The sequence below is a fragment of the Cottoperca gobio genome, chromosome 10, assembly GCF_900634415.1.
Source record: "Cottoperca gobio chromosome 10, fCotGob3.1, whole genome shotgun sequence".
NCBI classification, from domain to species: Eukaryota; Metazoa; Chordata; class Actinopteri; order Perciformes; family Bovichtidae; genus Cottoperca; species Cottoperca gobio.
In genome coordinates this window covers 14,861,465-15,002,226 of record NC_041364.1, presented here as the reverse complement: position 1 = coordinate 15,002,226, position 140,762 = coordinate 14,861,465, and the positions used below count along the sequence as shown (strand labels likewise).

The window sequence follows — 140,762 nt, the reverse complement described above, 5'->3', positions numbered from 1 at the left end:
ATTAATCATTAAAGTAATTACAGCCTCTAAAATATGGAGATGTCTTGCTTTTCTCTGTTATGTATGTAATATCATATTAAACTGAAATCTTTGGGTTTTGGACAAAAAAAGAAACAAGACACTTAAAGAAGTCGCCTTAGACTTTGAGAAACTGGACGGGACATTTTATAGACCAATAGAACGTATAAACAAAACAATAATCGGCAGATTAATTGAAAATAATCGTTAGTTGCAGCCCTATTGTTGTGACATAAATATCATATGTGCAGATTTCTTCAATTGCAGTTGAAAAAAAAGAAAAAGAATTAACCTGCAGATGTAAAGGATTTGCTTTGTTTGCATGAAAACAACATGACAACACAACAGCACCAGAATAGTGCAACCCTTTAGCTCGTCACATAACACAATGTACTCCCCAGTAGTACAGTAGTAGTTACTTTGACTTTAGATAGAGTGAGAGAGAGACAGAAAGAGAGAGAGAGAGGAAAAAATGAGTATTTTGTGTCCCTCTCTGAGTGCATGTGATGTCCGAGCAAAGGTAAAAAGCACCATCTGTGAGGCCGTAATTACGCTGCCATTTTACAGCACAGCCAGGAGGCAGCGTGCAGGCCCAGGTGTTCTCTGTGCATCTCTATACTCTTAAACCCCCCAAACGTACACAACGGGACACTGCATCCAGACACACATACAAACATGCACCTTGACTCCAAGCTTAGTTAACTTAACAAGGGACACATTTCGAAAGGTTTTGTATCCAATGGGCTTTTTTCACAGCAGACATTTTGACATGTCACAGCAGGGAAAGCTCAGGAGTAAATACTAAAATGAATGATTGCTGAATTCCATTTAGATGCTTCAGTTCAGGGGCCTGGCATTGTGCGTGCTGGCTCACTGTCACACTGCCATGGCTTACTGGGACACCTGAATACAACAGAGCTATCGTTAACGTTACGAGTAACACCTGTGCTTTTCTTACTATGACATGTCAAAATGTCTGCTGTGAGGCCCAGTCTCCAGAATCCCCCATGATTTACTATATAGTGCACGATACTCTCCACCATTTTAATTGAACATCTGAATTCTTTTTAAAACATTTTTTATAAAGTTTATTTTGATTTTTCCATTCTGAGAAATTTACAAATGACATCTCCAATTCTAATCCTCCTGTGTGCAAAATGTGTGCATATAGAATGAGTCGGACATGAAAGTTCTCTTCTTTAGTGTGTTCTTAGAAAAAAGGCACCGGGTTTATTTGCTTTTGCAAAAAAGGCTTAATTCAAGCCAAAAACCAGGTGCACATATGGCCCAAAGCGGGAAGTAGTGTTTGACTTTCTGCTAATAATCCCACAATGCAATGCTTCACAGTAACCAGACAAACAACAATGACTCAAAAGTGTCCAAAATCTAATTTTACCACCCACTATTAGTTAAAAATAATAATAATAATAATATATATATATATATATATATATATATATATATATATATATATATATATATATAGTATATTGTATTGTACTGGTAGTAGTGAGTTATTTTCCATACTGTAATTTTGCTATTTTGGTCCATTCAGTACACATGATGTCTATTGTGTGTTCGTCCTGGGAGAGGGATCCCTCCTCTGTTGCTCCTTCTGAGCTTTCCTTATTTTTTCATCATCCGACTTAGAGGGTGACGTATGCTGTTCAGATTGTAAAGCTCCTTGAGGCTGATTTGTGATACTATTCTATATATTGATTTGACTATTGAGTGAATGAACGAGGAAAATATTTTAGACACAATCGATAACTACAACTCTTACTGTTGCAGAAATCAATAGTGAATCAACCCATTTGTCAATGAAAAGATCATTTACATCATACTATTTTAACATTTAATCATTCATGTCAGGATTTGCTTCGTTTCTCTGTTTTATGTCTTTGTGATTGGAATATTTTTGTGTTTAGAATTGTTGGTTGGACAAAACAATTGTGTGAAACCTGGGACTCTTTGTAATTATGACTGGCAAAAAGAAACCAATATATGTATTTATTAAATTCTACCCTGTTAATATAAATAGATTAAGAGCTCTGAATGCACCAGACAAACTCTTGCACCCTTGTTACCATGTCAACCAAAATGTCAAATTACGTTTTACACCCGGTTATATCACAAAACAGTGCGGAGCAAAAAGAATAATACAGGAAGAGCGTTGCTGAAAGTCTGTTACACCACATTGATAAATGATTTCTGCTTCATGTTGCCCAGATTGTTACCACAGGGCTCCCTTTAATATAATTAGCTTCAGTTTTCTAATTCAGTCAGAGAGGTTTAGCCTCTGCTTGCAACTTCTTCCTCTCAGAGGATTCTAGCTGCTGGTGTTTCTGTGTTCCTCCATCAATATGTCGAGGATGGTAGTCAAGACGGGCCATATAGCAGGAGATACCGAGTCTGCAGGCAGCAACTAACGATCCTAAAGGTGATAGAGATATCCGATCGACAGGCTGATAATGAGACAGAGAGGGAGCGAGTGAGAGGAGGGTTCAGTGGGAACTCTTGTAAAACAGGATAAGGATGCGGCCGTCCTCGCTTGACTTTTCACTCCTGAAAAAATCAACATGGCAGCAGCTCATGTATTTTTAGATGCCCTTTTTACGCAGTGCTTTGGTCGCGCACACTGCATGCAATGAATGATAAGAGTTTAAGATTGAAAAGTGGCAATTGCTTCGCGGTGTCACACCAATGTGTGATAATAGAGAGAGAAGAAAAGGCTTGGAAACATAGAAACACGGCGATAAGTAATGATGATGGCCGTTAGGAGTAAATGTCTCGTTTCACGGACCGTATTTTTAAATTTGTTTTCTTACTCATCGATTGCACTGCAATACACTGCAACAGAGCAGATCCAACTGCAGTGCTGTGTTTTACTGGCTGTGTGGGTGTAAGTCTTTTTTTAAGAGTGAGAAGCAGAGAAAAGAGAGAAAGAGAGAGAGGAGGAGGTGGAGATACAGTTTACTGCTACATCTCTGAGCATGTGTAAAAACAAACTATACAGTATACATTTTATCTGCAAAACTCTCAACCTAAATCTCAGTTAGGGGTGTCGCGATATTCCCGTTTAACCGTGATATAAAAAAAAAACCTAATGAAATATTTGATTTCATGTTAATAATACACATAATGATAAAATCGTGTCAACCTTGTGGAGTTTATCAGTTCATCTGGTTGTCTTTTCACTATTCCTTATAGTAATTGTTCTTTTTGTACAGTTATGGTAACAGACTCTCTCTCCACCTCCCTACACTCGTATTTTGAATGTACAAAATGCACAAAAAACAAATTTAAAGATGAGTTTCATTGATAGCATTATTATTATCATTTTTATTTCAAAATAATATAATATATATAATGGTTTTTGCCCTAATCTCATTAGTTTTATTCTATTTATTTTGCATGAATTAGAAGCAAAACCATGCAAAAAATTGAGACGGGGATGAAGCCCCACCTTAAGAAATCTACTGGACATTTGCATTAGAGTATTGTCTCTATAAAGCAGAAAGTGGTGTCATTCGTTTCGAGTGGAAGAAGATATATTTTTTTGGGTCAGCCAGCTGAGAAAGTTCCCCTCTGGTTATGATTTAAAATTAACTGAGGATAGTTGAATATTAACCCCCCAACCCCAACCACCATGGCCTCGAGTACAGGCCGTGACCTTTCAGACCCACCAACGACCTTTTGGCTGACCTTCTCACTATGCAGAGTCCATACAACGTGACACATCTATGGAGTCATGTTCAGATGAGGGCTGACATGCGGTTGGAGCTTGACATATTTCCCATTTGAGTAAAAGTAAAAATCTCATGGTTTAAAAATACTTTGTTACAAGTAAAAGTCCTGAATTCAAAGTGTACCTTAAGTGAAAGTTCAAAAGTATTATCAGCAAAAGGTACTTTAAGTATCAAAAGTAAAAGTACGTCATTAATGTGGAATGGCTCCTTTCGCGGTGCTATATTATTATAGAATATTATTATTTTTTATGAGTAACTAATACATGTAAGAGCATTTTAATATTGTTGTCAATGTGGAGCCAATTTTAGATACATAGTATACTACTGGGTAGTATAGGCTCAATGTTCAAGGTTCATTTATTGTCATTGTGCGAGTTGTAGTCCCTTTATGCTACAAAATAACAATAAAAAAGGAAAATTGTTCTTCATTTTTTATACTACTGCAAATAAAGTACAAGTATGTCAATATTGTACTTAAGTACAGAACTTGACTAAATGTACTTAGTTGCATTCCACCATGGAAAGTGTAAATAAAACGTATTCCTATCGTTGGGGTACCACCTGAAAGACTGTCAGTACATTTTGTTGTAAAAAACAAGTGTTTTTTTGGCTCCATAGTGGAATTAATGTCAGCATTATTGATTCTCACGAGTTTGTCTTTGAAGTGCTGCACTGGCTTCATTAAATGGACTCCCCTCTCTGTCCCGCAGGACTACACCTTGACGATGTACTTCCAGCAAGCGTGGCGGGACAAGCGCCTGTCCTACTCTGAGATCGCCTACAACCTAACTCTGGATAACCGAGTGGCAGATCAGCTGTGGGTCCCCGACACCTACTTTCTCAATGACAAAAAGTCCTTTGTTCACGGCGTCACCGTCAAGAACAGGATGATCCGTCTCCACCCTGATGGCACGGTGCTTTATGGACTCAGGTAAGCCTTTTACAGCTGCCCTTCATATCGTGTCATGACTATTAGTGGATTGATCACAATGCACGATGAAGTAATGTGATTGTATCAGATGCATTGTGTCTGACTGAGCCTTTTTAATGAACTCAAACTTTGAATTTAACTATTGCGATTTAATTTCCCTCTCAGCATGACACAACATACAGTTAAAGGATCATTTCTTTTCACAACTTCAGTCTTATTTCTTTGGGTTTTGCCATCATTCTTATCGATAAGAATAGATGGGACAAAAAACACAAGCAGTCAAAGGAAGTAAAACAATTCTCCAGGTTAGCTAAACGGCTAAATATTACCCAAACTGTATGTTGTAAACAGTCACAGTTAAGTGACTGGTCAACTGTACAGACAATATTATAGTTGTGAGGGCACACAGTTTTCCTGCGCATTTCGGGACATTTAAGACTTTTTTGGTGTTTTCAACTCAAAAACAAAAGTGGTTTAAGATCTGGGGTTTGCAACCCGGGGGGATATAAGCCAGTTCTGACATGATTCTGACAGGATTCAAAGGAAGATAAAAACAAGATACAATTGAATAAATGGATTTAACAGGAGGATGAAATAACCACCCTTTTCTAATGTTATCAGGCCATTAAATGGCTGTTATCAGTTGTCGTTAAGTTTCACTCTGTTACGTTAGGTTGAGGTCCCAAAACTACGTGGTTAGATTTAGCAAAAACATCATGGGTTGGTTTAAAATAACTATGCCTACGTTTGATATGAAACGTAACGTATCGTATGTTACGTCACTTTGCTTACGTAGGCTATGTCAGATAACATAACTCAACGTTGACTTTTTGTATTACACGGGACACAAGCTCCGGTCTCCTGGGGGAGAGTCCTGTGTTGGTTTGACCCTATCCATGTCACCGGACCTCCTCCTTTTCTCCCGTGATAATTACTATGGCCACAGTCACCATGGGAATAGATGGTTCTGAGCCTCCTCGTAGACCCCTTCTAACCCATATCTAAGACTCTGATAATCACTGATAACTGCCATTTAATTCGAAACGGGTGAAATTAAAGTTACAGTCCCAACTTGGCATCAAAATGTACTGGAAAACAGAAAGTTTGAAACATCTATATAACGATGTAATATTTTCAGATATTTTATTACATTTTTGTTGTTTTCTTCTGAAATACTGGAGAATGTTACGTTTTTGGGACGTCTAACAAAATTCAAACTATTGACATGAGAAGAGACCATCATGCTTCAGTTACAGCTCACAGACACATGAGACGTTGTGGGGTCCCTCTAAATGGTGGTTTAGATAATCTGGTTAAACTGTCTGATCATCATTTCTTGTTGGATTGTCGCCATGTTTTTAGATCTCATCACTTACGGCCACAACTATGAAGATAAGAGCTAAGTTATAATACATCGTAATCATTCTTAAACAGCTGTTTATAGGAGGAAGTATAGGCCTTCATGTTTTAGCCTTTCACATCCCCTGATGATCATCAATTTCAATAATTGATTGTTTCGTGATCAATAATAAAGCAGGGTGGTGCAAACAGTCGAATGGAGTCTGATTGTGCGGGAGGTTTCAACCCGTCTATAAGACGTTTCTTTGTGGTGTTGGACTGCGATGCCTCTGAGGAGACTGGCATCCATAATTGATAACTCATAATCAAAAATGTAGCAGTTCAATACAAACACTGGATCTGTATTTGTACTGATGCTGCTATTTGACTTCACAGGCTAGCACAGCCCATCCATCACTGTGCTGCTGCCTCCTCTGATCTGTCGCCTCCTCTTCATATATGTGTGTGTGTGTGTGTGTGTGCGTGTGCGCGTGCGTGTGTGTGTGCAAATGATCGCAGATTAGTGTCCGTGTTTAAAAGATGAGATTATTGTTGCTAATTCAAGATCTTGCAGCATTCAGTCATTCTCTCTCTAGACTGAGATGCCCTTCTTGCGCAAAGACTGCTTACAAAATGTAAGTATCTGCACTGCACCAGTTTATTCATCGCTACATTTAGTTTCAACAGTCGAGAAATTTAATTTATAACGCTCAGACTTAATTATGTAAGGCCAAACACGTATTTTTGCATAACAGTCAACAATGGAGGCCAGGAGTTGGTTGTTGTGAATTTGAGGGTGTGCGTGCAACAGAGAGCTGTTGGTTGTTACCTCAGATACGTTGTCCTTGTCAGTGCCGGTGCCTCCCGGCTCCTCCATTATTTGGTTCGTGGGTTTGGTCCAGGTTTTATTTGATGCTAGCAAGTCCAGACACAAGCTTCTGTCAGAGTCAGCCCGGCCAGATGCCTGTGCGCTGTGAGCACGCTGACACATACCTGTAGAGACGGGCCGGCTGGTTGCAACAGCAGGGCTTTAGTGGATGTGCATGGGATGGCTAACTGAGAGGAGGCTCAGAGTCCTCGACGGGAAAACACGTTATATGTAAAAACACGTCCTGCCAGGGTGCGTGACTGTGTCCTTATCTGTTTGGCTATTAATTCATTTTCGTCCTTATCATCCATGTAAAGGTCAACAGTGGTGGAAGAAGTATTTAGATCCTTTAGTTAAGTAAACATAGCAATACCACAATGTGAAAATACAACTTGAAGTCCCACATTATCGATAAGATCTCATCATGCTTCAGAAAGACCTTTGTGAGAGATATATTATTATATATTTCAATTGTTCTTACTGCTGCCTAAACATGTAAGCAACCATTTATTAATGCGTTTGTTTAATGTGGCACTAAATTGATCAACTCTACCGTATTTATAATAATACATCGTTTTGTTTGTGACGATAGTAAATACAGCTGTCAAATACATTTAGTATTATATAGTATTATTATATAAAGTACAATATTTCCCTCTGAAATGTAGTGGAGTGTAAAGTAGCAAATAATGGAAATTGTAATAAATGACTCTCCTACCGTCACAGGTCAGTTCATGCTACAGTTGTCACCATCCTTTCTATTTGAAGCATTAAAATAGCTCCGTTTTAAAGATCCGCTTTTTTAATCTTATTAAATGTATTTATCAACCTTAATGATGTCATAGTGATGTCATCAGGGTAAGTTTGGTCTTGTAACCAAATCAATGTAGTTTGAAAACCAGGAGTTTTTTATCCAGTACGGAGGGTCTAATGAGAAGATTGTTTCCAGTTGCATCATGGGAAATGTAGGAGCCAGTGTTTTTGGAGCTCGACCCATACTAAAGACTATAAGTCATGATGTGTTGACCTCCGCTGCTTCGATTACCACTTTTCTTCTTTAAATGAGTCTCTTTAGTAGCCTTATCTTTATGGGAGTGGAATTTTTAATCACTGGTATCCACCTTTAATCTCAAACAAAGAGTAAAGATGCTCTGTAGCATATTTAGCCATGACTTTCATACGTACTGAAAAATACAATAAATACTTAATAATGACTCTTATATTCCTGTCCAACTCTTCACAATACAAACACCCTGTGCACCCAAACAATCAACATGTCTATTAACAATGTACGAACTGTTGGTATTATATTTTTGAAATTACGCATTAACAAAGTTCAATTCTAAGGCATCATTGCTCGTTTGCTTTCTTTTAAACCTCACACTATTAAATATGTCACGCTATAAGATGCGATGTTGTCTCGCTAAATCTTTGCATAATAAGCGGTAAAAGTAAACATATTATTGGCCTCAAAGGTGAACATTAATTTGTACTAAACTAACTGAAATTAGCTAATACCGCACCAGGGGAACACCAATAGATTAGAGTGTTGTTTAGTTTTCAGGAGGCATTAGGTGTGTGTGTGTGTGTGTGTGTGTGTGTGTGTGTGTGTGTGTGTGTGTGTGTGTGTGTGTGTGTGTGTGTGTGTGTGTGTGTGTGTGGGAGATCTGTGTCCATAGGATCTGTGTCCATGGGTGGGTGTGGGCGAGTGTTATTTTTGGGGTGCATGCGGAGGAGGAAGGGTGAGGGTGTTGTTCACTCCTTATTCCCTGGATATAGTGCATCCCAATCCTGCCAAATCCTGGTGTTCAATTACCAGGAGGAGCAGAAAATTACAACAGTGCTCCCAACTGTCACTTTAGAGCTCGGTTTGACTCTCGGGGAGAGGCAGTCTGATCTAATTACCCAGCCCCTGAAAAGGCTCAGCCAATAACACAGATACCGCCCAGGCTGCGAGAAAAGAAACACACATACACACTCAATAGTAAAAAAAAAAACACATCTCCCCCACTTAGCCTTTCATTTTATGCAGGAAAGAAGGAAAGACCATTCGGCGCATGACTCCTGATGCATGTCGCTCAAAATTCACAGAGTGGGATTGAGAAAAAGAGGGAGAGCCGGAAAGAAAGAAAGAGACATGAAGGTCAGACTTCATTCAAAATGGAGAAATTATTAGGATTCTCCCTCCTCCCTCCCACCCCGCTCTCCTTCTCTCTGTGAATATTGTAACTCCTTTTGTGAGAGGATATATCCTTGTGCTATGGAGACTGACGTCCTCTTTTGTCTGGGCGAGGAGTGTTCCACTCTGCAGCTCAATAGATGACATCGCATGGCCAGGAGGAGAAAGCTACTGAGTGGTGGAAGAGAGGGATTTAAATAAGCCTTTATTTTCTATCAATGTTATCAATACACGCTTAGCATCGCCTTCAAAGTTATCCATCTCTCTCTCAAACTATTGATCAGGCAGGGGGGGTTGTATGTTGTATGTGTTGGGATGCGCCTTTGCTTTGAAATCAAGAAACCTCTCCTTTGATTTGGCGTGCTTTGGCACACGCTGGGGCTCTTTTTGTTGCCACTGCAGACATTTTATTTTCAAATTTGGCAACAGTGCTTGAGCAGGGAGAGACAATCCTGCATGCCATGTTTCCTCAGCTCAACACAGGCTCTCTATCCAAAATGGAGGAAGCTTCTCCATCTTAATTTAACTTGTAAGTCCATTACAATGTCCATGTAATAATATGTCAGTTTAATTAAAGGCATGCAGGTTTGTAACCTGCTTGCAGAAATCTCTCTCTGCATTCGGCCTCTGCTGTGACGCTCCCTCGAAATGAGATTCTGTCTGGGAATCCGTGGTGGTTGTGTTATGTCCGTAAACAAGGTCATTTGGAATAAAGGTGCACAGGCTGCCTTTGGGGGTGTCCACACACACATACACACACACACACACACACACACACACACACACACACACACACACACACACACACACACACACACACACACATGCACGCACGCACACTCAGAGAGGCTGAACTGTGAGGGAACATGCACAGAAGAAAAAAAACAAAATAGCCTTTTCTTTAGAGCTCCATGTCCTATTAGCTCCGACGCAGAGCAAATGTAGCGTGTTTGAATCTGCGTGATCTGTTAGAGCGTGGCCTCTCCTCCGGCAGGTTGGGTTGAGAGAGAGGGACCGGCCCTGATGTTGATGAAGAGCAAACAAGCCTATGCTTCATGATCACTGCTGCTGCTGCTGCTGCTTCTGCTGCTGCAGAGCTCCACAGCAGACTCCCGCTGTAGCCGAGATGACGAGGAGGAAGAAGAGGAGGAGAGGCGAAGACGGGGAGGGAATCCTTCAGAGAAATCCTCATCCGTCTCTCCTCCTTCCTCGTTATTAGCTGTTTATTAATTGTTAGCGTTCATATTTTTGGACATGCTAGCTAGGCCAGGGATGCAGAAGCAGCTCTTGATCAGTGCAGAGTCTCAGACAAAAAAGCTTCAAGACTTCTGCTGATGATGTAGGTGGGCTATAAATAGGCTGTTATTTTTACCCCTGCCATTTTGGCCTCATTTCCGCTTTTCCCCTGTGCTTCCTCTGCCACCGTGATGATTGAGTGGTGTTGATGGTGAGTGATGAGTGGCTGGCTGGTGAGCACAACATCCCAGTGAGTTGTGTCCATAAAAGGGGTAAACTAGGACAGATATAAGACTCCTGTGTTAATCCCCCAGTGCACCATGGCCCTGCTAACTGGCTCTTACATAAGAGCCCAGAGAGCAAGAAAAAGGAGGCAGGGAGAGCGAGACAGAGAGCCTGAGTGTGTGAGAGAGAAACACTGTGCATCTCTACATCTCAAAAAATGAAATCCTAAACTTGCCAGGCTGAGCCCAGGGGAGCTGCAAGTCTTATGTAGACGGATTTCAAATAAACTTTTGCTCTTAATTATTAAAGACAAAGCACTCTTCAAGATAAGTTTGTAGTTATGACGAAGTTAAGAGAGGAAATATATTGTGATTTAGTTTTTACTGCTACAGTGTCCCCCTGCTCCATGGCACAACGGTTTATTCTATCTTATGCTAAGTAGGATAGAATTGTGAAATTCTTCTGAAATGTGTTCAGATCCAAAAATGTTTCTTAGACTGGCTGTAAAAACTCTCCGTCTCACCGATTAGGGTTGGGAGATATTTTTGATATATATTGTACCATCAGACAATATAAATGTTTCTAGCATCAGAGATTTTGTCGTTTTTTTATCAAGACAGCTATAATATATAGATATAACATCTCTGGTGTATCTATTGTATCTATTGTGTGCAATGTTGAAAATTAATTAGCAAATGGCAATATTGCATGTTATATTAGAAGTTGTATGTGAGTTTTGCAACAAAATGATGAAGTATTTTATTTACTAGATTAAGTAAAAACAAACACCTGTCTGTTGTTTTATTGATAAGAAGGTTATCCATTTATTTTCCACAAATTCAACTTTATCATGAGATATATACTATATATATATATATATATATATATACAGAATGTGTCAATATTTCATTTTAAAATTACATATACCACGATTAAGTATTTTATCCATACCACCTTTTTATTACAAAGTCATTTTTGTTTATTTGAACTATTACATTTTATAAAATCTTAAATAATATCTTCCACTCCAGTGAGATCACTTCAAACTGTGAAATGTGTTATAATTATCTCATAACGTTGGCTGATTTATTTTACTCTAAGTAAGAAAATTTGAGTTTTATGAATTATTTTCTTGTAAGATTGACAAACTGGTGAAATTAGTCAAGTGTAATCTACTCACTACTCTCACAGACTATATGAATGAATGAATGAATGGACCAGTAAAGAAATAAATGGATGGATTGATAGTAACCAGTTATGACAGGGGAAACCCAAGGTCACTAATACTTCAACCTACTATACTGGGAATTCTTCCACAGGCTGCTATTACTGTTAATGGTTGCATGATGCTATCATGTCATATCAATCAGTGTGTGTGTGTGTGTGTGTGCGTGTTTGTGTGTGTGTTTGTGTGTGTGTTTGTGTGTGTTTGTGTGTGTGTTGTTTTACTAGTCCAGGATGCTAGATTTAGTCCCTTTAGTTAAATTGTGTGTCCAGTCTCTCTCAGACAGCCTCGGGGTTTGGCACGGCCGGGTGCCAGCCCGTCTCAGCTCTGGCCAACTTGTCGTGTGTGAAACAGGAAGTACGTCGTTCTGAGTGAACCTGTCGGACGTGGCTGGCTCACACTCAGCGACTCTTTATTAAAGGATTGTGTGGCCAGAGGTTGAACCTTGTTCTTGTTTTATCTACGTGAAAATGAATCCAGTGATGTGTTACATTTACATACTACATACAGTATTAATAGTAAATGATATGTATTGTTGATTTTTTATAGTATACTGTTGTTGCAAATTGTATAAAGAAATGTATGTACTTTTTGTACTAACAGGGAATGATACAATATGTGCACTGATGGACGGAAGTACAATTTCACAATGAAAGGCAAAAGCTCTGTTTAGTTACTGCATTTACTTTTTGCATTGCAGTGAAGGACAATAGTGCCAATGCTTTTTTGTACACTTCATTTTATTACTTTTCTTTGCATAATTAAAACCTGCTTACATTTTTCACTTGTTGAATCAATTGATACGAAAATGCATAAATGTATTAATTCAACCTTTATTGATACAGGAATGTCCAATGAGAGCAGTTTACTCCTTTTGTACTGGAAGCTTGTATACACGGGACAATTCAACATTTAGACAAACAATAAGAGTTCTTAGACAGCGCATTCTAAATATGCATCTCAATTGGGGGTTTTGCCACACGGCCTCTTGCCTGTTTCCAGACAGCTTTGTGCGTTGTACACAATCCAACTCGCCAACAGTTTGCAGGGCTGGGGTTGAGATGTCCAATTCATTGAATATTCATTTTTCATTAGCCATGTAAACAGCTTATAGGAATATTGTCTTTTTTGGAAGAAGGGCAAAGAACAGAATATCTTGTACTTGTAAAAGTAGTCATTGTGAATTAGTTGCAGGGATCAGCAGGATGTTTCTTTAAAGTCAAAACCGGAAACACTTATTAAAAGGACAGAAGAAGCAAAACTACTGGCCATGAAAGATTGTGGAAATGATTTGTGTTCATCTCTGGTGAGCAAACGTAGATCATTTCCTTTACTTCTATTTTTATTTTTCAACAAACTATGAGCATAACTTTCTCATATTTGGAAAACAGCATTTGCTTGAGAGTTAATCTTGATCCACCTGTTTGATTTTCCATTTGAACCTGTTGTTTTTGAAGTCATGGCTCGATATCACATGCTCCTCAGTTTTATGGATTTGTCATCAACCTGCTTTGACGTTTACAACGTTCTTTATGTTGAAGGTCAAATCCTATATCTTTCCATCCCACTCTGTGTGTAGGATCACCACCACTGCAGCCTGCATGATGGACCTGCGCCGCTACCCTCTAGATGAGCAGAACTGCACCCTGGAGATTGAAAGCTGTAAGTACCGTTGTCCCTGACAACCAGCTCTCACGCCCACACATAGACGTAGAATTAAACAGATCCCACGTACACATGCAGCTCTGAAATCTGGTCCGGGCCTGGTGGTGGCAAGGTAGAAGGAAGGTTGATAAGACTGCATGTAAAGCGCTGAGAAAGGCTGATGAGATATCAAGCGATACGCATCGAGAAGAGGAACATCACTAATGGCTCACTGACTGATAACATCCACCCTAATTAATTCAACTCCAACTGCAGTGGCTTCCCAAGGCGTGGAGGAGCCTGATTAGGTCCAGTGTTTCAGGGGTGTGCTGATAGTGGATGTTATGTGTAGCTTCCTCCCAAAACTGCCTCCATGTTTGTTCAGTGCAGAGAGCTCATTTCACATGGAGTTTGTAATTGTACGTGATCCGGCGTTCTCGAGGGAGGGAGGGAGTGTGGAGGAACATGAGAAGAAAGACGAGGTCCTCTGCGTGTTTTATCTGGGTCCCCGGAGAAAAGGATTATGGGGCTGGAATGTGGTGTAGGGCTCAGTCTTTCCGGGTTTGATCACGCTATTGCCAGCAGCGTTGAGCAGCACAAAAACAGCGCGGGTCAGAGCCGCCTCTCGCTGCTCCTCTCCCATTATGCTCGCCATCTCTCTCCTCATCACTCTCCCTTTCCGTTTCTCATCTCCTTTCTTTGCACAGTCTCATCCTCGTCTTTTTTTTCTCCTAGCCTTTTTATCTCTCTCTCCATCACTCATGCTCTCTTTTTTTCTCCTCCTCCTCATCCTCCTCCTCTCTCAGGCAGCCCAATACAAAATGCACACACACACACACACACACACTTCCTCCCTCACACACACACACACACACACACACACACACACACACACACACACACACACACACACACACACACACACACACACAGCTCCAGTTTTGATCACCAGGCAGTATCTGCTCTCATATGGATTAACTGGCAATGGTTTTAACGTTGGAATCGCTTCATGCCAGAGCATGCTATTTTATTCAGACTAATGAGCCCAGAGAACTCGCACTTCCCTTGATAAACTTGATGCATTTTTAACAGACACAAGTCTTAAAACCCCAGATCCCCCGATACATCAGCAGCTCACTGCTGAGGCTCAGACCACTGGTCTCACATGCCGGACAGAGCCATAATTGATTTCTACCTCTCCAACACTTAACATATATTGTAGTGCATGTATACACATGCAAATACACACCCACATATGTATTCATATCTTAGAGCTCATACTGCTCACAGCCCAGAATAAATACACCGACATCTTTCTGAACAGAACTAATGGAGCTACAAACTGACCAGTTATGTACACGCCATAAAATGCTCCCATATTATGTTCTTTGTGCCAATACGCTCCCTTTCCTCAAACTCCTCGACACCCTCCTGATCGCAGCCTGTCATGGCTTATCAGAACTGAACTGAGCTGCACATCAAAACAGCAGCATGGTGGACTCAGCCCTAATTGGGGTGATGCAGAGTTGCACAAGTCTGGGAAGATGACAATGCAGGCGTGGAGGGAGAGCTTACTGTATCTGCTGGAGTACAATTTCAGCATCAACCACGTTCTGCTCCACAGCTGCACCAGAGTGTATTCAGTGTATTCTGTGTTTTATTTCACCCAGGCAACAATTAAACAATGAGGTTGACGATCATGTATACTTTTCTTGTTTTCAACAAATCCCGTGAAAAATAACCCCCCAACAATTAATTGATGAAATATTAAAAAGCCTTTATTATAGTGGCTAAATCATTAAAAAAGCCAACATGTTTAGACCACTGTATTAATATTAACACTTGTGTTAATATTCCTCTTTGTAACTTTTTCTCATATCCGTATTTTTCCCCATTTTCCTGATTTCATTTCTGATCTATGGTTGAGTATACAAAGCAAGCTTTTCTTCTCTTCTGAAAATTGATTCTACTAACAAGTATCGTTTGTGTAGCCAAAGTCTAGTTTGTTCCTCTGTGCCATAGACCTCCATTGTTGGCCAAAGACTATTAAAACACATGAGTGAACCACACAAGTGCAATGGCTGACAAGTTCCTTCATTACTATGAAGACACACACTGCTGTTTATTTTTGAGTCAATCCCAAATACATCGTCCTGCTGCTGTAATTACTCACTAGAACACCAAATGTGGATGAATCCGCAGCTGAAAATAGTCCCCAACAAATACAGAATTTACTCCTTACTAACATTTGCTGAAAGCTACAGTGCCAAGCGTTTTCTTTGTTACCTGCTGTTCAAGATTTACATCTTCAGTAGGAAGCTGAGTGCCACAGACTCCATACGTAAGCCAGAAATCGTAAAGAGACGTTGGAAATATAGATTAACGTCAACCTTAACTTTTTCACAGCAGACATTTTGAGATGTCTCAGTCGGTGTAAATCGTAAGATTAACAATGGCTCTTCAGTTCCAGGGTCCATGTGTTGAGCATGCAGGTTCATGAAGAACACATCCGTTGCTGATATTGTTAGTAACACCTGTGCTTTGCTTATGACAAGTCAAAATGTCTGCTGTGAAAAAAGGCATCGGGTGAAGCTGCCTGTCCAACCAATAACAACCCAACACGAGCAACATGACTAACTTCACCTTGAATGTCAGCGCAGCAGCAACAAAGAATTGTGTGTTAATTTTTAAAAATCAAAGCCTTGCAGTTTAATTATTCATCACATCTGAATAGGTCACTGCCTCTATTTTAAGTACGAGGGAGACAAAGTAGAACTCGAGCGATGTGAGGGAGAATAGAGATGGCTGCTCCCTGTTTGCCTGCGTTGCTGTTGATGTCAGAGACCGTCTCCAACACTGGAGTCCCCCGTCTGCATCCATGTGCAACAAACACACCAAGCTCTAAATCTCTGCTGTGTTATGTACACGCGAGCTGCTACTGCAGAATGCTTTGCGCCCAACATTAGTCTTTCATGTGCATTGGAGTTTCTTTTTCTCTACTATAAACACCAATAGTAGGTCCCCATATTTGAGCAGTTAAATTGTAACTTTTTTACACTGTGAAGCCTCCGGGAAGTTTAGACTCACCATATATGTGGTATATATATATATATATATATATATATATATATATATAAGTGTAAATGTTGTTTTTAGGCATCATTCTACAAAGCATACAGAAATATTTCAAATCAATGTCCTTTGCTTCAAGTTGATATCAGTAGGTTATGAAAACAATCCTGCTCGAGATGGTAATCCATCACGGTGAACATGTAGTCACATTTATTTGTGAATGTTACTTGCTTTTATTGGGGGTGTACTTGAGGAGGACACAGGACCTTTTGAAAACTGTTCCTTGTTGGCATGTTCAAGAAATCTACAACACACACGATTTAAGAGATTGTTGAAACATTTTGAAATCATGAGCTATGTTGTTCATGTTTTTTTTTGTATTAAAAGATTTGTGTTTGGTGGCTGACAGCCAAGCAGGTGACGTTTCTGGATCTTCCAACAAGCACCTGAACACACAACCAAGAGAGCATTTTAAAAATGACATGCTTGCTATTGTATTAACATGCGTTTATAGTTTATAAATAAAGTTATGTGATGGAATACAAATCTGAAGCAGGTGTCAAGTTATGTTTTCATAGTGCGCTGAAGTAAATGTAAACTTAAACCAATCAATCTTAAAATGTGTGTTTGCTTTAGAACAGTGATTCCCGATACCTTTTGGCTTATAGTTCTTTAAAACAAAGCAAAGTCAACTGGTGACACCTCCTTAAAGATTAATATATCTCTTTTTCTATCCTATTTCACAATTTTTGTTTAAAAAAAAAGCAACAAAAAACATCCCGGAAATTAACATAATTTAACATAGCCAAAATTATAATGATCTTGTGACCCCTCAAATGTACTTTGTGACCCCCAGGTTGGGAACTACTGAGCTAAAACACTCTAAACCCCTGACATTACTTAACATTACCACACTACACTATTATTCATTGTAGAGCATTACTGAGTGATGGTAATGTTTCTCTTTGGTCTGCAGATGGCTACACCACAGATGATATTGAGTTTTACTGGCGAGGTGGAGACGGCGCTGTGTCCGGGGTCGACAGAATAGAGCTGCCACAGTTCTCTATTGTGGACTATAAACTCATCTCTAAGAATGTGGTCTTCTCTACAGGTACACAACAGTCAACTTTGTCTTTGGTCCCCTGACTCTGTAGCAGCAGGTTTTCATGTGCACTTGCTGCTATGTTGAGCTGAAAACAGGTTATTGTGAATCAGGACATTTACTGTAAATGAAAAACATTTCATAGTTTTATTTCAATCATTAAAATCCACACGCGCACAAAAAGGGAGATATGGCACCTCCCTGGTGTCAAGGAAAATATAGCTTTTTTTGAGCGTCATTGAGGAAAATCTATTTCTATCCCTTTTCCTCTCCCTATGCCTCCTTCAGGTTCCTACCCCCGCCTGTCCCTCAGCTTCAAACTGAAGAGGAACATTGGTTACTTCATCCTGCAGACATACATGCCTTCCATCCTGATTACCATCCTCTCCTGGGTCTCCTTCTGGATCAACTACGACGCCTCGGCTGCCAGAGTGGCCCTGGGTAGGACCGCTTCGCCAATGCTGAACAGTGACCCTGGGAAATAACCTAAAGCTAAATGATAACAGAGCATGAAAAGAGCCATTTAACATGTTGAGCCCTTTACATTTAGACTTGCTTTAGATCTATATTGTGTCTTCCTCATCTCTGGTTTATACTCTTTATTTTCCCTGCATTTACTTTTTTTTTTTCTCATTAGCTCTAAGCATGTGAGTGATAGCATGTGAGTGATAGCATGTGTGTGATAGGCTGCCTGGCTAAATGTCTGTTGTTCAGAGATGACTATATGCATGACTCATGCAGAGCGAGATGCGCTTCAGCTCGACCTTGAAGCGTGCTGTCTTTCTCTCTGCCTGTCTGTCTATCGGAGCCTCTCATTGGCGGAGATCCCAGCTTATCAGAGCAAGATCACGGTTAAATTTCAGCCGAATGAAAGGTGGCAACATTTGCTTTAATGCAGCTCACACATTTTAATGCTTTTACATGAATGTCAAACTACCACTGATACTGAAATGAAAGCTCCCTTTAGTGTTAAACTTGGGTATGACAGGTCAGAGCGGCAGAGGAAATGGCTTTGAGCTTTATGTGTGTCGTTCTTGTCACACACCATTTGTTTTCTGGAGGGGGACACATGTGGGTTGGAGCCTCAGACAGTGCATTCAGAGGGTAGCATGATTTAAAGATCTGCCTCCGCTCAGCGTCCTGAGCTGAGAAGCAGCAAGCGAGCGCAGCCAATGAGAGATGAGGCTCCATGCTACAGTGACAATGCTGGCTGCCGGGTTATTTATAATACGTGTGAATCTGACCAAATGCAGATTGTGCATGCAGATGACTAATGTATCAAACGTAGTGTGTGTATGTCAAAAAACAGGTGAACTGTGCTGTGACTAATAGCAGATGTTTACAGTGTGCTCCTAAGTAGCCTACAGTTTGTTCTGTGTCCATTTGAATACATAATTTGATATAAACCACACACACACACACACACACACACACACACACACACAGTTTCAGTCTGAGGAGGATTCGAGGGATCTTTTTGTCCATATGTGTTCACATTACTTCAGGTATGATTGCTATAAATAAATGCTATATAATTAATTTGATAAACATGAATGCTTATGTGCACATGCACATACTCAAATCCTTTAAAGATGAGCACCTGATCTCAGTCCTTTTGATGTAGGGCAAATTCTCATGACATAAAACATCCTTGTTCCCTCAAGATAAAAAGTTAACGAATCACCAAAATGTATATGATTCATCCTAAAGGGGCACGTGACTCATTTCCAATGCATGGTAAGGCACAACTCTACTCATTATTTTTTGTTTTCTCATTGGCATGAGGTTCCAAGCGATCTGAGACAATACTAAAAGGTGGAGTTAAAACACTGCAGGACACTGATTGGTTAAGGCAGTTTCACGCAGCGTCACTTTGTTGATCAGCTAAGAATCTTGCCTACATTGACGGCTACTATCTGCAGTGGAAAAGTACCTGGTACCAAAAGCGGGTCGAGTCGAGTTGTACCATTCAGTGGAAATGTTTCCTAATTTTTGCACAGAATTTCATAGCCATCCAACCAACACTAGAGGAAAAGTCCGGGGATCACCAAAGTCAGTAGGATTCATACTCTGGGGACCATGAATGTCTGTGCAAAATGTCATCTTAATCCATCCAGTAGTTGCTGAGATATTTCAGTCTGGACCGACAGATCGACGTTACCTAGAGCCATGCGGCTAGCATGGCTAACTCTAACATAATCTTTGGTCAAATTGACAACCTTGTTTTTTCACTGTACAGATGATGGTAAAAATGTCTTACAGCGTCTAAAGACTTCACTTTCTTTCTAAACGTGTGACCTGTGGTATCCAGGGATCACTACGGTGCTGACCATGACCACCATCAACACCCACTTGCGAGAGACGCTCCCAAAGATCCCCTACGTGAAGGCTATTGACATGTACCTGATGGGCTGCTTTGTCTTTGTCTTCCTGGCCCTACTGGAGTACGCCTTTGTCAACTACATCTTCTTCGGCCAGGGCCCCCAGCGACAGAAGAAGGCGGCTGAGAAAGCAGCCACGGCCAATAATGAGAAACTGAGACCCGACCCCAAGGTACATGTGCAGGCGAACTTCCTCTAGAGGTATCTGTTCTGTCGGTTAATGTGTATGTTTGTTTCTGTGGGAGCAAATGACTTTCTTCTCCTCTCAAGGTCAATGTGATGCTGTGATCAATGCTTGATGTCCTTTACCAGCACTCTTTACTCCTGCTCTAGCTCTCCGTTTCTCACTGGTTTAGCCTTGTGTATCAACTTTATTACTCAGACTAGGATCTGAAAGAGTGAATGCAGAAGCAATGATTGGCTTATACTTTATCTCCATATTTCTGTGTCTCAAAGGGCAAGGCGCCTTGGAAAAATCACCTTCCCTTTAAATTTCATCCAGCTGCTAAAGTTAGCAGGAACAACAGCAACATAAAAAATAAAACACCCTTTCCTTCTGAGTGTGGCAAGCTACGATTTCCCATAAGTAACAGTGCTGATTTTGTATGCTTGCAGTGGCTGGTGGGAAATGTAGTTCAGAGAGATGATGCTCTGTATGCCAGAATGAAACAGAGGGAAATTGACGCATATGACTCGATGTGGGATCCCATCTTTGTGGACGATGCCGCATTAGGACTAGGCGAGCAAAGAAATAAGGTACTGGAGGTTTTGAAAGTCAAAACTAACAATGTCATCAATCTGAATCAATCCAGATCAGAGGAAAATGCTGTAGTTTTTGTGCATTTCTTTGATTTCTATAGATTTTTAAGGCAACTTTGATCATCACTCCCACCATTGTGTTTTTTCCCTCTCTTGGTTTGCTCTTCATGCATTTTCCTGACAAACATGGCTTAGCAGTTTGATTTCTGCAGGCATTAATTTTAATCTTAACTTGGGCTGTACATATAAATTGATGGGCAAGAGAGAAGAAAACATCAGTAGCTTCTCTTAAGATAATATCATTCAGAAACAAATACTCAATTGATAACTCTCGTAAGACTAAGTGAAGCAATTGAAAAAAAGAAATGGATCGCCCGATTAGAGAAAGAGATCATTTGCAGTTTGATGAATAGTGCCAACTAACTGGCTTCGCTTTCAAAGTGAGTTACACAAAAACAACAAAATACAACAAGCTGCATGTACAGCGGGACAGGATTAGATTATAGGGACGTTTTCCTCAGAAGTCAGGCTATGGATGAAGAAATGTTGATCCGAATTCACTTCCCACAACGTCTTTCCTGACCTGCCCCCCGAACCTTTTTAGCCTCTCCTCCATCTTTGCAAAGTCCTTACTATTTCTCTCAACCTTCTCCTGTCACATTTGTTTTCCTTTGCTTTCTCTTTTTTTATTCAGTTTGTCTTGTGAATCGACAGAATTTTAACCACACTCTGGTTGAAATTCTGAGATGACAATGAAGATTTCTCCATGAGAATTAGCTTGGGGAGTACGTTGTGCTCCTCCAGGAATGTTATCTCATAGTCTTGTGGTTGTGTTATCACTCAGATATTGATTGACAGATGATCAATGATAATTTAAAGTGCTCACTGTAAGTAACACAATTTTTGACTCATTTGCATTACCCATTCTAGCACCTCATCAGTATTTTTTACACCGTGAATGACTTAATAATCATTGTAGCTAATAATAATTTTACTAGACTTAGTTTGAACACTTTCAGATTTCCCCTTGGCAGTAACTTCTCATGGCTCCACCTGTTTTTACACCCTCACACAGATGACTCCTGACGACAACATCCTGTTCAGCACCCTGGAGATGAAGAATGAGATGGGTGGTGGCGGGGATCTGTCCCGGGGCCTGGGAGCACCCGGTGACCCCCGCAACACCATGCTGGCCTATGATAGCTCGACGCTGCAGTACCGCAGGGCAGCCATGGCCCGCCAGAACTATGGCCATAGCGCATTGGAGCGCCACGCCCAGAAGAAGTCGCGCCTACGGAGACGGGCCTCCCAGCTCAAGGTGAATATCCCAGACCTGTCCGACGTGAACTCTATCGACAAGTGGTCCAGGATGATCTTCCCCACCGTCTTCTCCTTCTTCAACGTCGTCTACTGGCTCTACTACGTCCATTAAACCCGGCGGGGTCCGGTGGCCAGCTTGCAAAGAAGGGGGGTGTCGGGGATTTAGGGAAGATGAGAGAAAACAAGAGGGAGGTGATGTGAGAGGGAGAGAATGAGAGATAAACAGTGCACCAACTTTTTTTAGCTGGTTCATTTTAGAAAAAGTGAAGAGAATGCAAAGACTTTTGGATGGACTGCAGCAGCACCCAACACTTCAGTCAGCAGTGACTCTTTTAGGATTTGGGAAACACCTTAAAACGACTGACAAACACTCGAAAAAGAAGAGCGACTTTTAAAAAGACAGAAATGGTGCCTGTTCCAGAATTTCAATATATCACTAATATTTGTCATTCGTAGCTTACTCTCTGTGGATCAAATATTTATGCTTGTGTTTGCATATACTTTAAGGATTTGTTTTGTTTAGTATCTATTTACTTCGTAGCCGAGCTGTCTGCATCCAGGAAAGCTTTATAAATGATTTTAAAGGAGTCATCCTTGATAGTCTATTTTCCTATAATTACTGTATATCAAAAACATCCTTTAAAAGCATGCTTATGTTTGATTTCATTTGCATCTCAGTCATGATGATGAAGGAGCGCAAAGCATTTTAGTTTCACTAGTTGAGGTTAGTCTGTCAGTTACCATTTTGCAGCTTTGGCTTAGGACGGCCCACCTGGGTGGATGTTTGAGCATCGCTGGATGACAACAGCTGGACAGCAGTGGGCGCTCTTTTCTCTGGACTTTCCTGTGGGGCTTTAATGGTGCCAATGCTGAACAGAAAAAGCTTCCTCAGTTGTTGAAGGTCCCAAGTTATCCGGTGAAAGAGCGGGACTGTTGGACACTGACGCTTTTTGTTTTGCTTTTCTGTGCTGACAGAATCAAGTCCATTTCACCACGTGTTATTTTTTTAAAGAGAACATTTGACTCCTCCGTACTTTCTGCCATCGTGTGAGGAGTTTCAGAGGCGGAGAATGGCTTTAACACGACTTAAGCTGGTGTAAGAACTTTGCTGATAGGTGAGCTGAGTTTCATTGCAACCAGAGTTGCTGCATAAATATGGCAATCCACAATCATCATTATCAGTAGAATTGAATGATAGAAGTATGATGCGTTTCATTGTGATTAGGTTTCTGTTTTGAAAAACTGTAGATAAACATAAATCATGTTTAAAGAAAAAGAGATGATTCATTTTTATAAATCAATACTCACATTATTGTGTAAATATTATGGATTTATTCTATTTAAATGGGTCTCTGTTGTTGTTTTTGCAGTTGAATTACAGATCAAATGTTCCATTCAGTCAAAAAAAAGAAAAAGAGCAATTTAACTGAGGAAAAAGAAAAACACAATTCACAACTTTGCTGACTCTGTACTTTTTGGACTTTTCTCTCTTTTCTTTCTTTTTAATGGACTCTAAAAGCATCTACTTGCTGAAACTAAAGCACTTCCAGACACCAGTGACTTTTGGGTCAATGTTTTGTTCTCCAGAAATGGCTAAACAAGGACCACACTATCCAGGCATTGAAGTCAGGCATATTTTGTACAAAGTTTCTGTAAATTCCAATTGTAATATTTCATAATGACTGTAAATATCTTGTGTAATGATTGTCAGCAATTATGAAGATGTATCTAAATTCAATTAAAACTCAATTCAGTCTATCACTTCAATAACAGAGTACACGGCTGGCGGTTTTGTGTGTCCTGGATGAATGTGCGGCTGTTCATGAGGAATGACTGTCGGGCTCACGGCTGATTGAGTGTCTGAATGAGTGAGTGAACAACTAAACCCGACACACGGAGTGAGTGGGCAAGCGAGAGCAGGAAACGTAGGGGTGAATAGAGGGATGTGAGGGCTGCAGCTGGGGACTATTGGCTGCATAATGGATGGAGCGGCAGAGGAGTCGGACCGTGAGGCCACGGTGGTGGTCTGGGCCGAGATGGGCTCGGCTGGGGTCTGAGCAGGGCCGAGCGCCAGCCCCGGCCTCAGGGGACATTAACGCAGAGAGCCATAGATATGGAGGCACTCTGTGGACTCAACTGTGGCCCGCTGGCAGCAGGGGCCTGAGCGCCTGCTACAAAAAGAAAGACAGGAAGAGAAAAGAAAATAAGGGGCAAGAAAGAGAGCCATCCATTCATCCATCCATGCCTCGACCTCTCCATGCATCCTCCCCACACTCACCAAACCGACTGCACTCTGCACCGCACTTTCTTTCTGACCTGACCACTGTTACAGCTCTTAAATGGATGCTATTGAATATTTGATAGCGCAAAACACTGACTTTTTAATATTTAAAAAGGGATTTTGTTCTAACAGGGACTAATGTGCAGCTAATGTTTGATTTTGAACTTTCACAACCAGAAGAACACAATGAGATACCAACAGATGGAGGATGTTTGTTTGTTTTACTGTAACTGAGGCAATATCTGATTAATATTATGAATCAGAAATAAGGGTAAAAGCAGTAAGTGAGGATTTTGAGGTTGTTAAATGGTTCAGACAGACACAAAGAGAACCTTAAATATACAGGAGTAGACTTTTCTCATTGAGCTCAGGAAAATGGAGGACAATTGCATATGTAACACAGAGAGGCTGATCATGTCTGAGGATTTTATAGCTGGAGTTTGTTTTTGAGATGAGAAGAAGACACCCAAGAAGGTGTGTGTGTGTGTGTGTGTGTGTGTGTGTGTGTGTGTGTGTGTGTGTGTGTGTGCGTGTGTGCGTGTGTGTGTGTGTGTGTGTGTGTGTGTGTGTGTGTGTGTGTGTAATGCGTGTGGGTGTAAAAACTAAGTGCAAAACTATCTAAAAAAAGCAAAGTGGTGTGAAAACTGATGTAACGCGACATGTAACCTTGTTCCAGGTTCCTCCATGCATCGGTAAAAATCATCTCTACATTCCTGTTCCCACTCACTATAACAGATGCATTATCCACTACAGTAGACAGATGGTTTGTGCTAAATTGGCCTTCTCTCTCTCTTTTCCTCTTTTCAAAAAGAGCATTTGTGTTGACATGTAAGAGAGGGGGAAAAAGGCAGATGCTTTATACTTTGTTGTGTTTCCATGTCACTAGAGTAATTTGGAATGCACAGACCTCTGCTCTGTGGAATTGTGTGTGTGTGTGTGTTTTTTCCACGAGTGTGTTGTGTTTCTTTGTGTGTGTGTGTGTGTGTGTGTGTTTGCGCGCAGTGTGGAGTGTGGACTCACAGCTGCGCCACTGTGCAGTCAGCGTGCCAGCCAAGCCAAACCCAGCCAGAGCTGACTGGGACGGGTGAGAGGGTGATTCTCATCACGCCACTCCCCTGCTACGAATCGGATGGAAAAACATGCTGAGCTACCCAGCAGAGATGAAACGACCTGTGTCAGCTGTTCAAGGACAAAACAGGAAATAATTTACATTTTTTGATTGATAATAAATCACCTGCAAGGTTGAGCATGGCATCTGTTAAAAAAGACAATAAAGGTTCATTTATCTCCATTTGGAGGAAGGTTTACGATAATGCCTCTCTATGCTGTGTATCAAATACTAACCAGGTACATATAGTTTCATTAGTATGGCAATAACTGTGTCTGAAATTTAAATTTAACTAAAATAAATGAGTCACCCAGTTCACATTTGGCCTGTTTAAACAGGTTCTGCCTGCTCTGGAAAACACAACATATGTCAACATGAGGAAGTGGAAGGCATCCTACATGTAGGCCATCTGTGCAAGAAGCTGTTTTGTTGTAGTCAATCATACGTGAGAGTCTCACACACATACATGTAAACAGATTCAATCACCCAATTCCAAAGTGTCTTCTATAGGCAAGAAATCATTCAGCGTTCTGTAGTTGACCTCTGACCTCAGTGGATATGGAGAACCATAACCAATAAATCCTGCTAATTATCATCTTCATAGTGTTTAAACATCATGGACATCTGTATACTCCTGAATGGGGTGTGTAAATTCCCTCTGCTGTGTTCATTCCCATTCTTCATATATGTTTGCCCCGAGCAGTTGTTGCGCTCTGCTTGGTATTGTGTTGTCAGTTCAAATCTCCTTATGACCCACTGCACCAATTTTCTGCTCTGCAAATATTATATTGTCAGCTGTGCATAGAGTATTAGTGTTTTTTGTGTTTAATTTTCAAGGACAACATCAATGTGTATTATTAAGTATTAAAAAGACTACTGTACTATGCAAGTCATTAACTCATAATTCTGCAGTGTGAAGGACTATTTTAAAGAGTTGAAAACTGGTTAAATAATTCTGCTGAAATTAGATTATTGACGGCCAAATTCAAATCAGCTGAGTCACTGGAGCAGCTAAATGTCTGACTGTATTCAGCCGCCCTTATCAGTGAGAATTGAACAGTGACAATGGAAGGAATACAAACACACCTGTCAATGCGAAGGGCGGAGTCAGAGGAAGAGTAGGTGTGCTGTCACTTATTTTTAACCTGACATTAGGCCTCACACACACAAAGAGAGAGACTCTTTTAAGGAGAGTATGGTTCCTGAGGAGAATCTTTTCAACTCATAGGAGCTGTAAGTATTGAGAGGATGAGAAGGAAAAGTTGGTGAAAAAAGGAAAAGAAGAAGCAGCCATGACGTGGAGGAGCCCTCTGGCCCTGGTGAGAGATGCTCTGAGAGGTCAGAGGGCGCGGGAGAAGGACCTCCGCAATTTAGCGTCCAATCTGCCTTATGAGGGCCTGGATAAGGCGAAGCAACCCAACCGCTACTTCCTTGGCAACGGGATCAAGACCACCAAATACACCCTTCTCCTCTTCATCCCCATGAACCTCTTTGAGCAGTTTCACCGTCTGGCCAACATCTACTTTGTTGGCCTGGCTATTCTGAACTTTGTCCCCGTGGTAAACGCCTTCCAGCCCGAGGTAGCTCTAATCCCCATTTGTGTCATCATGTGTTTGGCGGCCCTGAAGGACGGCTGGGAGGACTTCAGGAGGTACCAGTCGGACAATAAGATCAACAATACTCTGTGCTTCATCTACAGCAGGTACGTGCCTCAAACACAATCATACGTATACATACATATAATATAGAAGCAGTGTTCTGTTCATGCATGATGTGGCAAGTGGAAGCACTCGTGGTGCATTAACAGCACCTCCACGTGTGTGTGTATGATTCTTATCGTGTGTGTGTGTGTGTGTGTGTGTGTGTGTGTGTGTGTGTGTGTGTGTGTGTGTGTGTGTGTGTGTTACCTCTTCTGCGTTTCAGCACCCCGTGAGAATTTTAGACTTAGAAATAGAAAATGTGTGGGAGATTATTCCTCACAACAATATCTCTCACCATCACATTGTGCACATTTGATGAAATCCTCATCTGGGTGTTGCGTCAGCAAAGACAGTAAGGTTAGCGGTTATCTATTTTTAAATTACTGGTGAATAAAAATGAATTATTCACAAAGGAGGATAAACACTGTCATTTTCAACCCTTTCGCTGCTGTGATTAGGGAGTAGAGTGAGAGGAGGAGGGGATGTGGATTTCCTCACAATGTGATGTGAGACTGGAGGCTTCTCCACTGCTGAATCCTCACACATTCAACTGGAAGGGTTTATCATTAGGCAGCAGTTGCTTGCTTTCAAATTTCTCAAGAAGTCAGCTGGGATGTTGGTAAGTGCAGCCTCAGCTGGGGAAAAGCCTGCATCATGTGTGTGGGTTTATATTTGTGTGTGTGGTGATAGGGTCCAGGTGGCCTATAAGTGCGGACCCCAGATGTAGCATTTTGGAGAACACACCTGTCCCTCTGGGCCTGTTAGCGGACACTAGTCGTCTCCGCCTCACGCAATCAGATAAACAGCAGTTGAGTCATGGCGAGCGGGCTCTCGTGGGTCTCTTATTGCTCGCTGGGTGGGGATGCTAAAGCTCCATTTTGGGCTTGTAAAGATTAGAACAGAATCGATTGGCTGGGATTTCTTTGAAGTATACAAATGTTTCCAAAAGAAGCTCAAGAATAAATTTTAGGCTTCACACACTTTCTCTTTTTCTCTATCTGAATGAAGTTTATCCATCTGACAGCACGAGGAACACACATCTTGCATTGCATGTTCACATGGAAGACTATCAGATGACAGGGATTTAACGTCTTCATTTCCCATCACCCTTCATGTTGTGTGTGTGTTTGTGCGCGACGGGCCTTATCTTCATGATCATCTTATCTTATCTCAAACTCGTGTCAATCAATCCACCTGAGCTCAGACGTACCGATAACCAAACACGACGGCTATTAATTAGGCTCATTAAATCCTAACTCGTATTATCAGGTTGTTAAACATGTGTCATTGTATTGTCTGCTCACTGCAGAACATTAAGTCACCACAACTCACAGACTGTCTGTTGTTGAAGAGTCCTGAGAGTACATTTCCTCTACAGTAGAGGTACAGGTAGCCATTTTCACAAAAGCAGCAACACTTGATGATTAGAAAGACAAAGACATTGTTTGGCAATGCATGTGGAATCTTTAAACCAATTTCTGGCAGAGAGTCTGATGCAAAGATTGACAACACTGACATATGAAGCTACAGCCAGCAACACGTTAGCTTAGAAATCAAATTTGACATTTTACTGGAGTTTATGCACTGGAATATTTCTAGGCTCAATCAGCGGATACTGAAGGAAGTTCACGAGTCACAGGCAAGAAAAAGGTCCAACACATAGCCTGCTTTTAAAACATAAATATTAATCAATATTATATTAGTGAGCTTTTGAGATACTTGTTCTTAGATATTGTTACCAAGCTAAACTAACTGACTTTAGCTTCGTATTTACTGTAACCGTTACAGACATCACAGTGGTATCAAACTCATGACTGACATACATTTGAAAACTTTCCGATCGTGTCTAGGAAATGTGATAGCACACAAAACCCTTTAGAGGAATGGTCTTTCCTTTTCCTGGGAACTGTTAATTAGGCTTTATGCCATACAGAAGGCATACATAAAACGTTTCTGACAGGAGAAAATATTTCTACAACAACATACTAAAAATACCCCCGCCTATTCCCCCTCCCACACACACACACACTCCGCCTGGCTTTGTTTGAGACAAGGTGTGGTGTTATGTGGCAGCCACCCGATCAGGTCCTACATGCAGGGCAGCATGCCTGCAGCATGCCTGCAGCTCTCTGTCACTGGTGGTTAGGCAGCTTGACGTGCAGGTTATAAACATAAAGCATGTGGCTCTCTGGGAAGCCTGGGAACAGACCTCGTCTCATAATGTGTGCTGCAGTGTGTCTTCCTCTAAAAGTTTCCTTATTCTAAAGCACACAAATCACATCTGGGCCGCTCTCCAAAAACAACAGCATTGATTTTTCATTTGGTTGTATTGTCTATTCCCTAATTTAAGCAGCTGCTGTGATTTGTTATCCATAAGGAGTGAGTCAATATTTCATTTGATTGTATAAACATAGACAAAATACACCCACTATGCCAATATTGTTAATGAATGTGACAAAAAATCAATATAAAAGCCACCCAGGGGCTTGTGTATCTTGATGAAATAATCTGTAATGACGTGTCTGATTTCAGGAAAGAGAAACAGTTTATGGAGCGGCGCTGGAAGGATGTGCGAGTGGGAGATTTTGTGAAGGTGGTTTACAATGAGATCGTCCCTGCAGACCTCCTGCTCCTTCATACATCAGACCCCAATGGTGTGTGTCACATAGACACGTCCAACCTGGATGGAGAGACAAACCTGAAGCAGAGGAGGGCGATGTCTGGCCTCTGCGTCTCGGTGAGGAATACCTTTTGGTTTAATATCTCTGCTGTGTTTCTTCACAGTCTTCGACCCTCCTTCCCTCTGTGATGCCTCATGTTCACACATGTTCACACACGTCAAGAAAAAGACTGTAACATTCTTGAACATCTATGTTAACTGTGGATCATGTAAAAGCCTTTCATGACAGACAGAAAACACATACTTGTTGGATCACATTCCTTATCTTTCCTGTACAAATCTAAACCTAACCTTTCTTCAGCCTTCTTCAGAAGTTGAGGTTAAGTTACATTTAAAAAGTTTCCATTCATACTCGAGTGACTTTTTCCCTTCTCCCATCTCTCAGGATCCTGAATTTGAACCTGAAAGCTTTAACAGCGTTGTGGTGTGTGAAAAGCCCAACAACAATCTGAATCATTTCAAGTGTTATGTGTGAGTATCAAATACACAGATCACAGTTCCTTTGAGCCTTTCAGAGCAGCCGAGCAAAACTAATTCCAACCCACTCGCTGCACTTTGTGATGCCACCAGAGGCATTATTGGGGCTGTAATAGACTATAATCGATTTCCTCGGGCACCACAGCTCTTACAGCTGGTCTACTCATGCTGTCCGGTTATGGCCGTAAAGCAGGGGAATTGCTAATGGGGAATATATAAGCAGTAATGAATATCTAACAAGATCTGACAGTACAAAGGAGGTTTCTCACTTTCTCTCCTGCTGCAGAGAAAAACCTGATAAGGAGAAGGTGGGCGCTGGAATACAGAGTCTGCTGCTGCGAGGCTGCACAGTGAAGAACACGGACCACGCTGTTGGCTTTGTGGTGTACGCAGGTATATTCTCCATTTTCTCAGCTGCTTCACTGTGTTGACCTTGAGCTTTTAGTGTTTTTGTCAAGGGCCAGGACTTTAGAAGTAGCCTACTGAGGTTATGAGTCAATCACAACCTCAGCCAAATGTTGTCTATAAAAAAAAAAGAAAAATATATAGAAAGTATTTTAGCACATTTAATGATATGAACGTTCAGTTATACTTTCTGTACATTTTGTCGCCCAACATATTGGTGTAATTTTGGTGCACTAAATTCCTTTCATTTTAATGTGAGTTTTTATTTATTTTTTTATATATAACTTTTAAAAACGTTTAGTCAAACAAGGCTAAGTGTGTGTTGCTATGCTAGCAGCGCTGTGAGGCTGTAATTAAGCACAGCGGTTTTGAGCTAAATGTTGACAGCAGCACGCTAACATGCAGCAGGTATAATGTTTACCATGTGCACCATCTTAGTTTAGCATGTTAGCATGCTAACATTTGTTTATTAGCACTAATCACTAAACAGCTGAGGCTCTAGTTTTCAAGTATTTGGTCATAAACCAAAGTATTAGACAACGTTTCAAATATGTCTACCTGATTATGACAATGATGCACCATCTGGGAACATTTTGTGCCACTCATTGAGTAGCTGTTGAGATATTTCACAGGATAAGTGAAAAGTTTGACCTGCTTTAGGGAAAAGTCAGAGGATCATTAAAGTCAGTAGGTTTCATCCTCAAGGAGCCACGGAGTTCTGTGCAAAGTTTCACGGCAATTCATCAAATAGCTGTTGAGATATTTCAGCCTGGATCAAAGTTGTGAACTTACCAAACCACAGACTGACTGACTGACTGACAAAGGCCTTTTTCGCAGAAGACATTTTGACTTGTCACAGTAGGAAAAGCAGTGTCAGAGTAAATAATTAAATGAATGATGGCTGAATTCCATTTAGCTGCTATGATTTCAGGTTCATGGTATTGTTCATGCTTCCCTTCATTAGTATTCACGTTATTAGTAACACCTGTGATACTACACCTTTCCTACTATGACAAGTGAAATTGTCTGCTGTGAGAATTAAATTCAGGCCACTATGGGTAAAAATATCAGAATCTGAGAAACGTGTTTTTGTGTGTAATAATAAACCCCCAACTTTCCTGAAATATTACAGAGGACATGACCTCAGTGTCCTAGTGCCCTGTTTTTTCCCTTGCATTAGCCAACACAGTATGAGCACATGTTTTAAGTTATAATTAACAATTTCCCTTGAACATATGGAGTGCCTGTTGGTAACTGAATCAACACCTTCTGATCCCATCTTTAAGGCCATGAAACCAAGTCCATGCTCAACAACAACGGGCCAAGATACAAGCGCAGCAAACTAGAGCGGAAGCTGAACATAAACGTCATCTTCTGCGTCATTCTCCTCCTCACCATGTGTCTCGTTGGATCAGTAGGTCAGTAATGAATTACATAGCTTTACCATAAAATCACTACACAGATTGGTTAATGATTTTACATTTATGATGGAACGTTTAATTTCCAATTTTAAAAAAAAGAAAAGAAAACTCAGTCACTTTGGCCACAGGCCCACAACCCATCCCAGAAGAGGGAGGAGACAGGGGAAGGAGTGGTGCCAAAAATAGCTTTCATCCCTGCGCGACAGTCGGTGTGATTAATTCCCCTGTCCTCACACATGCAGGTCACTTCTTATGGCTGCAGAAGCTCCCCAGTGTGCCCCCTTACCTGGTCCCCAACAGCAACGGTCACCTGGACAGTCCCAGTCTGTCTGGCTTCTACATGTTCTTCACCATGATCATCCTGCTGCAGGTGGAGGAGTCTGACTGTGTGTATGAAAGAGAGAGTTTAGTGTGTTTTCCTTAATGTCTTAATTAATTCTCCTCTTGTCTCCTTTCTCCTCATTCTCCTCTAATATCTTTTCCTTTTAGTGTCTGTTGTCCACTTTCCTCTCACCTTTGCATTTTTCCATCATTAGATCCTGATCCCTATCTCCCTCTACGTGTCCATTGAGTTGGTGAAGATTGGTCAGATCTTCTTCATCACTAATGACATCGATCTGTACAATGAGGAGACAGACAGCCGCGTGCAGTGTAAGACCCTGAACATCACGGAGGATCTGGGACAGATTGAATACATCTTCTCAGACAAGACTGGCACCCTCACTGAGAACAAGATGGTGTTTCGCAGATGCTCCATCATGGGCACGGAGTACCCACACAAAGAGAATGGTAAACCTTCCCACTGAGACATTTTATGTTCCCAAAAAGAGCTGTTGTAGCACTACTTTTCATGGTAGGCCCCTATGTATTCATATATACCATCATGAAAAGAAAAAACATTCAGACATCACAGAAGAATAATTAATCTTTACTTCGGTCATCGTTGAAACATAAACATGTCTGGATGAACCTACTTATACTATCCACTTCAGTTCATCACAGGTTCTAATAAATTACACCCTGATTAATGTTAGCATAGCAAGATACTAACACTGGAATTTACTAATATTAGCATACTACTGTAACACATTGACATAATAACTCTTAGCATGCCAGCTGGATGCATGTCGCTAACTGTAACAGGACATTAGTATGTGAACATGCTAATGTTCAGGAAATCACATTGAGATTACAATCCCATTTACAAGTGACACATGAGTACAGAGACAAAAAAAAACACATAAACACAACATGACAAATTACAAAATAAATATTTTCCGATATAACCTTTACGTAAGTGTAAAAAGGAAGCACATCACGTAAAAAAGTCGCACCTTCCATCAATAAAAGATCCTACTAAATGTTTTAATTGCTCTATTGACATCAGCATGCCAAGTACTCTGTAAATCATTACAGACAAAAGGGGCTAAATGTTAGCATGCTAATCTTAGAATTAGCTATAATAGTATGCACTATATTATGTTGTATTCTCTTAACAGCAGATTTGTGTCCAAGGCAGATTTTACCCAGGACAATAAAGTAGATCTTATCTTATCTTATTTAACTAAACTATTTGGCTAAGAGCAGTTGTCTCGTCTATCCACCTGTAGACTTAAGTGAGATCGCATGATATGTTTTGATTGAGCTGTTTGTCAAGTGTTAAATTGAAATGCTCTTCCTGGTTTACTCTGAAGTGAAACTTAATTTGTCGTGTTTTTCTGATGTTGATCCGCATGTCACTGTGAATCCAAGCCTAGCTTCTTTTCTATACTGAAACCTGATCCGGCAGAATACAAGTTAAGATTTAAAGAAGTGGATTTAAGGCAAAAATGTGATTCTTTTGAGACCCTTATCCACATATTCCCTTTTTCACCTGTTTATTGTGTGTCCTAAACAGAGGGACATCTATTTTTTGCTTTCGTAGTTGTGCTGCCTAACTTCAATCTGACTTGAGTTTGAGTTTATAAACATTTATGCTCACAGTTAACAACCGAATAGAGGCAGGATTTACATTAATAATGAAACTTAGAAATATATCTTTACTCATGCATACACATTTACAAATACAATCCCACACTTACATACAACCATGCATACTTTAAAAATGACGACAAAATAGAATTTGCTGTATTGTCTAATTGTATAACTGATCTATGTATCCTGGAGATGAGTTCCTGGAGATGAATTGAAGGGTTTTTGGAGGAGCATTTGAATCCACCTGGGTGGGGCTGTATATCCATGTCTTTAAAGTCCTTTGACGCTGCAGTTGTGGTTCAGCGCTCTGCGTTTGAACATGACCTGACATATAGTGCATAAAATATAATATACTTACTGTATGTATCAACATGTTTTTGGGGATTTACAGCCATCCGCCTAGCTGTCCTTGAACCAGAGTCAGGGGAGGAGGTCATCTTCAACCAGCGGCCACGACCCCCGCACACCGGATGGTCCCTGCATGCCGAGGACACCAATTCTGAAGACACAGGATATGACCATGACAACCAACGCAAGAGCAAGGTCACGGGAAATGCCCAGAGCAATGTGGCCTTCAGCAGTCCGCTGGTAAGATGATCGCTCAGTCAGGAAGAAAAGGCAGATATTTAATCAGAGTGGGGTCAGGTCATGGGTCTTGCCTGTCTTGATATTATGATGCCGGGTCACACGAAGCTGCCACAGGGGAACATGTTCATCAGCATTTTGTTTGCTCATGCAGGAGGTGAAGTTGTCAGTTGACTCAAGGCCACCCGGAGGGCCCCACAAATTAGACTCATTCTTCTTGATTAACAAGTGTCCTTGCAGTTATAATCATGACTGAGTAGCATAAATAAATGGCTCAAAATCAAACATGATGCATTTATATGTGTGAACTGGCCCACTGCAATCACACCCATGATAAGGAGCTGGGACGACTACTGAGACGTCTCGTCTTACCACTCTGTGCTAATGTAAGGAAAATGAATTATAATGTGCTTATTGAGGTCATGTCTTATCACAAAAACATTATCAAGATGCATTTGTCAGTATGGAAATGTAACTTTATCTATCCATCCATTTATTAAACTAGTTAGGTGAGTGGAGCCCAGCATGGACTATGAGAGGTGCAGGATACTTCCTGGACAGGGTGCCAGTCAATCACAGGGCTGACAAGATTATATGATAAAGAATAATATTAATAATTCAGTGGATTCAGCTCAAGTCATTACAATTAATATAGCCTAATACTCAGCACAGTAACTAAGTACATTTATTCAAGTACTTAAATACAATTTTGAGGTACTTGTACTTTACTTGAGTATTTTCATTTCTTGCTACTTTAATTGATAACTTTAGTTACTTGAAGATACAGATAAATAACTGTAAGCATCATAATCATGTATTACTATATGTTCAGATTTTATTGAACCCTTGTTATCTGTAATATTTAATTTATATATATATATATATATATATATATATATATATATATACATATAGTATATATATATATATATCCAGTATATATATAATAACCATAAGTAATTAATGTAAATGATAGTTAATTCAACTTTAGTTAATAGTTATTTTAATGTTAACAATTACATGATAATTAATCATGTTTACTAATTTTTCTATAATCTAATGCTATACTTATACTATGACAGCTTATTGTTTCCCACATATAGCATTTGATATACTATATAAAGTATTTGTTAATAATTTCCAAATGATTTGTAAACCTTTAAGAAATTGTTTGTAAAACATAACACTTTGTTAATAGTTAAACATTGTTTGAGTGTCTATTATAAAGTTGCAACTGATGATTATATTATCTTTTCAAATGGTTAATAAATAGTTTGTAAAGCATCTATGAACATTATTTAGATATATAGTTAATACTTGTCAGTCGGTATTTAATTAGTTTCTGGTCCATTTATCTATGTAATGTGTATATGGATGTTTTAACTATCTGTTAAAGGTTTACAAATCATTTGGCAATCATTAACAAATACTGAAGTAAATAAAAGGTTGTAATGTGTACAACAATAAACTTATTTTTACTTCAGTAAAAGATCTGAATATTTTGTCCACCACTGCTAATACTGAAGCTGAAGTATGTTCTGCTTCTTTTTGTTGTAATTGTGGTAATTTGCATCTGTACATTAATGCACATGTCATACATGTTTCTCAGATCTAGATCTAAGATAGCATTCAAATCATTCTGGTACATTTCTAAACACACTCTCAAAATAGTCAAACTGACATTTATTAACCCAAATCTCACCCATCCTTGTGTCAAAGGGCCTCGTGGTCCCAGTCCCTGCTGCAGATGGCCGAGCTGCTAGGTGTCAGTGATAAGCACGTCCATTTTGGCCCAAAGTTGCCCCTGTGTCTGTGATGGGACATATGGTCATGCTGGGCACCATTTGGCACAGACTACTGATGTCACATAAAGTGTAAACGTGCACTATAGATTAGTCATTGCCGTTATGATATACAGTACAGGAGCTCTGTGTCTATTTTTATCTGCAGGGCAAAGAGCAGAGGCCTGGAGATGCTGGCTGAGACAGAAAAAGTCTTGTGTTTATTCCAGCGAGGATGCACAGAGCCTATATTTGGTTTTCCCCATGCTGTGTCTCTAACAGAGCAGACTCATGTTGTAATAATTAAAACTTCCTGCCTCCCTTCTGTCCTCTTCTCCTTCCTGTACTATTTCCCCCGTGAATAAATGAACAAACATAACTGGATGAAAAAGTTAAAAACTAAAAACCTTTTCAAATGCTGTCATGTCAAAACAGTAAAAGCTGAGCGTAAGCAAGAAACAGTTTATCAACACGAGGTTTTAATGAAAAGAAAAACAATTAACTTTTACTCCAACAGGAAACTGAGGTGATTCCAGACAGGAAGCTGCTTCAGCAGATTAGCAGGCCAGATAGAAGCGACAGCGGCAGCCGGAAGACAGACCCTTACCTGGACTTTTTTCTGGGTCTCGCCATTTGCAACACGGTGGTGGTTTCCACGGCAACAGCTCAGAGACAGAGGGTGAGCGCTCCACGGTGGATGGGAAGTAGAGATGGCACAGTCAGGAGAGGAAAGATGGACACAGGATTTGTTCTCAAGAAACTCCAAACTTATTTTAAAAAATGGCAAACTTTTCTTCTTCTTTATTTCATTCATTATTTAATATAGATCTACAAACCTTGTGTCCAGTACTGCAGTGATATCTCCATAATGTAATCAGTAACGCACACATCAATTAAGTTTAAATTATTCTTATTAACCTCAAAGATTTAGTTTAATTTTGAAAGTTCTCTTCAATTGTTTAGCTTCAAGTTTCTGCTCTTTAATCAGTGGTCAGTACTTATTTTCTTTCATCTTTAAAGCCCCAGTTGCAAAGAGTTCTCACTAAATTAGCCACATAGTAAAGGGAGATTTTCAGGGGCAATCAGGGTTGCCTTTATTAAATGTAGTACTCGTTTCCCTTGACTGTGCTGCTCTCAGGTCTGGCAGATGGGAGAAATATGTGAGTTTTCCTTTGAGTTTGTAATTAAAGGTAAAAGCACAAAAAGAAGCAGAGTGGAAATAGATGGCAAGGTTTTAAGAGTGTTTTTGTGTTATCACCATATGGGTATTCAAATTTCTGTTTTCTTTGCTTTACTTTCTCAGGAGAGTGTGTTTTCAAGCTCCGGTCAGACAAACAACCCACTGGATAGTTTGTCCAACCTGGTGAAGAAGTCTGCGTCTACTCGCCATATTTTCACCTCCTGGAAGTATAAGCCCAAGAGAAGTCGCACCGTCTCAGAGGACTCAGTTGTAGAGGAAGACCATTTTAACACCCCTGTAAAAATAGAGGGGTCTGGAGTCACCGACGGGCTCCAAACATGTTCGCTCCAAGCTTCATCCCAGTGCGACGATCCTGCAGCGACCTCAGATAATCTGAGCTATGAGGCAGAGAGTCCAGATGAGGCAGCCCTGGTGTACGCAGCCAAGGCATATGGCTTCATCCTGCTGGCCCGCACCCCTGACAGCGTGACGGTGAGGCTCCCGTCTGGGGAGGACCTGGTGTTTGAGGTGCTGGACACCTTGACTTTTGACTTCAACAGGAAGAGAATGTCTATTTTGGTGCGACACCCAATCACCAAAGAGTGTGTGTTGTACACTAAAGGAGCAGACTACGCCATCATGGAGCTACTCAGTACACCGTACGCAGGTCTGTGCATGAGAAAGTACATTTACACACATTTATTAAAGGATTTACTTGTATTAGTCAATACTAAGATACCCTGGTTAATTTCATAATTAAAACAATATATATAAATAAATCTGTGTCATATCATTCTCAGAACATCTCAGTGGGAAGCAGAAGAATATAGCAGCAGATACTCAGCATCACCTCGACTGCTATGCTAAAGAGGGGCTGCGTACACTTTGCTTTACAAAGAAGGTGCACAATCAGATATATTACTATTTACCAGCATCATTTGCCTATGCTAGAGGAGCTCCGTTTCATCTTCTTTCTGCGTGTGCTGCAGATTGTGACTGACAAGGTGTATGAAAGCTGGACAGTTAACAGACAGAGAGCTCTGGCTGCTATGGACAACAGAGAGGAGCTTGTTATGGACACTGCTGTGCAGCTCGAGACAGACCTCTCCCTGCTAGGTAACACACATTAGCCCAACACACACCATTCATAATAAACACTTGGAAACATTTTGTGTATCTGAGTGATAAGCTCTGTGTTTGAGTCATGCCTGACTCTCGGTATATGACCTCCTGCAGGGGCGACGGGCATCGAGGACCGTCTGCAGGAGAGTGTACCAGAGACTGTCGTGGCACTGCGGGAGGCAGGGATCCAGGTGTGGGTGCTGACTGGTGACAAGCCGGAGACAGCTGTCAACATCGGCTATGCCTGCAGGCTACTGGAAGAGGAAGACCTGGTGATTAACATGAGCTGCAAAAACAAGGTGAGGAGGCCCCTGTCTGTTGACTCAGAGCTGCTTTTATCTTCTGCTTTTGTGAAGTGATAAATGGTGCTACATCTCTGATTCATTCCTTACACCAAGATTATCATTTGTTTTGGTAAGCCAAACCTGAAATGAAAATGTTGATGTACTTAAAGCGACATTTTGGAAAATAAGATTAATAAGCCTGTTACCTTATGTTAGCATGAAGACATGGCGGGGAAACAGATTTTGTTTAAGAGATCTTACCAGACGTGTCAAAAACTTGACAAAGGTTGGTATTGATTTGGCTTGATTTTTGAAAATAAAGTAAAATATCATCCGTGTAAAGAGATATAAAATAGGGTGTGTTATGAACTAGTGATAGATACAAATATTTCTTATTTTAAAAGTTGAAGTTTTCAAATGAATGCATAAAAAACAAAACACAGTGAAGACCTCGAGCATTAGAAGCTAACAAGCACCACAAACTCCTATTGAACATGGGCCTTTTATGTAATTCTTTTATCACATATCACATGCAGCTTGTTACCGAGGGCAGCATTGACTTTTTTTTGACGGACGTTCAGGACGAGTCATGTGTTTTCCAAGCAGTAGGTTCAGGAGGTTTTACCTGTGAGCTTGTCTTCCTCCAATTTAAATGGCCAAACCTTTTTGAACACTTTTACATTTTAACTAAAGGTCAAACCCTCACATTTTCATCTGAGAAAGATAAGGTGTCAGGTGTGGGCCCTGCTTCTCTGAGGTCATTAAAGATCTGGTAGCACAGAAATGAGCCCTTCATAACAACCTGACCATGTCTAATCATCCCGCCTCAATTAGACAGAAATTACCGGTCGGCTCTAACGGATACATGGGGAGCTTTCTGGAACAAAGGGACTGCCGCGCTCCTCTCAGATTGGACTAGTCATTGATGATGAATGGAGTGAGATACCCCCAGTACAATATCTACTGCTTTCATATCTAATTACCACTCTAATATTCAACCCTCAGGGGAAATACCCCTTTGCTCATATTGACCATATCTTTTTTTTTTTTACCTCTGTAACTCGATGACCACCTGAGGGATGCATTCCCACAGTCATCACCCTACCACAACTAATGCAATTTAACCAGCATTAGCTAGATGATATAAAAACAGGATGTGACCCAATTTCTTTTTCATCATGTTGCTTTTCCTTTTGGCTAAGAGGCTGGAGTTATTTACAGACAACAATGATGAGTCTGATGGGACCAGAGACTCGTAATTGCATATAGTCAGACATCATGAACATGACTCAGAGTGATATTTCTTTTATCAGCACAGGCCATAATCTGTACTCCGTAGCACAGAGAAAGTCTCAATATGATGCCTAGTTATGTTATATGAATTTTGTATTTTCTTTGGGTCAAAGATTTCATCCTTAAGTCATTTATTTTATCAGAGCAACCTTTCACTATCACATACGACCCAAAAAAAGCTTCATATTTGAGATGTAGAATGTTTTAGCATTTTCTATTGAAAAATGACTTAATTGATTATAAAAATTATTGGCAATTATTTTTCTACAACTAATCAGCTCTAGTATGCAAAGCTTCCTTAAAACAATGTGATCAGCAAAATAAGCAGATGTTGTCTTCTAGCTTGCGTGCACCTCTATCTTGGACTGCACACTTGAAGAGGTGAGGAGGTACAGCGAAGACCCTCGTAATGTGGATACAAGACAAGACATCGCTCTGGTGATCGACGGACACACCCTGACCATGGCTCTGTCGTCGGACCTGCAGGATCGCTTTGTGGACCTGGCGAAGCGCTGCCGCACCGTGCTGTGCTGTAGAGTCACGCCCTTACAGAAGAGCAGAGTGGTGAAGGTGGTCAGAGAGAAACTCAAGGTCATGACCCTCGCCGTTGGTAAGACATTTGAGCTCTTCACTTAATTGAAAATGCATTTATCTGACACTTTTAATCTGATTTCAATGAAAAACAGAAGAAAGCATGTGTATAAGTACCGAAACTAGAAACACAGTGTAAAAGTAGTGACAAATAAATCATGTGTTTTTGAGCTTAATACCACGAAATGTTACTTAGACATCACTTTAAGATTAGAGTGGGCCCCTGAGATTACCATTGTATTACAACAGGGACCCTCTGCTTCAAAGTTCTGTGGGACGGGGGGTGGGGAGGATGTGAATGTACAAAAGAAATATATATATATATATATATGTTTTATAAAAAAAATATTTTTATAAAAAATGTTTTGCTTTATCTACAAACAATTTGGCGACCCCCCTGCAGTAGGGTCGCGGACCCCCTATTGAAGACCTATGCATTACAGTATACTGCTGGCATACTGTAATTGTAGGTTTTTTTTCAGGGAAGACCTTTTGACATGTCACAGTAGGAAAAGAACGGGTGTAAATACTCAAATTAATGATGGCTGAATTCCATTTAGCTGCTTCAGTTTCAGGGTCCTGTAATTGTTCGTGCTGAGGGGCCATTGTTAATGTTATCAGTAACACCTGTGCTTTTCCTGCTATGACAAGTCAACATGTCTGCTGCATGTGAAATATGTCTATGAGAAGGAAAGCATAAAGCATTGTTTGGGAGAAATGTTATTGTGAGAGAATGCAGAAAGTGTTGCAGGGAACAGAAAGGTAATTCTTCAGGTTTTATAAGGCTCTTGATCTTATCCTGCTCTGAGTCATTTAACCTCCTGAGAAATGTATTGTTGTGCATTAGACAAGACAGTGTGAAGATATTCATCTACCCTGAATAAAAACAAAGTCATACCATAGCCTAAATATACTGTACTGTATATACTGATGCAGAAGTTTTTTTTTACTGACAGACTTTACATTTTAAATTAGTTTAGACACCTATTCCCTTCAATAGGTTCTATAAGGACGGGAATTCTAGTTAATTCAGGTCTTGAGAAATTGATGCATATATTTGCAAATATAGGCAAAATATAAAACATATACCCTATTTTTAAAAATGTTTCCTATTTCTTCAAACATATTGCATTAAACTCACATTAAATTCCCAAATAAATGCATTGTATTTGTATTAATGTGTTAAACTGCCATTCAATCTGTGGTTTCAGGCGATGGTGCAAATGATGTCAACATGATCCAAGCAGCTGATATCGGCATCGGGATATCCGGTCAGGAGGGCATGCAGGTCTGAACTGAGGTCTTTAGCTTTGAACATATTGCTTGTTTCTTCAACTTCTCTCACTTTACAAACCTGTTTGTCATCTGCAGGCGGTAATGGCGAGTGATTTCGCTATATCTCGCTTCAAACACCTGAAAAAACTTCTCCTGGTCCACGGACACTGGTGCTACACTCGACTGGCCAACATGATCATTTACTTCTTCTATAAGAATGTGGTGAGTCTCGTGTGTACATGGAAGCGCTCTGCCTTCTGAATCAACAGCTTGCTTGGATTTTCTGAACTAATCATCTACACTTGAATGTGTTCCCCAGGCCTACGTGAACCTGTTGTTTTGGTATCAGTTCTTCTGCGGCTTCTCCGCCAATACCATGATCGACTACTGGCTGATGATTTTTTTCAACCTCTTCTTCACCTCTGTGCCGCCCATCATGTTTGGGATAATGGACAAAGACGTTTCTGCAGAGATGCTGCTGGGTGTTCCTGAACTGTACAGGACTGGACAAGGTGCAGGGGTCAGTGACACTCCCAAACAAAAGTAGATGCTTTGATTAGTTTATGTATTTTGAAGTATTTAAACGTGTGTCTGTGTGCTTGTTTAGGAATACACGTTTTTTACTTTCTGGGTTTCCATCCTCGATGCCTTCTACCAGAGTCTGGTGTGCTTCTTTATTCCATACTTGGTAAGAGAAACACATTGTGCAATGTTGCTTCTGTCATGGTGCGTTCCTCTACTATTTTACTGGTTTACTGCTTTTTGCCTACAATTTGACTACATGTGTTTTCTCCCCTCCAGGTTTACCAGGATTCAGACATTGATGTTTTTACCTTTGGAACTCCTTTGAACACAATTTCTTTATTTACCATCCTGCTGCATCTGTCAATAGAGATCAAAGCTTGGGTGAGTGCTGAACTGATGGATATCTAGTTCTAGATATTATCACAGTATGCTCCCAGCGGGCCAAAACTCTTATCATTAAATAGTTTAAGCTAGGTCTGCATTTGAAACTAATGTGATAATGATAATATGGTAAAATAATGTAATATTAATCCACTGTATTTCTTTTAAATAAATGCAATAAAAAAACGGATCATTAACAAACAGTTTTTGACAAATGAGGTTGTTATCAATATATCTAATTGCTGTTTCATGCATCTGTCTTGCAGACAGTGGTTCACTGGGTAGTCATGCTGGCCAGTGTGGCATTGTACTTCATTGTGACACTTGCCTACAGCGCAATGTGTGTCACCTGTAACCCTCCATCCAACCCGTACTGGATCCTCCAGAGCCAGATGGCCGACCCCATGTTCTACCTTCTCTGTACCATCACGACTGTGGTGGCTCTGCTGCCCAGGTACCATCACTGTTATCCTCCCTGTGGATAGAAATTTAATGAGCCCTTGTCATTGTTACGTGGTAGCTTTTTTATGTATTGTAATGAAGAGCATATGAGCTGCAGATTGAGGCGTCCCTCCCATTTTCCGTTCCTACTTTTATCTCTTATTATATGTACATTTAAAATACTAAGAAAAAAAGAGGAAATGATAATATGATCTAATTTTTGCTTTTCTTCTTGTGAAATGCTGGATACTTTCACCCCTTTAGACCTCTAATAATCCTACAAATAGAAAAATCCCTCCACACCAGTTGTGAAAAGTAACTAAGTACTGCACTTACAGTCAGAACAATTCTGAAGTACTTGTACTTCACTTGAGTATTTCCATGTTATGCTGCTTTATACTTTACTACTTCTACTCCACTACAACTCAGAGGGACTTGTTGTAACTTTTACTCCACTACATTTACTGTATCTGATAACATGAATGACTTACATATTCAAATTAATGACACACAATCTAATCAACCATGAATTATGATGATCAGAGCTGATCCCTGGGGAGAAATCCATATGCAGTATGTAAATAAAAATGATTGAGTAGTTTTACTTTTGGTACTTAAAGTATATTTTAATTGTAATACTTTTGTACTTTTACTTAAGTACAATTTTATTTTACTTGTAGTATTTCTGCACTGTAGTTTTGCTACTTTTACTTAAGTAAAAGATCTGAATACTTCTTCCATCATTGCCCCCCACCAAGACCATATTAAGGATAACATTGTTCCGTCTAGCCCAATTTAAACCCAGTCTACCTCATACTTATATTATTTATATATTATTTTGGAATATGTATTTGACTTATGCAGATCGTGACCTGCTGTGTAATTGTGAGGTTGTTGTGGACAGTCTAGCCTGATTTGTGATTAAATAAATGTGTAATTGTGACGTCCAGGAACGATCTGCACCGCGGCTCGGTCTTCCTCCTGGTTGCTGATGCGTCTGAAAGTGCTGATATTTAGAGGGAATGCTCTCATTTACATCAAAGGGCCGCATATTTTTCACTGGCCTACTTTCTCACCACCACACTCTCTCCCCCAGGTACACGTTTCACGTGCTGAGGAACTCTATCGCCCCCTCCCCTCTCGTGCAAGCCAGGCGTCTGGACCGGCTGGACGTCTCCACGAGGGACGAGTGGATGAAGGAGTGGAGGAGCTTCAGGGGCATCGGACAGGTCAAACGCTCCAGGCTGTCAAACCCACCTTCTCCCACCCTGGGGACCCCTGCGGACATTCATCCTCAATCTCCCACCGCCTCTGATATCATGGGGGATGATCTCACATTGAATGTCATCTCTGAAAACTTTCAGAGGCCTGTCCACAAGTGAGAAACAGAGACTTGAAGGCCTTGAAGGAATGATTGTTATTTATTCAGAAAATTGTAAATATTTGTGAGTGGATTTATCCCTTTTTAATTTGTGGGTTGAACCTTACATAAATGCGATCAGGGTGAAATACTCTTCCTCTCTGACTTTGTGACAAATCATTGATTGGGGTGATGAGTGACATCACCTATGTCGGCCCCCTCCTCTTTACTCTTCTTATAACAAGCTGCCATAGTGAACACATAAGCCTGTTACTTTCCTGATGGGTTTTCAGAGCACAGTGGTAACCCAATTAGTCATGCCACCCACCCCTCCAAAACGTGGCACTTTTCCAGAACAAAATGCTTAGCTGGTTTAATATATTCCTCTCACCTAGATACCCTAAACAGTCACAATGCATCCTGTCACTGAGGTGAACACACGTGTGTGGTTTACAGATTTTCCATTAACTTGCTTGTATAGAAAAATGTATGTTGTATACTGTAGGCTGGGCCTGTGTGTGTGTGTGTGTGTGTGTGTGTGTGTGTGTGTGTGTGTGTGTGTGTGTGTGTGTGTGTGTGTGTGTGTGTGTGTGTGTGTGTGTGTGTGTGTGTGTGTGTGTGTCAGATGCAGCATCTAGATCAAACAAGCCAAAAGGTACATTCAGAAGAAAAGACTTCTAAGCTACAAAGTCTGAAGCTTTTTTATGGAAATGGAGTGTGCACAAGCCGAATCCACTTGTAAAAAAGGGCTGAGTTATCATTGGCATACTTCATTATACAGTAGCAGCTCTGCTTATGTAAGTTCCTCCACCTAGATCATTGCTGCTCTCTAGTGTTGAAAGTGAAAAGCTGCAGAAAGGTCAAATGGTACAAAGTCAGAAAAACAGACATTAAAACATCCAAGATGAGGCTCGATATTATAGACACAACAACATATAACATGTAGGTTTATTGAGAAATATATACAGCCTAACTTAAATAAATAGCAGTTACAATGAATCAGACTTCTTCTTGAACTGGGAACCATATCACTGCTGAACATGCATAACAACATGTAAACATAATGTTATATGTGACAAATGAATAAACACAAAGCCAATCTTTACAGCTGTTTTAATGTATGATGTGTTAGTGTGGCACTGGATACTGTGGGCCTTGTTTGTTTAATGCACCAGAAATGGTACCATATGGTAAAAAAGAAATTAACTCGACGTTCACTACATATGAAAACCTGTGACAACAGAACTTAAAAAGGAAAATCCCACCCAACATTGTTTTTACTATTACTAACTACAGGTGATGTTCATTGTATTACAGGATCCAATTTGTTTTGTTGTGTTGTATCTTGTTCTTGATGATTATAAGAAAACAATAATGACAAACATTACATGGGCGACATCTCCAGTGCAGCAAGAATGGAGTTTGTTCGTTCAAAAATAACTATTCTTTCATCAACTTAGATTTCACAAACTGTATACTGGGAAATGTAGAAAAACACCAATTTAAGGAGGAGTAGATGAAGCGCTTTCAGACTCAGAGGGATGTAGCAATAAGGTAAAGAACAACATTTAATCACAAAATAAGACCTGGAGTTCACTAAACAACATACACTGATAATATTATGGGAAATGCTTTTCAGGATTAATAATGAAGTGTGATTTAACATAAGCAACCAGCAGATGGCAGATCCACAACCTTTACGCACAATGGTTGAAAGGTTGCGTTGAGCGATTGAGTTAATTCAGATGTATTTATTATTATTATTATTATTTATGGGATGCCATTTGAGCATTTATTTCATACCCTTGATATCAGACATCAGTTTCCTCCACCAGTGCAGGTCTTGGTAAGCACTAGTTTGGCATTTTGTCTTACTAGTTGAAAGAAAACTAACTTGTAACTCTTTTTCAGCAAGGCAAATATGCTGACTAGTTAGTAAGAGTAAGTGTGTCTAACCAGTTGACTAATAAGGTTAAAAACAACAGCAACAAGTCAGAATTTAGTTAACATGCAACCGCTAGTTAACGTGTTGCATTTTCTCAGGCCAACATGTTACCCAGTGTGCAACATTCTGGCTTCATGTCAGCCTACCAGGTGGGCATCATATCAGGGAACCACATGCAGCCCCTAGTGCTTTGACACCTCACTGTAGATTGACAGCTGAGTCAGCCTGCCCCCGCACATCTTTACAAACTCCAAGAATCGACTGCATGTCACTTCACACTCGCCTAGTCCGAAGGCAGTCCAGCTTTTGCAGTGTTCTGCGATGCGGATCAGCTCCTCATCCAGGGGCTGAAGGCCGTTGGCGCACACCACCAGCTCCACCAGCCGAGGGCAATTCAGTCCGATGCGGCCCGGCATCTCTTTGCTAACTGCCCAGCCAGGTGGGTGACGGGAGTCTCTTCGCGGAAGGGCTTAAATTTGTCCTCATAGAGGAAGAAGTACATGACGATGTTGACCTTGGGTGAGTGTCGGACCAAAGCCTCCCAGCTGCTTCTACTGATGGTGTGAAAGTGTGTCTGCCCGGGGGTTTTCGCTCACCACGTCAATGCGCAGGTGCTCTAAGTTTACATGTTTTTCAGAGGAGAGGGCAAGCAGGAGCTCATCACTCAGGAGATGGTAGCTCAACGCCAGCTCTCGGAGTCCAAGGCACTGGTCTGCAACACACAGGATACCTGATGACAGAAAGAGAAGTCTGAGCATGTGAATAGAAACAGATCCTTTAAAAAATCAAGATCACACAACTATAGCAAAACTCTCATGCTTTTATTCCGACATGAAATCACTTGAAAAGTCATTAAAGCAACATGGAGCATCCTGGTGGCCTAGGAATGTTATACACTGACCATGTACTTGTACTTCAAGCCAGGCCAGCAACATTTGTTGACAGAGAAATGGGGGTTTTCGCTATCTTTTCATTTCTGGCCGACTCTCTACTGACTAATAAAAGCAAAACAAGAAAATTCCTTTGTAAGAAAAGTACGGTGACCTGCTGGGGAAACATGAGGACAGCTGTTCATCGTCAGCAACTTCAGGGTGTTGCTGTTGTTGACAACCAGCACCTTCAGGGACGGGTCGTCCACTAGTGTGTCATCAATCTTGATGGAGGACAGAGACTTTGAGTTGACAAACACGACTGTCAATGCTGACACAAAGTGGGACCTGAGGAGAGACAAACAATGTTAATTCAACCAGAATGTCTCATACCAAAAATGTGTAAGATTTTAGCAAACTACAATCGCTGTACAGCAACTCTTTATAACGGAGAGATGATTCTAGTCTACAGATTGACACACACATGTTGGACATGATGTGAGCTCTTTGTGAACAATAAACAGGGCAGCAGTGAAAGTGTTGAGATGTGAGTATGAGACACAGTCAGTCTCTTACCTGAGACACATCCATGAAGCTGGGCCGTGCTGTGGAAATCAACCCCAGGGTCTTAATGGTACAGTTCACCAGCTGGGACAGAATGTCACAGGCCGCCTCTGCAGATTCTGTGCAGCTGTCCACCTGATTTACCAGCAGCGATTTACCATTTAGGTAAAAATAAAGAAACACACAAAAATAAGAAAAGGAAAGACGGAGGTATACTGTAGGAATATTCTCAGCCTAGATGTGTTAAACCCACTAATGCCAAGGCAGTTGACGCGTCCTGATCTGCAGCAGATGGCTTGGATTAAGAAGCCACATATTGTTTTAAAGGCTGCTGTGTTGTGAAAATGGAGGAGGTGAAAGGAGAGGAGAAAAAGGTGACAGCAGGGAAGACTCTTACCTTGAAGGTGACGTACTGCAGGTGCTGTGCGTGCTTCTTGATGATCTGCTGAATGAGGTCAGGGTGAGTGGAGCTCAGGTAAGACGTAGCTGGCTGATTTAGCTCAAACTCAAACCTCCTCCACAGATCAGGGGTGTGAAAGACGTCATTCCAGCAGCGGCACACAGACGAGGCCCTGGCCCGGTCTACGAGGGACAGATGCTGGACCAGTCCTCTGCTGAAGTCAGAACAAAGCTGGACGTCTCCTTCTTTGATTTGTAATAGTGCTACAATGTGAGAGTCACAGTTGTATGTAGCTTCACTCTCATACCAGGCAAAATGTTGAAATGTTAATTTACCCTAAACTAATATTAGTTTCTCTCTCTGTGCCTACATTAAAGATAATAGTTATGTAATACCTATACCTCAAGAAGTTTCAATAAGCATATTAATACTGTTCGTCTTTTCTTCAACAGAGGTAAGGCTAAACATTAGATTGCCATAAAATGAAAATTTGTCTTCCACACACGATACACAACAAAACAACTTACACAATTTACTCAACAATACACGACAACTATGCATCCTAAAATATTAAAGTGACCAGATTTAAATGTTAGTAGCACACTGGCTGGTATTGACTTTAATAAATCAATAATAATTGTCATTAAACAAACTGCTCATTCTATCAGACAATTTCATAAATCTACCACTAATTTCAGTGAGAAGACAAAGAGCACTGAAAGCTGCTCATGTTGTTCCATCCTTTACTGAGTTAACTATCACGCAAGCTTCATGCATGAACATGAACTGGATGAGTCAAATACTGTATACCGATGGATAGTGAATGATAGCAAACTCAGCTCAGAAAACGTGTCAACATGTGGACAAATTAAAAGTAACGCCTATTTATAACAATTTACAACACATGTTGAAGCTTGATACTCTGGTGACTCTGTGTAGTTTCAGACAGCTCTTTAAGAGCATGATTCATAGTTAACTGTTGGCTACCACGTAATTAAAAGCATTCCCATCGACCTATGAATTGAACTGAGCTGAAATAAAGTGAATACAAAGGCACCACCTGTAGCGCCAGGTAGACACATTTACAGTCATCTGGACGCTTTATGAGCATACAATAAGACAACAACGGTCACTTTACAGGTTGCTTACATGAACAGCTTATAAACAACATTTTCTTCTCGGTTTTGTGTTCTGCCGGTGGAGGAGACAGCGTTCACATGGAGCCATGGATCGAGATGACTTGAGAAATGCTGGCTGTTGCTGATATAGGACAGCAGGAACAGGTCCCATAATGAGCTCTCCTCTCGGCTTTAGCGACTGCTTGACCGGCGCTGCCTACACGTGAGCGGGGAAAAACCTGGATCTGCTCGGCTGCATCTCCAACCACCAACATGCATGCAGAGAAATGGAGGGAATACCTACATCAACAGGGGATATGCATAGCCTACTCCTGCGTTTCCTTATTAAAGGTTCAATGTGTAAGACATGCCAGAATTTAAACTTAAAAACTTAAAACAATGAACTAACATTATCAACAGAATGTGAAGAGGTAACAGTGTTGACGTTATGTCAAAGACGTCTATATGTCGTGTTGCAGAGATTTCTAGTGAAATCAGCATCTAACTGACAGTCCTGGCTCCGGCCTGGCTGTAATACCACTTGTTCCTCTAGAGGCGATAGTGAGTCACTGTAGCTCCAGTCTGCCTCAGTTCAGAGGGAGAAGAAGAACAGCTGTCTGACTCGCCTGTAAATATTACAGCCATGTTCTGTGTCTGTTTTATAGTTTGTCTATTGGATTACATTCAAAGTGGCAGAAACGAGAAAACCACCCGCACCACCTCTCTTCATCCTCACAGCTGCCTGGAGCTGCTGTTTCTCTGAGTGTATAGCTGTCAGCAGCTTCAGTTAGCAGTTGGCTGGAGTTCAGCCACAACACCTGGGAACTGAAAACTCTCCTGGCTGCGCCGCCACCGGGAAGACGGGACGAATAATATACGGGTCGTTTTCTATGTTCTGCCACTTTGGATTTAGTCCAATAAACAAACTAACGTAGCGTTACATAGACTACAGCCCCCGGTTTACAATAGTGCCCCAGTAAACACAGATGGATCAGCCACTAATGAAGATTATAAGACAGCAGTGTTTTTTGACCAGCTCTCAGAGTTTTAGCAGTTTGGTTGAATTAAAAATAAATAAATACACAATATGTGTAATATATAATAAAATATAAACATTAGAGATTGTATGGACCCAGTAGTAGAGGTGAAATACTGCCGCCCCCTTATTTATTTGGAGCAGGTGGCTCGAAATTATACATTGAACCTTTAAAGAGAATCTAACTTTGCTTTGACTACTTTATTTACACCAGTGTGTGTGTGTGTGTGTGTGTGTGTGTGTGTGTGTGTGTGTGTGTGTGTGTGTGTGTGTGTGTGTGTGTGTGTGTGTGTGTGTGTGTGTGTTGTGACCTATGAGCTGAGAGCACACAATAAAGTATGTGCAAGTGTACTGGGAAAGTAGGTCAGTGTGTCAAAGTGTGTGTGTACCATTAATAATCACAAATGGTCACTATATAACAGGCTTTTATTCTTATATACACCAAGCTTACATCATTAAAAAGGGGTTTAGGTGGGGAAAAACTTTTAATACAGTAGCCTACTACTTGTGCTTTGACAAGATTGTTTATTGGTGCTTCTTCATGTTGGCATTTCCTTTTCCTGCTGCTAATAAAAGCCAAAACAATCACTGTTCAATGCTATTGTTTGTGCTTTTATTGATGTTTGCCTATTGGAATGGAGTAAATCAGCCACTGCTTGGCTGCCATCACTACATGTAATTCAGAATCCAGTGCCCCTAGTATTGAGCCTGGACTCTCTCTGGAACCCCCTAACTGTGGCAAACATTTCTTTTACTTTTTTCACCCCATGTTTATTTCCAGAGAGGGGAAATCTACTTAAATGGTCTCAGTTTGTCACTGGTAGAATTAAATGTGCTCTCTGCAAGTATATTAACTATTTTTATTGAGCTATACAGTTTTCTTGTGTTTGAGGAGTGTGTGTGATGAATGTTTGTGTAGTTTCATTTGTCTGCTATAAAAAAAAAAAAACATTTCAAACGTTGCAATCACAGAAGCTGTTTCTCAAGATTTCTCATCAATTTCAACTTTCAAATTCCAAACATTGTCCAAGAAGGAGGAAACAGAGAATAAGTAAGACCAAGTTAGCAGGCAGCCGAGCAAGCGAGCTTGATGGGCATTTTTATTTTATGTATTCTTCTTTTGTTAACACTTTAAATGCATGTGTTTTAGTTTGCAGGCTGTTCATCTGACAGGCTTCACATTAACATATGATACAGTAAACCTGTCTTTTTTAGTCTTTTAGAAGATAATCTGCTGGCTTTCAGTTAAAACTGGTACTTTAAGGGACAACAATTGCTTACAAGTGTTACATTTTAGAACTTTCTCCTTAGTTAAAAAATAATGTAAGTATTTTTTAAATGTGAAATGTACAGAATAACATCACAGATTACTACACTTTGATTTGTACCTTAAAAGACCTGAATTTTTAATTAAGATGCAAATTTGCGGTTAATTAATGGATAAATTAATGGATTGTTGTATAAAATGTTTTTTTATTGTTTTAACATTAATTGAGATTTTGTAATTTTTGAAAGAGGAAACAAAACAATTCTCCTCTTACTAATTAAAAGTGGAATTCACACAAACCCTTGCTCAGTTTAATGCACTCAGGTGTTTTGTTGCTGTGTATGACCTGTAGATGGTGCCTAATGGTTACACTGTGTTTTGGCATTCATCATTATCCTGCCACTTTCCACTTGGAGCCACAGTTTAGTTAGATGGTCTTGCTCCAACTAATGAACAGCTGGCCCCAGGGTGGCCCCTGTGGTTTAAATGGACCACAACCACCACTGTTTATTTGGATCCCCATTAGTTGTTGCCTTGGAAACAACTCCTTTTCGTGGAGTCCATTCGTGATGATCTCCATAAGGAGCTGACTCGTGCACCAATAAAATATCAAACACAGCAATTTATCAAATCATTATATTTCACATTTGTGTTAACAATTGAAACAGGTCATGCCCCACAAATAAAGCAGGACCTCTCTGATCAGTTAACAAGACGATTTATCCCTCTAATTTTCATCACAATTGGAACAGCAGCCACCCACAGAAAGAGAAATTGCAATTTTATTACTAGGGAAAATGTTATATAGCGGTTAGTCAAAACTGGATGGTGGCAAGACACAAGTTTGCTATGTGTTTTAATCGCCCCCATGAGGACAACCAGTGTAATTTTTCAAAGCTGCAACACAGTAAGTGCCTGCAGTTATTTCAAACTGCAGTGTGAGTAGTGATGTTTCACATTTCATAGACACAATGGCATAGATTCCTGACCATACCATACCAGAGCGACAATTACTGGTTAGACCAAACAAGGGAGGAAGGAGACAAGGAGATGGCCGCTTAAGAGACAAATTCTACTAAATTAAAGTTACGTTGGAATTGCTCCAATACTAACTTAAATATTCTATTAATAATTACTACTACTACCAATATATATATTCAAATGATTATGAATATATATTCATTTACCTATTAATATTGTTATTCACTTATTCACTTATTTCCTTTCATTCATAATTGAATTTGTGCTTTGACAACTCATGCCAATCAGCCCAATAAATTGAATTCAATTGATTAGATTTTAATTGAATTAGAAACAGCTGTAGCCTACACCACACTGGAGTAAATACAGCCTGACAGGGCAGATTTAGGGCACAATTACCCAATATTATTGCCATACATTTCAGCTCCGCCCCTTAACAGGGACGCAGCTGCGTAGAGACGTCAGTTACGTCGGCATGAGAAGAAAAAATAAAACCAGCTTCACAGAACTCAGCTTTGTGATAACAGGAAAATAAAATAAATATTCTTGGACTCTTCATTATTCCCCGCAGGCAGCACGATGCCACGAAGTGGGTGTTTTGTTGCTTGTAACGCAGGTTGAAGAGAAGAAGCTGGCTCGCTAGCCACAGTGTGAGAGTCAACGTCATTAGCTTGTTGCTAACGTTAACTGGTTACTTTCCTTTGAGTAAGGTAAGAGTTGAGCATTTATTGTTATGCTAAAACTAGTGATAGTTGTGTTCTTACAGATGACACATTTAGGAAGATGTTTGTTCTTGATGACACTTTTAAATAGACTATACATTGTTTTGTGAGTTTAATGACAAACAGGCGACAGCTAAAGTTAAGTTTAATTTTTGTTTAAAGCTAAGACCAGCTATCTTTGTTAGCTGCTTTAATCCTAGCTAAATTAAATGCAACAGTATGATCATTTTAATCACTCAGTCACCAAAAATCACAACACTGTGTTACATATTATGCCATTTAGTCTGTCTATAGCTAATTATATTTGGTGGGTAAAAGTCTTAAGGAGCATCAAATGCAGTTTCATATTGTCTTACTTATTACTTGTGAGTGAATTACTTTTGTTTTCTCTGAGACCGATACTTGAATTTCTGTTGTTGCCTTGCTGGTTTTCTGTCTGTTAGTCCGTTAATATTATTCACCAGGTGTCTCATGTGTAAACTAGACTCAGATCTGAGAATACTATGAGACTCATCAGTTTTTTTGGGATTAGATGCTATTAATACATCAAACATGGCTATATGACGACCTTGTATTGGTGTGGCAGGTGTCTTCAAAACTCAAGAGGTTGGCAATTGTTATATTTCAGGTAAACATTGACTTTGTAGCAAAGTGCTGAGTTGGCACCAGGATTTGTGTAGAACAGTAATGTTTAGCTGCCTTTCACCCAAAAGTGTCTGTAAATGCACCATTGAATTTAAGTTCATTGTAGTTTTAATAAGTCACACAATGTTTTGAGCTTTAATCTGCTGTTTCTTGATAACCAAATAGATTGACCAAACAAGGAAGCACGGAGATAATAACCTTTTCTTGTGGAGGTGCCAGAAGTGGAAATACTGGTTGCAGATTATATTACTTGGTCTAATTTGGCAGCATTGGTGCAGCGCCAAGTTTTGTTTGTTTCTTCACAACTGTATTATTTGATTCTTTGTCAATTTTGAAGCTTAATCTGCTATGAATTGAATTCACCTATTTAAAAAGGGAGAGATTTCCTGGTTACTTTAAAATACTTATCTTAACATTGTGAAATGTTTTCATGTCTTGTTTTGGTTACAAGGAAAAGAAGAGTCTGTCTCTTTCATCATTTGCCCTGACTTTGTGATGGGTTCTCTATATGTTCTTGTTTTCAAGCCAAAGATTTGCAGTTTTATGTTTGACAATACATGTTGTCCTTCTTGTGTCCTTTTTAGAGAAAGCAATCATGACACAGAAAGTCGATCTGTGTTCAGTTTCCCTTGGAGTGGAGGGTATGACTTGTGGCTCCTGTGTCCAGTCCATAGAGCAGCGCATCGGCTCGCTCCCTGGAGTCATACATATAAAGGTAAATGTAGTCTTTGCGAAGATATACATTAAGAACACTGATGATTACATTTAGTGTCGATCAGCATTTTTTTCCCACGTTCTTAAAATGATTAAAAATGTCTTGCTGGCACTTCCAGTTTAAAAACAGGACCTGAAATTACTAACATGGATGTTGTACCATGCAATCTGTCTTTTGAAATATGTTTGTGGAAAAGGCAGCTATGTATTATTATATTAATAATGCCCATTTTAGGGTAATGCAGTTTGATTACCCCCGCAGTTGCACTCCCTCAGGACTAGCTGGTCTGATTTAAACATAACAAACGTAACATCAATGTGGCCATGAGAGATTGCTATATTGCAATAGTTGTGGTCTGCTGTTTTGTTTATTGTGTGTTTACCCCTCAGGCTGGGGTTAAACGAGGAGATAACGTAATAGTGTGTTCCAGATAGAGCTCTGCCCTTTGCAGGACTGTGATAGCAGGTCGATATGCAGCCTGTACCCACAGGAAATGTCATTAATAATGTCTTAAGAGAATTTAGTTCCTGGTTCATTTTAAGTTAATTTGTATAGACATGATCTGGAAGGAGTGAATAGATTTTTTTTTTTTTCAACAGTCATTGTCTCCTTCCTTGCCCTCCCCCGTCTCTCCTTCTCGGAAAAAGAAAAAGTTAAGCCAACAGGCAGCCACGTACACTTACAACGTAACCCCCACTGGGCTTTGTAACTTATGGTTCAGTCAAGTGATCTTTCAGTGAGTCACATGTTTCATTCTTGTTAAAGAGGAAGAGTTAAGGGTCATCAAGGCCACGGTCTCATTTTACTTTTTCTTTTTTTAAATGCATGTGTAAGGTCCATTGTTGAGACGAGGCAGATTCACAGCCATACTGTGAATCTGCCTCGTCTCATTGAACAAAAATGGAATTGAAGGTTGTGTCACAGGCAATCATTTTCTTTATACAATAGCTACATTAAATCAATAACATTGATGACTCCACAATAAGTTATTGAAATAAGCATTCTGGCATAAATAAAATGTTACACTTATTGTAAGCTAATAGAAATAAAAATAAAATTGCTAATCCAACACTTTGCCAAAGGCAAACAAACCTCCATTAAAGTGGCAATAAACAAGTTTTTTGCTTTCACTTCTCATTATGAAGTAAATGTTCATTGCACAATTCAATGAAAAATGAGACCATCTGCGTTTAGATTGGTTCCCTGTAAGCGTCACTTTCACTTAACTATTCTGTCTGCCACCGGGTACGATCTCCAGAAAACCCAATGTGTGTCCTGTACAACTCTTTCCCTGTGAAAGTAGCAAGCACTAGCTCCAAAAGTCACTAACAAAAGTTGTCTTTTGCCACTTTTAAGTACTTACCACTATTATTGGCCTACTAATGTGCTTTCTACATTAATGTTTTTAGGAAATGCTACACATGCTGTTGTTCATCTGAAGAAAGAGAGGCACCTTTTTATCGTGATAGTTATTAACCTGATTATTTGTAGAATGAAAGACTCGAGTGAAATGCAGCTAGTGATACCTAAACTAATTTAACTTAGCCTGATTTTTGTTTTCATATTTCTTTTACGTTTTATGAATATTTTCTTATTTAACCCATACCTTGACCTTTTTGTTTTTTAGGTGTCTTTAGAGCAGAAGAATGCCACTGTCATATGTGACCAGAGCCAACAGAGCCCAGAGTCTCTGTTGGAGGCCATCGAGGACATGGGCTTTGAATCAAGTCTATCAGACTCCAGCAGGGCCTCCCCCGTCTCCACAGACACCCAGCTAATCCCCACCCCAGGCCTGACACCTGCATCCCAACAGGAGGCTTTGGAGAAGCTGTCCCAGATTCAGGGAGTGTTGGATGTCAGAGAGAGCCTTTCCCCGATGGGTTTAACTGTTACCTTTGTTCCTTCACTGACTTCTTCCCAGCAGCTGAGTGAGGCGGTGGAGATACCCACACCCAGCAGCTCAATGCAAAAAGGTCCAATCATGTCCCCATCGCACGCCACGGGAGGCGGGGTGTCGCTCCTTAAATTCAGCATTGAAGGGATGACCTGTCACTCCTGCACCACCACTATTGAAGGGAAGATCGGAAAACTGAACGGCATTGAAAAGATCAAAGGTGATGTACTTGAACTTTTTACAAGCTTTTAGTTATATTTCTTCATTGTCTGCGCTGGAAGTGATGTTGTAACATAACTGCTGCGCAGGAATGCACATCTTACAGTTGACAAGTGTCATTGTGTATGTCAGGCTCCCTGAATGGTTACCCCTGGTTACCAATGACAGGTTGCTCGGTGACTATGTTGAAATCCTTCCACTGGTATTGTTGTAAGAAACGATGCGTACACAGATAGGATTATGTTTTCCGAGTAGAAGAATGAACTGCTTGTACGCTTGTTATTATAGATGCATTGGCCCAAATGGAGTTTAGCATTACTATGGCACAAAATGATATCCTCATGACAGTTTTATAATATTGATTATAATCCGAATTTATAAAGCAATTTTCAAAACCCAAGTTACAAAGTGCTTCACTCAAGGCACCAAATTAATATAAACAAATTATAAAATCATTGGATTTTAGTCTCCTTATTAAACAGAAATGAAAAGACATTCAATACTTTAATTATCTCAGATGAAAGTCCGTTTTAAAAAGAGATTTAAAAGACTACTAAACTACTGTAGACTACTGTATTATTTTAGGTATTAGGTTTGTTTCTTTAGGTCCTTATCTGTAGTGTTGTATATATTTAAATCATCAATAAAAACTAAAGTGCCCTAGATCTCAAATGAACAGGTTTATATGCTACCCAAGGATTGTTTAACATGATCGATGTTGGACATGGTTGTTCTTTTAGTTTATTCTAAGTGTTATTGTGTATGCCTCATTGATCATCTTCTTTTCATGCATAGTCACTTCCTGTTTTTTTTTTTTATGCTTTGCGTTGGTATTTTTAACTCTGTCATGTCTTTATTCTTCACAGTTGTTTTAGAGACTCAGGAAGCTACAATCGTGTACCTGCCTTACCTCATCGCTGTCCAAACCATCACCGACCAGATTGCTGTGGCCGGCTTCAAGGCGTTTGTCAAGTCTAAGCCTCGCTCTCTGCAGCTGTCCCTCAGCGAAATCGAACGTTTAGTTGATTCTCAAAGACCAACCGTCTCTTCGCCATCAGAGACATCAGAGGAGACCGAAATCTTCATAGACACGATACTTGTAGCGCTCAAGGTGAAAGGCATGCACTGCCGTTCATGCGTGGTCAACATCCAAGACAATATCACTATGCTGCCTGGTGTCTCCTCAGTGGAGGTCTCTCTGGAGAAGGAGAAAGCCTCCATCTGCTATGATCCTCTGACGGTCACTGTGACTCAGTTGCAGCAGGCCATTGAGGCGCTGCCTCCAGGAAACTTCAACACTGAACTCTGGGAGTCCTCTGGCCCACTCAGTCCTGGTTCCGCATTGCCCACGCCTGCCTTAACGTCACCTCGGCCTGCTCGAACAACCCAGGCCAAACCCGCTCTCTCACAGCCTTGTTTTACCCAGCCTCTGGCATCTGTAGTTAATATTCACATCGAGGGCATGACATGCAACTCCTGTGTCCAGTCCATCGAAGGCATGATCTCCCAAAGGAAAGGGGTGATGTCAACCCAGGTCTCTCTGTCTGATCACCAGGGGACCTTCAACTATGATCCCCTCCTGACCACACCAGAGGAGCTGAGGGACGCCATAGAAGACATGGGCTTTGATGCCTTCCTACCTGGTGAGAGGATATATGGTATAATTGTTGAGTCAGCTAATTTCTATATAGAAATTATAGGGAAATGGTTAAAGTTGTTTTATTGTAGTGTTTTAACTAGAGAATTTAACAGATTGTCTAAATCTTAACTCTGTTGCCTCAGGATGCTCCTTAGCCAATGGGCGTAGTTGGAACTGTGAGGTCGAGACATCATAGCCAACTGCAAATTTGTCTTTTAACAACTATAATTTGTTGTCCACAGAGACCAATTCTCTGCTGCCTGCACCAAATCCCTGCCTCTCAAAGTCTTCGAGTCTGGCACATGTGAAAGATAAGGAGCTGGACAATGACCTACACAAAGAAACCCTGCAGGGACGCATCGGAGACACGCACTCTAAATGCTTCATCCAGATTGGAGGGATGACCTGTGCTTCCTGCGTGGCAAACATCGAGAGAAACCTCAAGAATGAAACCGGTCTGTAAAAAAATCTAAATATAAGGGCTGTACCGAATAGTTTGAAGCTTCATTCATAACGTTTGACAATGACATTCATATTCTAAATCAATATTCAAATGCTGTTCGGCTTTTATTTTTATTGTATGTCCATTTATTTAGTTTAAACCTGGTATGTCTGCACAGTTGCAGATAAAGATTATGCTAAACTAATATTATTAGTATTGCAACGTGAGGTGTGTTTGGATCACTTTTAATGAGAAGAAACAGGATGGAGCCTGATAACTTTCTTTAGTAGCGCGTTACCGTTGTCCACACTGCGTCAACTTCACAACAACAACACTTCCTGGTTCCTAACCCACATGTGACTGAACTAACCAATCAGAAGCTAGGAGTACTTAGACTGAGGTAAAGATTTAGCAGATTATTGTTTTAAAGTCACTGATTGAAGTATTTCAACATGTAAAGAATTAACTGGAAACCTAACTCAAATATATGATTTACCTTGATGTATCTAACTAAATATTCTGTTTCACTTCATATTTGGTTTTGTTAAGCCAACATTTTTACTGCGGTCAAAAGACGTTTTGCTCTCCCACTTGCCGCACACAAAGGGGGGCAAAGAGAGCATCTGTATTAACGGGGTGGTCTAGCAGCAATGTGAGGGCACCATAAATCACTTTTATTTAATCACAATAACAAATGATCTCTTTCTTTCTTTCTGAAGATGTCAATGAGGATTAATCGTATCTCAATGCTTTCACACGAAGCTAAAGAGAGAATCTTTAATGTTGTTCAGGTATCTACTCGGTTCTGGTAGCACTAATGGCCAGTAAAGCAGAGGTGCGTTATAACCCGGAGCTCATCGACCCTGTGAAGATAGCGGAGTGTGTGAAAGAGCTGGGCTTCACCGCCTCTGTTATGGAGAACTATGAAGGTTCAGATGGAAACCTAGAACTAGTGGTGAGTAAACGTAACGTTGCATTGACATTCTTAGTGTTAAGAAGAAAAGACACGTTCACCACAGTCATTTTGTTTCCACAATATGAAATCCATAAATAAAGTGTAGTGTCTAACACATGCCACCTCTTTGTCAGTAGATTATTGCATCACATCCTCCCTTCATATCCTCCTTAATATATTGTCCCTTTATATTATATATATATATATATATCTCTTTCTCTACTTGACTGCTCCTCTTCACCTTTTTTTTCAGGTCAGGGGAATGACGTGTGCCTCTTGTGTTCACAAAATCGAATCCAGCCTCATGAGAGAAAAGGGGATTATATATGCCTCTGTTGCCTTGGCAACCAACAAAGCACACATTAAGCACGACTCGGAAATTATAGGGCCGCGAGACGTCATCAAGCTGATCGAGGTATTATTCCTGTTTTGTTATTTAAGCATTTGTTTAGTTATTTTTTTAGCAACGTTCCTTTTTGCATTTTAACACCAACATTTGTGCAAACCAGAGAATTAGTGAAACCTTTTATACTTTTCAAGTAAAAGAAATTTGATCGGGAGTTTGACTGTTATTTGTAGAATCTGGGGTTCGAAGCATCTTTGGTGAAGAGAGATCGCACTGCCAGTCACCTGGACCACAGCAAAGAGATACGACAGTAAGTAGCATTTTGTTTCTGTACTCCGATAACATGCAAGAGCCCCCATTCATACTTTACTTGTGTGGGGGTGTGTGGGTGTGTGGAACATTGCTCAATGTAATCTGTTATTACAACACCCAGCTTCTCTAAAAATGACTTGTTATCTTCTGTTTATATAACACTTCCTATACAAGCGGGTTGACATTCAAATTTTATATCAGCATCAGAATTTGTTTTAGATTCCAGTGGTGGCTGCGTAGGATTGTTTTCCACTCATGTGATCCAAACATTTCCATTAACTCCAGAGAGTTGTTAAATCCAAATTTATTTACAAAAAAAGATGGATTAAATTATTTGTAAAAATCACAATATGTTTTTATTTACACAACTATTGAAGTGAATATTGGGAAACTGTAAGGGATTAAAAGGTCAAAGGTGAGGTCTTGTCTCTGGAAGTGATGTTTTAACACAGCTGCTGCACTACACTAAGAATCTCCATGTACGTTTGCTTTGCTCCTCTGTAAGGAGATTTAAAACCTAGATCTCAAAATAAAACGCACATCTGTCTCTGCTCTCTAAGGTGGAGGAAATCCTTCCTGGTGAGCTTGTTTTTCTGCGTGCCGGTGATGGGCATGATGACCTACATGATCATCATGGACCACCACATGAAAGTTTCACATCAACACAACTCCACAGTGGAGGACCGCAAGCACTACCACTCCACCATGTTCCTGGAGAGACAGCTGCTCCCAGGCCTCTCCATCATGAACCTTCTCTCCTTCCTCTTTTGTGTGCCTGTACAGGTAAATCTGAGGGATCAACTGCACTTCCAGGAAATTTCAGCAGCACATCCACATTTAGATTTTGAAAGAGGAACTCATTCAGGGATATAGAATGAAATGTTTGTGGTTTAGTGAATGCAAGCGTCTCTGTTTCTCCTTTTAGTTTATTGGAGGTCGTTACTTCTACATTCAAGCCTACAAAGCCGTCAAACACCGATCTGCCAACATGGATGTGCTAATAGTTCTGGCTACCTCTATCGCCTTCACCTACTCGCTGGTCGTCCTAATAGTGGCCATGGTGGAGAAGGCACAAGTCAACCCCATCACCTTCTTCGACACACCGCCGATGCTTTTTGTCTTCATCTCCCTGGGACGCTGGCTGGAACAGATAGCCAAGGTTTAGCTCATTATCCATTTCTATGACATGAAATGCAGGACCTCAGTTGAATGTATTAATCACTTGGAAATCTTCTTCCCTCCAGAGCAAGACCTCTGAGGCTTTGTCTAAACTGATGTCTCTACAAGCGACTGAGGCCACAGTGGTCACTCTTAGCAGTGACAAGGCCATTCTCAGGTACTCGTTGTTTACAGGAACCTTCCATATCCTTATTGGTTTTACATTAAAAACATTTCTGAATCTTTGCAGTTGTAGGTCTAACGAGACATAATGAAGACTGAACAAGGAAGAATTGATCCATTCCAACTGGGATTCAGATTTAATCCCCAGTTTTAATCTTGTGTGTCGTTTGAAAACCATCTCTACAATATTAGAATTTCTCAGAATTGCCCAAAGCTAATGTGTGAAATAAAAAATCACAAGTGTAATTAGTTGGCTGTTTTATATATGCTACTGGTAAATCTTTTTTATTTGCGACACTGTATAAGTTACAACATTGACATTGTTTGGGACTCCTGTGTTCCAGTGAGGAGCAGGTGGATGTTGAGCTGGTGCAGAGGGGCGATGTGGTGAAAGTTGTTCCTGGAGGGAAGTTTCCAGTAGATGGGAGGGTCATCGAGGGACACTCCATGGCCGACGAGTCTCTGATCACAGGTTTGTCACAGTGAATGAAGGACCAAGTACTGGTTGTTGTTGTTGTTGTCTTTGTTATTATTATCATTATCATCATCATTGACTGAGGGCTCACTCAAAACGTTTCTGAAACGAGCGACTTTTAGCAGTTTGTCCTGTACTGAGTTACCTACTGTCGTAATGTTAACACAGTTCACCACAACAATTATTAGTATCAGTATTCAATTGGAAAGAATATTTTAGAATATGAAAAGATAAATTGCGAACAACTAGTCTAGTATATTATTTGAGATGGGGCTGAACGATTGGGGAAAAAATCGAATTGAGATCATTTTAACTGAAATTGCGATATGATTCACGATATAGGGGCTGGGGATCGAACCACCAAACTCTAATGAATTATTACAAGCAGATGTTCTGCTCCTGTTTTGTGCTGCCTTGGACTGTCCTGTTTCTGACCCGCTGTTGCTTTGTGACTCCAGGTGAGGCCATGCCAGTGACTAAGAAGCCCGGCAGCTCTGTGATTGCAGGCTCCATTAACCAGAATGGCTCTCTGCTGGTCAGTGCGACACATGTTGGCATGGACACCACGCTATGTCAGATCGTCAAACTAGTCGAGGAGGCTCAGACTTCAAAGGTGATTTATGTGGTTGGAGATCTGCACTGTGTCTTCCTGCTTTGATGGGAATTGCTGAAGTGTTTAATTCTTGACATTTCATTTTCAGGCTCCCATCCAGCAGTATGCAGATAAGATCAGCGGCTACTTTGTACCCTTCATTGTTGGCATATCCCTACTCACGCTGGTCGCCTGGATCGTCATTGGGTTTTTAGACTTCTCTCTCGTGGTGGAGTATTTTCCTGTGAGTCTTCTCTTCAATCTTGATATCTGACTATACCAAGCTGCTCAGTATAGCATCAGGAAATTACATCTATTACAAGTCACTGCTTTGTCACTGCATCGGATATGGTTCCTTATAACTTTTTTACTTTCTTTTCCACAGCGATGGTAAAAGTGATTTGTATTTCATTTGAACGAAAAGCTAACGGCCTCATTTCCTCCCATGCAGGGTTACGACAAGAGCATCTCCAGGACAGAGGCAGTGATTCGCTTCGCCTTCCAGGCCTCCATTACAGTATTATGCATCGCATGTCCTTGTTCTCTTGGCTTGGCAACCCCGACAGCTGTCATGGTGGGCACAGGGGTTGGAGCTCAAAATGGCATTCTGATAAAAGGAGGAGAGCCACTCGAGATGGCGCATAAGGTGTGTTGATCATATTTTGACACCCCTCCGTAGCCAGCCAATTGTGTAACAGACCATCTGTCAATTTTAACACATTAGGAAATTAATTTCCTAAGTTACAAAGATGTTGCTCTGATTTAAATACAGTAAAAACATTTAAAATTCAACCTGATAGTATTTCTTTTTTATTTCCTTTTTATTGGCAGGTCCAGTCGGTGGTGTTTGATAAGACTGGAACGATCACATATGGTGCCCCGAAGGTTATCCAAGTCAAGATAGTTGTGGAGGGGAACAGGATGCCTCGTTCCCGACTGCTGGCCATCGTGGGAACAGCTGAGAACAACAGTGAACACCCTCTGGGATCAGCTATCACCAAATACTGCAAACAGGTTGGTCCCTAATTTAAATTGACACCCACACTCCCCTTTAGGGAAAATCTCAGATCCTCTATAAAAGGGTTTGTGAACGAAAACTACTGACTAGATATGTTCGTTAACAATCGACTTCACAACGACGAGACGTTACCGACGTCATTAAACACTCACTTTGACTAAAAAAAAAAAAAAAAAAAACTCTTTCATTTTCGTTGACCACAAAGAGGAGACATTCTTTTCTCTAGGCAGTCGTTCTGTTTCCATGACAAAAAAAGATTTAAAATAGGAACAGCTTTCATTGACTAAGATGAGACTAAACTGCCCAGACCTTTAGTCAACTAAAACTTAACTAAAGATGATAAAAACCAACAAGGTCATTTGACACAGGACTGAGACTAAATTTGAAAAATGGCACTTAACACAACTGTACACGATCCTCCACATGATCCAGAAATGTGTTAGTTAACATCCATTACTCTTTGTGTGAAGGAGCTTGGCACAGAGGCTCTTGGCGCATGCACCGACTTTCAGGCAGTGCCGGGCTGTGGCATCCGATGTCAGGTCAGCAACACAGAGACTCTGCTGAGTCAGTCGGACAGCGACAGCGAGGACAACAACCAGCGCAACAGTGTCCTCGTCCAGATCAGTGACACCCGGATGTCCACCAGCTCCCATCCGCTCATCATGGACCCACAGCCACTAAGTATGTTGGGAAACGTGTTGCTGTAGTTGTGCATTCAATAGAAATACTGAAACCGTTTTAGGTCATTAGATTATGAATTCAGGTAGTGACGCAGTTAATGTCCCTCACCTTGTTGCGTCCTTGCTGTTGTCTAACCCAAATGACCTCTGTTTGTAGGCCTTGTCCAGACAGCCACCTACGTTGTCCTGATTGGCAATAGAGAGTGGATGAGGAGGAATTGCCTGCAGGTCAGACCAGACATAGATGAGGCCATGATAGAGCACGAGCGCAGAGGACGCACTGCTGTTCTAGTAGCTGTCGACAGTGAGTTGTGATGTTTAACATGAAATGTAGACTCTTTTTTTTTCCTGTCTGACTGCTAACGGTTATGTTCTTGTCTAAAACAACTTGTATTCTTATTGTTAATTTGTGCGTAGGTTTGCTGTGTGCGATGATAGCCATAGCAGACACAGTGAAGCCAGAGGCTGAGCTGGCAGTCCACACTCTGATCAGCATGGGGCTGGAAGTTGTGCTGATGACCGGAGACAACAGCAAGACGGCACGAGCCATTGCTGCTCAGGTATGAACAGAGGGGGGTGATAGAGCTAGGTGATGTGAAGATCAATTATTTGTGAAAAGAAAACATTAGCAATCTTGATATAAAACAACAATGTTGCATTTATAACCACAACAAAAAAGACAACATGCAAACCAAGATCTTATCACAATGTTACAAATTCTTCGACATTATTAAGTCTCAAATGCTTTTTACGCGGTGAGCTGCCGGAAACGAGCTCTGCGGTGAACACAAGTTTCAGAGAACGTTTTGTTCTACAACATAAAATACGTCAGTAATTGAAGTCATGGTGTAGTTTGTTTATAGCCTAACAATACATTTACGCATTTGATTAGTATGTACACAACATGTGTTCATTTGTGAAAATGATCTTGCTGAACAATATGTGCAAGTACCATAAACTTTAGTTTGACAGATTATTTTCTGCAATAATACAAAATTCAATGACAAAAAATCCCAGTGGCTTTTTGTCGACGGAACCAGGGGGATGCTTTCTTCTAGGTTGGCCAACAAAAATACATCATTCTGACTAGCAAACCTTCTTAGTCATCTGGCCCAGGTCGACCATTTTGTATGTTTCTGTGTTTCTAAGCCCGTCCTGTCTCTCTCTCTCCCACAGGTGGGGATCAGGAAGGTGTTTGCAGAGGTGCTGCCCTCCCACAAGGTGGCCAAGGTGGAACAGCTGCAGCAGGCAGGGAAGATAGTAGCCATGGTGGGCGACGGCGTCAACGACTCACCTGCTCTGGCCATGGCTGACGTCGGCATCGCCATAGGAACCGGGACAGATGTGGCCATAGAGGCAGCAGATGTGGTGTTGATCAGGGTGAGAATTTGAGTTTTGGGGATTTTTTTTTTTTGTCTGTAATGATTTCATGTTTCTGGACAGATTGGCTGATTCATAATGTAAAACCCCAAACATGATATTCCTGCCATGCAGCGCAGATGCAGTGTGAACTCTGTATCATGAGAGTTCAAGTCATTCTGCAATATGCTGTATTTCTGACATATGTTACAATATCTGTGTCACTCAAAAAACATGCATTCACATTTAGAAGTACTGTAACTTATAAATACAGAAGTCTGTTATTATGTCATTATGTTATTTTTATTAATTGAATTGTGCTTTTATATTTTTGTTTAATTTTAATTAGCTTAAAATCAGCCTCCATGAATGTGTCGCAAATGACCATTTGAATTGATGCTACTGCTATATGAACACAGAATAATGATACTAGTAGTAATGATAATAGTTGCGTTTTTTTAACGATATTTGTCATTTATTTTGTACCACTGTTTTCAAACATTAACCTTTAAACCCCTGAATAAAGGTGTTGCCTTTATTATTTAAAATGTGTTCACCTCTCTGCAGATATTACTTTAATCTGATATTACTACCCTTGTCGTTTACCCTTTTTCCTTGTCTGTCTGCAGAATGACCTCCTGGATGTGGTCGGCAGCATCGACCTCTCTAAAAAGACAGTCAGGAGGATCAGGATCAACTTTGTATTTGCTCTTATCTACAATCTGGTTGGCATTCCTATTGCTGCTGGTAGGTGACGGCAAAGGATTTATTTAAACGCTATCATCACACACGGTAATCATTGTAATCATTTTGACCACCGCAGTAACATGAGCCGTGTCTGTCCACAGGCGTGTTCCTTCCCTTTGGTCTGGTGTTACAGCCTTGGATGGGCTCTGCTGCGATGGCGCTGTCGTCTGTTTCTGTGGTTTTGTCCTCCCTTCTACTCAAGTGGTAATGAGATACTCAATGCAAGACACTACCGGCAAAAACATCATCTTTTCCTACACTGATCAATTTTGAATTTGGGCTATTTTGATTCTATAACACGTCTTCTTTCATAATAGTGGAATGAAAACATCCAAAATACACATTCAGGTGTTTATTCTACGACACTTTGTTTATATGCGTCAGTAGATTTCTCCTAAATGAACTAAAAGTTGGCATTAGATAAGTCCTCATTTGTATATTTAAACATAACTTTTCAAATACTCGTAATACAAAAAGTAGTTGTCTTAATGTAACTAATCAGCTGGGGATGTTTTATGGTGATATCTATTGGTTTAGTTTACACTATTCCCTTAATGTATGGAATTTTACTATACGTATCTTTTTAAAGGCAGTTTTTTCTCAAAATGAGTTTTTTCTCGTAGACTTCAGTTCCACTTACACACAAGGGGTTTGTTCATATATCGTTCATAGCCTCATTTAAAATAACATTTTATTCCTAGAAGCATGAAGAAATGTATTTATGTTTTTATGGCTATTGACAGTATTTTTAGATTTATGGAGTGAAACAAAGAGAGATCTAAACCCCCCCCTCGGTGGAAACCTTTGACTCTAATATGTCAACACAATGAAACAAGAATTTTGAACCTGGCTCCTTTTTTCAGATTTCTGTTCCGTGAATGTATGCAAACTAGCACATATTTAATAAGATGATGCATCCTTTACATATTTAAAAATAACACTTCTTGTAATAAAATGTTTTATTGTCATAATGTAAGTAATCAACTGGGGATGTTTTATGGTAATATCTCTTAGTTTTTACCATATTCCCCTGTGTTGTCTCTCCCTTAATGCTTTGTTGTTATCTGTGTGCTTTGTTTTTCTCCCTTTTTGATTATATTATATGAATTATATGTTTTCAATCACTTTCAACATTTGTCTCTTTCTTCTTCTTTGTTTAGTTACACTAAGCCAACTGCTGAGAAGTTGGAGGCCAGACTGGGTAACAGCAGGCGGCAGGGCAGCCTGTCCGATGTCAGCGTCCATATCGGCATGGGCGAGATGCGTCGTCCCTCCCCCAGACTCAGCCTGCTGGACCGCATTGTCAACTACAGCCGTGCCTCCATCAACTCCCTGCGCTCCGACAAACACTCTCTCAACAGCTTGGTGCTCAGTGAGCCTGACAAACACTCACTGCTGGTGGGGGAGGCGCTGTGTGAGGAGGAGTTTTGCTGAATACATGACGCTCGCATACTAGTATATAGTAGGTCAGAAACTACTTTTTGTTTTTTTTTGTTTTGCCGAAGTAGATGCTAACTGCATTAATTCGAGGCTAGGCCATTGAATAGTGGCCCATCCATCTGCTGTATGTGCCTCAGGGCAGCACTGTCGACTTGGAAAAAAAAAAAAGAAGCTTACATGTCCCTGGTTTTCTTTTAGCTCAACCACCCGATCACATGCACTTCAGAGCGCGAGGGGGTGATTTCCTCTCCCTCAGTTGCAGTCTATCTTTTGATGAGGTCACCGCCCTCAAGCACACTCCAACCCTTTGACACTCTCTGTGGGCATGAAGCATCTACAGAGCCTTGCAGCAAGGGTCCACCTCCAGGAAGCAGAGTGATGATCACTGTGGTCATCTGCCAGTACAATCTTTACCACCGATCCAAAGACACTTTAACTGTGGTGCCCCGTGTGGACACTACCAAGTTATATTTTAACTCTTTTCCTTAAATGGAAACTTATAATAACACTGTTGTATAATGATATTCCAGAGTATTTATATTACCATTATTTATCTTTTTTTTCCATTATATCTTTCTTATGTGAAAAATTTAAGTTGTTGAATCCAAATTTTAATTTTTAATTTTCAATCTCACAAAATGTGTAATGTGTAAGGTAAGGCATGGAAACTCGGTCAATCAAAGAAGTTTAGTAACTTGCTGAAACTGAGTTTTTGTGCTAATGGAGTGAGTTGTAACCCAAGTGCCAATTGAAGTGCCGCCTCGGCAAAGTCCAACACATTCCAAAGATAGCACCGCACAGAGGTTACCTTGGACTTAATGTGGAAAAAGTGTGAACACCGATAAAGTCATCGCCTCGCAGCAGAGACCGTGAATGGTGATGCCAACTATAGAAGACTTGTCATAGGTTTCTATAGTTGTGTCTGCATCTTTTGGTTAATGATTCAAGATGTCTGTCAATGAATGTGAACATTATTCACTGGTAAACTTAAACAAATTGTTACATGGATGACTGTGCTTGAATTACTTTTATTTTCTCGTGGCAAATAGAAGGTTTTGTGTTGTGATGCAGTTTGTTGGGAAAAATACAAATGGGACTTTTTCATGGAAGACATTTTGACGTGTGACAGTATGAAAGCAGAGGCGATTAATAAAACAAAGTTGTGGAACACTTGAACATTGTTAATGTTAGAAGTAATACAAGTAATGCTTTTCCTACGATGACAAGTCCAGATGTCTGCCTATTCTAATTGTAATTGCATTTGTAATCACTTTGTTTTTACTGTTTTCAAGGGATTTCTTTCAACTCTGCTTTTTTATGTAATTCACAAAGTTCCAAACATCTTTAAAGGTTCAATGTGTAGTTCTGAGCCACCTGCTCCAAATAAATAGGGAGCAGTATTTTACCTCTAAACAGGCTCCATACCATCTCTAATGTTCATATTTTAGTTGTAGTAGTTTGCCATATTTATTATATTCTAATGTATTCCTTATATTGTGTATTTGTTACTCCTGTGTAATGCCTGTCAGTCCGTGGGCAAGAAGCTTACATGTTCACCCAAACTGCTAAAACTCTGAGAGCCGGTCTTATCGTCACGTAGCGCAAAACACTGAGCTGTTCTTCTTCTCCCTCTGAACTGAGGCAGACTGGAGCTACAGTGACTCACTATCGCCTCTAGAGGAACAAGTGGTATTACAGCCAGGCCGGAGCCGAACTGTCAGTTAGATGCTGATTTCACTAGAAATCTCTGCAACACATAGACGTCTTTGACATAACGTCACCACTGTTACCTCTTCACATTCTGTTAGTTCATTGTTTTAATGTTTTAAGTTTAAATTCTGGCATATCTTACACATTGAACCTTTAAACCCCGGGAGCAGGTAACCGCTGTGTCTCAGCAGTTCCACCTAACAAGTTACCGAGAGACAAATGATGAATTAAGTAGATTGTTTCTTCACATTGCAAGATGTAATCTCAATTTTCAAGTTGTACAATCATAGACCGCTATTCTTAAACAGTCTGCTTGTTTCCTCCTGTGAAAGCATTACAAAGATGTTCTGAATCACTATCTGCTGTGTCAAATCAGGAGATGCTCACTACAGTTGAGCTATTCCTTGAATGTTTGTGTCCCAACCTCTAGTATTTGTTCATGATCAAAATAGCCATCAGTTTCTTCTGCCGGTTTCCCATGATGCAATATGTTCTGTATCCATAACAGCCTGATGAGTGCAATTATGCCAATCTGTTTTGTGTGCATTGCTTTGTAAAGACGTCCATAGGGCTTCAGATCTGTGTGCAGTCAAATTTAAGCAAATCCATGTTTGCTGTCTTTCATAGTTCTTCTGAACATGATGTGCCTTGGAATAAAACGCTTTTGTAACATCACTTGGCTGTATCTGGTTTAAACCAGAAGATGGCGCTGTGGAGCCATCGGCTAAACATAATCAACAGACTCCAGATACAAGATTTCATCAACTTTATTTCATCCAGTTAGTCTAAACATCACATCACCCCAGTGTACTGCAAAAACAGATACCATTTCTTAATCATTTTTCAAAATGAAAGCAAAGTGTAAATGACTTCTTCCTTCTGAATTGATTTGTATCGCTTTGGCTGTAGTGACATTTTATCTCATTTGGTAGATTGAAGCTTTTTCACATGGTATGTATTAGGTAGTTAATTGAATATTTCTTCACACATTAAAGGGGACTTAGTTCTCATTAGATGCAGTCAGAGGTTAAGGGAAACGACGTCTACCAAAGGGCAAGTTGAGTTTGTATCATCTTTTCTTACTCCCTCACTGATGTGCTAGAAAGTGTGGTCAGGAAACTGAACGGTTTTAACAAGTTTTCCAAATTTGCAGCATTTAAAATCTGTTACCATATTGTGCTTTTCTGGACTAACACAGCGTAAACTGCTGGAATTAGAAAATGGTACATTCAGTTACCTTTAACACTAGAATAACAAACTTCACTTCAAACCAGCTAGAGAACAGCTCCAACTCCAACACATCTCTCTGGAAACACTGACGAACTAAAGTGAAGTTACTTATACAGCAATATATGTAAGTAGATTTACAGTATATTAAACATTTAACACCCTACAGAAATTACACACCATGATGAGCAAAAGATGCAATGAAATCAAATCATTGTTCACAAGCGTTTGAAATGTAAACATTTGCGTTATTTGAACCAAATAATTTTTAACACACACACACACACACACACACACACACACACACACACACACACACACACACACACACACACACACACACACACACACACACACACACACACACACACACACACACACACACACACACACACACACACACACACACACACACACACACACACACACACACACACACACACACACACACACACACACACAATCCTAAAATCATTTTAAAATTTTCAAAATGTGGATAGGTTTTCTCAATACTGCTTGTTGCTTTTGTGGCTTCAAGTCCATCTTTTTCCACTCCACAATTTTATAATGTCCAATAATTAAATCTGGCATGTGGCACACCATCAGCTTTATAAACCTGCAAGCCCACTCAACACAGGTTACACCCACTGTTTCCAAACATACCAGATGAGGCATAATCATACTGCAGGTACAGAACAAAGGTTATAACATCAGACTGTGTCTGCTTTATCTCTCATGAGTGCTGATGTAACCGTATGTCATAACGAGGATGAGCATATTTCTTACTTTAACTGTGGTATGCAGTCTGCTCTGTGATTTGTCCACACAGCAGGTTGAGTTCACAATGGCAGTCATAATTAAAACACATATTGCTGAGATGGATCAGTCTCTGTATAAATCATCCTTTCCTTTAAAAATACTATCTTGAAATGTTTTTGGTATTGTTTTTCCAATACTGACATCCATATCTAATATATGTATTAGTGTGCAATAACACCTTGAAAACAATGTGATGAAACTGCCACATAATGCTGAAATGTGTCACTTTGTGCGGTACTAATCAAGCCTCTTAGGATGCTGCATTAAAGTACAGAAGATAGATACTATACACGTTTGTGTAAGGCATGAATGAGTTGTCGAGTTTTGAAGTATGGTGATCACAAAATCCTGGATTAACAATTGAAGATTATGGAAGTGAGAACCAGTGTGTTTGGCAAAGATTATCATTAATGGCACATTGTTTTCCCACCACTGTTCAGCTCTCCTGAGTGTGGCCTCTGTGACTAAATATACAGAAGAAAATGTTTTTCACAGAGGTTAAATCATACGAGTTTTGAGTTTTTGAACGAGGTTTGTTCATGCATGTTTGGCAAGCTGAATAAATAGTATGATAAACACTGATTATTAAGACATCAAATAGCACCGTGTTGGCCCATCGATGGTTGCCACCATCGTAGCATCACATTTTAAAGGGTGGATCCCTGGAGAGTTGTTTTCAGATTCATGATTAGATGTCAAGAGGCCTCGAGGCTCACTAAATGTCACTCATTTGGCTAAATGAACTGAATGCCATTATTAGAAATAACACTGTCGAGAGTATGCGAGTACAGATTTGGCAAATGCATGAACTGCAGAGGTCAGATTATAATCAATTATAATGCAGGTAAGAAACAAACTGACTGCCAACCTCAGGTAGGAGAGTATGAAAATGGTTTGGCGGCGACATGCCATTGACAAGTCACCAACTTAAAAATACTGCACAGTAAAAAAACATGTCCACTATACAGCATCTGTCAGGATAAACATCGTACTTTTCATCCGGCCCAGTCGGAGAAAATCTTCTCTAGCAGTTACAATAAAATCAACAATCACATTGACAAAAGCAAACATCTCGTTACAAAGAGACTGACAGAGAGGGAGTCCTCAGATATCCATCTGAATGGTGGAAACGAGGAGACACAAACTTAACTTTGGCACACTGAATGAGGAGGGCTGGCAGAGAGGCGAGGACTGAGCCTGCAGCTGTGTTATGGCAGTGTTTGGATGAGGGGGCTGCACACTCATAACCCTTTGTTGAAGTAGACCCTCTCCACTCCTGGGTGGTTGGCCCGGATTTTCTCCTGCAGCTCCGGCTCCAGGCGGCTGACTGATATAGAGCTGCATCGGGGGGAAGGAATGGAAGACACGCAGGGGTTAATGGGGCAAACACACATATACTGCAGGCGTATTACGCAACTTTTCAAGCAGACATGAATCAAGGTTCTGTGGCGACGACAGACTGGCTACTTTTATCCCAGTGTCAAGTTTAAACTTTTCACTCACCTCTTCTGAGGGAACAATGCGCAGCACAGTGGAGTGGCAAACACCAGGCTGAAAAAACAAACGCAGATATATGAAACATGCGGACATACAGCTCAGAGCTTCCTGATCTGTAACAGCGTTAACGTTTATCTAATTTCATTATTATTGCGATATTTATATGTCTATTATGATATATTAAAATATCGGCAAAATCAGTCTGCAACAAATCAATAAACTTCATCTCATTGCGCTCCAAAAACACTCCTGATCATTGATTTGCTTCATTTCACAAAATGTCTTAAAACAGCCAGAGATATTAAAAGGGAAAAGTACCTCGGTATAAAAAGTATGGCAAAAACTGATGGATGACAAATGTATATTGTCATATCCCCCACCCCATGGCGTGTATGTGTGTGTGTGTGTGTGTGTTAGTTTGCAGGATGTGCTGCTCAAATCACTGTCACATCGTCTGAGCTGAACTGAAGGAATGTTACACATGATTTGAGGTCACAGGAGGCAAAGCGGCGCCAGGAAGACCTCAGCGAAACACGTGGGAGGATATGTGGATCCCTTTCCAGAGGGAGACAGAACTGGGATTGTGAGAACAGACGTGCGACACGTTTGTTTTAAATGAAACAAACAAACCCATATTATCTGGGTAACTAACAAATACTATGAACACATTCCTCTTGAGATACTTCACAATAACTTGAAACGGCTACGTTTTTAAAGTGACATACATTTTAGGGTCACTGATATTTCAGAGCCTTTTAAGAAAATAAGTTGAAATTTCAATGGAGTTTGACATGGCTGCTTATCAGGTGGACCATCGCTGACGACTCACCAGAATCCCACCAGGCCGACTTGAATAGGTGCACTCATCCATGGAAACTTCTGAAAAGACCAGGCAGAAAAAAAAAACCGAATGAGGGGCACAAAAGCAGTGTTGAATTCCCATACTAGAGTGGCCTCGTGTCCTCAGTGCTTTTCATTCCTCTGATGTGTGATGACGAAAAGAAAGCGGCAGACTTAGCGTGCAACATTACATTACATTATTACATTATGGTTAATTTAGCTGACGCTTTTGTCAAACAATCATGGGGATACAACTCCGAACAGCAAGAATCTTGATGTTCTGAACATGATGTTCCCACCACAATTTAAAATTCAACACATTGAACCTGCGATGATGAAACTGATGTGGAGAATGTTATGGTGCGTCCGAAAACATGTAACCAATGTAGAAATGTGCTCACCCTCAGAAAGGCCTTCTTTTCCAAATGGTTCATTAAAAACGGGGGGATAGCTGAAAGACACACATAAATGATATCACTGTACTGTAATGCATTTCCAACTAGAATTGTAAAAATACAATTGGTCCTTTTTTATTTTCCCTTTAATTAAATGACGCCACAAACCTTACAGCAGGAGTCTAATTGCACTGATGATATAAAGATGTTCATACCCATTCCTGGAGAAGCCATGAGGATTCTGGAGACCACGACCTGAGAGATAGCCTGCTGTGCAGCTTTCGTCGACTCTCCTAACCTGTTGTCGTTCTCATCTGTTATGGGAATGCCGTGTTTAAGTTCTCTGAAGACAAGGAGCAAACGCAAATTAAATCTGAATCAACACAACACATATTTGATATAGTCACACCTCTTAAATCAAACCACATTCATTTAACATTTCACGATTAGTCTTGTGTCTTGTGTCTTCTCAAGGTCAAAGCCATTATGAATTGCAATTGTCCACATGCTTGAAAACGATGATGTACTTGTTAAATGTACCCCTTACCTTTGTCTCATCAGTGGGATGTTGATACAGTTAGCAGCAGCTACAGCAGCAAATGGAACAAACCGTCCAATCAGGGGTGAGATGTGCTACGGCAGGACAGAGGAGGCATAAAAACAGCAGGGGAGAAATTAATAATTTGGCTCTGCTGTAATCCGATAGCACCAATTTCATCTTTTAAGTCCAGTGGACGTTTTTGCAGGTTACATTTAAAATGGTGTACATGTATTCCTTTCTACCAAAAATCAGGATGTATAACACAAAGTCACTATAAACTGGACAACATGCTGATACCAGGGCATGACCCTGTAAATAATACGGCTCTTCTCTTACAAAGAAACTATTTGTGCTTTGGATAACTTCATGTCAGCACACCCATGCGGCTGAGGCCGATACATTAAAATGAGATGTAGAATGGGGTTAGATGAACTGATACCTTTGTTAGTGCATTTAGTCCTAGAGCGGTGGCAACCGCCCCTGTGGTGGCAGACACATAAGCTGTGCCAAGCTGACTGCAAACAGAAGAGTCACCGGTCACATTACACAAAAACTGTTGAATTAAAGGGTTAATATGTGCTGATGTCAGATCCAAAACGTCCGTCTCTTACCTGACAGTGAGAGGAGCATCGCCGCTCCTGTTGGTGTAATTGACTATTGCATTGAAAGACTGATTGATCCACTGCCAGAGCAGCACAGCTGGAGTTGTCCTGCAAGATTGAAAGCAGTAGAGTCATTAGCAAGGACAGCGTGGAAGAGTCCAAAGAGGAACATGTGCAGCGTGTGCTGGTTTTAGTTAGAAAGTAAGAACACTGACTTTATTAGAAAGAGCTTAAATGATTAAAATGTGGATTACTAGGCTTAAATAAATATTAGAATTTTCAGATGTCCTTCATTAACACAATAAAATGCAGTGATAATATTTTAAGTTGTTGGCACACTATCAGCCAAAGAACGAGTACTAATAGCAGGGTTCGTGCAGAAACACTTTCAAGGTAACTAAACCGCAAATTTTCACTTTTTAATCCTTTATCATCAAATAAAAATGATTAATATGAATACAATTGTGAAAAATGACATTAACAGATTTCCTTTAAGCACACAGCCATCAATGTGTATTGTCATGTTGTTTATGTTAACAGCTGTTCATATCAACTTTGTATGTTTATTTAATACTTAGCTAGCAATGCGTCTGGTGTGAGACACCAGGAGACAACAAAGAAACATGCAGAGGGGATCATTTCATATTAATTATCAAAGGACTTTTGGTTTATATGAGTGATTGTGTAGATGAAACATCAGATTATGGTGAAAATGAAGCATTTGTTAAGGAGAGTATTGCAATTTCAGCATATTCCTAACCTTTAAAACATTACCGTTAAAATGTTAGCATTTTCCAAACTATTAAGACTTTGTATGAACCCTGTAATAGATAATAGACCATTTAACTTGACATAGCTGGGAAAGCACAAGTGTTGCTGAACATTAACGATGGCTTCGTTCTGTGTCCCAGTAAACCACGATAGTGTGACAGTGAGCAATACCAGGACCCTGAAACTGAAGCAGCAGCAATCATTTTTGGTGTAACAATCAGTCCGACAATGAAATCCTAGATGTTCTTACTTGTAAAATGTCATCATGCATCCAGTGATCGTCATGTTCATTGGAACCTGCGCTGACATGCGACCAATTAAGATCATCTTCTCCCCAGTATCAGGATGGAAAGCAGAGTCAAAAACATATTTGGCTCTCCACAGTTCATCTTCTGTCAGTCCTGGAGAGACTTCACCTTTCCTGGGAGACAGTAAAGGTAACATTTAAAGTAAACCCATTCATAAAAGCATTATTACTGGTGTATGGATGCTACTACAACTCTACTTGCAGCTGTTTACCTGTAGTCAGTGATGACTTTGTGTGCATGTGCTAGTTGTTCGTTGGTGAGGAGAATGTTCCTGGGGTCCGTGACGGTGAAGAAATGTTTAGCCCGACCCACAAATGTGCTCTGGTCCCACCGGGGCTCCTTGATGTTTATGGAAGTGGATAGCTCTGCTGCCATGTTTATCTGGGGAAAGGTAAATGTTACAATAATCAGTCAGCACACATAAGTATATAGGAATGATCATTTTCAGTCGCCTTCTTCTGGAGTAAATAGATTGAAGCTGGAATGACACCAAAAAAAAGCACAAGATCTCTGTACAGAAACATTCATATCTGAGGATTAGTTCTCTAGAATTAGTGTTTCAGAACTGCATTTTATTGGGCTGATGTTGACTGATATTGTCCCAGGGTTTCAGGGCCCTGCTCCAGCACTCACCCCACCAGTTAGTTACAGCCTCTCACTTCTTGTTTTCTTTTGCAGACACAAGTCATTAAAGGGGAACTTGTGAAAATAATGCCATTGCCATGCTGCTTATTCAGCATAATGTTGCTATGGTGATGGCAGACCTGACACAAGGGTTGTGAAGCACTAAATTGCAAAGCCCCATTATGGGCACCAACCCCCAAACTGTGACTGAAAAGCGGCACTGGGAAAGTGACAAAGCCCTCTGCATGTGCGTTGTGAACAACTGAATGGCTGCACTACGGTTTTTTTTTTTGTTCAATAACCCACACATTGTATTAGGTTTCAATGCAAAGTAGATTGTGCAATGTGTTATTATCACCACCACTAGTGAGTAAATCATTTTAGTTTTATGCATTTATGATTACAGACTCCAAAACCAGATAAGACAGCCCTGCACTGAATAGACACTGCACTATCAAAAACATCCTCTGTGTATGTGCATACAGCATGCTCATTCTTCCCTGTGTGTGTGTGTGTGTGTGTGTGTGTGTGTGTGTGTGTGTGTGTGTGTGTGTGTGTGTGTGTGTGTGTGTGTCTAGATAACCCAGTCTAATCTGGTTTTTAACCGTTTGTTCCATGCTCCAGCTAAACTACTGGGACCAGGGACACACGAGCGCCAAGTCCATGCAAGGATCTGCGGCAGCTGTATGATGAAACTCCACCTGAAATTGCACCAAAGATGGCTGCTGGGATCTACAATAAAACTGAAATATCTCTTATTTGCTGGCAGCAGTGGCGTGCAGGAGCCGTGCGGTCTCTTTAAATTGAATTAAACTCCATGGGATTCTCACGAGATGGCAACAAAACACCCCCTCATCTGAGATGGTCCAATGAAACACTAAATCACTGTATGTCTTGGTTTGAACAGAACCATTCCTGCTCTCAAAACCCCGTTAATAGCATTAATGTAATGATTATTCATTAATGAAGGTGATATAAGAGGACTGAACTTTAGACTGGCACCCTTTGATCTATACGCCCTCAGCTGCCTCATCACTCTCAACCAATCAAAGGCGGCCTGTGTGTCTATACATTAACCTGCAATTCAAAACTCCTTACAATCAAATATATCATCCAAATAATATTCAAGAAGCATCTCATGACAGATATTTCAACCCTAATTTATTGTGTATACGGAATCTATTACATTTGAAATAGCTGCTTTCTGCCTATGGTCGTAGGGTAAACATGCTCTGTGACTGGATACGGTTAATTGTTCAACCCGACGAAGACCAGTCAAATCTGGACTGTGGCTGGAGGTGTTTCTGCATCCGAACAAAGCGATCAAACCGTTGCCAGACAATAAAAATGAAAGTAACACTATTTTTAAAAAGACTAATTAGGTACGGCATCTGTCAAGTCAGATAATTGTCCAGCTGTGCGCCCCAGATTCAACTAGTATCAGCCTGCCACATCCACACATCCAGCAGGCTTCTCAAGGAGCCCCGCACGTCTAATGGCAGTTTCCCCAACATCAGACACAAAGTGCACGTTGGTCTTTTATATGTCGACGTCTTGGTGGATCCATTAAAACAAATGTCTAGGTTACTTACTGCACTGTGGGCTCCGGCGGTCCGCAAGAGGTGTCCCTGAAAGGCTGCAGCCAGCTAATTGTACATGCAGCAGCGTCAGAACACAGAGCCACATCCCCCAGCGGCCGGAAGCTCACTGACAAAGTAAAAGTCCCGTCTCAAAGCGGCATTTTACACGGGAAAGGATTAGGGATGTAACGATAGAAGACCGATAGGAAAAAAGGTCTAGAAAATGCATGAGGATTTTTCTACTCTTATATAAAACGATACAATGTTAGGTAACCACTTGAGGTGGCAAATTAAGTTTCATTTCACTTCGTCTTTTAAACGAGGCTTTTATTTTCAGCAGCGACCTGAGCACCACATCCGTTAATGCTCTTATACTTTCGCCACTTTGATTTAAAGGCAGTAAATTATTAATAACTCGAAAAACTTTGGACTTCAACACACAGGACTCTGTACAACAGCTTGACATTGACGGCCGATACTAATGTCTAGTGGGAAAGTAGGTGCCCCATTATTTGCTTCATATATAATTAAGATAATTGTATAATTAAAACAAAATTAAAAGCTAAATTAGTCACCTGTGGTAAATCAGCAGTCGTATCCCTTTAATGTGTTACAATCATGATATACCAAATACCTGTAATACTTATATAAAAACATAAATAAATTAAAGTACCCAATTTCCTGCAAACATTTACAGTAAGCCTGATAATCAATCTTGATTATTCTATCAGTTGATCATCCGCAGTTTTTGGTGTCTGTTTCCATCTAGTGGTGACTGGTGAGAGGGAATAAGGCCACAAATCGTGCTTAAAATGAAGTAAATGACGAAGCAACTTTAGTCTTTATTTCGTATAGCTGTGGCTGCAAAACACTAAGTTATTTTTTTTACAACAGATGTCATTGGTACCAATATTGCCTACTTAAATGAATTACATTAACTCCCATAAAAGACGACAGCAGAGCAGGAAGAGCGCAACTTACACTATAACAGGGTATAAAAAAGAACATAGTCTGTCAGTGCCATGTGATAAAAATCAAATACAAAAGTGCAAAGAGAACATATTCATTTCCGACGTCTAACCCTATCATCTCACTTCACAAAATAAACTGTTGCGCTTAAGTTACAAAAAGAAAAACAAAGAGGTTACTTTATATTTACTGCAACCTTAGATTTGAGGCCATGCCAAGTGAAAGATGCAGCTTACACACTGTATATGGAAACACTCTGGTCATCATAAACACCCTAACACAAAGATTACTTACATTTAGTTGTTATTCTCAGCATTAGTTCAATAATGTTTCCTGACAAACCAGCAGGTATTGTGATGGTATTGTTCATAGTAGCAATCATTTCTAGCAATAAAAACATCATGCACAGAGAGGAAAAAGTTGAAAGGATGGTGGTCTTTAGCTAGTTGTGATAGTTTCCATTCCATTGTGATTATGGCACACGTTTTTTTTGGTCCATGGGGTTATGAGTGTTTCTTTTCTCTGTGATCTTTACAGGAAGTAGTCTGGCGTACGCCGCGTCACATGGGGCTCCCCTCTGCGTGGTGCAGGGTCGAACTGTAGGCTAAAGTAAACAAAGGGCAAGACTTGTCATTTTAGATTATTCGTCCATTATAATACATTTTTAAAAAAGTGCCAAAAGTCCATATGAAAAATCTACACATTTATATAAAACTCTTTTTTAATATACTTACAAGGAGTATTTCAATGTGTCATCAAGTTCCATGATTGCTGCCTGGTTTCCACAACGATAACAGTAGTTTGGTGCACTGAAGATCGTCACCACATTACGGTCGTGGCACCAATTATATCCCTAGATCAAGAGAATGTATGTTATCTATCTTAAATTCACAATATGTAAATGCGAAGCCGCATCTGCAGTGTCTCCAATTAGAAAACAGAATTATTTTTATCAGATAAATATAGTTTCAGTACCTCCATCACCAGCTGGTGGGCTCTTGAAACCAAAGTTAGGCCGTTTGCGTGGTTGAAGGTCTCAGAGATGTCCTGTCCAAAGGTGTAACCAGCACCACGGGGGGAGATGCCCCAGCCACCTCGGTCATCTGGGTCGGACCATAACAAGTCACACATTGGACCCTGAAACATGAAGGAAACATCAGTGTTGATCAGTCTATTAATATCAATATGTAGAAGTTTTAGGATACTGTCAAACGATATACTTTTATTAGGGCTGCAGTAATAATCTGCTGATTATGTTGCGTTACTGCTTGATCTATCAATTTTCAGAAAATTGTCACTCCTACATTTTAAAAGCTAGAAACAGAAATATATATAAATTATTAATAAATTATTTAAATTATTGCCGATTAATTTTCTATGGGTCGATGAATTGATTTATAATATCAGCACTAAACGTTATAGTGAAATCTAATGAATGTGCAATATATGATGTAGAAATGATAAAATTGTAAGAGCATGCACCATCATACTCCTTAATATAAATGTAACATCCATATGTTGTGACAGAATAATCATAACCTAGACGGGCCTTCAAGAGAAGTTTGTCTAATGTAAAATGTGTAGAAATTACCTCATGAGGAACCTCCTGCAAGCGATCCAGCGCTCTAATGTGTTCCAGTGTGTCTATTGAAGGGGACAATCCTCCATGGAGGCAGAAGATCTTACAGAAGAAAGAGAAAATAAGTGACAAGTGATGAATGAGAAGTCTGTGTATCTGTGCTTTTAAGTCACATGCAACCTCTGAATACACAACCTTACCTGGTTATCTACCAGCGCAGTAAGGGGCAGATAGTCAAACAGATCTGTGAAGTACTTCCAAACGTTGGCATTTCCATATTTCCTCAAGCACTCGTCATAGAAGCCGTACACTTGTGTGATCTGTCTGCTCTCATGGTTCCCTCTGAGAATTGTGATTCTTTCACGGAACCTTACCTAAATAGGAACAATTGTATTTAGAAACAAAATGCAAGAATAAAATGCCGTAAAAATTATCCTTCCCCCAACTCCAAAATCATTTCAGCATCAGTGGCAAGTGTCATTTTGTATTTTTACCTTCAGAGAAACCAGGAGAGAAACTGTCTCCACAGAATAGTACCCTCTGTCAACATAGTCTCCCATGAAGAGATAGTTAGTGTCTGGAGACTTCCCTCCGATCTTAAACAGCTCCATTAGGTCATGAAACTGACCATGGACATCTCCGCAGACTGTCACCGGACATCTCACCTCCTGCACGTTGGACTCCTTTGTAAGGATCTCCTTGGCCTTAAATAGAGGATCAAGAAAACACAGGAGGATGATTAACAGGTAACATAGAGTATGGTGCAGTGTAAGCTTTACACAAGCCTCAATAATACACTGAGACGAATATTCATCATTGGATAGTGAAGGATACAGCAGATTATTATAGTTTGATGTGGTGGTGCCAGTGCACCCAAGTGAGGAACTAAGAGTGGGCGTAGCTAGGGAAAACATATTTGCAGGCATCCTCCTCCTCCATCTTCTGGTCGAGTTGCTTCCCTTAGCAATGTGCTGCATGCAGCTGCAGCCAAATGGTGTGCTCTAAAGCAAGGCCACATACATTAGCTGACGTTAGTCCAGGCAATACTTTACGATTCAGGAGATGTAATAGCTGGTCCGCTGGCATTGTACCAAGCTAATGACAGGTATAAATAGCTTGCCTGCATTCCTTCCTGTGCAAACCTTACCTTTTCACATAGGACTTTGACCTGATTCTCACTCAGCTGTTTGCACTCATTCAGTTGTTCAATCCATCCGTCCAACTCCTTGGTGAATGACTTGTCGTCCATGCCTGGTTTGCTGTCAGCTAGCGAGCCGACTAGCTTTAAAATTTCTCAGGAAAACCTCTCGCTTTTCGTTCCGTTTTGATGTCCCGGCTATGCTACGTCCTAGCAAGCTCTCTGGTCATTCGCAGCTTGTATGCGTGTGCGTCTGTGTGTGCTCCGCAAAAACGAATGCGTCAACTGCCCTGCGTCCCTTCAGTTTGGTGGGGACAAAAGTGTTTAGTTCACATGATACAGAAATGATGTAACGTTTCTTGTCCTTGTTAGACGACCAAGGTCACACAGCCGCCTATTAGTGTTAAAGACTAACATTAGCTCAGAGAAATGTAGATCCAACCTGCGAACTGTGGTCCAGAGCGAGGCTGAGCAACAAATCATATCTACGTCATCCCATCCGTGGCCGGCTCCTCGAGGCGAATTTTAGACAAATCTCATTTGTCAGGGCAGAGCAAATATGATGGTTTCATTTCAATGTTATCTTAATTAATCTTTCTGGTTTAGTGTTTTATGGATGTCGGTTATTTAAACAAATGAAATTACTCTGCGGCCCTCTGCTGGACGACAGCGGTAACAGTCAGGACCGATGGTTAAACAGTGACTATAAAAACAACAACCACAGGTTATTTAGCTAACTCCGCTTAGTTTGTGAGTACATCCCAACTGTTTACTATTTGCTCACATGATAACGTAACAGAGGTAGTCCATTTACCGTGTGTGGTAGGCGGTTGGGGAGCAGTTTTGGGGCTCATATAACCATAAGCTATTAAACTGTAGCTATCTAATTATTGAGCCTCTCACGGCTGGTTTAAAGATAATTAGCTAGCTCAGCTGTAGTTAGGTCACGTTAGTCAAGTGCAATATAGTAATGAATATAGTCCACATAACCATATACACTCGTAATTTAGATTGTATATTGTACATACCCCCCTCTATTGAGCACAATGTTAAAAGCCTATAAACTAAAATATCTAAAATAATTAAATATCAAATAAAATACATAAAATTGCATAAATTAGAAATAGTGAAAATAAACAATATAATGAATACATGTGCATTGTCTTTATATATATATATGGTCTTTAAAGTACAGTTAAAGGTACAATGTGTAGTTCTGAGCCACCTGCTCCAAATAAATAGGGGGCAGTATTTCACCTCTATTACAGGGTCAATACAAGCTAATGTCATCAATCATCAAAACCATCAGTTATCAGTTAGTATTTTTACAGATAGACAGATAGATAGATAGATAGATAGATAGATAGATAGATAGATAGATAGATAGATAGATAGATAGATAGAGATAGACAGATAGATACTTTATTTATCCCGAGGGAAATGTAGGCATCCAGTAGCTTAACAGACATTACACATCTATTGTCATGGGTCTGGGCAACAGGACGAGGGAACGTCTCGTATTTTTGTTATGTCCTCTTCGGCGACATTGTACTGCTTTCAGGGAGAGGAGTTTGTTGCGGCTCCGGCAGGCTCGGAATTGGCCAGCGAAAATTCCAGCATCATCAATCACAGCGGGCTGATGGAGAGCTAACCTGTGTAACGACAGAAACAGAAACTTTGACGATCCGGCGGGGAGTCGGATAAATTGGTACTATCTACTGACTGCTAAAAGAAGATCTCTCCGTCTCCAAACTTCCGCACACTCTACTCCCGGTGTAGCAAGCTCTCGCCGACGGTATATTTATAAAAATGAACGTTACTGTTAACCTGTTTCCATTTCTGGCCTTGTGTACCGTTGGTCTTTGCACCTCAATGATAATCTTTGTTTTTATTTGCACTCTTTCCTACTTTGTACTGCATTTGCTGCACAACAATTTCCTTCAATATAAATAAAGTTATATCTTATCTCAGCTTAAAAGCAACTACAAGGAACTTTCATTTTGTGTTTATTTTGGCGACTATGGACCCTTGACCCTTTTGGACTAAAGCGGTAGTGTTTTCCATGAGCACCACCACCTTGTGTTGTAAAAGATCTTGATCAGGCTAGTGCGGGCAAGAAAGAAAGACACAACTTGGTAAATACATAGATTCCCTTACTTCAGTGGTCTAGCCCTTTAACTTAATGCAAGCTACGCCGAATGCATGTTGGTCATCATGCCCATAATAATAGATAGCTTTGCGGTGATTGCTTTACTCGACAAATGCTGGCCACGTTAGCTACGTTCAACTAACGTAGCCAAAGCGTTAGCTAGCTTTGTATTAGCCACCGATGTAAATTCATACATATATAATTTCAAATGATTTTTGCAGGGAATGGCACCTGTAACAGGCATTAAGAATAACTATATAGAAATAGCCAATTTTCTCGCTTATGGTGTTGTTTGCTTGTGTCGGTCATATACAGATATCAGTATTCAATTGTTACATAACCAATTAAAAAATCATTTTATATTGAATTGAAGCATATTGAACGCTTCATTGGTATGGTGGCCAAACATGAGTGCAATTGAATGCAGGTGTTTCTCTGCCTCCCTAGGAGGTTCCCACCCTCATCACTTTCTTCACCCCTGATTAGTTTGCACCCCTGCATTTTTGTCAGTAAGGGGATTCACTCCGTAAAGTGGGAAAAGGAGCATTAGAGTTAGTTTACCAGTAGTCTACTACCAGTAACTTAAATTGGCTTTTAATAATTGCAAATATTCATTATATAAGGTAGATACCTAATGAACTACCACTTGTATAAATGTGCTTAATATAAATTAGGTCAGAATGCAAAAAAGAAGTGCGGTTGTTTATTTAGATAGCCTTTTCCCCACCTGACAGAATGCGCCACACAGGAAAGACTACATTACCCACAGTAAGACGCCTTCCTCTCATTTGCACATGCGCACTCGTTTGTTCTACTCTAGACAGCTGGAGGAGAAAATGGCAGCACTCATGCTAGGACAGCAGGTAAGACATTCAATGATTTTGGTGATTTTAATCATTTAATCATACTTTTGACCCACTGATTTATAATTATAAAGCATTTCTTATTGTTTTGTACTCCCTCTGAAGACCAGGAGGTAACGCTAAATGTCCAACAAATCCAAATGAGGCCATTGCACTTGAATGACTGCTAACGTATTAGCATACCAGCTAGCTGTCTTTAACGTAAATGGTACACATCGTGCCACAAGTTAAATCAGCTCAAGTTATGGTTTCTCTGTTTCTCTGACATCATGCATTGTTTCTGTTCCAGGCCCGCCAGTTCAGCACGTCTGTGATCAGACCAAAACTGGTTAAGGTAAATAACGTCAGACTGCACGAGCAAAACCGATCGTCAAGAAGGAATATTGTTCGTATAGTTAATCTGTGTGTGTATGTGTTTATAGGCTCCCATCACAGTCTATGGGGTGGAGGGCCGCTATGCCACGGCTCTGTTCTCAGCTGCCAGTAAGCAGAACAAACTGGACGCCGTGGAGCAGGAGCTGGGGAAAGTGTCTGTAAGTCTAAAGACATGTGCAGTTTAATGATGTAAAGGTGATGGTTAACGTTTTATCGTGAGGTGATGATAATAAAATGGTTGATAATTAATTTACAGTGATAGAATAAAAAGTCTAAATGTGCTGTATATCATGGGGAATAAAGCATTAGGATAATGATCTGATCCTTGACAAATGTTGCTAATCCATGCTGTTCTAATTCAACCGGCCTTTCTTCTAGTACATAAATTCAGTTGCCTTTTCTGTGTGCCTTCTTGTTTTTCAGGCCATGATCAAGGACCCCAGTGTTTCCAGTATTGTAATGAATCCTCATGTAAAGCGCAGCATCAAGCAGAAGACTTTCCAAGTTGGTCTTACAAAGGCCAAGGTTTCCACCATCACTGTCAACCTCATCAGTGAGTGGAGGCAATTGATTTCTGCTATGCGTTTTAGCACGGCATTATCTTAATCGTATCTTATTAAACCATAGGTAGGCTCTGTGAATTCAGTGTGTGTAGTGTCCATACATATCTTAGAAGCAAAAGTTTGATCCTATTTGGTTAGGTCAATAGAGGTTATAGGAATTATAATGAATTAGCCTTGAGATACATTTTTGTATAGTTAGTGCTCAATTGAAATGTAATATGAACTTGGGTAGTGTGGTATAAACAAACCCTTTTCTGTTGAGGTTGGGTTTTCTGAAGTTAGAAGATGCATGGTAAAGAAAACCATCTTGTGCAGTTTAAATTAAAATTTTCTTTCACAATTTCTGTCTGTGACCTTCATAGAGGTCACAGACAGGTCATACACTAGCTTTTTACAGCTGCTATACATCTGAGTCATTCTGTGGTCCTACAATCTGTTGACGTGTGTTAATGTGTTTGTTTTTTGGAATATTTGTTGTCACAAAGAGGTAGAACTGTAATTGTATGAAAACGTTCTAAAATAAAAAAATAATGTAGATTTTAAAAGGGCTTTTCAATAGGCCAATTGTTAGCTCCACAATGCCTTTCCCACATAAGCAATACATGACAACCGGTATGGTTCAGTCTGCATAGGAGTGCTATATTTATTATGTTGTCAATAAACTTTGAAGTATATGTCTTGACATTTTAAAGTGAATTATTTATATTGCAGGACCACTTGGATGAAATTATAAACAATATGTATTTTTGCGCGGGTCTAATACATTACGAGTGCTGTACATTTGATTTCTCAATTTAAGGACATTAGATTGTAATGCGAGAAACAGACGAGTATTGCATCTTGCTCGAAAACATAACCTGCATTTTGTTTTGCAGATGTTTTGTCTGACAATGGTCGTCTTCCTTTAACTGCTGCTGTTATCGCTGCTTATGGCAAGATGATGAGTGCACACCGTGGAGAGGTCCTCTGCTCCGTCACCACTGCTCAGGTATAAAATGAGTGCCAATGCGTTTGTTATTGTACAGCCTTGTTGCATCTCCTACACTTTAAAACTGTTTACCTCAAATACAACAGTCCCTTGAAAATCATTTAATGCAAATATGTTATACAAACAATTATTATTTATCCATTTTAGCCTATGGATGAAGCTAATCTCGCTGATCTGAAAGTAGCTCTCAAGGGCTTTCTTCAGAAGGGTGAATCTATCCAGCTGGAAACAAAGGTACAGTGCCAATACATGATCCCAGAAACATACAAATGACCATTTTGCAGTTGGAGTGACTTTATCTTAATCCATTTGTATCTGCAACTGAAATTTTGAATTTCTTTTTTTTATCTGAAAACTTTGTTTTTTATCATCCAATGTTTTGTCTTTGGGTACATGGGACTACTGGGTTTTTTTGTTGTTTTTAATGGCTGCATCTCAAAAACTACAAGGAGCTAAATTTAATTTTATAGTATTTATTAACTCATGACAATTTGAATACAAACATGCAGTATTAAGTCATATGGAAAACATTATAATAAACACAATGTTAGTGTTTTTCCCCCATTTGTTTAGATCACATGAAAAATCACACTTCAATAGTCAAACTTGTTAGATACTTGCCCAAAGTATGTCCTTTTAACCAATCAGAACAAATGTGACATTTCCTTATCATACTAAATAAAGTATTGGGGTACACATGAGTTAATATAAATAAAGGTGATTTAAGAGTCATCTGTAATTTCAAAATGTTCTCCTCTTCACAGTTGGATTCTTCAATCCTTGGTGGCTTGATCGTCAGTATCGGAGACAAGTATGTGGACATGTCCACCAAAACAAAGATTCAGAAGATGTCCAAGCTCATCAGGGAAACTTAAGTCCTATGGACTTAATTTAGTAGAAGATCGGAGAAGACCATCGGGGGAACCGCTGAAATGTATATTGCTATCTGTTCTGGCACTGCAATTGGTCTATAAATCCAGTGTCTATACTTAAGTTCATATGGATGTTAATAAAACGTACAAAAAGTGGAGAATTGTCTTTTGTCTTCATTGTCGTCATTGTGTCACATTTACACTCATAGTTCCTATGAATTACCAATGATAATGATCTTGCCACATGGAAACTGAACAATGCAGCACTTATGTAGTTGATTGTGACTAGAGGACCATGTTTGAGATACGTCTTTGTTTAATTTGGCAGGACCACATTGGGGGACTGATCTGCTTCTGCGTTTCCTTGAAGCCTTTGTGCGCATGCGTGGTCAGCGCATCCTGTTTTATTAAAAAAAAGAAATCCAGGCGAAAATGGCTGCCTCTCTCATCTAAACCTCATCTAAACCTCTGTTCAAAGGATTAAATGAGCATCAAATAGGCAGCAGAAATCGCCGTCCCGCTTCAAGACAATACTAATGGACGCCAGGGCGTAGTTTGAGCGGCGTCTTCACAAATATGTTGTGGCTGCCAGAGAAGGAAAATGAATGCGATCCAAAATTAACCCTTTCCATCTAACATCCACCAACAAATGAGGTACGAACTATTCATTTTACGTTATTAAAAAATAGTTAAGCATTTTGGTGGGACAACATTTATTTTTGTGCATGCTATAGTTTTGTTTTTCGCAAACTACAATTGTAGTTTTTCTCGCTTTTCCTTGGCGTGTTTTGCGTTGCAACGCTAAAAGGCCTGTTGGCTCTACCTAAAGTAAGCTGATAAAAATGCTTCTGTGTTTGTTTTTCTGGGTACACGTGTGCATGTGTAGCTTTTCTATCTAATGTTTGTATTTTTCTGCACTCCAACAGAAAATGATGCATCAAGTGACCAGCAATAACAGTGACTATTGTATGAGTGGACTGGCAGAGGACTGTCATCCAGCCAGCCACTTTGATTTATGTAGCACACAATCCAACAAATTCTACCCCTCTCAGACAACCCCTGGTTTGCAGCTGTCCCTTGCCGGCCTAGCCCCTTTGCCACAGGGCATGCACAAAGCCATGATATGTCAAATGCAAGACTCCCAGAACGACTTCCAGGCTCAGACGGTGAGAATCAGGGGCAGTGAGGCTGCAGGGCCTGATGGCTCCAAGAAGAAAAAGGGCCTAGTGAAGTCAGGGCGGAGAGGGAGGCCATCAGGGACCACAAAGTCAGCTGGTTACCGTACAAGTACTGGGCGTCCACTTGGGACAACTAGAGCAGCTGGGTTCAAAACCAGTCCAGGGAGGCCCCTTGGTACCACCAAAGCAGCAGGATACAAGGTCAGCCCCGGCAGGCCCCCTGGCAGCATCAAGAGTCTAGCTCGGCTCAAGAAGCCGGAGTTTGGTTGCGACAGCGCCAAGAAACTTGACTTTATCAACTGCAGCGTTCCCAAGAAACTGGACTTCACTAGCTGTGATGTTCCACCTTTTCCATACGCCATGATGGAGAAAAGACCCCTCTGCGAGCCCAGTGGCAAAGTGGATGAGACCATCGAATAGTTCTGCAGCTTTCATTCAAGTGCATGAGCAAGAAGATGCTGAGGAAAACATGTATCTCAAATGTTGGAGGAAATAACTTTTTGCCATTTATAAATGGCTCTGACTGAGTGTTTGTACAGTGTTTGACATTGTCTTCATCCTCTCATTTTACATGACTGAATTAGAAGTAAGTTATTCCAGTTTGGCTGAGATGCATGCATGTGATTTAATCACACCAATAGGCAAAACATGTATTTATCAGTTTGTGGTTTCCCTCAAGCATTTTGTTCCTATGAGTTGTTTTTTTTCTCTGCTTTAATATTTCTATGGCCCGGTTCTTGTGACATTTTCTACATTTATAAAAATTGCATTTTTAGTACTAACAGCCAGTCAAATCAGCTTTTTCCTGAGCATAAATATGTGGATGTATAGTTATCATTTCTGTGTCGTCCAGTTCAATATGTGTTTTATTTGTGATTTCTGCATCATACTTAAAATGTCAGCACTGCAATACATTTTGAAATAGCTTGAACTGGTAAAACTCACTGCATAATATCCTTTTGAACACATTATTTGTTATTTCTTCACTTTGCGAATATAATTTTATGTATTGTAACAGCCTGTTTTCATCCCTAAACTCACTTTATAAGCACTTCCAGATTTACGTGTATGTTATGCTGTTATTATGGGATCATGGCTTCATAAAACAGAAAAAAATGATTTGTCGTATATGTAATAAATGCTAATGTTATGTATGTGAAACCAAAATAAAATAAATTCTTTTCCACGTAACTACTGTATTTCCTGTCAAATCGAAAGCATGTAATTCTCCCTGTAGACACAAGAGGGCCCGTGTAGACAATAGTAATCACCTTGTAATAATACCTTTATGTACACCCTGTTCAATTAAATTACGGCGTACTGACATTCATTGTCTTACTTTTTGGACGTGTTACACAGTGGGATAGCAGAATTGGTTAAAATGACTAATAAATGTCCGTGTTGTAATGTAAACGCTACACAGCTGATTTATTAGAGTGGGTTAATAAGTTGCTTCTCGAATCTAGTGTTTCTACTGGATCATTCACCCAAAAGGTTAGGGAATTGTACCATCTACCTATCTAAATCAACAACCCTGATAGTATATTTAAAATCCGTAGAGAGGTAAGTTCCTCTGCTGTCAAGTCGGCATGTAACTGAATGGGCTTTGTTTGATCTTCAAGGACTGGCCCACTGCAGCGAGCCTATTGTGCTTGCGTGTTTCTGGATATGTATCAATTTGATCTACAATACGCGCATCAAATCCTTATTAATGTCATGTGAGGGCAAGCTGGAAGACGATCCCTGGAGTTTTTAATCGGAGCAAAATCCGGTTTTTATGCACGTTTATAACCACACTGACTCCTTCTTTATCTTCTTTTCCTGAGCGCCTAGCGGCCTGTTTCCTCATGTCAGAGGACTCTGTGGAAAGGCAACATGGCGCACGGAGTTTGGTTTGACCGGAGAGGCCGGATCTGTTTGCGCATTTTGCAATCATTTAGTATTCTCGATCTTCCTGCGCCACACACATATACACAAGCCTGTCAGTAAGCTCAGAAACAATGGAACAGACGCGCAGAAATGGGGCACAATTTCTAAAACAGGTCATTCATTCATTTGTGATTATTATGTCATATAGCTGCTATTATATACCATTGACTATGAGAAACTTCACCTGGATGTGCATGCGCGCGCATGTGCACGTTTGTGTGTGTGTGTGTGTGTGTGTGCGTGCTTGTAAGTGTGCGCGCGTGTGTGGAGAGGGTGAGTGTCACGGCCCTATGCAGACGGGGGGTTGGGTAGCAGTGCCGATTGGTTGCTGCTCACCAACACAGTCGGTCTGGGCTTGTTTTAACATAACCGGGGGCACTTCGACAGCAGGCAAAAATCATGTAGTAAATAAGCTGCTGTGGCTGCTAGGGGACCGGTTATGGCACACTGAATTTCGACGTTGTATGATGTTGCAGCGTAATGGAGATTTACTTGTTATTTTGTATTTGGGTGACAGTTTTCAGGGGGCCGCTGCTGATGAGGCGATGAAGTGCAGAGAATGAGAGCTGTGCCTTGGCCTACTGCTAGTGCTGCTGCAGCTGGGATTGTGCAGATCCGCTTCCACAAACCGAGAAAAACACTCGCTTTGTGCCACATAATCAAACATCCGCTGTTGGTTTCACGGTGACCGACCTCCAAATGGTGAGCTTTTCTCGTTTTTCCACGTGTTGATAGTGTTGTGAACTTAGTGCCGATCAGCCCTTTTTTTGAGTTAATAGTAGCTTCTCATGTCGGTGTGTGGCTGTAGCTTGTTTGTGTGAGCCACTCACTGTTTCTGTGATGGCTCAGTGTCACCACCTCTACTACAGCCTCAGCGCTCCTCCATTGAGTGTACTAGTCAGCGATCGCCATGACCCAGAACCATCAGACAAAGCGCTACTATTTTTGGATAGTTTGTGAATGAAATGTGCGATAGAAGCGGGCCAGCGGTTGTGTTCTGTGTTTTGTCTTGTGCAGTCCGACCGGCCTCTAGTATGGAGGCCATGCAATGTCGGCTTATTGGTGTGTGTGTGTGTGTGTGTGTGTGTATGTGTGTGTGTGTATATATGTGTGCGCGCACAGTTCATGGCTTGTAGCCTGTGCTCCTTTTTTATAGGTTTCTGTTTACTATATGATTGTCGCTCTATTTCCGCAATGTTTTATATGTCTGTCAGCATGCTTTTATTGTGTATATACAGTATACAAATCTCATTAACCCCACAGATTACAGTTGGTGAGAAACTTAAATTGCACATTTCCCTCGTCTAACCTGCCTCTTTTTGTATTTGACAGGATATAGCCATGACAACATGAATCAGTCATACAGACCAGCTGTTAGGGTAGGCTCTGTGTTTGGCTCAGGGCAGCCAGAGCTGAGGCCCCGCAATGGTCGTGTGGGCACTTCCTATGGAAACCAATGTGGCATTGTGAGACGTGGGTCAGACCAATCGTCAGCCGTGCAACTGCCATCCTCCAGCCTCAAACAGCCCGCTGTACTGGGGTACAATCAGCCAGACCGATCTCACTGCTACAGCCCGCTGAAGAGGCTGCAGGACCTGAACACTGTGGTCAACAGGCCTGACCTAGAGAAGGACCTCCATCCTAGGAACAACTTGCACTGTGCAAGCCCAATCAGTGATGATGATGATGATGATGATGAGTTTGAAGCACCGTCAGTTCAACTGCCTCCTTCTCCAGGCAATGATGATATGGAGCCTTATGAGACTCTGCAGGACGTGAGCAGAAATGGCTTCTCCCCTCACAGTCCTGACAGCATGGAGCGCTGTTCTCCCATCCCCAATGGCTACCTGCATTTTGAGTCCACACTGTTTGACAGCAGTGACATCAAGGAGGAGGACGAGGACGAGGAAAGGGAGGACAGTAGTAGTGAGGACACGGCGCCTTTTCACCGCTCCCCAAAGTCGGGTCAGGACCGAACTGTGCCTGACAGTAAGGCCACGACCAGCTCAGGGGTGGATAAAAGAACATACAAACCTACTGTTTTTAACCTGATGTCCAAAACTATATCTGAACTCAATCCTACACTAAGCCCCAGCGCACTGCCAGAAATCACTATGAGAGATGGGTGGAGTTTGGGTGAGGAATCAGACAGTGATGGTGAACTTGCTTCTCCTGTTGACCCTGGACTTATTTCACCAGCTGGCACCAACTCTAATGTGAGTCTCAAACACCTGGAATACTTACTTAACTCTGTACAACCAAGGCTACATGAAGTTGTCAAAGTTGAACTTGTTTATGTATTTCTAACTGAAACAGGCGGTCAGAATGCCTCTACGTTGAAGTCATAAGTAATTATAATGTTATTGTACCTTTTTGTACCTCACCTTTCCGCCACCAGCTGTAGACCTGTAACAATGCCATCCTAAGTATAATTGTATTGATCTATCAGAAATGAATTTTAACATGTGTAGGGAGCAAAAGTTTCACATATGAAGAGAATCGTTGAAGTGCATTAAACAATACAGGTTCCTAACAAAAGTAAATAATGCAAAAGATGAACTTATCTTTTAATCTGTTGTGACTCTGAATTTTGATTTAATATGATATACATACAATACCACAGTTTTCTGTATTAGAAATTAAAGTATTTTCATTGTCCTGGTTAGTCCAACAGCCCAAAGAAAAAGCCTCTTCCTGCAGTGAAATACGTGGAAGATGACGTGGTGTGGGCTAAATTCAACAGACGGCCCTGGTGGCCCTGTCACATCACCTGTGACCAGGGGATCTGCTCGAAGATGAAAGGTGAGGTTTCATTCAAGAGTAGTGAATTGATTTGAATATGAATCAAATAGTTTCCTACAGCTCAAACTTTACCTGACAGTTTAACACCAGACAAAGGAATGATACTGTGTGCGCAAGATAATTAATAAAATGACCATTATTTTTTAAATATTCTTTCAGTTCCCAGTCCCCGTCCTTGTCGGATGTATTTCCTGAGGACGATTGGGGAGATTGTAGAATGTGCCTGGGTCCCCGGGAGTGCCGTTCTTCCTTTTGAAGGAGGCCACCAGTTTGACGGCCTACCTGTGCTTAGACGGAGAGGGAAGCAGAAGGAGAAAGACTACAAGTATACGGTAAATTCCAGAAATTGCTTTGTAAAATATCATGTCATGTTATTGTGAACATTATTTTTTTTCTAATGTTATTTCTGTTTTTGGCAGATACCCAAAAGTTTACTAACTGCGTGGAAAGTCAGTGTGACAGAAGCTGAGTCTCTTCTCTCAGATCGACAAAGGAATACTGAAAGCGTGCTTTCTACATCTGTCAATGGAGAGGAGCGTGTGCCCAGCCCACTCGCTACTGAAAACCTGCAGGATGCTCCTTCTGTCTCTGTGGATGCTCGACCTCCATCACCCACTATGGCCACCAATGGAAATGAGCACGATCTCATCAAAAACTCTGCTGCAGTTCAATCCAATAAAAGCAAAGCTTGTAAGAAGAAAAAGAAATGTTTGTCAGACATATTTGGCCATATAGTTGGTGGATCGAAGGAATCACCGACCATCGCAAGCATGGTGGATCAGTTTCATACAACAACTTGTGCACTGAAAGACGAACCAAAAGACTCACCATATGCAGACCTGGATTCAGTTCCAATACTGCATCGTCCTAAGCGCACAGCAGTGTCTCCAATAAAGGATGTGCACAGATTGGTTAGAAAAGAACAGGGCTCCTCAAAAGCTAAAACAAAGTTTACTGAAAAAGTGAACCGTTCTACAGATCCCTGTGAGACCTCAAGCATTTTATCAAATACATTAAGATCTAAAGACAGAAATTCTGATCTGAGTTTGGGCAGCTGTAATGAATTGTTGTACAGTTCAACTAAAAAGCACTCTATGAATCTTCCTGCCAGCAGTCGTCTGATGACGAGGGCTCTCAAGGCAGAGGAAGAGACAGATCTCAAAGATGCACTGGCTACAAGCCAAATCTCAACAGGTGCTCACGCTGATAAATGTCTGGACAATAAACCTACTGATGCACTCGTCAGAACTGAAAAGTCTCTTGATTTGGAATCGCCAAGCAATGCATCATCCTCTACAAATCACAGCTCTCCAAAAAGGCGGGCAAGGAAGCCTGATAAGAAACACATTCGTAATGGCTCATTGATAAAGTCTAAGTGTGTGGACTCAAGTGTAACCACTGTGCAACCGGTTAAGGTCAAGACAGAAAACACAGATCTGTCATCTTCTACTTCCCCGTCCTCATCTCTGTCTCCAATGAACACTTTCCAGGATGTCAAGGAGCTAATGTTTAAATCCCTTGTGAAGGAGGACAACAGTGACTCGGAGTTAACTTCATTTCGGCCTGATTCCAATTATAAATTCAGCACCTTCTTGATGCTCCTGAAAGACATGCATGATACCAGAGAACAGGAAGGTACGCCCCTGGCTCTCCCGCCATCACCAGTCCTGATAAAGGAGGAGCCCCTGGTCATCCCTACTTCTACAAGAGGAGACCCGCTGAAGGGTTCTGGTGATGGTTTCACTCGAGGGATCAAAACAGAGAATGGGAGGTCAGGGAAATCCACCAAAAACACAGCGGGGAAAACAAATAGGACTAAACCTATCATGACAGCTGACACCTACCATTGTGAAAGCGTTCCTGTTCACGCTCAGATCAGGAACGCCGACAAGCAGCGTAGAAAACAAAGACTACCTGCCAAACTGAAACTCGGCATACCTGGCCTTTCTTCGGACCTGGCTGACTTGGCTTACGGTAGGGAGTACGTCAGTGGCCACGCTGACTTAGCCCATCCGGGGTCATGTCCTCCCGTCGCTGCTGATCCCTCGGCCAGCTACCTCGATAAGAACTCAGGATCCACAGTGGCGCCAAAGAAGCGCTGGCAGATGGTTAAGGGGGCTGCTGAGAATAAGGGTGAAGTTATAAACGAGGTGTGTGCAGACATGAATGGGTCTTACACCATAAGAGCATCGCCAGATCTTGACCTGGGAGTTGAGAAGTTGGCAGAAAATGACTCTCACTCCTCAGAGACGAGCAGCTCAGCTGGTAAGACACAAACTGCTGCTGTTTGTTCACTAATATTATAAAATGAGAAAGAAAGTGTTATACTTATTTATTATTTGTGTTGAGGCAATATTTCTGGATGTCTTCTCTTTGGTCTACTGTGGCTTGGATTGTATCTCATTTGTATGTCACTATGGACAAAGCGATGATTAAATGTATTTTATGTTTATTCACACAGGAAATGCAGAGAACAAACGTCTCCGGAAACCAACTAAAAGGCTTCTGGAGTCAACTGAGGAATATGAACAAATATTTGCCCCAAAAAAGAAATCAAAGAAGCACAACTCTTCCAAAATGGTATGCAACTGGCGTAATTATGAAGTATTCTTTATTCACTTGGTTCTTGAATATTCTGTGTTCAAGAAAAACATTATCCAACAATATCCACATATGCTCTTAGAGTGTTTTTCTGTGTAAACATGGAACTAATCTCATTTTACATTCACAAGAACATCAGTCGTATGAAATAAATTGTTCCGAAATATAAAGTTTTAGAGAAATATTGATATAATTACACCATTCTAATTCTGTGTGTACAAAGAGACCTATCGTTCTATCATGTATGGTGTTCTTCAAGGTTATCAAGATATCATTCCAGAAACAAATGGCAACTTGGTGGACTTTTTATCTCTGGAAAATGTAAAATCTCATTAGAAATTGATGCTTTGTTTGCATGTGTGTACGCAGCTGGCGTCAGGGATGACAGCACTCCATGATCTCAGCACCTCACCTGGAATAATTACCTCACCCTCTTCTTCGGTTGAGCCCACCGAGGCTCCGGCAGAGCTGGAACAGAGTCCATCTCAGGATGAACTTTCTCCTGTAGCATCCTCAGTATCTCCAGCCACAACACAACGCCCCCTTGATGCAGAGACGGCAGAAGAAACTGATCTACCTCCTGATTCTGGTAAATAAGTTGAGAAGTTGTGTTTAATCCACTTTCTCGCTTTATTGCTGGACAGAATATTTCAAATCTTTTGATTTATGAAATAACTAGTTTTGTCTTTACACTTGAATAGAAAATGCGTTATTGAGTTATTTTTTCTTCAGACACAGGGTTATTGGTCCCAGAAAGAAAGAGGCCAAGGAAGCTGTCACACAAGGTGCTGGAATGTACCATAGAAGAAGTGTCTGTTGCTCATACAAAGAAGAAGGTGCGTTGGGCAGTGGGAGTTTTCCAACTATTCCAGTATGTGTTTTGGGCCAGGTAATGTTGAATGTATTTCACAATCTGTCTGTTTTTTAGGAGCCAAAGCGACAAAGTGGAGTTACCTCAGAGACGAAAGAGTTAGTCAAGAAGACTCAGGTACTACAAAACTATCCTCATATACCACCAAACAATATGATGGCAAAAATATAGTTAACCCTAAACCCTAAACCCTAAACCCTAATCCTTAACACAATGAAATCTCACACCGGCTAGGTTGGATCTGTTAAGAAAGAGAAGTCTGTACCCGTCACATCCTCCACCCCTGCCGCTGCCCCCCAGCACTCGGAAAGCAAAGATCTCCCCGAGGTCCTCCCTCCAAACAGGCCTCCCAGCCCTCGAGGATCCAAGACCCCCAAGCAGGAGGCCGAGGTGGAAGCCTGCAGCACTGAGGAGAAACAAAATGTACACACTGGAACACTAACTCCCAAATCTGAGGTGCGCATGTTGTATTGTTCAGCTCATAAAACATGGGTCATCCATCAAAGAGGGAAACAATCTGAACGTTGCATCCATGAGTGTAACAGTATCTCTTTTAGAGCGGCAACGATTAGTCGACTAATATTTAAAAAATAATATCAATCTATGTTGATAATCAATTAATAATTTAAGTCATTTTCATGCAAAAATGGCAGAAACACATTTTTTAGGCCTCAAAACTGAGATTTGCTGCTTTTTGCTGTTTTTTATCATATTAAACTGAACATCTTTAGGGTTTGGACCGACAAAACAAGACATTTAAAGGCATTTCCTTGGACTTTGAGAAACTCGGGTGGACATTTTTCACTATTTGATGACATTTTGAAATCTAGAAAATAATGGCAGATTAATCCCTTGTGAAAATAATCATTAGTTGCAGCCCTAATCTCTTTCTCCATCTCTTTAGGTGCTCTCTGTCAGCTTGAATGACAGCCTCTCTTCTCAAGTGGATGTAAAAGGGAAAATAGGAGCTACATCCTTAAAGGAGAATGTCTGTCAGGTGAGATAATCTACCAGGAAGGCTATATCTCTTGCTTTGAATGGCTTGGCTCCTGTCACATCATTTATTTGTAACCGGTAGATAAAAACAAGGTTTCTTATTGCGTACTTTGTGTGTATGTTTGTGCAGGTGTGTGAGAGGACAGGAGACCTGCTGGTGTGTGACGGCCACTGTTATGGAGCTTTTCACCCGCAGTGTATTGGCCTGTCAGTGGCTCCCAAGGGGAAATTCCTCTGTCGTGAATGCAAAGCTGGTGCGTACTGAAGCACTGAATCTATTACTGATCATAAAATGTGTGTCCTTACACACTTCCAAATGTTTAATTTATCATTTCTTCTTTCAGGTGTCCACACATGCTTTGTGTGTAAGAAGTCTGGTAATGAGGTGAAGCGCTGCATCATACCATTGTGTGGGAAGTTCTTCCACACAGACTGTATATTGGCATACTCAGCCACCCAGCAACATAACAAAGGCTTCCGCTGCCCTCTGCATGTGTGTCTGTCCTGCCACATCACCAACCCTCTCAACATCTGTAGCTCTAAAGGTAAGCTCCACATGATGTGATAACTACGACATGAATCTTTGAGCTAAGAACTGGCGACCACAGGAGTAAAGTCACTGTCATGTTCATTTTAAAGTTGAAAATTGTACTTTATGCTCCTGAATCAACTTGGCAAAGATGCTGTAGCCTTGACTGCTTTTTGCCCGTTAAGCAGCAATATGTATGACCTAAGGGGCTAATAAGACATTCCTGAGCACCTGCAGCATCATCTGCAGTGTTTACTGTCCTGCAAAACGGATCCATGTTGTTATCGCTACCTCACAGTTTAGTCTAGTGAGTTTCATCTCTTTGTTCTTATCTGTCTCTCCTGGAGCCCATCAATGACTTTCGTTGCTTGAAGTTTTACAAGATTTTCTGATATCAGCACACAATCTTGAGTCAGTTCCATGTCACTTATTATGAGCATTGAGCAGCTCTTCTAAACTCATTATTAAAGCGCTTTCAGCTTCATGACCAGAGATATAAGGATTTGTTTAGGTGATTAAACTCTCTTTATACGAGGGAGTCACTGTATGGAGCAGTGAGGGATAAGTCTTTGGCATCTTTTCTCGTGTGTCATTAGAAACATCGCCAGTAGCCTGGGGTGCTTTGCTCATACAATATCCTTGACACAGCACCCCCCGATGCTGCCGTTTGACCTGGCTCTATGAAACACTTTCTGCACAGGATTTTGTTGAGGAATCGGCCGCTTAATTCAGTGGACTGAGAGAACTTTGTTGTCGGGTCATTTCTGCAAAACTTAATTTAATCAGATGTGCATGAATAAAGCTGTCTTTGCTCCTCTGTATTTTTATCATAGGTCGGTTGGCTCGATGTGTACGCTGCCCTGTGGCCTATCATGCCAATGACAACTGTATGGCAGCAGGCAGCTTGGTGCTAGCAAACAATAGTTTCCTCTGTCCAAACCACTTCACCCCCCGGAAGGGCTGCAAGAACCACGAACACATCAACGTTAGCTGGTGCTTTGTGTGCTCTGAGGGTAAGTCTGATCTTGTTTCATGGTCATTTTAACGTGTCATCAAAACAGCTTTAATACTACGATCATGATTCAATAATAATATGTGTGATACCTTTGATCTGAATGGACTTTTCGCAAACGGTCTCTCCATCTTTTAAATGTTAATAAAAAAACAGAAAACTGTCTGCTTTGGAAAATGCACTGTGCCTCTTTCTTCGGGGGAGCATAATGTATTGTAAATTCATTTTTATACCCCATCCTATTTTCTAATTAAATGCTCCCTCTTGGTAAAGTGTTGCTTTTAAAGGAATATGTCTTTGCATTACCACATGTTTATAGTTTAACACCATCATTGCTAACACAGATTAATGACAATTGTCACAGTCACAGTTGAATAAAAAGATTCACAGCCTTATCTCCTTGTGTGATTCTAGATAAATCTGGTATTTATTTACTGGTTACGCTTCCCAATTGCTAGATTTACCCTGTTTGTTTCATATTGTTGTAAACAAATACCTTTCTAGGGTTGTAATTAAACGTGATAAGCTGTGGGCTCGGACAACGTGTGGTGGCCACTCGTCATCATTCTTTTAGACTAATAAATAAAAAATAATAAGAAAACTACGGATAATGAAAATAAACTTATCGGTGTGTTTCGCTGTGATTTTGTAGGGGGCAGTCTGCTGTGCTGTGAGGCCTGTCCTGCTGCTTTCCATCAGGAATGTTTGAATATCGAGATGCCTCAGGGCAACTGGTTCTGCAATGACTGCAAATCTGGAAAGAGGCCTCGTATTAAGGACATACTGTGGGTCAAATGGGGGCGTTACAGGTAAAGTCACAACATTGCCTTCCCCATACACACAGTGGCTCTAATCAGCAGCTAAATGTACCCATGTTTGTGTTTCTGAAACCTGATCTGACTCTTCAGGTGGTGGCCTGCAGAAGTCTGTCTGGCCAAAGATGTCCCAAATAACATCTTGAGGATGAAGCATGAGGTGGGAGAGTTTCCAGTGCAATTCTTTGGCTCCAAAGATTTTGTGTGGACGTACCAGGCCAGAGTCTTCCCCTACATGGAGGGTGACACTCACAACATAGAGAAAATGGGAAAGGGTGCAGATGCAGTGTACAAAAATGGTATGTGCTTGTCTCCATTTTTGTGTTTTATATTAGATCTATGTTTCTGCTTTTGATATACATTTTGATATTTAGGTTATGTTTTATTAGAGCAAAGATCCTGTTTTGTCTTAACAGCCCTGACTAATGCAGCAGAGAGGTTCAGAGAGCTCCAGGCAGAAAAGGAGATAAAGCAGCTTCAGGAGGACAGAAAGAATGACAAGAAACCTCCTCCATACCGGCACATTAAGGTACTGTGTGTCGCCATATACTCATTTTTACTTTTCCACCCTGACTAAAGAGCAGTTCACTGAGATTTACATTTGAAATAAATGACACCCCTGTGTCTGTCTCTAAGGTGAACCGGCTGATTGGGAAGGTGCAGGTCATTACTGCTGACCTATCAGAGATCCCACGCTGCAACTGCAAGGCGTCTGACGAGAACCCGTGCGGCGTCGACTCCGAGTGCATTAATCGCATGCTGATGTACGAGTGCCACCCTCAGGTGTGTGCGGCAGGGGAGCGATGTCAGAACCAGACCTTCACAAAGCGCGAGTACACACCTGTGGACATTTTCAGGACGCTGTCCCGCGGCTGGGGTTTAGTTGGTGTGTCGGACATCAAGAAGGTATGTTCGAAGAAATTGAATAACTCAGGGTATACAATACACAATTATACCTTTACTTTTAGAACAAAGTATGGTATTGTTAATCTTCTCTTTTACTGTAAATTTTATTTCTCTACATATCAATTTTTTTTTTTTTTACTTATTTTTGTATTAGTTAATTTTTGCTTAGATTTATTAATATCACTATTGCAATCTCTTTTATTTTATTTCAATATTTATTTATTTATTTGTGATTTATTATTGTAATTATTATTATTAATATTAATATTGGTAAAATACTGTTGTTCATCTTTAATTAATTCACTTTAACTCAATATTTATTATCAGTATTACTATCTCTCCATGTATAGAGGTATTTACTTATTATTTAATAAAAACATTTAATATAAATTTACCTATCTGGAAATTGGCTTTGAAACCCTAAAACTGAACTGCTGTTCCATGCATGCCCTGACATCTTTAATAAAATCTAAACTATGGAAAAAAGAATAAATCAGATACAGATAAAGATGTACAGTATGTCTACGATACTCACATGTATCCCTCTCCGTTATTAATACTTTCTCTCATCCTTTTTCTGCTGCTTCTCAGGGAGCCTTTGTGAGTGAATATGTGGGAGAGGTGATCGATGAAGAAGAATGCCGAGCCAGGATCAAACATGCCCAGGAGAACGACATCTGTAACTTCTACATGCTTACACTGGACAAGGTGATTCTGAGCCTGCTGACCACAACCACACCACTCTGTATATGATGCAGCTTAGCAACACACTTGATTCATAATGTAGATAAGATGCTTTGTGCAAACCAGTTTGTATTTTGTTTTTCCAGGACCGGATCATTGATGCCGGGCCCAAAGGGAACCAGGCTCGCTTCATGAACCACTGTTGCCAGCCAAACTGTGAGACTCAGAAGTGGACTGTGAACGGGGACACCAGGGTCGGGCTGTTTGCTCTACAAGACATCCCAAAAGGTTTGAGTAACTACTTCTGATTTTGCTGTTCGGTATTTTGTAGGATTAAGAATGCAGATTATTTCATTAATTTACAATCTACACATCTGAGCGCAGCATAGATCTAATCCAACATGTACTTTAGGTGTGGAGCTGAATTTCAACTACAACCTGGAGTGTCTTGGCAACGGGAAAACTGCCTGTAAATGTGGAGCGCCCAACTGCAGTGGTTTCCTGGGTGTCCGGCCAAAAGTAAAAAGCTTTAGAAAACTCATTCACCATCTCTGCCCAAATTTACAGTTTACAAAATGAGCTGCCTTGTAACCTCTCTTTTCCGTGTTCAGAACCAGGTGTCAGCTGAGAAACTGAAACTGAGAGAAGGTAAGAGGAAGGTCCCCATGAAGAAGAAGACCAAGCAAGAAGTGACAAAGGAGAGGGAAGACGAGTGCTTCAGCTGTGGGGACGGGGGCCAGATAGTGTCCTGTAAGAAGCCGGGTTGCCCCAAAGTCTATCACGCCGACTGTCTCAACCTGGCCAAGAGGCCTGCAGGCAAGTAGTGGGGGGGGGGCTCTTTATATAAGGATGACTTTGAGCCCCTTTGTGTACGACCAAAGGGATACTATATAGACTATAAAGGAGCAGATTAGATTGACTAGATTTAGTGGAATGTAAAATAAACTAAAGTAATTTTTTTTTTTAACAAATAAAATAAAGGAATAATTTTATATATTAAGATTTATGGAAATAAGATTAAGAAAAAACAGTGGGGAAATGGTAGGTTATATAAAATCCACTACAAGAGCACTAAATAACACTGAGGTAGATTCATTTTATAAATTAACTAAATAAAGAGATTGCGCCTACACTTGACTTTATTAGTAAATCTCCAGATTGAACTACAATCTCAGGTTTAGTGGCATCCATCCTAAAGGATCCACCTCGTAACGTAATGAGAGCGTGGTCATGTCTGCAGTCGTTTTAGACGCCTATAATCTTCTTCACTCAGTAATGACTGTGATCTTGTCTCCAGGGCGATGGGAGTGTCCATGGCACCAGTGTGACGTCTGTGGTAAAGAGGCAGCTTCGTTCTGCGAGATGTGCCCCAGCTCTTACTGTAAGGAGCATCGTGAAGGCATGCTCTTCATCTCCAAGCTGGACGGCAAGCTGTCCTGCAGTGAACACGACCCCTGTGGGCCTGACCCACTGGAGCCGGGGGAGATTCGTGAATATGCGCCCAACATGACCTCCATGAGGCCCGGGTCCATGGCTGTGCCCGTCTCTCTCTCGCTGGGCGCAGACTCCACAGGAGCCAGTTCTGCTCCCACCTCTCCCCCTGATGGCGAGGCCGAGTCGGCCGGGCCGGGGCCTCCTCCTCGTCTCTATATCAACACAAAGACTGCTACCTCGAGCTTCGTCCCCTCCAGCAGGTCGTACCGCACAGACAGGACTGAAGGGAAAGGGTTTTCCACTCCTACCTCCTCCAAGGACGAGAGGGAGGACGGGGAGGTGGAGGACGGGGAGGTGTGTGGGTTAGAGATGGAGGAGGTGGAAGAGGATGACGACGATGACGATGAAGAAGAAGAGGAGGAGGAGGAGGAGGAGGAAGAGGAAGAAGAGGAGGAGGAGGAGGAGGAGGAGGAGGAGGAGGAAGAGGAAGAAGAAGAAGCAGCAGCAGTGGAGGAAGATGACGACATGGAGGAGATGGAGATAGTGGAAGATGATGAGGATGAGCAGCTGTATGGAGGTGATCCGCTGGAGGAAGGCAATGACGAAGAGGAGGACGAAGGGGGGGATGTATATGACACTTGGGGTGATTATGTGGATGAAGATGATGATGGAGAGGGGGAGGAGTGGGGGAGAGTGGAGGACGATGACAAGTGACACCCTACTCAGCAAAAACTCTCAATAGACACTCAAAGGACAAAAAACGTTAGTGAAAAACTGCGAGAGTTTGATATTTTGGTACCTACTTGAACGCGACACTGCCCTCATTTTGGTACCGCGTTGCCTTCTGATCCCCAGACTGCTGGACTCACAGCGGGGATGTGTACTGGTGCTAAGGCTCGAGGACTGACTCAGTCCGTCTCTTTATACTTCTGTCGATATGTTTATTTGTGTCTGGTGCTGTTATGTTCTTTTGTTCGTTCTCTCAACATTGTTTACATTTTTTGTTGGCCTTTTTTTTTTATGTTTGGAGTATTCAGAAAAAGGTGAGAAGTTTTCCTTGACCAAACTGTTACCATAAGGGCATCTTATGACGTTGTTACTGTCTTAACCTTGTTTTTCTAATTACAAGAGTGATCAAAATAGTGATCTCACTGGTCCATGTTACAGTTAGGCACAACAATACCTGCCTGGTGCTTCTGAGGAATGCAAAAATAAACCCACTGGAGTCCTCAAGACTTTAGATGATTCTTCTCACTACAAAAACAGTCTGTTCTTTTTGTGATTTACAGTTTCTATCAACAGGTAGTTCAGAGCTCAGGATCGGACGCACAGAGAAATAAAGTAATGTAATGACGTTCTACAATCTCTAAATGCATCACAGATATAACTAACGCTTGTTTTTCATCGACACTTCTGTCCCATTCACTAAATTAGAAAATAAATTCAAAGTACTTATTCACTTGGTATCCAGTATTTCCTTCACTTCAGTCACATCTGGCATAATAAACCTAAAAGAGTCAAGTCAACATATCACCAGGCTATATTTAAGTTATCTGCTGTAACCTGCCGGCAGAAGGCTTGCATTTCTTCACATTAAGTAGGGCTTCTGTGACTTGAAGTTAGGTGTCAATCTACGATATGTTTTTTGTCGATCTCTCACACACACACACACACACCATGGTTTATCATCATGAACCTTACAAATTCTATACAATTCAAAGAGAGATTTAGAGCGCGTGTGAGGGGCTGTAAATGAGGATGATGATGATGATGATAATAATAATAATAATAATAATAATAAGCCCTTCTCAGAGACGGCAGTGCTTTATGTTGACAGTATTTTCTACTTGTTGTTTTCTATTTAAGCTCTACGGGGATACCACTGCAAAAATGAGCTAATGCGCCTCTTTTAACCTGTTGTTCCTCACACTTTCTGTGCAAAGTGTTCAGAATTTGATTACACATATTAATGTAGGAATTTGTAACACACAAGCAGAAAATGCCAATTAAAAGGTCATAAAACAAATACAAGGACCGATCTTTGGGCCCTTTCATCAGTTGATATTGTGCTTTGGTGTTGCATATTCCCAAACTAATTTTTAATGAAATAGCACAAACCAGTAGAGAGCATCAGTTTGCACTGTTGGTATTCCAGCAGGGCAAAGTTGGCTTGTTGTTCCCCCAATTTACTGGTGTGAATGGAGCCTCATTTACATTTCAGAGGTTTTGTGAAAAAGTGCCACATTATTACATAATCATGAAAACAACAGTGTCCTTGCTGTTGAGGTGATGAACTGTGGCGAATAGTGTGAGCAGTTGTTCCCACTAGATGTGGCTCTTTCCAGTAATGCCATCCCATTGTTGAATAAAACACCACATAATATTAATAATTAACTTTATTTATAGAGCACTTATCAAAACAGACCAGAAAGTGCTTCACAGAGTGAAACATAAAATACAATACATTTAAGGGCAAAAGAAAACAAGGAATTAAAAACAATAAAATAAACGGGCCGCTCAGATAAAATCAGGATACAATTTCTGATAAAAGTAAGTTTTTGGAAAAAACTTAAAAGAAGACACTTACTCAGACATATTTTTATTTCCTTTGGATCCTAATTGCAAAAGCTCTGTTCCCTTTAGTTTCCAGCTCGACAAAGACCTCCAACTACGCAAAGGGTCATAAGGGATTAAAAGGTCTAAAATATAGTCTGGAGCCAGGTCATGAAGCCCTGGCCTTCACCTACAAAACGTCACTCAAAGAATCACGTACTAACCAGGAAGAGACTCAAAATGACCGCATAAAAAACACTACAAACAATAAAGAGATGCAAAACAGATGCAAAGAGACACAAAGAGATTCACAACGATTATGAAAAGGGGTAAAACAACCACAAAGAGACACAAAATGATTATCTAAAAGCTAAAATGAGCTCTTAAGCTTTGTGATACGTTGCTTAAAGCATACATTACTATCTAACAGGACACCAAGGTTTCTTACAACGGGCTTGATATGCAGTGACAGGTAACCAGTAGAGGGCAGTATTTGTGTTGGGACCCCAAATAAACAGAAGAAGAAAGGACGTGACGTAGAGGTAGTTGATGTAAAATGGCGACCATCGTATGTTAGTCAAAACATAACGGAGGAGCTCAAACAAACAGCAAGATACAGAGGAAAATACCGTTTTACCGGACAAAGATCAACCACTGTGTTATTTGTTGGGTCTTAACAAGGTAAGCAAGTTATTGATTTAATTAATTTATAAGAGATAAAATACTTATTCCACGTTCAAGTCACTCAGCTGGTAAACTTAGGTTAGCTCACGTGAGAGTGATCGCTTCTGTTTGTACTTTTATACATGTGCGCAACATGCTCTCACTGCTGAATGAGCATTAGCAAGACGACGAAGTGAAGTAAGTTAGCTATATTCAGGACAGAAATCTTTCTAATAAACACTATTACTGTTGGCAGGTTCAGCCATGGCCGAGGCCGAGGAGGCAACCGTTGGCGTGAGCCCGGAGGGGGTCGTGGGGCTGGATGAGCCCAAGAAGATGACCAGGGAGGACTGGAGGAAGAAGAAGGAGCTGGAGGAGCAGAGGAAGCTCGGAAACGCTCCAGCTGAGGTGGACGAGGAGGGGAAGTAAGTTTATGTCTGCACAGAGAGGGGCTATCTGGAAGTAAATATTACTTATGTTAATATCTGGATATTTAGAAGGTTTAACTAGCAGTGGCAAGTTCATTAATACCATAACTCAAAAGTGGCACAAACAATGGCCAACATCAGTGTAACAGAGGCTGAGATTTAGATATTCTGACATGACTCCTTAATATGGGGCAAACTCCTAAAACACTGGATACTGCCAATTTATTTATTTATGTGGCTCATAGCCATCGTCACATGGTATAGAGCACCACCGAACATACAATAATAACAAATCGATGGCAGCCGTTACCTAAACAAAGGCACCTAGTTTATGAAAATGTTTTGGCTTATCTGATTGTATTCATTCACTAAATTATTTAGATAGATAAATAGATACTTTATTTATCCCGAGGGAAATTCATTAAACATAGACTGAGAGTTTAAATAGTCATTTGGCAAATATCTTCCTCCTATAATTCACCATGCTTGCATTCAAACAAAATATGATGCTCGTCTCGTGCGATGGACAAAGTTCCTCCAAAGCCACAGAAGACATTAAACAACCGAAGCGAAGCTACTGTTGTAATGCGACTCACTTGTGCTGCTTCCTTTCTTTTCCAGGGACATAAACCCTCACATCCCACAGTATATTTCATCGGTGCCATGGTACATCGACCCATCCAAAAGGCCCACACTAAAGCATCAGAGACCACAGGATGAAATTGAAGCGCAATACTCAACCATTGGAGAGTGGTACAAGAGAGGAGTGCAACAGGTGAGTGTGAATCAATGACTTACTTTTATGTAGCCAATACAAATGAACTTTAAAGTTTAAAACCTTTTTCTTTTTTTTCTCTCCAAACAGACTGCTGTCACCACTAAATTTCGTAAGGGATCTTGTGAGAACTGTGGTGCCATGACACACAAGAAGAAGGACTGCTTGGAGGTAAAAATGGATAAAGCAATCTATCATCTCGCAGTAGAGATGAACTTTCCCTAATTTCTATCTGTACATCCTGTACAAGAATATTAAATCTGTCATAAATAATGTTAACCTCTGACCTTCACTTTTGTCTCATCAGCGACCCAGAAAAGTTGGGGCGAAGTACACCGGCACCGGCATAGCTCCAGATGAACACAGTCAGGTACAGCTGGACCTGGACTACGATGGGAAGCGAGATCGCTGGAACGGGTATAACCCTGAGGATCACCATCGCATCGTGGAAGAGTACGCCAAAGTAGATGTGGTAAGCAGTCCGGTGGTGAATTAAGCTTGGTTTAAGGTGTTTGTTGAGAAAAAGGAAAACAAACTTTAGCGGCACCATATGATCTCTGCCAGTACGAAGAAAAAGTCATTCTAACTGGGCTGTCTGTGTTGTCTATAACTTCCTGTTTACCACATAAATCTGACTTGTATTTATTTCTGCCTTGCAGGCCAAAAGGACACTGAAGGCCCAGAAGCTTCAGGATGAGTTGGCCTCTGGAAAACTGGACCAAAGTGTAAGTGTTCGCTCAAGATCACAATAACAATGGACCTAATTTAAGAGACAAAATGCAGTCTCTTGTCGAGAAGATTAACTTGTAATTCTTTGAATCATTTCTCTGCAGGAGCGGGAACACGACAGTGAGGATGAGGATGAAGATAAATATGCAGATGACATCGACATGCCCGGTCAGAACTTTGACTCCAAGAGACGAATCACTGTTAGGAATCTGCGTATCAGAGAAGACACGGCTAAGGTAAGAGACTCATCTGGAACAAGGGGCCGTGCGGAACTACTTTGTTACTCGTAGCCGTCTAACTGTGATGATACTCGCACCATGTTTGGGTTCCTCTAATCTAAAACTGTTGAAGTAAGTGTTACTAACTCAGAGACGGCCAATAATCTGAGTTTCTCATGTCTGCTTCTCACAGTATTTGAGGAATATGGATCCAAATTCAGCCTATTATGATCCAAAGACTCGAGCTATGAGGGAGAACCCGTACTCCAACACTGGCATGAACCCCGACGAGTAAGTTGTTGATACTGTATTTCCTGATTGCTCAAATTGTCCTTGGCTCACATTGAAATCATTTTTTACCTGTTTTCTCTGATAGGGTGGGATATGCTGGAGACAATTTTGCTCGCTATAGTGGGGCCACCATCACCATGGCTCAAACACAATGTAAGTCACCACCTCCGCTCTCAGTTTTGTAATTTTCCTTATAGTTATAGGACTTTTTGTTTCTCTTAAGTATATTGTTACTTCTGCACTGATAGAGGAGTTTAATCTCTACTCGGATTATTCGTACATAATTGGTAGTGTCCAACCCCCTGTGCTTGAATTAAATTGTGTTCTTGAGTAATGTGGCATTTACACAGCACCTGCAAGTGTGTATGTGTTGACACACAGACGCAGACGTGTTGCAGTTGTTGTGTGCGTTAGCAACATGGCCACCAAAACTGATTTGAGCGCAATCAAGAAAGGAAATATTGCTCCAAGCTGTAAAGCAATATGCAAACACTAAACAAATTCAGTGTTACCCTTGACATACCAAACATTAGCAGCATTTAAATTAAACGCTACAGTGGTTACTACTTTTACATTGTTAAAATTAAATCCTGTAATCAGCTGCCTGAAGTCACCTTGCCTTAGCTAGGAGACACGGGTAACTTAAACAACTTTCCCCGCCAAAGTATGTCTCCTGAAATACAAATTTCCTTTTTATTTTTTAAACAGGCATGTCGCAGGAATCTGTACTGTACCTTGTAAGCAATTATCAATGCTTTATCTTGTGACAGTGTTTGCCTGGGAGGCCTACGAGAGAGGCTCTGAGGTGCATCTGCAGGCCGACCCCACTAAGCTGGAGCTGCTCCACCGGTCCTTCAAGGTCAAGAAGGAGGACTTTAAGGAGAAACAGAGGGATGGTATTCTAGAGAAGGTACACAGCTGAGCAAAAGGGTGTCATTTATCTCTCAGCCCACATTTTTATGTATAACAGCTTAAGTATTCATCCAGGCTGAAAACTTCACTCATGATGTTTCTGCTTTTTGTGTGTGACATTCAGTATGGAGGTGAAGAGCACTTGGATGCACCGCCGCGGGAGCTTCTCTTGGCCCAGACCGAAGACTACGTGGAGTACTCTCGTCACGGCGCTGTACTGAAAGGGCTTGAGAAGGCCGTGGCTCGCTCCAAGTATGAGGAGGACGTGCTCATCAACAACCACACTGTAAGGACGACAGAACGCACTGCAGATGCATCTTGCTATATTTTGTCACATTTTTGCTTGTATTCTAAAGATATTCTTTTGTCTTTAGTGTATTTGGGGCTCCTTCTGGAACGATGGCTTCTGGGGATTCAAGTGTTGCCACTCCATGGTCAAACAGAGTTACTGCACAGGAGATACTGGAATTGAAATAGTAAGTAGATGTACTGAAAGTGTCCAAAGGCTCTGTTTGTTACACACATCAGCTTTTGTAACTTTGTCACTTACATTCTGTTTTTGTTCTCTTCATAAGAACAACACGGACTGTGTCCCATTCGAAGAGGGACTGGTGGAGCTGCAGGAGGAGGAGGAAGAAGAAGAAGAGCCCAAGACTCTGCTGGAAGTAAGTGGTGCTGAGAGTCCCCGTTAGTAATCATATGGGTGCTTTATAATTATCAGCGTAATTATATCTAATTGCAGGGTTCGTAGAAAGTCTTGACAGTTTGGAAAAAGCTTAATTTTATGTTTTCAAGGTTATGAATATGCTTGAATGGAATACACTGCTTGAAAAACTCTTTATTTTCAACCTATGTTGTTTCATCTACACAATTACAGGAAAGTTGTTATCTTGTGTTGACTCACCATTATAGCTGTAGAAGTCGTCTGTTGATCCCTTAGTCTGCAAATAGCGAGCATTAAATAATCAATAATCAAAACTAATATATAAAGGTGGTAAAATAAACAAAGTATCAATTGATTGCTTTGGGTATAAAGGAATTATATAAACTATATTTTCACAAATGCATTTATAGTAACAATTTAGATGCGGGAATAAAAGCTTCAGGAGTCTGGAAATCTTTGGTTTAGTTTCCTTAAAGCTGTACGAACTCTGTAACTTTACGTTGATTGTGTCAATGTTTTTAATCCCCAGATGCATCGAGATAAGATGATGAAAGAAAAGAAGAAGAAAAAGAAGAAGAAGAACAAGAAACACAGTTCTGACGGCAACGATTCAGAGGACGAAGAGAAGAAGAAGGAGAAGCTGAAGAAGGTAAAGTCATTGTGATGTTTTTGATGGCAAAACGTGGTTCTGTGTTCATCTGTCTGGTTTGGCTGATTTTTCTGTGACTGACCTCCAACCTGTTTCTTTTCCCAGGCACTTGAAGCAGAGGACAAGCGGGTGAAGCACGTAGAAGCAATAATGCTGTTGGAGGAGAGGAAGAGGCCGTACACCAGCTTGCAGGAAGTAAAGGCGCCCACTGAGGAGGAGATGGAGGCCTTCCGCATGAAACGCTGCCGTGAGGATGATCCCATGGCTTCCTTCCTCGGACAGTGACCTGCTGACTCCGCTCAACTCTCCCCAAGGACTCTTACCAGAGCTGCTGCTCGGTGAAAAAAAATCAGACTCAAAAAATTCAACTTTCATCTTGTAGACTTACAGCAGGAGCCTTCTGTTTGGTTACAAATGTTTGTTAATGGTGTTTTGTTCATTTCATTTTTAAATACTTTTTGTTTTGGATGCCGCAGGTTGACAGACCATAGGACAATATTGATAAATGCTTTTGTTCCATGTGTAATAATTGCAGTTTTCTTAGATTTGGGAGCCTCAACAGTAATTTGAGGAACGTAACTACTATTAGTAGGATTAATGCATCATTTTATAATAAAATATATGTTTGCCTAAATACTTTGTCTTGTGTAAAAAGTTAAAGTTTTTATTGTATGCACATCATTGTCAATGTTATATTAGCCATATGAAATATTGATCCTCTTTTCAGAGGTTAGTAATGTATGTTTCTTACAGATTCTAATGATTGCTCTCTTGACTTACAAGGAGTACAGCTTGTTGGCTGCAGTTGATTGATGTGTGAATTCTGTGCTTTTTACATTTCTACATAAAAAGCATTGGAATTGCATTGGATGCAAATCTAGAAGTTTACTCATTCAGTGTTTTTGAGATCACTGGCTTTTAATATTTAATACTTTTTTTCTGCTGTCACACAATTTAAATGTTATTTCAACTTGTTTTCATTCTTTGACAGTTGAAGCGAAACACACGTATAGAGTACAGTATGTGCAGATCTATTGAGAACTGATTTTTTTCTGATCACGTGTCTTTTTGGATGTTGCAAACAGTGTCTCATAGAAACCTGCTACACACAACAGCCAGTTATGTAATTTCTGTTCACATGGTTCCAGTTAAAGGTGAATACAGTTGATCTCTTAACACTGCCTCACCCAGCAGCTGGAACTTTTCTTTATTGGTCTCTCAGCTCTTGGCTCTGCATCACAGCCATAAACACAAACACATCTGTTAATATTCGTCGTGCATTTTATACACTTCTATGCGACAGACCACCTTGTTGATCGGTTTGATTTGGTACTTCAAAATCTTTTTCAGGAGTATTTTTTAAAATGTAAGAAGTTGTACCTTTATCTGGATTATATACACAATATAACAAAACCTAGACGGCTTTGTTCTATACATGCTATCATGTCTGTTATATAACATCCTATTTTCTCAGTTTCACTGAAGTTGAGTTGAGTTGTGAACAAGTGATATCACCACTTCACTTGAATTTAGTGACATCACGGTGAAAGTATTTGTTGGCAGTGTACTTGCTAAACAGGGCGGATGTTATGGACTATGATTCACTGGGCTGCACATTTCTCTGCAGCTCTTCTCTTGAAGAATACTATCTCGCCCATTTATTAGAAAATCATGTAGGAAAGTTTGTGCCCTCTCGTGCCGAAAAAGGACTTGGATAGAACTGAAAAATGCTCATGGATCATAAATTCTCAACCGGTGAGTTCCTCTGTTTTTCAACGGTCTGATACACTCTTTGCAAAAACATGATGTAAGCGCTTTGCTTTGATTTAACTCGGCATCATATTTTTCAGTAATCACCACGGAGTCATAGCATGAAACTGATGACACCATTAAAATAATTTAATCAGATTATTGCTGATGGTGTGCATGTACTCCGCCACCACTCAACATTTCAGTCTCTTTGGCAGATTTAATGTTTTTGTTCAAACATATTTGAATCATCTGATTGTGACTAACTCACAAAACTAAAACACATTTATTGTTGCAAACAATTACTTTTTCTCATCTTGTCGTGGCTTTCTAGTGACCATCACGCTCCAGATGTGTGTGATGTTGTGTCAGCTGTCAGTTGTCTTCTCTCAATCCACATATTTCTCGCCCAAGCGAGGTCGCAACATCACTATCCACTCCTCACAGCTGGTGTGTAGTCTGCCAGGTCCAGCAGGGCCGGCCGGGAACTCCGGAGCTCCTGGATCACTAGGGGCCATGGGCCCCATGGGGGCCCCAGGGAAAGATGGCCCCGACGGGAAGGATGGAGAGAAGGGACTAAAGGGAGCTGGAGGTAGTTGTGTGACTCTTCTATTGTAATGCAAACCCTGATGTTCTGTTTGACATTGTGGAGACCCTCTGCCTTCTTGAACAGCTCATACAACATACTTAACACGGTCTTATCAATTTTATGCTGTATGACTCCTCATAGTTGTATGAGAATTGCTTTGAACTGATAACATGTTTTAGAAGTTGCTATGGAGACAAATTAATTCTGTTTGGGCTTTCAGAGACCCCAGCTGTAACACATGGCTAAATAAAATGTATTTAATTATGCTCCATCTATGATTGGTGTTATCAGTACAAATCTCAAATCCGATATCTATTAATATTAATATTTGGATTGCTATTTTAGAAGCGTTTGTTAATAGGACGTCTAACGGCGAGTACTTAACCTCTCTGGTGACCCCAACGTTAAGTTACGTCACAATGTAGTATAACATACGTAGCCTACTCTACATTTCTTTGGAAGTAAATGACTTTTTGCTCAATAAATAATATACTTTAACGCATCCCCATATAATATTTACAACTCAAAATGTATATACACACAAACACACACACATAGATAGAGAGGCTCGTGACAGAGACGTAAACATTAATGGCGCCCTCCTCTGAGCTGCAGCGTTAGCTCGCCGTTCTTTTAATCCATCCATGTCTAGCTCAGGAGAGTCTCTTTTCTTCTGCGCGGTGCTATGGTTGGCGGGTGTAGTTCGGTAGAAAGAAAATAGTTCCTATGAAACTGCGCACAACGAGATCTGTTGATTATCTTGAGAAACAGGGTCATGATTCCTGAAAAGAGACTTTGCTGTTGAGTTTTTTTATGTATTTTTTGCGCTCCACAAGCCGAGTGCCATGTATCTGTAGAGAAGGCAGACAACATTATCTCCAACACTCGTCAAATCACACCAACACAATCTAGACTGATAAAAAGCACTACAGATAGGAGTACAAATATGTATGCTATTTTTAATTTGGGGTGAACTGTCCCTTTAAGGAAGAACAGCCAAAGTCACCAAAACAAAAGTGACACACACCAGTGCACATAATTAAAGGCATTTAATTAAAAAATGATAAACGGTGTTGTATAAAATCAGATTATGGAGATCTTCTGAGCTTTTGTTTTGAATAGCAGTGCTCATTTAGCTAAACTGTAAAATTACAAGCATTCTGTCATCATTCTGTCATCATTCTGTCAGGTGATCCAGGGAGAACAGGGAACCCAGGAAAGCCAGGTGTGAAAGGGCGTGAAGGTGTCATCGGCAAGGCTGGACCTCGAGGATTGAAGGGGCCACGAGGAACACCGGGTGTATTTGGAAAACGAGGACAAAAGGGAGAGCTGGGGGACATGGGCCAGCAAGGAGCTCCAGGAGGATGTAATTGTGGCCATGCGGCCCGATCAGCCTTCTCTGTGGCAGTGACAAAGAGCTACCCTAAAGAGCTATTGCCCATCCGCTTCAGCCGGATTCTGCTGAATGAGGGGGATCACTACAACTCTAGCAGTGGGAAGTTTGTCTGTGCTGTCCCCGGGGTCTATTACTTCACATATGATATAACTCTGGCAAATAAGCACCTGGCCATCGGGCTTGTCCACAACGGACAGTACAAGATCAAGACATTTGATGCAAACACAGGAAACCATGATGTGGCTTCTGGTTCTACTGTCCTCCACCTGCAGCAGTCAGACCAGGTGTGGCTGCAGATCTTCTACTCCGAGCAGAACGGACTCTTCTTTGATCCTTTCTGGACAGACAGCACCTTCACAGGCTTTCTTATCTATGCTGACCAGGAATATCTCAATGAGGCTGATAGAAAAGCGAATGCTCAGGATGATAGTTAACCTTTTTTTAATTGAAAAAAAAAGGTTTTATTTCATATTACAATGTTATGGAAATTTGAAAAGATTGCTCTACAATCAGTGAATGTCAGTTGTTTAACAAGTTTGGACACCAGGGGGCACACAAGGAAAGAAAAGTCAACCACAGTAGGGGAAGCACTTTATCTGCAGTATCATTCATGGTGATATATTTTTTTTTTCTCCAATAATAATCATTTTCCTTACTATTGTTCGTTTATATATATTTTACAAGAGCTGCAAGGTTCCCACCATTTTTTGTTCTCTATTAATAGAACGTGGCCTCAAACTTTCTTCTGAAATGTAGTTTATTGAATACACAAAGACAACATACAATTGGAAGTGAAATTCAACCACTATTGCTATATTACTTTTGCAGTATAATGTATTCCTGAGCACATACACATGTGTGTGTGCAATTTCATGGCCTATTAAATAAACCAATAAACTGCCAGTTTCACAAGTGAACATCAAATACTGGATACTGTAATTTCAAAAAAAATAAAATATTTATATATATATATATATTTATATATATATATATATATATATATATATATATTTATATATATATATAAATATATATATATATTTATATATATATAAATATATATAAATATTTATATATATATATATATATATAATATATATATATATATATATAAATATATATAAATATATATATAAAAAATATATATATATAAATATATATATATATAAATATATATATATATATATATATATATATATATATAAATATAAATATATATATCATTTGGATAATTTTTTATCTACGACTTTTCATTCTATTCGTTGATGTTACTTGATGTCTTTGCATTTAGCATTGTAGCCTCGTTACAAAAAAATAAAATCAAACGTTTCTACAGAAGCTTGGTTCTAATGAAAAGTGCATTATAAATAAGCTAATACCAAAGTGATAACATTAATAATAACAACTAAATGAGTAAATAATAATAATAATAATAATAATAATAATAATAATAATAATAATAATAATAATAATAATATGCCTAATAATAATATGAGTGTGAATAGTAAATAAAGAAAATATAATTCACACGTACTATAAAATGAAATGTTTTGTGATCATGTGTGGTTGTTTGTAGTTTTGACAATGACCTCTAAAGGACTACAACTCCCAGGCAGGAGGAGGGCACTTCACGTCGAACGCACGAGCCCTCACCGCAACAGCAGCAGCTGGTGCAGCCGAGGACGTTACTTTGTTACAGCGGATCTACCGGAGAGAAAACGGCGGAGCAAGACCTCACGGAAAAGTGTAAACAGTTAGGGGAAAACGGCGCAACCAAACGCCTGTTGCCGGGATTTGGCGGTGGCAGCTGTTTTATGAACTTGCCAGCGGATTTGAACGTTATCTTTTGGCCGAAAAAATAGGTCTTTCTCAAAGTTGAGCCGAAGAGGAGTTCTCTGGTTCAGGATGTCGGACTGAGACAAAGGGGTCTGGGGGGCATTCCCGTCGTAGCGGTGAGTGGCACACGTAATAACCACCGAGATGAAAAGTTTACCAGGTTACTGCCGTGTTGGAGTAATGAGCTGTGTTTGAGTCGAGGTGTTTAGTTTAATCGCAGTGTGTTGTTTTTTTAAACGAGCCGAGTATTTGTGAGCTCGCTGGGCAGTTAACTTGTGTAGCCTCACTGTTTGGCCGCTGTCTCGTGGTGCTCGTGGTGTTTGAACGATAACCGTAGTGTGAGATGTGTTCTTTTTTTGTTGTTGGAAGTGAACAACCGTGTGAAAAATGACATTAGCGAAAGGCTGCTTTGATTCATTTGACCTACAGCGTGGTCGAGCGGGCATTTAACTGAGCCATTTAAATTCCCGAGCAGAGAAAATGGCCTAGGGAAAGAGACCTCTGCTGTGGGATTAGCAAGATGTTCAAAAACTTTATCAAAAAGATTGTATTTGTCAACAAATTACACATTTTGGAATCTCCTTGTTTTTAGTTGTCGGTACAAACACACTCATCTAGTTAATCCTCATCATATAATCCATTTTAATGAGATAATTTGTAGAATAACTTTAATCAAACTTCACCCTCTCTTGTATCGGATGATTTTCTCAGTAAATATACAGTTTGAAATCTATATATTTTCCAGTTATTGTCGCCACTCTCAGCACAACACTCTACTTCTCAAAGTGAATTTTATTTAATTGTGGACACGTGTGTCTCAGCAGGTAAAACTTGATTCTTGAAGTCTCCTCTGGATGGGAAAGATGGAGAGAGAGTTGCAATGGTGGAAAGGACAGCTAGCTGCAGATATCCATCAATCGCTCCGCATCAAGGTGAGTCTATTATTATTATCATCATCATTATTGAGCACTGTTTTATTTTTTATGGGAATTTGTTGTTTTGTTGACAGTAGGAGCTTAAACCGGTTTTGATTGTGACTGTTTAACAAAGCTAACCATTTATGAAAATCACGAGCACCATTAAGTCTGTCTTAGCTTTTTCATTCTCAACAACCTGAGAATAACAGTGTGTTGCACTGTATATTATGATTAAAACAATAGACAATAGGTAACTAAACGATTAACCAATTCAATTAGCAACAGTTTTGATAACAGATTAATCGTCTAAGTACAACATTCAATGCTCCAGTCTTCTCAATTGTGAATGTTTCTATTTTTCTCTATCCTATCGGAACAAATTGATTATCTTTGGGTTTTTGACTATTGCTCAGACAAAAACAATACATTTAGTCACAATATAGTTTGTGATAGACATTTTGACAATTTTGTAGTATTTTGAAGACCAAACGATTATTCCATTAATCAAGAATATAATTAGATTAGTCAATAAGGAAGATAAGTATTAGTTGCATTGTTTTTGATTGAAAGAAAGTGGTGAGAAATTGTATGTTTAACTAGTTTCAGATATTTCTGTGATTAAATGAATTAATTGAGAAAAATACGTTTGTCGATAATGAAAATAATAATAATTTGCAGCCCTACAATACGATGGCCTGAACCAACAGGCCTGTGTTGATATTCCACAGTAGCATCTTAGCATATTATAAACCGCGCAATGTATTGAAAGTTTGAAAGAAAATATAATTACATGGGCCTGCTGTCTATTTAAACATGGTCTAAATTAGATTACACGGAGCAGTTAAGGCTCATTAATTGAAAATGTCTTAATTAACCTCGAAGCGTGATCATATTTCTTCACATGTGTCACTTTAATGGAGACATCTGTCACTCGACTGGCATCTTCGGGCTGTGACGCTTCTGCCAGCCTCAAGCTGAGGCAGATGAATACAGATCAGGTTTTAGATATCAGGTGTCTGAACTTCCCAGAGATTGTATTTATGTGTCAGACTGTAGTGCATATATATATATATATATATATATATATATATATATATATATATATATATATATATATATATATATATATATATAATGATTCATTAATTTATACACAGTTTACTCATGCTGGGCAGCATCTGACTCAGAGTGAGACATCAATTAGACTGAAAATCTGCACACAGAGCTGGAAACTAAACAACACACCCACTCTTTTCTCATACTGCAATGAGGGAGAGATAGTAAGTCTAATGTTAGGTTTGATTACCCTATATCAGCATTTTGGTGAAATGCCAAACGACAGGCTCACCACAGTATATACTGTATATGCTGCACAGTTGCGCATGGTGAATTGAGAAATGCTTGAGAGTTAATTTGCTTTACTTAGGCACCTGTGGCAGACAACATGACAAATTGTCTGTGTTTTAACTCACAGTAAGTCTGTCAGACCATTTAAGTTCAGCCTTTTTTCCCAGCTTCTCTATCTTTTGACTGTAACTCTCAATTAGAGCTGCAACTAACAAATATAATTATTTTATTCAATTGACAAGTAAATATTGCTTAACATTAGCTTGTTTCTGCTTCTCAAAATGTGAAGATCTGCTGCATTTCTCTCATGTACATGACTGTAAATTGAATATGTTCGGGTGTTGGTCTATTGGTTGGACAAAAAACGTTGTCCTGCTACTTATTATTTTCATTACTGATTATCTTCTGGTGAGAACATCATGTGTTGTTCTGCTGTAGGTTATTATAATGTCATTTGAAGAATAGCTGGGAATTTTCACAAATGAAAACCTGAAGTCTTTAAATGTTTGGCATTTTTGTTTGGAAAATGATTATTTGGTTATCAAAATAGTTTGCAGATTAGTTTTCTTTTGAATCTCTATCGCTGCAGCTTTATATTATAAAATGTAAATATCTTTCAGTTTTAAAAAAAATTATTATTATTATAATATAGCTGAATTGATCAGATTGCTTTAAATAAAATGCTCAAATAAGTGTTCAAAAACTTTTGTTGACTGATTGTAATCAGACGGGGCTAAACTAAGAGAACAGTAACATTTGTAATAAAAAGGAATAGTGAAATGAGTATCAGAGCTGTGTGTAAAAAGGCATTCACACAGTGTTCAGATTTCCTGCATGGCGCCTGCTCCCCCACCGTCTCATCTAGCCTTAATGACGTTTGCTGCAGTGGTAATGCCCTGATGTGGGAGATAGCTGTGGTGTATAGCATGTGGCAAATTATCAGACATGCAAATCAGGCGGAGGCAGCTGTGGAATCCTTAATTATGGTGCGGGTCCCTCACAAAGGCACCTTCTCCACCCCACACAGACCCCCCTGGAGCCCCTCCAGACTCCAGCAGCCCCCCACCCTTCATATCCACCCCCATTCTCCTGCTGCCCTTGTACCCCCAGACAGACAGATGGACCAGAGGCTGAAGCAGTGGGAGGAGAGGAGAGTTTTGGGAGTATTGGGTGGTATGGTTGGTTGTGGCACCGGCCCGGGGGTGGAGTGGCTATATGTGGATTTGGGAGGGGGTACTTTGAAGTGTTAGTATGAGGATCATTGTTGTTTTAGTTCAGCTTAAAATAATTACATGACATTTTTGTGTAAATCTGACAGTGTTGGTACATTTTGCCCTCTCAGCAAATTGTATTATTTTAAATATTGACTTTAGTTCAAGTTCCTTTGAGAAATATAAGCTTTAAAGCTACATTGGGACTGTTTGTGCCAGCCTTAAGTCAGGGATGTTCCTAAACAACAGACCTGACATGATGGGGATGTTTTTTGTATTTCTCCTCTGATACTTGGGTTCAAACAGTGAGGGGTCCTAAAGAGATTATTCTACCAATCCTCAATCTCTTATTAAATCCAAATCAAAAGCCCTTGTTTTTACTAGAGCAAAAAATATTTTTGAAAACAATTTAATGTTTTGATATAAGCAGCTTAAATACAGAGAAAGTATGTGCTGTGAGTTTGTACATACAGTACTAAATGTTTATTGTTTCTTACTCTGAGGCAGATTTTGAAACTGGAGCCTTTTGCTGATTGTAAAAGGCTCCGAGAAGATACCCGAGGCTGATGCAATGCTAATGCCCCCGAGTATTTTCCTTCCACTTTGAAACACATGCAGCTAATTGAACATGAATGGGAGATATGGGTGGGGATATGGGTGAAACCTAATCCTATCTACTCTTCAACCTCTACTGGAGGAACCATGCCCCCCTCCCTCAGCCCAATGCTCTGAGACCCCTGCAATGACCCAAATTAGCTCCTCTTCTCTGCAGCAATGGTGAATTGAATGAAATTGAAATGAGGCTGAAGCATAATCAAGAATTTCTGACGGTAAATGGAGTTTTATTCTTTGAGTATTTTAGACACAGCAACTCTCCTGGCAGCCGTTAAACCCAGTCAGCAGGGGACATGCATGGCTCACTATTATGCATATTTTTTTACAACCCCCGTGCCGCTCCACAACTTCCTCCTGCCCACCCTGCTCCTCTCACCCCCCATCGTTTGCGTCCCCCTTAATCTCTCTTTTTCTTCTTCTACAGGAGCTGAAGCTACCGGTCTACCGAGCCCACTCTCCACAGATTGGTATGCGGCGGTACTTTGCAGACTTGTTGGCCATCCTGAGTAATCGCTACCAGCTATGTCCTACAGCGCGACACCTAGCCGTCTACCTGCTGGACTTGTTCATGGACCACTACGATGTGGCGGTCAAGCAGCTCTATGTCATCGCCCTCTCTTGTTTGCTCCTAGCTAGTAAGTACATGTTCAACCTCCTACCTTGTCCCCTTAAGCTATCTAAATAGTTTTTTACACAAGAATAAAAAAGAGAGTTAGTCTTTAAATAATAATAAGGCTCAGACATGCGTTTTAAATTGATGTACTAGAAACTTTATTGCTTATTTATTGAACCTAAATCTACTTCAGAGGTAACTTTTACTAAGAATAGGTTTTGCGTTTAATCTGGAAAAACATTGTATGTTCATCGTTTCTGTAATTGCAGAAGAGCGCCATTGTAAATGTAGATTGCACATGGTGAAACACTTCCTGCATCAAGGCTAATTTGAGTTATGCTCAAGAGAGCATGGTGATATTTCTTCTTCCAGCTCCACTTTTCAAACTGATCTGATGGCCTGTGTCGCCAGTTTACTGTAGCTTGGTTTGAAACCAACAAAACAAGGTTTCCATTGTGGTGTGGTGAGTGTACCATTGTTTTAGGACAAACTGTTGACGATTATGCTCGTGTCTGCAGAACTTCTTATATGTTTTTGATCCTGACTGCAATAACATGTCTGGGGCGGCTGCTCTTACTTTAGTTGCTTCCAGTCAGTTTGAGATGATCTAGTATCACACCTGCCAAAGTCACAATGTCCTCTAATCAAAGGTGTGATTTCTTTCATCCCGTGGTCATTGAAAACATGTGATTTGTTGTAGAGGACAGCCTATTCACAATCTTCATACAAATGCATTTTGTCTTCAGGTTAATTCTCTAATGGCACTTTGTTTAAGCCTATGTTTTCATACCTTTACAGATAATTATTAATTGTTAGCAACAATTAACTGATCCTACTAACAACTATTTCCTGTGTAGCCAAAGCCTAATTTAGCTTATTCCTCTGTGCCATGCAGCTCCATTGTTGTCCAAGAAACTATGAAAAACACATGATGGTGTCGCACCATTTTACTGGATGAACATGGGCTCTGAGTTTATTTTGACTTAATCACACATAGACTGTATTGCTGCCATAAATGCTGACCTGAGCACCAAATGTGTATTAATCCAAGGCTTGTTCCAGATAAATGCACCATTTCCTCCTGTTTAAGTGATGTTTGTTAAAATCTACAGTGGCCAGTGGTTTTAGGAATTTTAGCTTTAAAAATAATAATATTAAACATATTTTTAAGATTTACACCTTCAGTATTAACTAAAGGCTTGGAGTTGACATACTTACTTGATGATTGCACTGTGCAGATTTAAAACAATCAAGTTAAGGCTTTGGGTTTAAATTCCTGAATATCTCTTCTTCCCTGGACTGATGACTGGTAGATGTTAGCCTTTGCTTGCTGTTGCTTATTTTCTCAAGCTGCCAGTGTTTCTACAGAAGTGATGATAACTATTTGCCAACATGAATCTCTGCTGTGAAATTTAAAATTGTGTGTTTCGTGTAAAGCAGGTATGTTAATGATTCTTCCCCTGCTGATGCATGGTTCAGGTTGTGTGGTAGTTATTAGTGTCTCTGTGTCTGTCTCGTGATTAACAGACTGTGAGGTTTTCTGTACATCAGTGCAGCCCTTGGTATCATGGGTAATTAAGCTAATGATGCTGTCAAAGTGGGAGTCTGGAGTAGGGCTCGCTCACTTGGGGGTGTGTGTGTGTGTGTGTGTGTGTGGTCGCGCACAGGCCATCTTTGCAATCAGAGTAGTCTCTGTGGTGGGATGAATTTGAATATGTGACTTGAAAGAGGTTTTATTTAAAAGCAATCTCATGAGAATCCAATAATAGCTTTGAGAGTTTGCTCTTGGAGTTATATAAATATTATCAAGCCAACCTGGACAGAGGTGCTTCTTCTATTCTGTAATAGATTAATCTGGTTTGCTATTGAATCTTTTGAATGTGGCTCTCAGTCAGTCAGGCTCTCTTCTCTCTGCTCTCCTGCCTCTGACTCCTCCAAGACTCTAGGGAGTCTCAGCCATGATTGATGAAGGCTTGAAAGGGCTTTTGATTCAAAGTTGTCTTGTTTTTTTCTGTCCTGAGGTGCTTTGGAATCTGGCCTAGTTATTGAACGGCCTCCCCAGGTCCCACTGCCTGCCTTTGACAGGCACTTACATTGTCTTTCTTTTAAAATGTTCTGTCTTCCGCACTCTGTTAATTAATTGCTACCTCTTTTATGCCTCTCAGCAGTCAAGCTTAATCCTGTTACTCTGTGGTGTGTGTGTGTGTGAATGCTTGTGTGTGGATGTGTTTGTTCATGGATGAGCTCTTCTTCATTTGCAGAAGTGAGATTATGGTCAGTTTTTTTGTGTTATTGACTGTTGGTAGCCTATTTAGAGACCTCACTTCATTCCAGAGAATCCAATTACTCCAATAAACCAAAATCCTGGGGAATTTAATGTCAATTTCAGTGAAGACTATTTGTGTATACGCTGCATATTTCCATTTAAAAATCAGTCTACATCCCCTAACTTAAGTTTCTATTGTGCTACATTCCATGAAGTCCTGCAGTGATCACATCAGTCTTCCTGGCAGATCTCGGTCCCTGAAGTCAGAGCTCTGCATACTGAAGCTATTTGTTATGGTAAATGACATTAAGGACGTGCCTCTGCTGCCAGCTAGTATACATTGGTACAATGTTTTACTCTCTATTTATATATTTTGTTAAGTTTGGTGTTTGGCTCTTGATTATAATCATTGGATGCTTGGTGTATTTATGCAGCAAGTTATTATTGAAACTGGATTTAATCTAATTTGTTCTGTGAACCTCATTCAATGAAGGGTCTCTAAACAAAACAAAAAAAGAGCATCCCGTGGAACGCACCAGAAGCTCAGTCATATTGACTACACAGCGCACTTAGACAGGCCTCGGAGCCCGGGGGTGTGGAGGGACTGTGTGCTGAGGGGCACCTGCCATATGCTCTCCGAGTCAGGCCTCAAACAAAAGCCCGTCAATGCAAGCAGGACAGCAAGCCAGGCAGCCAGACCCTTCCCAGAGAGGGGGGAGGGGAGCAGAGGCTGAGGCGTGGATGTTGTTGCGTGTGCAGGCGCATGTGTGCATGGAGGATATTTGCTGTAAGCTAACATTGCTAAATGTTAAGCTGTCGCTGTCGCAACCTTGATGAAGCTATGATTTTTTTTTTTGCAATCATCTAATTAAGAGCCACATTGAAGTTTTATCCATTAGAGAATTTCCCCTCTAAAGGCTACTGCTTTACTGCCACATAACCATTCAACCGCCAGTCGGCTCTGGTGGTGTCCTTTTACCTTTTGGCTGCTGGCTCTGTTTCCTTTTCGTTCTCTCACCTTGTCAGGGACAGGCAGAGAGAGCCAGCCCTGGGACAGGGCGGCCAGTAAAAGCAGCCCCACATCCCTGGGGGGTTGGGAAACGAGTGGAGCAGTACTTCAAAGGCAGGTTGGCTGCTGATGTTAAACAGGGTAGAAAGGGAGGGAGAGGTGGTGGCCTGCAAAATGGGACATGTTAGAACTGAACCACTCAGCAGGGTGCCCTGAAATGTAGATTAATAGGGAAGTCACTTCCCCCTTTATCCCCCTCTCAGAGGCTTGACAATAATTCCGATTGAACTGTTGTCATGTGGTGCTCTAATAATTAAAGAAATGATGTAAAGATGTACAGATGGGTTTGAAAAAGTTAATATTATTCATTACAATCAAATGCACCAGTTCACCTTTGTGTTCATCTGAGCGCTTGTGTGTCATTGTAATCCACACTATATTACAAATGTTAAAATTAAGTCGTATTTCATGTTTAGTTGTGTAATGCCTGAGGCTCTGTTTGCCCACACACTCCCTGTGTAAGCCCTCATCTCCATCTACAGCAAGGCGCTTTACACCCCCAGTTGATGGATACACCCAAAACACACCACACATACTCACACAAGCAAACATACACAGGGCTGGGTTTCTAATATTCTCCTGGGTCACCCAGGCATGAACATCAGGGGTCAAGGGTCACCCCAGGCCTACATTGTGTGAGCTCCCGGGGCCAGGGGTGGCAACATGGAGATTATGTGATAGATCTGTGACCAATTTCACAGTCCCAATGAAAGATGAACCAGTAAATAAAAGGGTTTTAAACCGCAAAGGAAATTCCTTCTCTTGACAGTCAAGTCAAGGAGAAAAAGAAGTTTAGAATGAGGAAAACAAAAGTTTTTTTTATTCTTTAGGAAAATGATAAGTATCCACATCAAATGATAACAGAAAGTAACATGAAAAACAGTTTTTTATTTTATTTTCACATATAGAATTAATTTGTAGCTCAGCTACAATGTCCCCCCTCATGAGTCTTGTATGATGGCAATTTTTCTTCCAGTTGTGCTTCTTGTAGCCTCACGATGTGTCAGTTTTTCCATTAATAAGAAATGTTCTTCAACAATTACTAGCCTCTGGTCCTGTGTTGCTAATCAATGCTTTGTGGAAGCCTAACATTTATTGTGGTCACCATACATTTCTTTTAGAGGAACTTAACTATTTTGAGGGGTGATCAAAATGGACTAGAATTACATGTCTGCAAAATAAAGAGCAACAGAAACGGAGGCCTTTGTCTGTGAGAAGACGGCTCTTAGGTTTCCTAACAGCCCCTATCACTCTAAACCTCTCCCCACCCCCACCTCCTCCTCAAACAGCACACCTGGGAGGGACCCTTACCTTTCCCTAACCCCTAACTTCTGCCTGTTTACTTGACCTTTTCTCATCTTCACCACCACCTGCGGGTGGCTTGAGAAAGGATAGGTGTCCAGTAGTTGCAGTGTATGGAAAAGTAGTTGGTGGAGGAATAGGAAGGCTGTTTGTTTTTCCTTCATCAGTGTCTCTTTCCTGCTCGCTTACTTAAGATAGGATCATTTAGCCGCCTGCATTCCAGGTAGGCTGTACTCACAGGAGAGGAATGCACCGTCTCTCTGAGGCCATATTCACACTGACATCAGTAAAAACCAGAACAAGGGGCTGCATTCGTGTTGTTGCTACGTGTCAGTGGAAAGATGACGTGCAAACCAGGAAGTTCAGTTTAATAGCATATAAAACCTTGATTCACTGAATGACTGTTTAAATGTGTTTTGAGATGAGATTGTACAACTTGTAAAATGGCACAATACTACATGGAATATGTGCACTTTCATGTTTTTGATTGATCACTATTGAAAACGATCAAGAATTAAAATAATTTAAATCTTGGTAAGATTCTAAATCTTGTTTCCGTATTCCTAAATTTCCCTCGGGATGAATACAGTGTGTGTCTGTCTGTCTGTCTGGGGAACAATGACTCAATCAAATCTGAAAACTAGAAGGGCACATGGCAAACACAGACCTTTCCTTAGGTAAAAAATAATGCATGTATTCACCCTGTCATGCAACATTTAATGGGTTCTTCCTTGGCCCATGTTACACCCTTGCAACAGTTTCATGAAAATAGGTCCCGTTGTTCCATAATCCTGCAAAAGAGCAGACAAACAAACCATCAAACCAAACCAAAATATAACCTCCTTGACGGAGATAATAATTGGCAGGTCCATGCATGATGTATATAATAGTTGGTTTCAGTTGCACTTTTATGTAACGTTGGGTTGTGCTGCAGATAAAGTAGAGCCAGAATCAAGTTTTGTGCCCTACTATCCAGTGATATATATTTTTGTTGTTGTTGTTGCTGGCTGCCTACTGTGCCAACTCATTGAAATAATTGAGGTCCAATGTTTTGTCATACAGGCTGTGATGCACACATGAGTCAGTTGTTTTTACAGCAAGTCAAACCAGGTGTGGCTCTAATCATACTCTACTTCTGTAGGTTCAACTGAAGTTGCTTTGTTTTTTAGTTTTCAATGGTATTTGGGCATTGCGTGTCTTGTGTTTCTGGTCACCCACTGTAGTTAACCAAAGGAGTAATCACAGATCACAGTGAGGAGATTGACTTGCACGGTGTCTCTCTTAAGATCAAAGAGGCTGGTGTTGTGTGGAGATTGGGGGCATTGATGGCGTTTTATGGCAGCGTCTGTGTGGACATAGCAGTCTAGCAGCAGACAGATCCAGAGGATATGAGGGTGAGAGAATGGGGCAAGCGTGGACGAGGCTGTGGAACGAGCCCTGGTGGGTGTAATCAGCCCTGTTTCACAGTGCTTCCTGTTCTGGTGGAGAGAACCCATTATTGCCTCTCTGCTAATTACTCCTCTGGCCGGTTAGGCTGCAGATCCCCCACACCCCTCCCCTCATGCCCTCTCAACCTTTCCCTCTCTCTTCCTCTCTCCTGCCCTGCTTAATGGTGGGTCGCAACATCAGTGGTAAAACTCGCACTCTGTAGGAAGACGCCCCACTCACTGAGACATAAAGAGGTAAATGAGGTCCATTAAAGACACTGCAGACAATTGTTGCTTGGAGTATCCACTTCTAACGACAGCTCAAAAGCCAATAAAGCACTTAATTTTAATGTTTGGTTGCCATGGTTTCAGAGTAGAGGCTAAGATTTGCCAGAACAGAAGTTTAAAAAATAAATGTTTTACTTTCCAACTGCATGCATATTTTGACGAAACCGATGCATAATTTAATAATCCTACCCAGTGGATACAATGCCAAGTAAATCTGCAACAGGGACGAGGTGGCAGCAGGCAGTAGTGTTTTTCATTGTTGCTGTATTTTGTGTGAATTATTCATTCTCCTTTTTCATGTCCGAAAACAAGTATGAAGTGAATACTATCAAGTCCTGCCCTAAAAGTATTTTATCAATAAACTTAACATTCTAACTTTCCGCCTCCAGTGTTTTAAAGTGTTCATTCTCCATAAACACCTCGATCCAATTAAACAAAATCAAGCATTCAAAACAACATTTATATTTTAATCTGAATAAAATAATACAAATCAAAAACAAGCTACATATCCTGTAGTTCCCCTCTCCCATGATCTTATATTTGCATTATTCCTCACTAATGTTTTTTGAACATAAAGATTCCTCTCAGATCATTAATTTGAAGCCAACTAAATATTAGAATTTTAGTGCAATTAGCATTATTGTGTTCTCAAATATTGATATCGGCCTCAAAACCCAGTAACAGCCGTGCTATAATGTTCAATTTCTAAGTTGACAATGATCACCACGTCGCACTACTTAAAGCTTTGTGTAGCTCAGGCACATGCTTCAGAGGGAAGCCTGTATCACAGTAACCTGACACCTCCTCCCCCTCATTCTTTAAGTTTGAGCAGAGGAGGCCTGTTGGACTCTCGGATTAAAGGCAGAGTCACCCCTCTCCATTGGTCACACGGACCCCTGAGGCCTCAGGGCTGTTGCCATGGAAAGGAGGATGATTTGAAGAGCGGGCTCACTGTAATGACACCGCTGCAATGTCTTCAAGGATAGGGAGTGAGTGAGAGGGACAGCATTATCAGGGACCTGGCTAGTTTTTGTTTTTTTCATAGAAAGTGTTAGGCTTTTATAATCCACAGTTAGTGCCCCACAGTCTGTAAGCCTATAGTGATGTTTCCATGTTGGTGTAATAGCATAGCTTTATAGCCAGATGTTCAGTAATAGTCAGCTTAATTGCTAATGCTTAGCAGGCACTTGTTAGGTTTTTTGGAAGCTGGAATAAGGCTCTTAGGGGCTGACCATAACCGCTCCATGTGGCCACATGATGATACTATTCATTGTAATACTGAAAGAAAACAAAGATCTATCATCACCTTACATACCTTGATATAATGACCCTTGAAATAGATACAGGCAGATGTGTAATTTGTCTAATTTAAGTGTGACCTCTGTGGCTATGATTTGCAAAAAAGCCAATAAATTAGCTGCAACTAAAATGTTCATTATCAGTTCATCTATATTTATTGCTTTTTTCTTTATGAATCCAATATTGCATATTGTGTATAAAATGTCATAGTGAAAAGAAACCTTTTCCTTTTTTTTTTTTTTATACGAGCAACAGCACGTTTGGTGTAAATGATAAATTGATTATCAGGATTTTTGCAGACTAATTCTGTTGGTCAATTGTCCGTATTATTTTATGGGTAGTCTATCCTCTCGTCACCTCAAACCGTCGATTTATATTTGAATTGCACTAAACATCGTTCACTGACCTCACTGCATCTCTTCCTTTCTTTCCAGGTAAATTTGAGGAGAAGGAGGACCGGGTTCCCAAACTGGAGCAGTTGAACTCTCTTGGCTTCATGTGCAGCCTGAACCTGGTTCTCAACAAGAAGGATCTGATCAAAATGGAGCTTCTGCTGCTCGAGACCTTTGGCTGGAATCTGTGCATGCCCACACCCGCCCACTTTATTGACTACTACCTCCATGCCTCGGTACAGGAGGGCGACCTATACAACGGCTGGCCCCTCTCCTCCCTCTCCAAGACGAAGGCTTTCATGGACAAATACACTCACTACTTTCTGGAAGTCTCACTGCAAGGTGGGTTTAAGAGGATCAAGGATTTTGCCTTGTTTGTTCCAGTGTTGAATATTCATTTATTAGCTTGTGGTGATCAAATATTTCATGAAAGTCTTGTGTCGGGGTTTTTCTAGACCACGCCTTCCTGAGTTTCCGACCATCCCAGGTTGCTGCTGCGTGTGTGGCAGCATCTCGTATTTGTCTTCAGATTTCCCCAAGCTGGACAACTGCTCTGCATCTACTGACAGGCTACACCTGGGACCATCTCACCCAATGCATTGAGCTCATGCTGCTGTAAGGGACACACGCACGCATACACGCATAGACTCACGCATACATGCACAAGAAAGAAAAAGGTCTAATAGAAAGCAAGGCTGGCTTCCGAGCCTCTTGAAGTCTAGTGGGCAACTCAAGCTAGATGACGAGGCCCCATATCTCTTTATTTTTGGTTTCCATGGTTTTGGATAATAAGATTCCTGTTGCTTAAAGCAGTCGAGGCTTACAATGTTTTTTGTATAATCAGGTGAAGCCTGTCCACATAGCTGATAGCCTCATTGATTGTATAATTTAACAGCTGTAATTAAGTTGCTCATGTCTCACACTAATTGTGGAGGAATAAAAAGGGTTGGTACAGACGGATCGCTGCCCTGTTAATGGATTCATCTGACCAGCCATTCTTTCTCGATAGATCTTTTACTCAGGTTTGCAAACACTTTGACAAAACGCTTGACAAAAGAAACATGGCGATGCAGTTTCTGGGCCTTGGACAATAAAGCTTCAAGAAGCCAAGCAAGGACTTGGATTTTTCCCAGTGGGATGTTAGACCTTGTGTATATCAAAATAAATAACACTAAAAGTTACTTTGAGGATAATATAAACAAAGCCTTGATCTTTTCTGGCTGGAGATAATTCACGTCATCTTAATGTCACCAACCAACCTATCTGTCCTTTTCCAAATGCCTTTAACTTTACCACAGGAATAAATAGGAAGCAAACCTGACTGACGTTTAGGCATACTCCTCTTGATGTAGCGTTAGCTAAACGTTAGCTAGCCTTTTGCTAACATTAGCTCACTTTAGCTGGGACTTCATACAATGTATTGAGTCCCTGAAGATTGTGACACTTGTGTAATGTGACTTTACATGGTAATGTTAGCTTTTAACAGACATAGCATATCTAAGTAACAGGAAAGGGGACAGTTGACTGAGGTTCTGCGTCGAGCTTGTTCAACGGTTTTTCAGAGCACAGAGCAAAAAGGGGCGGGACTTAGGACTTCATATTTTTTCGGTAATTTCCTCATCTTTTTTATGTGTACTTTTCCTTTCCACAGTGCTCATGACAACGACGTTAAGGAGGCCAACAAGAGCAAATCCACTCCTCCTCACCGGCCCTCCTCTCTGCAGTCTCAGCCCCAGACATCTCACCTCTCTCCAATGTCAGCCATCCAGAGACCAGCCTCTTCCTCCTCCTCCACCTCCTCCACACCACAGCTGCTCTTTCAGCCGGACGGCTTCCCACACATTTCCCAGCATTCCCCGTCCCTGTCCCAGCTGCACGTGCTAGCTGACTCCCAGGCTTTGGGGCCTGTGGTGAACATGTCTCAGGACTTCCTTCAGAGCCACAGGATGGGTCTCCTAACCGGGGCTCCTTCCATGGCTCCTGGGGGTGGGTTTCCCTCATACCCAAGCCTGACCTCAGGTCTCCAGCCGGGGGCTCGTGCGCTGCCGCTACAGGGCCCCATTTCTGTGCAGATGGCCCTCGCTGGAGAGCCGCGCCACTGTCTGAGTATGGCCTACAGCGGGGGCTACCTGGGGGGTCATCACACTTTCACAGCGGGCTGCTTTGACAGGTGACGCCAGGAGACGGAGAGGGAACACAAACCCATGCGGGAGTGCACTGCTATGTTTCCGAGCCAATTCCCTACCCCAAAATATCCTTTTGCAGACCTCCTCTCTCTCTCCGTCAGCTCCGCAACACCTTCCGCTTGTCCAACCCCCTCTACCCACACACAGAGACGCCTCAAACGCAAGCAGAGGTCCAAAGGCAAGACAGACCCGGTGGAAGTCATCACACTAACGTGACAAAAGCGCCACCACCTTGAAGTAATGAGGCATTGCAAAAATGTTATTGCCATATTCTGAAATGGTTTTATAAATCTGTGTTATTTTGAGACTGTCATCACTGTGAATGAGATGAAAGCAGCAGTGTGATCTAACACCCACCTCATTCAGTGCCTGTTCTCAGTCGTGTGATGACTGAGCCAATTTTAGAAGTGCACAGAACACAAAGTATCTGTGATAAGGATATCTTGCTGCTTGACATAATTTTTTCTTTCTTTTTCTTATCCCAAAAATTGAACATGTTAGCGAAGAAAAATTGGCTGGTGTTTTTTTTCTTCTTGAGTCACCATTTGAGACATAGAAGAAGAAATACAGGCTCTTCGCTGAGTGTCTGCGAACTCCTGTAGTCTCTGTTGGAACTGAAAGGCCCCTCTGGGAAATCCTCACCACATAAGCCCTCGGAGGGGACGAAGAATTCATTGCTTTGAGCGCAGCTGGAGTGCAGTTTAAGTTTTTCTTTACTCTCTGTCCTCGTCGTCTCTTCTCTCCCATCTCCAAAGTCGAGCCTTGTGGCAGAGCCATCACACCCCCGGGTGAAAATGTGTCTCTCTGGCAGCTGCAGGCTTTGTCATACTAAAGTTTTAATTTCAGTGTCTCCGGCACAGCTCAAAGAATTTAACAAACTCATGTGACTGGACCAGCATGGTGAAGGAGACGTGGACGTTGTTAGTGTATTGTACATATGAATTGCTGCTGCCTTCTTATGAACTGTTGGTTCTATGTCTGTGTTAATGACTCCAATGTTTACATGAACCACTAAGTATCAGGGACTTGAACAAGATTACTTGAATATGATGCCATTGAAACATGCCATAGCTTTTATTTATGATGATTATTTCTTTCAATTTAATTTTTGTTTGCTATAGTGTAGCTTTTTTATACCAACTTAGAAACACACCATTGATTGATTATAGTTTTCTTTGTTCATAGAAACTGTTTATTCATGCTCAGGTTTCAAGGCTGAAACTAGCAGTCTTCCTATTATTCTGTGCTATTATGCTTTAAAGTGGATGCTAGTGCAGCATCTGTGGGGGCTGGAATATTCCCCTTCTTCATCACTGGACCATACTCTGCTGACAAGTCAGTAACTGAATGCATGAAGCAGTCTGTTTGCATCGTCGTGGAACAACCTCATAGTCACAGCTTTCACACATCTGTGGGCAGTCGACGGTAATTGCTTCCCAGATTTCTAAAGCTGCAATCCCCAATCTTCCACTTCCTGTTAACGTATAAACACATCCAGACTCCCAGTGTCGGTCACAGGGGTCGCCCACTGGTTACCATGGTGATACCTTAAATGACTATGGACCCCAAGGACTGGGATGTCAGAGACTGAATTAGGAATTAAACAAATTATCTTTTTCATTACTGATGAATCTGCTGATTATTTTCCTCGATATAAGTAAAAATAAAAAAAGACAAAATTGCCAATTATAGTTTCCCACAGCTCAATGTGATGTATTCAAATGGCCTGTTATATTCGACCTGCAGTCCTAAACCCCCCAAAAATAAGTGATTATTACTTACTAAAGAAAAGCATAAAATTCTAGAAACTGGAACCAGATAATTTTTGTGCATTTTTGCTTGAAATTACTTAAAATTATAAAAATTTTATCGATCAACTATTCAATTAATCCTGTAATCCTTGCAGCTCTTCTGTGGACCGCACCTAACTGGGATGATGTTGTCTGAGTTCGGACAGATTTGCTGTGGACATCGGACACCGTACAATGTCGTGCCTTGTCCTCAGCAGTTGCCGTGCTTGAGCTGTGAATCTTATATTCATATTCAGACGTGCATTTCTCAGATGACACTAAATGATACAACTCAATGAAGCTTTCTGAAACTCTAATGATCACAGATCATCAACCCTTTTTACAGCTAGACATCTGTTTTATTCCCATCACTAAGAAGGACATGCTAATGTGCTTCCCAGTGATCTGAACTAAGATACGTTGCCTTTGTTTTAACTTTGTATGTACAGTTTTGTTATATTTTTTACATTCCTTTTTCAGTGTATTTTAGTTAAAGCTTTTTGTGATTCTCCTGATGAATGCCGTTGGTGTGAACTAGATTTTTGATTTTAGAGTTCAACTTGCTCTTTTCCTCATAATTCATGATCAACTTCTCACTGAGGTGTCAAAGGTGCAATATGTTGTTCTGTTTAAACTGACCACAGCCATCACTGTCTCGTGTACACCACTGGTTCATCTTTTGTAACTTATTTTTGATAATTGTGTGATTTGACTTGCTGAAGCTTGATCTCCTCTAGAGGACAGTGGTGTCTGCACACAATGAATATGTTGCATATTGCAGCCACCTCCTTTGAGTGATAGATATTACTGAATGCTTTTGTCTTTTAGCTAGAGATGCATTTTTCCCTCCCGTGAAAGGTGCTGATGTCACTCACACCAAACAACACTTGGCTAATGTGATAGTAATGAAACCACAAACATCACAAACTTCCAATTTATATTTTTGTATTATTTTGTACCAATATGTAGTCTTGGTGTATGTGACACTGAATGATAGAAGGAGTTATTTTATCATCATGTGCCACAGAAAAATAAACACACAAGTGAACGGAGTTTCTGAGGGGTGAGTTTCTTGACCAGAGTGCCTGCAGCTTTTAGGAAAATGACGGTTTCCACTGCATTACTCCAATTGGTTGAAAGACAATGCAGCAGCTCCAGTGATGAGCCTCGCAGGCTTTACACACAATCCTCCAGCTATGTGGTCATGCTGTCAATGCAACACATCAGTCTTTTAAACGGTGTAACACTAAGCCACTAAAGCCAGTGGTGAACTGTAACTAAGTACATTTACTCTGCTCTGTACTTAAAGACCATTTTTACAATTATAGTATTTCCATTTTCTTCTGCTTCATTTTTGAGAGAATATTATACTTTTTTTTACTTCTCTAGATTTGCCTGACAGTTACTTTGCTGATTTTATTTGACATTCAAAACAAGCCCAGCTGTGTATATAATGTTGTTGAACTGAACTTCACCTGCATTAGCTACAAAAACAAAATGATTCTTACAAACAAAAGCATACATACAAAAACATGGCCCATTCACCTGAGAGGGTACTTTTTAGATACATATTTAATACATACTTTCCTTCTGAATGCAGTGCATTTACTTGTACTGGAGTATTGTTTCAGTGTGTTATTGCAACTTCTACTGAACTAGATGATGTACAAATGTTATCAACCACTGACGAAACCACAGTTTGTATTTGAGGTCAAAGCTAAAGCAAATAATTGAATCTCATTCCCACACTCGTAACCATGGGTGGAGTATTATATCGATATTGAGCAGACAAAGTTATAATTCAGTATTTGAGAATGAAGTTCAGTCTTCTGCCTCTCAACTCCTCCACAGCTCAGTCAGAGCTTTCTATGTTTTTACGGCATTTTGATATATAGAAATATATACAGTGACGGGGCTCTCTCACACACACGACATTATACTCCAATACAATGCTTGCGAGTTGACCGCCCTTCTCGCGTTGGAGACAGAGCAGTGGACTGTGGACATGTTTGGGCCTCAGCTCTGTTCTCTCAAACACAGCAGTATATTTATTTCATTTTGAAACCGAAGTAGTTTGGTAACTTTTTTTTCTTCCTGAAACCACAAATGCAGAAAGCTGCTCACCGTATGTTTGTGGTGGGGGTCACGGTACATTTGCTTCAAACTTACAATACAACATTTATTCAGCATTATCAACGCAGACAGAGTTTGTCAAGTGACTCCCTTTTCAGGTGTACTTGACAATTAGTTTAACCCAGTTTATCAGCTGGTTTGTGCTGATTTACTCGCATTGTTTTTGCGCTTATATGGTGCAAATTTCTAAATTAATTAGTGTTCAATCAAATGAACACATAGGAAGTAATGCAGCGTACGACAAATGTTCGCAATGCACAAAGAGTCGGGGAAAGAGTGCGTAAAAAGGTGCCCGGGAGCTCATTTCTGATCTGAGGCCCTCTGGCAGGTTTATCCAGCCTCACTTTAACTTTGTTTTCTTACATCTACTTACTACACAAATTGAATGTTTCTGTGATGCTTCATTTAACTGTAAACTTTGCATTCTAAAGTAAATGTATATTAGTGTAAATCTACATTGTACTGTAGGTGCAGGAGTGGTAATACCTTACTCACAGTGCACTGCAATAACTATATTGATGAAAATAAATATTTTTCAAGTATTTAAATGTGTTTTTTGTTATTATGATGAGATATCCAATAAGTATCAATTATAAAAACTACTTTTACGCTCTTTAATGTGGGTTGAAGTCCATGAGGGGAAAAGCCATCATACTATTTGAAGAATAATTTGTTTTAAGTGGTTTTAAAATTCTTGCTATTGTTTTTAGGTGATGTTAATTTTATTATCAGTTAAATATATTACATGTTTTTCTCCTTATCATCATGAGTTTTTCTTTATCCGTCCCCTCTCGGGTTCAGTGGTTCAAAAGTTAAAACGAATAAAAGCAGGCCGATGAGCTACAATCCTTCCTTGTGATGTGTGACGTCACGATCATTAAAAAACTCCATAACAGCAACCTTGTGATATGATACCATAAGTAGGATTTCTTGTTGCCATACAACAGTTGCAAAAGCTGTAGATTCTTTGATGAGCCAGTTCTCCATTTTCTCTTTTTCATGACGAAAGGCAGCATGTCAAACGTCCAGGAGTGATTGTCAACAAGACTGTTGACCTCTGTTACAGAGGGAGCAACATGTTACTGTTTTCACACAACATTAGTGAATCAATAGAGACTTACTCTAGTTCATTGTGCCACTATGCCACAGCATACTGCTCACTGCTAAGTATAAGATTTGTATCCCTTACCTCTGGTAGAAGAGTTAATAATAAGTGATTATAATTAACACAGTCAATATAAATGACAGCTCTCAAATGTGAATATACTCCAACTATTTATTTTGATAACACTTTATATCCCTTTTACAAAAAGTAGAAACCCGTTCACTTACTGTATTGAAATAGATTAATAGGGGATAATTCTTGGAGAGGCAAACTCCCTCTGGTGTTTTATTGAGGAGTGTGGGCGCCTCCTAGTGGTGACAATATAAAAGTGCAGTTTTTCCATGCAGCTCCTCTCCGGGAGTCAAAAATGGTTTCCTTGTTGAGAGTAAACGTGTTGGTCCAGGTGAAGTATTCTCTGTCCTAAAGCAGAGAAGAAGTATATCAATACCAACAGTATCCACGATTCGGAGCCAGTGCTGTTTTTTTATTTGATTTGAAACACAGATTTTAAGAATTGAAGTATTCTGGACTGGCTTTATGTCCGTGAGACCAAGATGACCTTTTGTACTAGCCTACTACTTTTTTGGAAAACCTGGCATCGACATAACGTTCAAGGTTAATTTATTGTAAATGCACAACACAGGGTTGCAGTTGTAGTCCCATATGCTACATATGCAAAACTATGCTAACTAAGCAGCTCTGCGGTTGTGGTGGTACAGCAGTGGATACTTCTATCACTTGGCAGACGACAGCAAGGTGAACAGCATGTAGCTGGGGTGTAATGTCCTTAATATCCTTTGTCTCTGTTCAGGCATCTCTTCTCCACATTATCTCAGATGCTCACTAGATGTGTACCAATGGTGTTCTGCAGAACCCTCCTGTCCTGGGCCGTGCACATCCCAGTTCAAAATGTTTCCAGTCAGGATGCTTTCTATTGCTCCTCTGTAAAAGCTGACAGGAACTTAACCGAGGATTTTGCCTTCTTAAGAAATACAGCCGTTTTTAAGGTTTTTTTAAGTGTGATGACCACTTCAGGTTGTTTGTGATGCTGATTAAGACGAACCTAAAACTGTTCACCTCAGCTCCATTGATGTGTGTTTGTGTGTGTGTGTGTGTGTGTGTGTGTGTGTGTGTGTGTGTGTGTGTGTGTGTGTGTGTGTCTCTTCTCTTTTTTCTAAAATTGGCTCCTTGATGTTGCTGACGTTGAGATGTTGCTGAGGTTGTTCTGCAAGATTGTTGATTTCCTAAGCATGTCTGAAAACTTTAATTGTAAAAGAAAGAGGAGCAGATGTGAAAGTTATATAGCAGTGAAAAAAAATAACTTTGATGGTTTTCATTGTATCATTTTAAATCTCTGATTTCAAATAATTGAAAAAGAGCAAATATGGATATTAATGAAGCTTAAATCAATATTATACTTGAACTACTTTGGTCCCATTTATTTCATGACTATGGGTTTATCAGATGATCAAGCACATGATTAAACATCAGACTGAATTGCCACTTCATTTAAATGCATTTTTCTTTTCATATCATTTAATTTAATTTCTTCATTACTATTCTAATCTCTGACGCTGAGGAAAATTGGAGATGTGATCATTCAGAAGTCTGGAACCAGGCTGTGTTACATTTGAAATCAAAACCCCTTCAACATAATAGACACCTCACAATACACCACAATGTTTGCCATTCAGTGCAACAACACAAACAATCTCAATAAATAAAAAAGTTGAATGAACACCTGTGTCTCAGTTTAGTTTCTTGCATCTTAAACTATTGCATTGTATTAGATTGCGCAGGTGTTTGTGATATTGTGTACATAACACCAGACACCTCCTGAGGCATAGTGGACACTTGTCAAATATATCTATTAAAATATATTCTACCACCTGAGCCAAGCAGAGTCCCTGCTCAGCTCCTGAGCCTGCAGCGGTTAATGTTTCGTTAGTAATGCAGACAAAGCACTGACATCCCCGGCAGATATTTGGTTTAATTAAGATTATTTGCATTTGAAAGGACAAGAAAAACATGCAATTTTAATAAGGGAACTGTGATTTGAGTTCAAGTGATGATTTAATACAATAAAGAAAGAAGGAAAAACACTTAACACTGTATCATAACCATTAAGACCTAATTATTTACTGGACATCTTATCAATGTTCACTTATACAGGATGAGGAAACCTTTGATAAGAAACTGTTTTCAAGTAACATCATTTTCTAAAGCCCTGCTAGTAACCACTAGTGGCAATGCTGCTTCAACCAACACGATCCCTCAGGTGCTACTAATAAAGGAAATGGTAATGAAAAATTATGTTATTATAATAATGGCAATAGAACGATTTATGCTTGTGTATTGTAAATATTTAATGTTCAGATTATGGCATAGGCAGTCAGCATGAATGTTTTCTTTTATTGTCAGGGTAACTTCACTTTGTTTTTAATTGAACATTTTCAATAACACGTTTTAAAAATCTTTTTAGCCCTTGTTGTTACAGCACAGTTACAGTTTCTGCACACATCCTGCAGGCCTTAATTAGTCACAC

The 140,762-nt window shown here is 40.5% G+C and overlaps 12 protein-coding genes across 19 annotated transcripts in view; 9 read left to right on the top strand and 3 right to left on the bottom strand.

Moving 5' to 3' along the window:
- The window catches only part of gabrb2a (gamma-aminobutyric acid type A receptor subunit beta2a), a 32,181-nt gene extending 8,356 nt beyond the window's left edge, over positions 1-23,825 (top strand). The window contains exons 4-10 of one of the 2 annotated variants that reach the window (XM_029442002.1): positions 4,478-4,698; positions 13,349-13,431; positions 17,462-17,599; positions 17,879-18,031; positions 19,902-20,143; positions 20,587-20,727; positions 21,806-23,825. In XM_029442002.1, coding sequence (XP_029297862.1) covers positions 4,478-4,698; positions 13,349-13,431; positions 17,462-17,599; positions 17,879-18,031; positions 19,902-20,143; positions 20,587-20,727; positions 21,806-22,162 — 1,335 coding nt within the window. In that variant the 3' untranslated portion in view covers positions 22,163-23,825. The remainder of the gene's footprint in view (positions 1-4,477; positions 4,699-13,348; positions 13,432-17,461; positions 17,600-17,878; positions 18,032-19,901; positions 20,144-20,586; positions 20,728-21,805) is intronic. The other variant, XM_029442003.1, reaches the window with a different exon arrangement.
- A 2,906-nt stretch (positions 23,826-26,731) lies between these two features.
- atp10b (ATPase phospholipid transporting 10B) lies at positions 26,732-45,022 on the top strand. Its single transcript, XM_029442241.1, has 21 exons — positions 26,732-27,141; positions 29,672-29,876; positions 30,205-30,290; positions 30,583-30,689; positions 31,988-32,119; positions 32,365-32,492; positions 32,659-32,911; positions 34,488-34,684; positions 36,980-37,141; positions 37,766-38,309; positions 38,443-38,543; positions 38,632-38,758; positions 38,879-39,063; positions 40,684-40,951; positions 42,144-42,220; positions 42,304-42,429; positions 42,527-42,727; positions 42,815-42,895; positions 43,009-43,113; positions 43,380-43,567; positions 44,651-45,022. Exons 1-21 carry the CDS (start codon positions 26,732-26,734, stop codon positions 44,934-44,936), a joined length of 3,969 nt encoding a protein of 1,322 aa, XP_029298101.1. The 3' UTR covers positions 44,937-45,022.
- Positions 45,023-45,923: 901 nt separating this feature from the next.
- On the bottom strand, positions 45,924-50,085 carry LOC115015079 (F-box/LRR-repeat protein 3). The gene is given in 8 exon segments (XM_075074135.1): positions 45,924-47,043; positions 47,045-47,298; positions 47,301-47,442; positions 47,444-47,589; positions 47,904-48,074; positions 48,304-48,427; positions 48,690-48,955; positions 50,019-50,085. Coding segments are annotated over 8 exon segments (1,212 nt in total). The 3' UTR covers positions 45,924-47,001.
- Positions 50,086-53,545: 3,460 nt separating this feature from the next.
- Positions 53,546-71,023, top strand: atp7a (ATPase copper transporting alpha). Of its 3 annotated transcripts, none has more exons than XM_029440978.1 (24): positions 53,546-53,804; positions 55,046-55,176; positions 56,804-57,290; positions 58,156-58,932; positions 59,171-59,383; positions 60,162-60,325; positions 60,579-60,740; positions 60,905-60,981; positions 61,544-61,766; positions 61,909-62,142; positions 62,228-62,319; positions 62,669-62,796; positions 63,258-63,412; positions 63,501-63,635; positions 63,843-64,037; positions 64,223-64,405; positions 64,880-65,093; positions 65,250-65,396; positions 65,510-65,652; positions 66,269-66,472; positions 67,081-67,198; positions 67,300-67,402; positions 68,359-68,660; positions 68,837-71,023. In XM_029440978.1, the coding sequence occupies exons 2-23, from the start codon at positions 55,057-55,059 to the stop codon at positions 68,630-68,632; spliced, it is 4,548 nt and encodes a 1,515-aa protein (XP_029296838.1). In that variant the 5' UTR covers positions 53,546-53,804; positions 55,046-55,056; the 3' UTR covers positions 68,633-68,660; positions 68,837-71,023. The 3 variants fall into 3 exon arrangements, with proteins under 3 accessions (XP_029296838.1, XP_029296837.1, XP_029296836.1); XM_029440977.1 differs by having other exon boundaries at positions 68,359-68,664; XM_029440976.1 differs by lacking the exon at positions 68,837-71,023 and having other exon boundaries at positions 68,359-68,793.
- Positions 71,024-71,099: 76 nt separating this feature from the next.
- Positions 71,100-79,872, bottom strand: sfxn1 (sideroflexin 1). Of its 2 annotated transcripts, none has more exons than XM_029440979.1 (11): positions 79,565-79,872; positions 77,560-77,729; positions 77,291-77,461; positions 76,279-76,377; positions 76,107-76,182; positions 75,674-75,759; positions 75,342-75,469; positions 75,133-75,182; positions 74,721-74,770; positions 73,898-73,945; positions 71,100-73,732 (listed from the first exon to the last, which is right to left on the bottom strand). In XM_029440979.1, the coding sequence occupies exons 2-11, from the start codon at positions 77,721-77,723 to the stop codon at positions 73,636-73,638; spliced, it is 969 nt and encodes a 322-aa protein (XP_029296839.1). In that variant the 5' UTR covers positions 77,724-77,729; positions 79,565-79,872; the 3' UTR covers positions 71,100-73,635. The 2 variants fall into 2 exon arrangements, with proteins under 2 accessions (XP_029296839.1, XP_029296841.1); XM_029440981.1 differs by lacking the exon at positions 79,565-79,872 and adding an exon at positions 79,159-79,488.
- A 487-nt stretch (positions 79,873-80,359) lies between these two features.
- LOC115014641 (serine/threonine-protein phosphatase 2A catalytic subunit alpha isoform) lies at positions 80,360-83,874 on the bottom strand. The gene is made up of 7 exons (XM_029441655.1): positions 83,248-83,874; positions 82,595-82,804; positions 82,301-82,474; positions 82,113-82,202; positions 81,497-81,658; positions 81,256-81,374; positions 80,360-81,125 (listed from the first exon to the last, which is right to left on the bottom strand). The coding sequence occupies exons 1-7, from the start codon at positions 83,347-83,349 to the stop codon at positions 81,053-81,055; spliced, it is 930 nt and encodes a 309-aa protein (XP_029297515.1). The 5' UTR covers positions 83,350-83,874; the 3' UTR covers positions 80,360-81,052.
- Positions 83,875-86,136: 2,262 nt separating this feature from the next.
- Positions 86,137-89,209, top strand: atp5po (ATP synthase peripheral stalk subunit OSCP). The gene is made up of 7 exons (XM_029441550.1): positions 86,137-86,250; positions 86,540-86,584; positions 86,673-86,783; positions 87,049-87,178; positions 88,064-88,176; positions 88,324-88,410; positions 88,941-89,209. The coding sequence occupies exons 1-7, from the start codon at positions 86,182-86,184 to the stop codon at positions 89,049-89,051; spliced, it is 666 nt and encodes a 221-aa protein (XP_029297410.1). The 5' UTR covers positions 86,137-86,181; the 3' UTR covers positions 89,052-89,209.
- A 251-nt stretch (positions 89,210-89,460) lies between these two features.
- LOC115014242 (UPF0461 protein C5orf24 homolog) lies at positions 89,461-91,535 on the top strand. Its single transcript, XM_029440948.1, has 2 exons — positions 89,461-89,702; positions 89,975-91,535. Exon 2 carries the CDS (start codon positions 89,978-89,980, stop codon positions 90,644-90,646), a length of 669 nt encoding a protein of 222 aa, XP_029296808.1. The 5' UTR covers positions 89,461-89,702; positions 89,975-89,977; the 3' UTR covers positions 90,647-91,535.
- Positions 91,536-92,476: 941 nt separating this feature from the next.
- On the top strand, positions 92,477-106,264 carry nsd1a (nuclear receptor binding SET domain protein 1a). The gene is made up of 23 exons (XM_029441932.1): positions 92,477-92,857; positions 93,488-94,371; positions 94,822-94,957; positions 95,117-95,289; positions 95,377-97,222; positions 97,419-97,537; positions 97,928-98,147; positions 98,291-98,394; positions 98,487-98,546; positions 98,664-98,885; positions 99,334-99,426; positions 99,556-99,679; positions 99,770-99,970; positions 100,788-100,967; positions 101,619-101,775; positions 101,875-102,080; positions 102,198-102,310; positions 102,418-102,687; positions 103,279-103,395; positions 103,518-103,659; positions 103,784-103,890; positions 103,983-104,187; positions 104,669-106,264. The coding sequence occupies exons 2-23, from the start codon at positions 93,505-93,507 to the stop codon at positions 105,517-105,519; spliced, it is 6,513 nt and encodes a 2,170-aa protein (XP_029297792.1). The 5' UTR covers positions 92,477-92,857; positions 93,488-93,504; the 3' UTR covers positions 105,520-106,264.
- A 1,616-nt stretch (positions 106,265-107,880) lies between these two features.
- Positions 107,881-113,557, top strand: slu7 (SLU7 homolog, splicing factor). The gene is made up of 15 exons (XM_029441900.1): positions 107,881-108,039; positions 108,278-108,446; positions 109,071-109,224; positions 109,315-109,395; positions 109,532-109,696; positions 109,884-109,949; positions 110,058-110,189; positions 110,365-110,462; positions 110,548-110,615; positions 111,233-111,372; positions 111,499-111,660; positions 111,749-111,850; positions 111,950-112,039; positions 112,568-112,687; positions 112,793-113,557. The coding sequence occupies exons 2-15, from the start codon at positions 108,286-108,288 to the stop codon at positions 112,970-112,972; spliced, it is 1,719 nt and encodes a 572-aa protein (XP_029297760.1). The 5' UTR covers positions 107,881-108,039; positions 108,278-108,285; the 3' UTR covers positions 112,973-113,557.
- A 255-nt stretch (positions 113,558-113,812) lies between these two features.
- On the top strand, positions 113,813-117,345 carry c1qtnf2 (C1q and TNF related 2). The gene is made up of 3 exons (XM_029441901.1): positions 113,813-114,442; positions 114,771-115,028; positions 116,215-117,345. The coding sequence occupies exons 1-3, from the start codon at positions 114,415-114,417 to the stop codon at positions 116,853-116,855; spliced, it is 927 nt and encodes a 308-aa protein (XP_029297761.1). The 5' UTR covers positions 113,813-114,414; the 3' UTR covers positions 116,856-117,345.
- A 659-nt stretch (positions 117,346-118,004) lies between these two features.
- Positions 118,005-136,319, top strand: ccnjl (cyclin J-like). Of its 4 annotated transcripts, none has more exons than XM_029441891.1 (6): positions 118,005-118,373; positions 119,082-119,189; positions 122,772-122,982; positions 131,046-131,345; positions 131,459-131,618; positions 132,655-136,319. In XM_029441891.1, the coding sequence occupies exons 2-6, from the start codon at positions 119,112-119,114 to the stop codon at positions 133,175-133,177; spliced, it is 1,272 nt and encodes a 423-aa protein (XP_029297751.1). In that variant the 5' UTR covers positions 118,005-118,373; positions 119,082-119,111; the 3' UTR covers positions 133,178-136,319. The 4 variants fall into 4 exon arrangements, with proteins under 4 accessions (XP_029297751.1, XP_029297750.1, XP_029297753.1 ...); XM_029441890.1 differs by having other exon boundaries at positions 119,079-119,189; XM_029441893.1 differs by lacking the exon at positions 118,005-118,373 and adding an exon at positions 118,400-118,417 and having other exon boundaries at positions 119,079-119,189.
- Positions 136,320-140,762: the final 4,443 nt, after the last annotated feature.

What these genes read in the sequence shown, in the direction of transcription:
- atp10b (XM_029442241.1), top strand. Translation starts at nt 26,732, where the DNA reads ATGACGTGGAGGAGCCCTCTGGCCCTGGTGAGAGATGCTCTGAGAGGT. An exon ending in TGTCTGGCCTCTGCGTCTCG is followed by an intron (nt 29,877 to 30,204) that starts GTGAGGAATACC and finishes CCCATCTCTCAG; the next exon opens with GATCCTGAATTTGAACCTGA. An exon ending in GTGTCTCGTTGGATCAGTAG is followed by an intron (nt 32,120 to 32,364) that starts GTCAGTAATGAA and finishes TCACACATGCAG; the next exon opens with GTCACTTCTTATGGCTGCAG.
- atp7a (XM_029440978.1), top strand. Translation starts at nt 55,057, where the DNA reads ATGACACAGAAAGTCGATCTGTGTTCAGTTTCCCTTGGAGTGGAGGGT. An exon ending in GGCTGGAACAGATAGCCAAG is followed by an intron (nt 62,143 to 62,227) that starts GTTTAGCTCATT and finishes TCTTCCCTCCAG; the next exon opens with AGCAAGACCTCTGAGGCTTT. An exon ending in TGGCATTCCTATTGCTGCTG is followed by an intron (nt 67,199 to 67,299) that starts GTAGGTGACGGC and finishes GTCTGTCCACAG; the next exon opens with GCGTGTTCCTTCCCTTTGGT.
- sfxn1 (XM_029440979.1), bottom strand. Translation starts at nt 77,723, where the DNA reads ATGGCAGCAGAGCTATCCACTTCCATAAACATCAAGGAGCCCCGGTGG. An exon ending in GACTAAATGCACTAACAAAG is followed by an intron (nt 75,760 to 76,106) that starts GTATCAGTTCAT and finishes GTCCTGCCGTAG; the next exon opens with CACATCTCACCCCTGATTGG. An exon ending in CATGGCTTCTCCAGGAATGG is followed by an intron (nt 75,183 to 75,341) that starts GTATGAACATCT and finishes TGTGTCTTTCAG; the next exon opens with CTATCCCCCCGTTTTTAATG.
- LOC115014641 (XM_029441655.1), bottom strand. Translation starts at nt 83,349, where the DNA reads ATGGACGACAAGTCATTCACCAAGGAGTTGGACGGATGGATTGAACAA. An exon ending in TCAAAGTCCTATGTGAAAAG is followed by an intron (nt 82,805 to 83,247) that starts GTAAGGTTTGCA and finishes CCTCTATTTAAG; the next exon opens with GCCAAGGAGATCCTTACAAA. An exon ending in TGCAGGAGGTTCCTCATGAG is followed by an intron (nt 81,659 to 82,112) that starts GTAATTTCTACA and finishes TTCATGTTTCAG; the next exon opens with GGTCCAATGTGTGACTTGTT.
- atp5po (XM_029441550.1), top strand. Translation starts at nt 86,182, where the DNA reads ATGCGCACTCGTTTGTTCTACTCTAGACAGCTGGAGGAGAAAATGGCA. An exon ending in CATCACTGTCAACCTCATCA is followed by an intron (nt 87,179 to 88,063) that starts GTGAGTGGAGGC and finishes TTTGTTTTGCAG; the next exon opens with ATGTTTTGTCTGACAATGGT. An exon ending in CTATCCAGCTGGAAACAAAG is followed by an intron (nt 88,411 to 88,940) that starts GTACAGTGCCAA and finishes TCCTCTTCACAG; the next exon opens with TTGGATTCTTCAATCCTTGG.
- LOC115014242 (XM_029440948.1), top strand. Translation starts at nt 89,978, where the DNA reads ATGATGCATCAAGTGACCAGCAATAACAGTGACTATTGTATGAGTGGA.
- nsd1a (XM_029441932.1), top strand. Translation starts at nt 93,505, where the DNA reads ATGAATCAGTCATACAGACCAGCTGTTAGGGTAGGCTCTGTGTTTGGC. An exon ending in CAGCTGGCACCAACTCTAAT is followed by an intron (nt 94,372 to 94,821) that starts GTGAGTCTCAAA and finishes TGTCCTGGTTAG; the next exon opens with TCCAACAGCCCAAAGAAAAA. An exon ending in AGAAAGACTACAAGTATACG is followed by an intron (nt 95,290 to 95,376) that starts GTAAATTCCAGA and finishes TGTTTTTGGCAG; the next exon opens with ATACCCAAAAGTTTACTAAC.
- slu7 (XM_029441900.1), top strand. Translation starts at nt 108,286, where the DNA reads ATGGCCGAGGCCGAGGAGGCAACCGTTGGCGTGAGCCCGGAGGGGGTC. An exon ending in TCAGAGAAGACACGGCTAAG is followed by an intron (nt 110,190 to 110,364) that starts GTAAGAGACTCA and finishes TGCTTCTCACAG; the next exon opens with TATTTGAGGAATATGGATCC. An exon ending in AGCCCAAGACTCTGCTGGAA is followed by an intron (nt 112,040 to 112,567) that starts GTAAGTGGTGCT and finishes TTTAATCCCCAG; the next exon opens with ATGCATCGAGATAAGATGAT.
- c1qtnf2 (XM_029441901.1), top strand. Translation starts at nt 114,415, where the DNA reads ATGCTCATGGATCATAAATTCTCAACCG. An exon ending in GGATCATAAATTCTCAACCG is followed by an intron (nt 114,443 to 114,770) that starts GTGAGTTCCTCT and finishes GTGGCTTTCTAG; the next exon opens with TGACCATCACGCTCCAGATG. An exon ending in GGGACTAAAGGGAGCTGGAG is followed by an intron (nt 115,029 to 116,214) that starts GTAGTTGTGTGA and finishes TCATTCTGTCAG; the next exon opens with GTGATCCAGGGAGAACAGGG.
- ccnjl (XM_029441891.1), top strand. Translation starts at nt 119,112, where the DNA reads ATGGGAAAGATGGAGAGAGAGTTGCAATGGTGGAAAGGACAGCTAGCT. An exon ending in CTCTTGTTTGCTCCTAGCTA is followed by an intron (nt 122,983 to 131,045) that starts GTAAGTACATGT and finishes CTTTCTTTCCAG; the next exon opens with GTAAATTTGAGGAGAAGGAG. An exon ending in TGCATTGAGCTCATGCTGCT is followed by an intron (nt 131,619 to 132,654) that starts GTAAGGGACACA and finishes TCCTTTCCACAG; the next exon opens with TGCTCATGACAACGACGTTA.